Source organism: Glycine soja, chromosome 19, assembly GCF_004193775.1.
Source record: "Glycine soja cultivar W05 chromosome 19, ASM419377v2, whole genome shotgun sequence".
Classification (NCBI taxonomy): Eukaryota; Viridiplantae; Streptophyta; class Magnoliopsida; order Fabales; family Fabaceae; genus Glycine; species Glycine soja.
In genome coordinates, this window is record NC_041020.1 from 48,281,063 (window position 1) to 48,402,958 (window position 121,896).

A 121,896-nucleotide genomic window follows, 5' to 3' on the forward strand; every position below is an offset into this window, starting at 1 on the left:
CTTTTGAGCTACTACCTTTAAATTCTTAATACTTTTGTCAAGAGTCAGGATATCCATTTGTTTTTCCCACTTTTTCCTCTCTTATTTCCCAAAAATCTTATTCTATAATATAACCTGAATTAAAGAATTCAGATGGCATTAATACTTGAACCACATTTGACTTTAACCTAATTTGGTCCCAAGTTAAACACACCATACTTAGCTTTTTATAATATGTAGGACCTAAAAACAAATTAAGTGGTATTAGTAACAATGAGAGTATCAATTGTATCTTAGAAACAGCCTTCACAAAAACCCATATGCATGTTTTTTCAGGGGGAAGACACTTTAAAGAACAAAGGAATATCATAAGTAGGAATTTGGACATAGATTAGTCAGCATGTATATTCAAGTATATTGCTATAAGCTTACTCGAAAGATGAAGGAAGTCGGGTCAAGTTACCAAAAGGGCACCAGTGAACTCCAAAGGACTGCAGAAAGCATTTGGAAATTAAAGTTTAGTTAACATGGTAAGTGGAATATATCTATCTGCATACAAATGGAAAAGAATGAGATAATTTCCAACTACTTGTGTATCAATAAAAGGGATATCGGCTAGAATGCTGCGCTCTAAATAACAATGGAGGAAAATAACACACTAATAGGGATTAGTTGTAAATTTGGAAGATTGACAAAGGTATAGGAATGCAGAAGGAAAATAAAAGCAGGAGAGGGGGTTAAACTTCAAAATGGGTTGACGATATTGAAATGTTTTAATTTAAGTGGCTAGCACACAACATCCAGTTTTTCTTCAATCTAGAAAGTAGTTTTTCCATCCCTTCTCATGCATACTTCTCATACAATATGATATGAATAATACTGCTGGAGAAGGCATATATTGTCATAAAACAACCATTTCTGGGTAAAACCTTTTTGACAAAATCCAGCAAAATGCATGTTTACAGTTTCATAATTGTACATATGTATAAAAATAAGCTACTAATTTTAAAAGATTAGTTTGCAACTTAAAGTTACTCAGCATCAGCAGAAGATCAAATGTAGTTTGTACAGGTCAGGGTGAAAAGAGATTAATGTCACTCTAGGGTCATATCTTTCATTTGGACAGCAGTACTCAGTAGCACTGATTAATACAAATAACATTTAAGGCTGATACTTGTCATGTTATGTGCAGGTCAAGTCCAGAAATAGCAACCCACATATTTTGCAATGTTAAATTTAAGGCTGATTGTAAAATAAACCAATGCAAACACATACTTATGATGTAATAGAGAAACAAAATGGCAGAAACAATTATAAGGTCATGTGAATATTACCATTTCAGAGTAGCTAAGATCATATAGATCCTCATCATGTGTCCATTCATCCATGCTAAATTCTGGATATGATCGACAACCATTAGCATAAAGCCACTGACCTTTTTCAACCTTACGACAATTGGGGCACTGCATTGCCCCCTTTATATTGAAGGCTGAGCCAATGCAATCTGAACAATATAAAGACTATAATAAGAAGCATAGCAATATGACATGATGCCATGCAGATGCAGCTATCAGCTTATTATAAAATTGATTCAAGTAAAACATGAAACCAAGCAATATTGCATTAAAATAAGTGCATGTAGTCATATAAACAAGTGTTGTGAATTAAAGTACTATAGTATAAACCATGAATTTTCTGCATAGAACAGGTAATTGCGGGGGAGGGGGGAAGGTGGGGTGAGGTAGGCCACAGGTTCAAGTCACAGGGAAGACACTTTGATGAACCTATAAGATTTTCCCAGCTCATCAAAACCAATCTATCATTTTTTTTGGGCTGAGAATTAGCAATGCTGTATATGATAACTTCCAAAAACACTAATGGATGACGCATAATTTAGACAAGTCTTCAACCAAGTTGAGGACTTTAAATGCCTTCCAAAAGAGTTATCTTCTGTCAGTTTAACAAGAATGATGAAATTCAAGGAATTCTTATCAGTGGAAATTCATAAAATCACTATTCGGCATCCACTTCCATATCTCAACCAGATGAACAGTGTATTATTGAATGTGAAAAATAAGGAGGAATTATCTACCTAAGTGTTCCCTTTGCTCTTTACAAAATAATAATAAAACACATACCACTCTCTCCCTCTCCCTCTTATATATCAGCGCCACCCCTCTCCATCAACAGAGGAACCTATTTTCAGATTTTGAATTCAATTCAATACATACAGCTGAATCAAACAAGCACCATCAAGCTTATTCAAAACAACATCGTTGAAAATAAAATACCACCACTCCAGCAAAAAACATAAAATCTAGCAAATCATATACATAAAAGCAGATTAATCCAGTAACATCGTTGCCACAATTGCAAGCATATAATCACCATCATCACAAAACAAGCGTTCCTGAATCCTATCGTTCGCTAAAAAAAAACTCAGATCCCGATTGCTCAAAGTCCAATCCAACAATTACAACGACGTCAAATTGAAACATTCTAGCCAAAATACATACCGAGATGAAATTGATGTCCGCATTGAAGCTTGGCCCAGGATCGATCACCGTTATCGGTAACAGCCTCGAGGCAAATCGAACAACACACTGAACCGAAGGACTTGAGCGTGTCTCCGTCATCGTCATCGTTTCCCAGACCCATCGCAATTCAAAAACCCTAAGATGGCATCAGATCACTATAACAAAATCTTTGCGAGTTCCGATTAGGACACAGAAGAGAATGTTACGAGGTAGTTAAATAGGTGAGATCTAAAAATTCTGAACTCTCTTTTTGTTTTTGTTCAGTATATAGAGAGAGGAAGAAGGTTTGGAGTTAGAGGAATGAATGGGATTGGGATTGTAGCAAAGCAAAATCTCTTTCTCTTGTTTTCCCTACTTTTTTGCTTGTCTTAATTTTGGACCGTTAGATGATGCAGTTGGACTCGCGAAAACTCTTGTCCAAACGTCTACGGATTTGATTCATTTTTTACTTTCTTTCTATTCCAACTCCATTTAATTTAATTATGGTTGAACCCGTCTTTCCTCTTTCCTTTTCTTTCTACGTGACTCACTCACGCGTTTGTACCATGTTTCTATTTATTATATACTGGACTAGAATTGTAAATCGTGCATTTATGGAAAAATAAAAAAAATATTACGATTACTTTTCTTTTATTTGATATTCATATGTTTCAGTGCATCATATGATTGTTTTAAAGACCAATAAAGTGTGACACGACCCGTTGGTATTGCCATTCTTTAAACATATTCACTAGAATTTGATCATGGAAAAAAGTTTATTAGCCTATTATAGTTGTTATATTTATTAAAAATTATACTTCATAACTATCATGTTTAATAACTATTATAATTAGTATATTATAAGTAAAATTGAGTATCCAACAATATTAAATACTATGTTTACTAATATGATATATAACCAAATTAAGCAACATGATTAAATATTTGACTGTTTTATTAGTTGATTATAATATATTTATTACTTTTTGTTAAATGTAATTTATATTTAAAAATAATTAAATTTATTATTTATAAAATTTTAAATGATATCTATACTTGTAGCCAAATTAATAAATACTACTATGTTTCTTTACCAAGCAACTTTATTTTGGTCAAATAAGATTTTAAATCAGTTATATAAAGAAACTAAATTTATCTTACCAAAAATACTGAATAGTACACAGGACTAATGTATTATCGGATAAAAAAGTCTACACCTCAAAATAATCTTTCAAAGTTATTCTTTAAGTGAAAAATCTGTGAGGTGTAAATTAAGAATAGCTTTATAGGTGACAGACATATCCTATACACAAATTTATTTTTTCGTGTACTGGTGCACGGGACATGGCTGATGGGAGGCTAATTATGAGGGACCGGGGGAGGGGGAGGGGGAGGGGACCCCGTTGGGGCTGAGGATAGGCCTCACGGGAAGAAGGGACTTAAGCTATACTTCATCAATTGTTGCTTGATTTCAAATAATCACATGTTATATTCAAATTTTGTTTCCAACTTTGTCATTGAGTAACTTCCCAATGGTAACCTATTTTATTATAGCAATTTAGATCATCTCCAGTAACTCTTTTGTCCTCTATCCATAAAATATCCTAACCATACATTCCATTATCCATTGATCTCAATAAAATCAAGCTTGTAAACAATAAACGGTCAATCTATTTGTTGCATTGGGTAAAATATAATATTGAGATTGGTCATTCACAAATGTGAGATTAATCAATTTTTCAATTAGTTTATGACATTGGGATTAGCCAATCTGCTTGAATTAGTCAACACTCGCAGCCTGACCAACACGACGAATTTCAAAACAGGAAGCAAATAAAACATATAAAGCTACATCTATGAAATTTGCTAGCTATATGTTACATATGATTCGAGTAAGATCAATACTAGCAAACAAATCAAACATCAATGCTCGTTTTTCCTTTCGTTGAGTACCTATGCATAATAATCCAAGCTTGCTTTCTTCTTTGCTTGGACTTGGATGATGCCTTCATCAAAGTCCTCATGGTTCACCTGCAATTGGACAAAAAATCATACTTAATGATTTTTCACGTAAGCAGACACATTCATATTACAAATTCTAACATGGTCCAAAGCTTTGGCATTGAATTGCACCAGAAAATTACAAAAGCAATTTACAACGTTTTTGGGATAAAAGCAAGTATGTTAACAGAAAACAGAAAGAAAGATCCAAACATGAATGACAATCCAGTAATTTCAAGCTAGACTAGTCATGATTTTTTTTTAATTATTTAGTTATTGCATATCAAGATGAAAGCAAACCTCAGTTGCATCGCGGCAAAGGGCCAACATGCCAGCCTCAACACAGACAGCTTTAAGTTGTGCTGCATTGACATCGGGATGAACATTCATTTTCCGAGAATGGATCTATAACATTAACGTGAAAAGCATTAGTAAAAGTTCTGTCAGAGAAAAAATGTCAGAAAATAAAATTTGAAGATACCAGTTAATGTTGGGTGTGGAAACTCAATTTTTCAATCCAATCGACCAGAACACATAAGGGCAGGATCAAGAATATCAGCACGGTTTGTTGCTGCAATCACCTGTAATTTACAAGTGAAAATGGCATTTCAATCAGCTAAATACTAACTGAATAAAAATCCAATAGATTTTTTGTGTCAACATCATGTGTTTGTTTTGAGCAATAACTACGGTGGAAATCTGTGTTCAACAAAAGAAATTTTTTTACTATGAAGAGAATTGCCTCAGGATGACAATTGTTCTGATTGCAGTGGCAAAACTTTAACACAAACAAACTGTTCTAAGCCATAAATCAAATTATGTAAATAATCACTATTTGAGTTGTTATACATCAACGTACAAATAAGTTACGTGACTAACCCCAAGGATGGGTTTCAAGAAGACATATTCTAATATGCATAACCCCCAAAGACAGTAAACATCTTTTTAAGCCCACTGTTTGTCACATCAATCAGAAAAAAAGAGACACATATAAGAATAGAAGACAAACCTTAACACGATCATCACTACTAAAACCATCAAGCTGATTGAGCAATTCTAACATTGTTCGCTGTAACTCCCTGTCTCCACTTACTTCACTGCAACCAGCAACCAAATAACATCACAAGGTTGCAAAACTGATATTATTGAAACAAGAACCAGCCCTTTCCCAATAAAAAAAGAAAAGAAAAGATAATGAATACGTAGATCTAAATTCCTCCTTGCTCATACCTATCGAAACGCTTTGTTCCAATTGCATCAATTTCATCCATAAATATAATGCATGGAGACTTCTCTTTTGCCAGCTGAAAGGCATCGCGGACAAGTTTTGCTAGAACCAAAGCATATTTATATCCTTAATATGAAGACATAATATAAGAATAACTAATCCCCATACAGTCAATGAGTTTCATCAACAAAAATCACAAGAAAATTATTAGCTGAAAAAGATTGATGAGTAAAGTATCTGCCCATTAAAAAACAGAAAATTAAAATTACCAACAATTCAAAATAAGATACAATGAATTTAGTCATAATAAGAAAGTAAAAATGGAAGAGTCATGCCTTGACCAGCTGTGGACCTGCCAACTTCAGAAAAGTGGCATTTGTTTGTGCTGCACAAGCACGGGCAATTAGTGTTTTTCCAGTTCCTGGAGGTCCATATAAGAGCACTCCCTTCGGTGGACCAACTCCAAATTTCTGGAACCGCTCCTTGTGGGTAATTGGCAAAACAATAGTTTCAACCCATTCTTGGATCTGTTGGCAGAGACCAAGTTATTGATCACACTATCAGAGACCCTGTTACCTAATTGTAAATAAGAAGAAAAAAAGAAAGAAAGAGTGCATTGATAAATTGCCCGTAATTATAGAGTACCTGCTTCTCTAAACCACCAATGTCATTGTAGTCCTCCGTTGGCTTTTCATCAACCTCCATGGCCTTAAATCATGAATCATACTCAGAAGGCAAAGTATCCAAGATTAAGTAACTATCTTGGTTAACACCAGCCAGATAACCAGGTTTTAACTTGTCAGGGTCAACAAGCCCAACAACAAGAAGAAAGATTGTCTGCAGTCAAACGAAAGCATAATTTACTATTGCAGTCAGTTATATTAAGGGCTTTTCTTTGCCTACTAACTCCAACAAATCCATTATGTTTTTCAAAGGATCCAAAAGAAATGCAAAGACACTATTAAAGATAAGAAACAATCTTAATGAAACAGTAACACTGGAGATCGAAATAGGGAGGACATGAAATTTCTGTCCAAAAGATATGAAATTGTCACCTGTCGAGTGGATGTCTTTAGCACAACACATTTTCCTTTCCTTTGAGAGTCAAGATCAATGTTGGCCCCATCTTCTTCAGCTTCATCTTCTGGATTCATATCCAATATCTGAAAACAAAAAAATATCATGTCAGAATTTGGAACATTAGGGAATGAAAAAACGACTATGGAACAGAGAAAGGGCGGCAGAAGAAATGGTAAATAACCTCAACAATGTTAGCAACGAGGTAGGGCAACTGCTTATGAAGTTTAACCTTCTCCTCGTTATTTTTTATCTTCTCCTTGTATGATTCCCATTCCCGATTCGATCTCTGCACCTCTTCCTTCAAACACAAAAAACAACTCAACGTTGCAAAACCATATATTTACACTCATCAAGAGCTATACGAATGCTGAATGAAATTGAAGAAGATAGAAGAGACCTTGAGAATGCGAATGCCGTTTTCGAGCATACGAGAGGCTCTGAGTCTCTGACGACGTCGTCGGTGGTCATAGACGCCAACTAACATGGCGCTCGCCATCACTTCAATTGCCAATGGAAAATGGGGTTCAACTTTTCATGCACACACAAACACAAACTTGTTGGGAGTAGTAATCTCACAACTTATTTTTCCCTCTTAATATTCCGAAAAACAGAGCTTGTGGGCCGGTTAAAGGCCCAATAAAAAATGGGCGATACATATTTTCTGCTCTATTTTGCTAACTTAAAAAAGAATAAAGCAGTCTACATGAAAATTATTAAATTAACTATTAATATTTTAATGATTACATAATATTGACTAGAAAAATAAGTTCTTCAGTGTTCACTTGAGAGGATGGTGACGCTGCATGACTATGTGACGGGTTAAGGACTAATGAAAATTATATGAAAGGATCTTGAGGAACTGCACTTAACCTTTGTCAGGATAGTATATGTCTTTATCCTTCACATTTTTTAGTTGAATGATACTTATAATAACAACAAACTATTTTGATAAGCGAAATGGCTATTCAGTCATTCCCCAAATTGAATATAGAGCAACAGCACGGATACACAGTAAAAAATAATGCAAATAATTTTAAAAAAAAATTCAAAGCTTCCAATATATGCCCAATCGGTGCAAAATGCCTGCAACGACGGCCCAGAATAGGATCTCCGCAAAGATCACATATAGCAGGATGCCTACTCTCGTTGAATGCCAAACCTTAATGAAGACATGTTTCTGGATCCAATAGACCTGTTCACGAAAACAAATTGAACACCGATAAGTATGTAATCAGTTACATGTTCATTAAATTCAAACATATAACAAAGAAAAAAATCCAAATAATTGATCAAGGAGCTGAAAAGTAGATACAAAAAAAAAATATGTACTTGAAAAGACTTCATTGTTCAATTCCGTGGAATAATACAAGATATAAAGCTCAAATTATAAGATACATATTATGTTAAGAATATTGAACCAAAGTTCTGGGACCAAAGTGTACAGAAAATTAGATGAGATGGATGTACCAGCGAGTTAGGAGGGTCACCATAATACCACCCATTAATGAATCCTGCGAAGATTCCCTCAGCTGCCATGACATAAACAAGCATGGCATTCATGCCAATCCATTTCAAAGGCAAGAACAAGAATGTTAAACCCCAAATATCAACCTGCAGTGGCAATTCTAAATCAATCCAGATGAAAAAGGTGAACATTAACCGTAGGGGTAAACCTGAGCTGAAAAAGCAATCCAGAAGACCATGATAGAAAGAAAGGTACAATTTCTAGTATTATCCAAAAACATACCATAATATAGAAGGCTGAAAAAAGTAATGCTGCTGCTCCAGATGTTACACAAACATAGCTCAGCGTGTACAATTGTTTATTCAAAGGAATGGCTGCAGTGAACGGAAGGGGAGAGGGCATCATCAAAATAAACAAGAATAGATGAATGATTACATGGTAAGTTTCACCCAACAGTAAGTTTAGAGTTGACACCATGAGTGAAGTGAAGAATAAGTCCTGAAGTAAGGAGAGCTAAGCCTAGGAGAAGCCAGTGCTTCAACCTGGAAGGATGATCCTAAAGTCACAAAAGTGAAGAAGTAAGCATAGGTTAAAGGGTTGTCATTTGTCAACCACTGATTGCTTTTAATAAGGCTTCACCTGTAAGTGTATCAGTACATGTCCAAAATGCAATCCAATGATTGTGGAGAGAATAGCAGATATTGAACTGCAGTTGCACATGACATTGCTATTAGGAACAGAGGAACAAGTTATACATCTGCTGTCCCCAATAAAGGGGTATATTCATAATCATAGCAAAGTCCTCAAAAGGGTCTGAGCATTTCAAAATTTTGAGAAAAAATGTGGTGCGCTCTAACCAAGCTGTGGAACAAAAGAAGAATGAATATGGGAGTCCTCAACTCTTTTCCTTAGTAACATTGTGAGTGAACGTTAAAATTATTTGATCACATAATGATAGCATCTACTTCAAATCAAACAAAGCCAATGTAGTTAAGTACCGATTGAAATCTGATAGTCGCATGTTTGGGATTTCAGCTAAATCAAACACACACTAAGATGATTTAGAGACCATATACAGACCTTAAAATGCCTTCTGGCTCAAAAGGAGCGTAACACCATGAAGGAGCATTTTTTTTAAAAGGACCTTCATATGGGGAATTCTCGGTGCAAGCCTGCAGCACTTAAAGGAAATTAGTGTTTCAAATTTTCTATAGCCATAGAGTAAGTGTTTCTTTTAGTAGGAAATAATGTTCGGGAGAAAATAGCAACACACTTCGGATCTTCTCCATGCTGGACGCTTATACATGTGATTAATTCCAATCACCTCTCGGTCAATATATCCCACAGCATTACAAGGGGGATCCAGTTTCCCTCTGACACCACAGGTCACCTAAAATTGACAAAAAAACAAAATTAGAAGAGTAGAAAAAAGAGAAAAAAAAATGAGAAATGTGTACACAAGTTGATTTCTTGATAATATCTAGCATAGAATTTGCTAAAGTTTAACAGGAAGAAAATTCATATAAAGCAAAAACCACAATACATTCAACAAAGATATGGAAAATATGAAGTCAAGTGTTATCAGCAGGATTGAAAACCAAAGACTACTTTATACAAGTGGAGAAAAAGTGCCAGGTAACACTCTCCCCTACAAATCAGACACTATTGATATTCCCACTTAATGTGTTTGTGTGTAGAGATTTATTCCCACTTCATGTGTTCGTGTGTAGAGAGAGAGTATCACAGGCAGCCAACGGGAAGCTTACAGTTAAAGTTGTGCCATTATATATGCTGTCTGGGTTATGGACAGTGAATTGCCAGTCAGGAACATGAATTCCATAAAGTAAAGCTAAGTAAACAGCAAGTATGCATGCCCCAACTAGCCTGAAATTTTAATAAATAAAATGTTTAAAAGCATATCGTAAAGGCAATAAACCAGAAGCATATTTTCACAGACTAACCAATGCCAATAGTACAACTTGAATATTGAGAGGTGGGTGGGTTCTGGATCTCTAGCCTGTGCACTTCTTGAAAATATCTCCACCAGTGCTACAACCAAATATGCTAGAGCAATTCTCTAGAAAGGGTACAAACACAAGTATTATTCTTTTTTAGCTAAAACCTGCTCTATCAAAATGAGCAGGAAGAAAGGGTACAAACACATTATTCTTTTTTAGCTAAAACCTGCTCTATCAAAATGAGCAGGAAGAAATGATCAAAATCACCTGAAGAATGCCACACCACCTTATATGTTTCATGTCAACTCCATATGTTAGATTGTCCGGAGCATGAGAGAAACCACCTTCATTATTGAGGTCATCCATTATATCAAAACAAAGCATGATGTTTTGTCTTTCACCCCACAAATATGTCTTAGAATCTTAGCAGGAGAAGATTTGCTAATATGAAATTTAGATTCAATTATTATAGTACAGTTCATCAGAATAATATTCACAAGATCCAATATTCATGATCAGCAGGGAGTAAAGCTTAGCAAAGGTTACGTAATATTGAATGTTTGTGTTTCCTCAGCCATTCTTAAATAGGGAACTCTTGGGAACTGTCATGTCAAGTTCTCTTTTAAGGATAACAGAAAATGTTCGTCCATTACATTTTTTAAAAAAGGAGGGTAAGATGAAATGCATGAGAAAAGAGTACTGTTTATTACATCTCTTCACAGGAGAAAAACTAACCTTGCAATAGCAAACCCCAGAAGAGGAGTTTGAGTGTTCTAACTATCACCTTTTTTACAGCTAGAAGTCTATTTGGTATTCTCTGGACATCAAGTAGAAGCATCAAGAAATAAATGACTTGTTTGAACCAAAAAAGAAGAAGAAATAAAGGAACAGAGAAACTAATACTAGAAGCATTCTTAGCCACCCTATTTTCTCTTTCACAGCTAACCTTGAGAGCAAGTGGAATGGCCATCCCCACAATGAACAGAAAGAAAGGCATGACAAAATCAGCAAGGTTGCAGCCATTCCATGGCGCATGACCAATCATTGGCCATTGCCCTCCAGCATCATCAACCAAGATCATTAACTACATCACATAACATCAAAACATGTCAAAGCCTAAGTCTAAATTGATGATTACTGTTTACAAGTCTAAAAGAATTAAAATTGATGTTTTCTTCATTGGTTGTTTCAAAATGAGATTTTTATAACAGCAAACTACGGGAAAACAGCAGTATACATACCTAATCAGATATAGTGACCTGCTGATATTAACGAAATCAGACACGTAAATTCAGGCCAATAGCAGTTTTTCCATCAGTTACGACTCTTTGGCTGAATACTTTACAATCATAAACCCAATCAAATTGTGCAATCCATAGTCCATAGATTCCTATTTTTTGTTCAAGGGTGAAAATTATGAAACTTCTCTAAGTTTTCTTCTTCTTGATAAACTGTTATTTTGTGAGGTGAAGATTTGGTTTGATCTTAAGCTTTTAATTTCTTATGCCAACTTCCACTGATGCTTTATAGAACATAAATTCTTTCTGAGGTTTGCTGGGAATTTTTTGAAACAGCAAAGAACATATAAAAATGGTGTGCTTTAGTACCAGCTAGGAGAGAGTTAACCTCAGAATTTGAGATACATTTGCAGTTACACATATAGAGGATGAAGTTTTCTATTTATCTATTTTCCAAATAAAAGATAAGGGAACAAAGAGATTATCATTTTGTTTATACTAAAGTGTAACCTGGTAATTTCTAGCCAAACTATATAATCTACCTTAACAACATGAAGGGAAAACACACAGAAACACACAATATAATAATAACCAAATAAGAAATTGAATGGTTCAAATTAAACAGTCATAGATAATCATGATCATACCACTACCATATCTCAGTAGGGATTCCATATACCATTGGCAAAATACTCATTAAAATCTATATTGTTATTATTAACAGAAAATCTTTAAATTTTGTATATAGTCTCTTATGTTTTAAAACTACATAGGAGTTAGTCCATAAATTCTATTCGCCATCAAAATATTTATTTTTTTCCCATAAAGAATAAATCCTTGAGATTCTTGTACTGTCAACTTTTATAGCATTGTTCATATGTATCCAGGCTTTGAGCTCATTCATTTTAAGATCATAATCTCCAACATCTATGCATGGTACGATATTACTAAAAAACAACAACTGGACTCTGAAATTAAAGGAGAGAGAGAGAGAGGTACCGCAACAGTGAGACCACGAAAGATGTCAAGGGATGCAACACGCTTTGTTTTGGGAAGGTTTTTGTCTGAAAGTGGAAGCTCTTCGGAAACATTGAGGCTGTGCTCCCCTTTGATTTCGGCCATACTAAAACTATTTCTTTTGTTACTGACTGAGCTCCAACTGAACTGGATTACGATACTTTACTCTCAACTCGAGATTCCTTCCTCGGGCAGAATAATTACTATAATAATATTAATATGATATGATTGTTACAACCAAACCAAACCAAGCCAGTTTGACAGTTGTACTTTGAACATGTCATCCTATTCTTCAAATTATTGTTATTAATTAAACGCATGAGATGACAATATCATGCAAATGATAATCTTATAGAATAGACAGATATACATTATTTGGATTTTGGACTATGGTCGTCTATGACTTGATGGCCATTCTTTAATTTTATTCGTTGTTTGTTGCTCTTGCATGGGACCCTCCCTGCGCTGGAGCTCATAATTTGTCCAAATGTGTCAAATAGATGTGCCACGGAAATCTTATCCAAATGCTTACAAATAACAATAAATGTTCCATTTCAAGATTATAATTTTTTTTTAGATTTTTTTCATGCTTATTGTTTTTTGTTGGGACTTATTGTTATTTTAGAATTTTAAAACTTGGTCAAAATTAGATCCTCATTTAACAATTCCACAGATAATTAATTTAAAATTATCTTAACTAATTGCATTAAATAAAAATATTAGTCAAGATATAATTAAACTTAATATTAATTAATTAATTAAAAAAACCTGTAAAATTAATTTAAATTCATCTTAACTAATTTATAACATGTAACGTCCAAGTTAAGAAGTTTAGTTCTTTTCAAGAAAGAACCAGAATAAAATCCTGTAAATAAAAAAAGAAAAGTGTTAAAAGAGTTTTCTCTTTTGGTGGATTTGTCATTCATTAACTTGATTCAATTTTTTGAAGACTGAAAATAACATTCAGATATTATCTCAGACTTAAAAATAAATACTAACAACCTTAATTTTTTAATTTATTTTCCGTATTTACTTATATTTAAAAGTACATAAGTAATGTAAATATATTTGTATTTAGAAAATAAAGTTATATATAGGCTGTTTGTGTGTTAAATTCCCTGGGCGCCTCCACTTTGCAGCTGAAAACTGTAGCTTCTACCAATTGTGCATCCAGTATTCTGGATACCAATTAATGAATTCTACCCCGATTACAGTTAATCTCACTACAAAATCATTTTATTGTGATTAGTTTTTATGAAAATAGTCGATAAGTAAATTAAAAGGTAAAAAGTCATTTGATCCCCCCATTCTGCTTATTATTGCATGTTATCTGCACATGAGCGACCCAATTTAACTTCAGTTCATTGTTGTCTTATATGGCAAGTTTCCTAAGATAACAGTATAAATGAAAGCTATGACCATCATCACAAGCAAAATGTGAAGGAGACAACAAATCCTAAAGTTCTCTAGGATTTAGACACATCAAACATGATGGATGACAGAACATGAATTAATGCGTGTTTGGAAACTCATTGAAGACTGAAAGAATCACATATGGAATGTAGAAGCTATTGGTTCCTGAAAATCACATCCGAAACGCAAAACCAAACATGCTATTAGAAAACTTGGAAAATTAGCAGCCACATGGTAGCTTCCAAAATTCTATTGACAAAGCCAACGTCATATGCAAGCATGCCTCACCGCATTTGAGACAAACAATTATACAATCACTTTATCTTCTTGGAGGTTCATAAAACTAACAATTAACAACTAACATTTGCCTTAAAAAAATATGTCTTCTTGGAGGCTTATCAAGAAATTTTAGAAACATAATCATCTGTCCTCAAGACTTGGTTCTTTGGTAGCAAATGCAATGGAAGAAAAGAAGGCACGATGAAAGCAATTCCTAGACAGAGTAAAGCCAGTGCCACTACCCACCAAGCTTTGTGGGGTATGCCTAATAATAGTTCATCACATACTGTCGTATCAACAGAAGAAGAGATATTAGCAAATAAAGGAAATTATTGCAATACTGGAGTCTGTTCCAAATCTAAAAATTATCTTATAAACTAAAAATGCATATGACATCACAATTAATAATGTCAAAATTATCAATATACTAGGCAAAAAACATTACCTATATTGAAGATAATAAATTGCCTCTCTGCTACATGCAGTTTTGCAGGAAACCCCTCTGGCTCCACAGTTACTAATACTAACAGGAATTCATCCTGAATTCAGTCAACAATGTAACAACTAAGAACAAAACATAACAAGAGCACATATAGACTTTTCAGAAATTTTGAGTACAAGGCTTCATACTGATATTGGACCTGATTGCTATTGGTCTTAAAAATTAGCTTTTCAGTGTTGAGCAATCTCCTGTTATTGTTCAGCACCACATCTGACTTGTTTCTCTTCAGTTGTATGGAAAAGCTAGCAGGTATCTGGTATTTTTTAGTTAGTGTATGTCAGTTTCCAGAGGAAAGATACCCTACAAAGAACTGAAGGAAGACATAATTATACATACAGAAGCTGGATATGATATCTTCACTTCATACCACGTGTGGGGTTTTAGACCCTGTAATTGATAAAAGCAAGAGCCACCTTGTAATGGCAAAGTTTCTCTCCAAAGCTCTTCTCCAACTTTCAAAATTTTGTCCTCAACCCTACCACAGCAAGCAGGTGCATGTGAGCCCTATAACCAAGTTACTAACAAGGAGACTTCTGATTTGGGGAGTCTAAAGAATTAAGATGAATGCATAATCGAGGGGTTTTAAACACTCACTTATTCCCAAGGCAGAGAGTTGGGCCATTCAAGATGATGTGGAGAATGCAAAGCAGAATAAGCATATTGCACGTGCAAATGTGACAGATTGATAATGAAGACGACAGCCAAATTTTCAAATAGAACCTGCACAAGGTTAGTATTTTAGTACACAATGAACCATTTCAAATTGGGTAGAATTTAATATTGCAACTTTATGAACTGCACCACCAGTCACCAGATAAAGAGGTGCAGAAATTGGATAGAACTGGACCAGAAATAGGATGAACAGATAGGTTTTATTGCAGAAACTTCTCCGATCAATATCAATGTGACAGAACCAGAGGCCAAGAATGATACACAATGGAACTCTCCTTCTCACTCTCTAATTTCTAGCTATTTGAGAGATCCAGTTCTCTCCCCAAATTCCTATTCCAAGTCTAAAACATCCCTTCAATTATTTCCCTCATTTTCTTTATATACTCTGTCCAATGTTCTAATTAGCTGTTGAGGTAATTGTTAACTCATAGAGTTTGCTTTAACTAAATGCTGACATATGGACTAAGTATCTAACACAATTATAGATCAATAATAGCAAGATAGGTAATGTGAGAGAGAACATAGGAATGTGTTGCAAGTTTGTCCTTAATTTTTGTATCAATTATTTCCTAATTTATGCCTTGATTTGATTTGGTAATAAATCAGTTCAGAATCAGATTTGAATAAACTCTGAATTATAATCAGAAAAATCATGTTTGTCCCTGAATCTTACTTGATTTCAACATGGGATAAAAAAACCGTGTCAGATTTCATTTTTTGAATTGTTTTTAACTTTTGTAATCTTTTAAACCTGTTCAAATAAACCCCCTATTAATTGTTGTTATGTTTTCCTATTGAATTAGTTTTTTTTTTTATCTTTTTTTATTCTTTGTTATCTTTTACATTTCAATTAAGCCCCCTATTAATTGATGTCGGTTAAATTTTCTATTTGTAAGGGTTTTACAAAACTGCTCCTAATAATGTGTCTTTTTCCCACTTTAATACCCCACTTTTTAAGAAGAACATAAAGGTTTTAACCCCCTAATAAGTCCCTCTTTTTTACAAGTAAAGAACATGAAGACTTCGTGTTCCCCTTTCTTCTTCAATTTTTTCACTATTATTCTTATTTCTTAGTCTCTCGGACCTCTGCCTCTTATTTCTATTTTCTTTTCACCATGGCATCATCTCAGCCAAACACTACCTAAGAGCCAATGCTGTGTACACTACGTGATACATGTCTAACATGGGCACAACTCCAACTCCTTTTTCAAAAATGTCACATAAATGAGTTGCATATTCAAAATGTAAAAATGGGAAGCCGTTATAAGAGGCAGTCCAATCCAATCTAATTAACAAACAGATCAGAAATACTCTTCCCAAAATGAAGTATCCTCTTCAAAACTCAGGGGGTTATCAAAGGAATCACAAGCATAAACTTGGATTCCTTTTTTTCCATTTATTACATTTACATGTGTAATAAAGATGCTACCCAACACAAGACTAAGAGAAACCTAGTAATCCAAATCAGCCACTACCTTTCCCTACTCTGGAGAAACAAAATTATTGTGGTTCTGGTCAGGAAACAACCAATCTCCTTGTTTATCATCAGGGAAATGCGCTTCAACATGAGGGTCATCAACATCAATCAAAGCTTGCCACATGCTTTAGTTTTACTATGAGAGCAAGCTTTAAAAATATGTTTGTTGCCACATGGAGCACATGAATATCCGATTTGGCTAAGTCACATCATTCCAGAGCCAGAGAGGAAAGGAAGCCAATATATTTAATTACTAATTGGTTACAGATAGATAGAGATATGAAATACATCATCAATCGCCATTTGTTTTTATTTTCAACCTTTGCAAAACCAACTACGCCTTTAGCAGGCAAGTTGGATCAAAAGAAAAAGAGAAGAGAGCAAAATGCGCCCAACCAGGTTGATTTGACTTATAGGTGTTCCGTTCATTTTATTCTCTCCAATGTGTTTTCCGTCAACACTTGTTGGGAACTATCATATCTATGAAAACAGGAAAGCTAAAGAACAAGTTTTTCTGATCAAAATTGATGCAAAGAGAAGGACAAGACATGAGAGGAGACTGCAGGACCACTATATCCACTATCCTTCCACAAGTATAGTCTTTAACTGTCTGCTCATTCTGATTGCAGACTCCTATTGTATATATTCATTCCAATCATTCCAAAGTTAATTGATCTGAAAAACTAGTTCTTTAGCTTTCCTGTTCTCAAACAGTGAATAAGTCATGCATTCATATATGATAGTGTCAAACAAGTGTTGAGGAAAGCACATAGGAGAGTGCTGATAAAAAAAAAACATAGGAGAGAATAAAATGCTTGAAACACTATACAAGTCAAAATATACTTAGTCCAAGAAGCTTAGACTCTCACCATTGCAAATCTATCTAATAAAATACAAAAGAGAGGGGTGGGGAAGCTTCATGAAGAAACAAAGAAACAGGTTTCACAGATTTAAATCATCCCATATGCAATATATGTATCATTTGTTTATAACAGACTGATAGAAAGCCATAATTTGATATCATAGTCGAGGTGACTGTTGTCTGCCATCACCATCATGGAAGCTATGTCACTGATGCGGCTTGTCACAATCACCACCGGATGGTTGACCTGTACGGCTTAGTTTCCATGAAGGTTTCAACATGGCATGGCAAACTATAGAAGAACTAAAGTATACACATTGGGGTCACCAGAGGATGACTCCAAGCCTTTAGTTCCAATCACATAACCATACTTGCCATTAGTTGCTGAAATTTGGCAATGGTACACAGTGCCAGAGCCATCCATTCTAAAGCTCTCATTCGTCTACCTCACACTGAACAAGAGATTCATTACTAATATATGGCAGTAGGCTGAATCAGATTGATTTGTGAGTAAGGTGTATGTACAGCTCAGGCTCAGGAAGTTCTAAGGTGTTCAGGAAGTTCTAAGGAGTTTATAATGGCTTCAGACCATGAAGCATCCTATTGTAGCACGAACTATGAAGGGAGGTATAACCTAAAACAACCATTGAAGGAAAAGAATCAAGGACTATTGTTGAAGAAGTTATTCTTGTTGATATTACAACTCAATTTAGAAGTAGAATCGAGCATGTTTTGTAAAAACGCATTGCTACAAAAAATTTATACACTATAATGCCACCAAAGATGCACAAGTTTAAAGAATAAGAATGTTAGAGCTATCAGAGTTTAAGGATAAAACTTCGTACCCCATTGCCCAGAGGCTCTTCGTTATGCGAAGGTATGGGGGAGGGATATTGTACGCAGCCTTGCCCTTGCATATGCAAAGAGGCTGTTTCCGGATTCGAACCCATGACCAACAAGTCACCAAGGCACAACTTTACCGCTGCACCAGGGCTCGCCCTCTATCAGAGTTTAAGGATATAATAATAAAATGGTGCAATTATGAAAAGCAAAAATATAGGAGGGGATCTTGAAAAGAAGAATTGAAAGAGTATGCAAGATGCGAAACAGAACAACAATGGAATGACAGACCTCAACGTCAACTTTGATGGAGAATTTCTCCAAAAGAGCAGCTCAGCGGCATCCAATGTGCAAGCCATAAGCCCTACTACCACTGCATCTAACCAAGTTCACACTAAGGACCACAATGCAATTTCCTCTAACCTTAATTAAATACTACACTAACTTCTAAGTTTAAAATATAACCTAAATATGAAGTGTTGGACACATCAAATAACATGCTGACACCTCATTAAATTTGAGTAAAAAACAAGCCGATGATAGTGTTCAGTTTGAAAGGGAATAAAAGTTTCTATTCAAGCTTAAATGGGTTTTTCTTTTACCATTGCAATTCTTCTGGGTTTCACCCAGATGTGAGTTTTGTTTGTTTCTGGTGTCTGTCTATTGAAATGGCAAAAGAGATGATAGAAAATTGATGTTGGATGTCGCAGTAACAGTGTCATGATGTTCGATGACCGCCATGGTTTCAGCTGCTAAAGTAGAGCTGTCAAAACGGGCTGGTTGGCTCAACCCACTCTATAAACGGGCCAACCCAACCCACTTACAATTTAGTCTTGAAAAAATTGGCCTGGCCCATTAAAAAAAATTCAACAAAAAATCAATTTTTTTAGAAAAATAAATTTGAATGAATTAGAAAAATATCAGTTAAATTAAATCTTCCACTATCCACACATCACACCACTGTCATCAATGGACAATCAGATGCAATATTCTGATCATACATAAATTTAAAAATACACAATAGAACTCGTTGAGCAGAAATTGAAAGGAACAATCTGTTATTGTGAGTTCAAACATTAAAGCGGAACATTCAGGCAAATTCTTCCTGATAGCATTATTGATAACTTTTTGAACTTCATGCAATTGCTCTACCCTTGAAACCTAATTTCAGTGTTGCTTTCTCTTTTGAATATTGGTTTTTATGGGGTAAAAGAAACTTTTGTATAAGAAATGTTTTATTGAGGCATAAAGAAGGTCACATGACCAACAATCATATTTAGACCATAATATATAGACACTCAACTATGTTTACTCTTACTATATGCTGACATTGAAGCTGCATATAAGTATGTTGAAGAGGACTACGATGCTAAGCAGGAAAACAGCATCCTTTATGGTCAATTTTTTGGAAGTGGTCTACTATGGATCCTGCTTCCCATTTACCACAACACGAGTAAGGACTATTCTTCTCCACGGTCCTATGCAATGTAGGTGGTATTGTCTTAAAAATAAAAAGTAGGGAGACATGTAGTAAAATAATCCCAACCTTTGGATGTTGTTGTCCTAGGCCTCTTACTTCCTCTATCATTATTCTCAGTCTCAATCTCTTCAGGAATAGGAGGCATGTGTTCATTTAACTCATCATTAATGCAATGTTCATTAACAGTTACAGATTCCATTTTGTTATCATATAATTCAGAATTTATATTAGAATTCAACACCACAATTCAGGTTACAATACTTTTACACTTACACAAAAATTCAGGTTACATTACACTTTAGAAAATCCAAAACAGGTTATATTACAATTATAATTTACACATCCAGTCACAACACAGTCAGACAAACCAATCACTACACAAAAACTACAAATCTAAAATAATCAGTAAAAACAATGTGATGATGAAGTTACCAGTTAAATGTTTACTTCTCAGCTACCAAATTCTTTCAATGACAACACCAAAAGAGAGCAGCAATCGTTCACTTTCAGTCACAATAACACCTAGGCAAAGAAAAAATCAAAACAGAAACAGAGTTGGCTTCAAAACAGAAAATCAAAACATAATGTAATTGAGTTGAGCTGCAATTAAAAACTTGTAATTTAAAATGAAGAACATATGATACATTACAAGCAAGTTTAACAAATACTTCGCAATATACCACTATCAGTCTATTATAGGCATTTCAAAAGAAGAATTAGGGTCATTATAAGATAATTGTTTCATGTCTTTCTCTCCAACTCACAATTCTAAGGTCTAAGAACAACCACCAGATACAAAAATCATAGGAATCAATAATAGAACAGTAAGAATACATATCTCACAATATTACAGAAAAAAAAAAACACTAATTAAAAAGGAGTGAAAGGTTACTAATGAATTAACCAATTAGTTACAGTAGAATATTCAATGGATCCAAGTCCTAGCAGAAGCTAGTATAGTCAGTCGATAAAAATTAAGGAAACAGCTAACTAATTAAAGATACAAAAACCAAGTTCTTTACACTAGTTAAATTAAACACTAATACTGTAAAACACAAAAAAAGCTTGCACCACTGGGAGATAGAGATGCTAAAAATTAAGGAAACAACTAACTAATTAAAGATACAAAAACCATATTCTTTACACTGGTTAAGTTAAATACTAATACTGTGATACACGAAAAAGCTTGCATCACTGGGAGATAGGAATGCTTACGGTGAGGAAAGATGGAGGGTGAGCGTTCGCGGCGGCGCAGGGTCGCGGAAAAGCAGTGGCACGGGGTCGCGGCGGCGAGCTGTGTTTGTGAGTGGGTTGCGGGCTCGCGGCGGAGAGTGGATCTTTGTGGCGCTGTGCCTGAGTGACTGACTGAGTGGGTCGCGGCGTCGAGCTCGAGAGTGAGTGAGTGAATGACGCTGACGCCGTGACGGAGAGGGAGAGACGAGAGAGCCACTCTTAAAAAAATAAAATTAGGTTACTTAAGGCTTTGTTATGTAATTGTTTAGGTGGGTTAACTCGGATCAGCATGGGCCAAATTTATTTTTTGAGTCAACTGCAAAATTTGTTTGTATTTTTAGCTCAAGTTGGATCCATTGTAGTTCGAGTTGACACATCGGTTTAGATTGGTTTTGACAGTTCTATAATGAAGCAAGTAGTGGTCGCTGTGATGGTGGCTACAGAGAACCATGGAGAGGATCTAGAATAAATCCTACACTTCAAATTAATTTAATCTAACGGCCATTATTTTTGGTACAAAGTAGACCCACTTATAAAAGTGGTCCACTTTAGCAATGACCTAGAAGTATATAGTATGTTGTACGGATTTCACACTAACATACTACATACTTCTATAATTGTGTTAGACACTTAGTTTCTGAATGTCAGCATTTAGTTAAAGCAAACTCTACGAGTTAACAACTACACCAACAACTAGTTAGAACATTGGACAAAGTATACAAGGAAACTAAGTATTTACAATCTAATTGAACAACACATGGTTGTATAAGTTACCAACAAAATTAAAGTAAGAAAAATTGTCACAAAGTTAGGTGAATTAAGAAGAGGATCTAGCTCACAGACATTTGGAATCACTATACCAACGTATGGCTCTTCCCTATTGATTTAGCTGATTTCTCTCCAAGAAACTTCAGAATTTACACCATCGGCACTGATGGTATTGTCCAATACCAATACGAGTAAATTTAATAACTTCATCTTCTTTCAATGCTTATGTCTTTCAAGTTCTCAAGAGTGAGATGGTTTAAGGCCCTTTGATATAGAGCATGGAAGTAATAGTCAACTAGCTAGTAAAAGATATACGATACTAACATATAGAAGAACACATACAAAATGAAGAAAGTATAGTGTGTCATATAGTTTTATTAGATAGTTTTAGAAGTAAATATAGGTTCTTTATATGTATGACTTGAGAGTTATAGAGGCCTTAGGATGTTGTAGGAAGATATGAATTTAAACATCACAAATAGTTATATGTATATTCTGCTGATCAAAATCACTCTGGCGGATAACATTCATCTTCTTCTTTGTCCACTACTCTATCTCTCCATTTTCTTCTCTGTCCACACACAAGGTACCCCTTTTCTACTTGTTCCGACATTGCTCCATGAATTTTAATGATTAATGATTTACCTTTGTGGTGATTTAACGTCGGTGTCCAATAGGAAAAGCCAAAGATTGGAGGCAACACTTTAAGATTTAGCTAAGGCCCCAACTTCTTTTCTAGTTCAAGGGTATGTACTATATAGTAATAACTAAAACTTCTAGTGATTGATGTCACATCAAAACCAAACTTAAACAAAATGAAGAGGCAGAGAGGGAAAAAGAGCAACGAGCAGCACAATAAAGGGAGGCCGGAGTTCGAACAATAGAGGGCATTGTACGAGAGGGAGAAGGAGTGACGCAATGGAGTAAAGGCAAATCGATACACCAGAGGGAGAGGAAGATCAACAGTGTAACGACATGACAGAGGGAGAGGGCAGATCGAGATCATGAAAAAGAAGAAGAAAGGAATCGTTAGGGAAACACCATAACTGGAGATTTGGTCATGAAAGAGAGGATCTATAAAGTAAACCATAAACTATAAATCTATCTTTTTTGTTTATCCAAATTGGTCAAAACAGTTTAAAAAATGATATAAAAAAAAAACTCAAATCAATTTTTGCTAAATGTGTTTTCGTTTGGAAAATGCACTTTAAAATGAAAAACTAACAACCATCCCAAAAGAGGAGTAAGAAAATTAGTTAATTACGTTTAATTTAATTATACCAAATTCAATGAAAAGCTCTCAACCTATCTTTCCAAACTTGTCATAAGAAATAAAACATAGTCATCAGACCTAAAATCTCAATTAAATGAGACTTAATGTCACTCATCTATTGTATTTTATAGTTGTTTTATGTTGTTGCATTAAATTTTAAAAATTTAATTATAATACAAGTTTCTAAAATATTTCATTTTAATCTCTTTTTTTTTCGATTTCCACCGGCAAACATGAGTGTCTCCTTCACATTTAAATTTTAAAATAATTAATTAACATAGTTACAGTTTTCAGCCACATTATCTTTATTTTAATTAAAAAATCGTCATCCCTAATCCTTTTCTGTCTTCATCTTCTTCAACCTTCCACCATCTCCACCACACCGCGAATTTCACTCATTTCCCCTAATCACAAATGAAATACCTGTTCATTAGCAAGATATGTACTTGTAGTAGTAACTTTTTCTCCAAAGCACAAACAAAAATAGGTTCTCTTTTTCCCAGATCCGTACTTGAACATCGATGCCCTCGTCATTGTCAAGCCCAACGGCTGTGGCAAGTTCTGGATCTAGTCTCGAAGGAAAGATCTAGTCTGCGAGTTCCAGATCCAGTCTTGACGCCCTCGTAATCGTCAAGCTCAACGGCGGAGGCGAGTTCCAGATTGAGACATCAGTGGGGACTAGAGTCTTCCCATGCACCGGCACGGTAGTTGCGGCGGCGCTGGACAGGTTGTACCCAACAGAGATATACTTCCAAGCCATATGTTGATGGATCCGTAATGTCTTGCGACTTTGCGAACAGTCGTGATCTTTGTCGCGTGCTATGGTCTTCGCCGCGCGTTATGTTCTTCATGCATTTGGGGTCACTTGTGGTGATCGCGTGTTCCTGTGCCCACGGATTGTTGCACCGGAGAAGTGGAACGAGAACCAGCATAGCACCGGACTCCGTCGGAACGCGGTTGTTGGCACAAAATTTTTAGCGAGCAATCGGACTTTAGCCACGGCGGAGCACTTCACCGCCATCGATACAAATCTTCGTACAGTTATCTTTGGTGTTCATAGAACAGAGTTTGGTTTTGTAGGAACCCTCCCTTTCAACCAGGATAACTTTCAAATCCATAAAAAATCAAAATATTTTTTTTAAAATTTAATGTATCAAAATAAAATAAAAGTGAACATAATAAATCAAAATGAATATTAAGTCATTAAATAAAACATTTTTTAAAGATAATATAAAATAAAGTAAAAATTATTTGATACCATAATTTGTTGCATTAGCCAGGAGGAGGAAGTGCCTTGCAGTTGTAGTGCAATGGAAAAACTAAAATAAACTCTGATCCCCAATCAAAAGCTATTATTTTACACTACCATTCGAGTTTTTTAGTTTTTTGACAGCAACACTTAGTTTTTAGTCTTTTCTTATTCTGAATGGACTTAGTGTTTAGTCTAATACTAGTTTCGATGATGCTTTTATCAAAAAATTAATATAAAATTGTCGAAATAATAAATGAAAGTAGTAAAAATATAATAAAATTATAAATAATTTTGATATAATTTTCTTCTATTTATGTTATATAACTTTAAAGGATTGATAAAAGAAAATAACAAAGTAGGTATTTTTTAATTGTCAAAACATACTAAAGGAATTTAATTGACTAACGTGCCTGAGTTATTACAAATTTGTTGATACTTTGAGTTCGTTTATTTTGAATAAAAAAATTGTCAAACATAGATAGTAAGTTATGCCATTTACCATAGAAACCTTTATTTGAAAATTATTAATGGGTGAAAATTATATAATATATTGTACCATGATTTTCGTTATATTCTTAAGGTTCTTTTTTTAAAATGTAATATTTAACTAATGACATCAAAACATGCTAGTTCGTAAGAATTTCGAATTAAAATATTTCATATTATTAAGCAATTCCTTCTTTTTCTTTTTCACTCGCATACCATATTCACTCGTTGACCAAAATGACCTTTTACCATACGTTTTCATAAAAAAAATTATTTAAATATATTTTTAATTTCTCAAATTCGGTCACTTTTGTTTTTGTCTCCCAAATTTAAATTTGCATTTTTTTTGTCCTTATTTCAAAAAATGTTATTTTTAATCCTCACATGGTAAAAAAATCGCTGTAAATTATACGTCCATACCACAAAAATCAATCAACAATAACTAAAAATAACATTTTTCGAAGTTATGATGATATGGCTATTGGCTAGAAACAATAGGAACTCTTCTGCTATACAAATAATGTAAAAAAAAAAAAAAAGAATTACAGTACATCAGTGGAAGATACTCACTTACTCAGACAAAGGAGGGTACTTCATGAAGCAAATGGGTGAATATAACGAACGTCAACCCAAAGAATGATTGACTTGATCAAATGACATGTAGTGAATATATGAGGAACTTGTCGCCATCGAGTAAACACAAACTTTTATTTGTTCTGTGTGTATTTACTTTCCAATGCCAAGTTCTTTTGTGATGTCTCTTGTCAAGCTGAATTGCAAAGTATTATGCCATGGAAATAAGGTGCGGGTGACGGGAAGCTTTCTCCGAAGATCCTGCAGATAATTGCAATTAAAAAGGCTTCAAATTCAACAGATAATGCTATAGATTTAAACTACAAAGCATGAGATACAGCTAGGCCCTTTTTATCACCGCTTTTACTCATACACCCAAGCATGATTCGGATTAATCTTATAAATTACACAAAACAGACATAACTTCAATAATCACACTGTTGCAAGCGTTATCAATTTCACGCAACCATTCATGTCACTTAACATGATGGAACAATAAAATGAATTAATCAAGTCAGTAGAAGGATAAAAGAAAAACATCTAGATGAGTTTGGTCTCATCTGAATCATGACATGGATGCTTAATGAGAAAGGGTTAGCTCCATGGGATTGCTTTAATAGGAACCAAGAAAAGCCATGGATTTTGCAGAAAAGCCACATTTGAAGCTTAGACAAAAAAAATGCAGGAAGATCAATAACAATGGTTACCTTGAAAGTAGAATCAGGAAGGTTTAGATATGATGCCTGTCAAGTTATGATCATTAGTAAATCATGTGCACGTCATTACAATAGAAAGAATGAAAGACCCTAGCTACACGAAGACAAAGTCAGAACCTCAAGAGAAGCAAGGTACTCTGTTTCATGGTGACGAATAATGCTTGTTATGGCAAGTGCACAATCTTCAGGAGCCTGAAATAAAATCAAATGATAAAATATTAATAGATAAGCTTCGACAGAAACATAAATAGATAAATATCGTCTTTCAATAAATATTCCATTTATATCTAAACTTATCATTTTTATTTAATAGACATTTACTGAAATATTCTCAGGCTTGCAGGATACAAGTACATTGAATTGCAAAAAAATATATGGAAGGACATGCACATATAACTTAACCATTGCATTCAGACATAATAAAAATAACGTCTAAGTAGTGCTGATCTATGGTAACCTGAGAAAGAGTTGCATCTTTGCATTCATGTTTTGCATCTAACTGCACATTTCCTTCCTCAAAATAATGGGCACCAACCTGAAAATGGGTTAAAAAAAATAATGTTTAAGAGCCTTGCATCGTGTCATTCACATCAATGCATAAAAAATCTACATAACATTACCTGCATTTTACCCTTTACTTCCACTGTTTGTTTTTCATCTTTGAACTCAATATTCCATACTGAACACCAACTTCCGTTGCTATAAACAAAAGGCCAAGAAAAATTAAAATATATTGACATCATTAATGCATCAATGTTCTTATTGTGTGACTAGTAAAGTAGAAAGTAGCCATAAAAAATAGTAGTTGGAATTTCAGTCAACTAATTTTACACACCAGAAATTCTGTGGGCTATGCCTAGCAGCAGAAATTACCACAGCAAGCTCAAAATCAGCACCCGGGCCCTCTACATCCTTCCCACTTACACAGTAGACAGAGCAGAAACCTTTTGGATAAGTTTCTTCAACATATTTAAGTATTTCAGCATCCAGATTGCATCTGCAGGAAAAAAAATCCTGGTTTATGCAAACTATATATTACAAGAAAGATTTAGGAGTGGGGTATTTAAGTTACTTTATTTAAAGGGTGAATCTCTACTTCATGTCCTCAACTCAAATGTTGACCAATATAGATTTTATTAAAAGAGTAAATAGCCAGATATTAAGTAGCACCAGTACGAGTCTGCTTCCTAACAAAAATACAGTATGTATTCTTAATAAAACAGCTACATCGAAACCACAAATCTAGTACAGAACAACAATTAAAAGGATTTGAATTAACATTGCAGAAGAAATTTCCGCATTCAATCTAATGTAAACGACTTCAGACAATTAAGAGTTGAGGAATAATAAATTACTTAAGCAACTGAGATAAATTTATTTGAAAAGAGAAATAAATTCATTGAAAGTTAACATGAAGCAGTATGTTCTGCCCGTGAATAGATTGTGAAACTCACTTTGGTAAAGGAACATCAGATTATCAGTCATAAAATATTTCAATCACAGAACATTCAGAAAATTACCGAAATTCTTCGATATATGGAGATGGAAGTTCTTCGTCTGTGGCAGGTCTCACCTCTGTACAAACCTGAGACATTGAGCACACTATCATAAGACAATAAGCAATACAACTTGGACTACTGCAGTATTGCACTTAAACCTATTCTTCATAAAAGTCATAATTGGTTACAATAGCAAAATTTTCATGATTTGCTTAGTTCCATAATTTCCAATGAAGTTTTCTTGAGATTTTGATGTATTCGCTGAAAACCCATGCTACAGCAGGCATGTTTAATAAGCAGAGTTGAACCTTATAATGCTCCACAGTTCACATCAATACTAACGTTGAGATCAATGCATGATGATCCAGATTACAATCAATACAACCTTTAATTTTTTTTCCACCTTCATTACAATTAAATGAATCGAAGAAATTAAAATTAGTGAGTACAATAAACGTCTAGTTTGCTTATGAAACAGTGTATATTCAAAATCAAAAGCTAGCTTCTGAAACAGTTTTTAAGAAATTGAGTTGGCATGCATATTCAAAACCAAGAACTAGTTTCTGAAACAGTGTTTAAGTAATTGAGTTCGTATTTGGCTGATCCCGCAAAGAGAGAAATAGAGAGAGAGAGAGAGAGGACTTACTTGTTTAACATGATCAACAATTGCTACTTGCGCAGTCCTAGGTTCAAGAAATGCATTACCCTCAAGCTCACCAAAAGAAGTAACCAGTACCTGCAAGCACGTGCTAAGTCCCGTAAGAAATTGGAGAGAAAAAAATTAACGAGGAAACCCTAGGAAAATAAGTCGTTGAGTGAGAGAGAGAGAGAGAGAGAGTTACGTCTCCGCTTCGGTTGGACATTGGAAGGGAAATCAAGTGCGATTTGTTGTAAAAGAGAAAAGCCTCGGAAGCGGCTTCCTTGTACAAATCGTCGTTGTTGAGAATGGATTTCACATCTGCACAAACGTTTCGGGAATTAATTGAAATGTAGAACAATAGATAGCGAAAAAGGAAATGCGGAAAAGGAAGAAGAACCTTTGGCAACGTATTGGATTTCTCCGGGAGGAGAATTGAGGAGGAACCATTTCGCGATTTCCACTTTCTGCTTATCGCTGAGCTCTGATTCTTCTTCTTCTTCTTCTTCGGCCATGTCTCAGTACAGAGGAGAAGACACGATTTTATTTGAAATAGAAATAAAATAAATGAAGATCTCGCTCGTCTTTTCTGAATGATAGAGAAGAGAACGCTTCTTCCCCAATCAGGCCCGTGGGTTCCACAATGGGCCCAGTCTCGTCTAATAATCATACTTACTACATCGTTTTGTAGTGTGGCGTTAGTGTATGATCTGTAAAGTAGTCTATAGACCATGGCGCCCGGTTTCAGCTCAAATCATTTTGGTCCACAATCACGCTCAACACTATAGATTACATTGCCGGTACAATAAATTTGCTAAATAAGGTCAAATGAAATCCAATGCCTAACAAGTAACAATGTTCCTCTCCCCAATTTGCTGTTCTATCATTGACTAGTAGATAAACGAATTTATTGATCCGTGAGGGAATAATGTTGGTAGTTATTTTTAAAGCTTTCTTTGTTTGATGCGTCAATTTAACACTAGATATACTAATTTTACACATAATAAGTAGCAACTCATTCAAAATATAAGTTTTTAATTGGTAAATGATAAAAAAAAACATAAAACTAAGCAAACTAAATATCAATACTGAATTGCGTATATAATAATTTCGTTTATAAATGGTAAACTTTCTCTTTCATAAAATTGAGCTAAGAAAAATAATACTATTTATTAAGTGAGATACAAGAATATAAGATTAAATCTTAGTCATGTAATAGATTATTAAGGTCAAATTAAAACGATCTTAAGATTTATATATGATTATTTGACGTAAATTAATTTGTTCCTTGTTAAGGTGAGAAGTGAAAACATTAAATGATAGTCAATGTGTTCGTCGGGTGAGAGAAAGAGATTTTTTAACATATACTACTTACTTTTTTAACTTAAATATATATATTTTCTAGAAGAACTTAAATATATTTTTAGAAAATGAAAAATACAACTTACTAAATATATTCTCTAAAAAATAAGAGTATACATTGGTAAATAACTATGTATATATTACATGAATTTTATTTCTGTCCTCCTCCTAGGTGCCTTCCATAGTTTTTTCAAATAGAAAAGACAACGAATGGACTTTTACAGTTCTATCTTCAGGACCGCGTGCCACAATATAATTCCACCCTGCAACTTAATCAAACTAATCGAAAAAGTTAGCTATTAGAGTTACAAATTCTCGGGAATTCTACTGCGTTTAACTGTTTTTCTAACAAAAAACTGAATTATTTTAATCGAAAACCGAAGATTTGAATTTACAACCTCTATAGGAACTATATTTTTCAGTAATGGACGTAATTCCACTGCCTTAATAGATTAGCTTCCAAAAACTGCTTCCATGCCTTTAAGGGGCCCATCTCTCTGCTACGGCCAGCAGAGTTCTTCGTTTCATTATTCATAAATATACCTCTCGCAGCAAAAGACACAAGCTCCATCTGATCAATATAATCACGCATCCTGTATGAGAACCCAGCTCTCCAACTCTGATCACTATGAGATTTTTGATGATGCTGAGAAACACTAACATTTCGGAGGAGAACTGTTTCTTGTCTCTGCTTGGAATCATCTTCTACAGACATGAAGCTATCCATTCCAAATAATTCCCAATCAACCTGCTGCAATATTTCAGATGTTCGGTCAGTGCTGTGTGAGGAGTTATCTTGTAGCTGCATTTCTTGTTCAATGGCGATAGTGTCAACCTGGACCTTCATCTCATGCAACCTATCACCAATTCTAGATGCTACTGCATCAAATAGTCGTCTTCTGGGCACATTCGAGCCCTTCTCCATGTCAAATTCAAGTATATCGTCAAAATTTATCGGATCACCAATGAGCACTGTAACCTAGAGAATCCAAGCATGTCATGCCAATGAGAGTAAGATTTAAACGGAAAAATACAAATAATTAAAATTAATCATATCAATAAAAACATATGCCATGCCATGCCATGCAGAATCTAAGCTCTCTAATTGAACATCTTGATCTGAGGGAGATAAAAAACATCCAAAAGTTAAGGGGCAATGAGTACAGCATTTCTACTAAAGCTAGCATTCTAATACCATGCAGCAATTAAAACCTTGGAAGGTTCATAGATTGATTAAAGCAAGCAAATGGATCAAGAATCCATACCATCTTGCCTATTCTGGGAAAGTTAGCACCTACAGGCATAATCTCCTGCATCCCTGTATGTACAAATGGGACAACAAGGGGCATGCTATCTCCATCCAGGACTAACCTGATAAGGAAAATTTAAATCACGAAGCAGTTATACACTAATAAATTACAAAATAGTAGAAATAAAGAGAAGTAAAATATACCAGATGAAAATATAGTATTGACTCCATAACTCATGAACAAGGTTACTAGAAGTAAAAGAGATGATAGAGCGCAAATCTGAAACATCCCAGATGTAACAAGATATTTTAAAAACAAATTCTAAGTTATTATGTATCATGGCATAAATAAATAATATCTTTTACCCAATCTGAACATTGACTAAAACATGCTATAAAAGCAGAAAGACAAATATAGACATTAACATCATACAAACATAACCTTAAAAATTCATAATGTATATGCATAATATCAACACATCCAAATTTATATGATCATGCTTTTGTAAATAAAATAAATAAATCATAAGTCTGAATAAAAACATTAAAATCTTAAAGAGAAAACAAATTTACATATCTTTTTCAATTCCACAAATAAAATTTGAAATGTGTTTAGTTCACTAAGTTTTGGTTTCCACTCAACTTCATTGAGTCTAATGTCATTTGAGCAAATAACAATATTTTTTAGGCAAGTAATGGTAAATTGGTAATAATATACTACTTCATTTTCAGAATTCATCAGCATAATAACAACAGAAGTTATGTTTCTAAGTTCCCATTTGAATATATGGTAAAATAAATTAGACACACAATATATAACAACAAATAGATTTTGTGAATAATTTAAAAAATTCTATCATCTGAATTTTAATCTAATTCAAAAAAAGGGATGACAGTGGGAGGAGAAAAAGAATTCCTAAGGATCAATTGACTAATTTCAATGTTTTAAGGAAAAAACTAACCATCAGGTCAAAACTAAGGAACAAAATTTGTAATTTTTCCATTCTGAAGTGACCAATGGAACATCTTCAACATTTTCTGAAGAACAAACTATTTCTTCAGTCAACAATTAAATTATAATACTCTAAACAATCAGAAAATAGTCTTCCTATGAAACAACTCAAACAAGTAAAAGTTTGCGTGAGAACTGGCTTGCATAACATGCAAATTTTTCAGTTAACACTATACTCCAAAATACTATGACAGATTGTTACCTCCCAACACCTCTCTTGGAAGAGCCCATTGTTTTTCCACCATCCCGGGAGCGACTACCTTCTGGGAATATGTGGACCCAACCACCATGGTTCAATTTTGAAAGGGCCAAGTCCATTCCCTAAAGCAGAGAAAGTAGTTGGAATTACAATCATCACAAACCAGAGAAGTTCCAGTTTGGAGAGGCAAAGGGGAAGGAAGCAAGAGACATGGGGACAGAGAAAAATATCAATACAAACAAATAGAGGCAGGTATACTCAATTGACTACACTATAAAAAATAAAAAAAATAAAAAAGCACCCCTAGAATAGGAAGGACACGAAGGACTTACAAAATTGTTAACAGGAAAGCACAAGATAAATTGAATCATTCAAGTCATAGGAGAGTAATAATAAACCTTAAAAATTAAGAACAGTGAGATCTTTACCAAAAGCCACAAATCTCTCCAGAGTTTAACTATTGTCATAGAGTCCAAAGCCTCAAATTACATGACAAAAGTTCATGTTTCACAAGGTTATTAGCTACTGTCTGTTGGATTCATACCTCCTGATAAATCCCGTCACCCCGAGAAACTGGCAAGACCTTGACTGATCGAAAGAATGCAGAAGTCACGGGGTTTTTAAAACACCTATCAGTGGCACAAAGAGTCCATCTGAGATTCCTAGCATCCAAGAGAACACTCGGAGGAAGCAGCGAAGCGATAACAAGCGGATCATCCATGGAAGCAACATGATTGCTGACCTGAAAATGAATAATCAAAACCAATCCCAAGTCAAATAATTAAATCCACACACGCGCGCGAAGATTCATATTCATATTCCACAACTTGGAAGAGCACGTACCGTAAGAAGAGGTTTGCCCTTAGGTCTATGCAGCAACGCGGAGTGCAGTTTTTCTAAACCATACACCTGTTCTTCCACACACACACACACACCAGTCACATCAAATATCAGAATGCAAGATATGATAAACCAAATGAGATACTTGGAAATTGGCATATCATACCTGCACCTGGTTTAATCCGTTCATAAACACGTGACAGACATTTCCAAGAACAGGAACCGCAACAGCTTGCATCGTACGAACAAGAGCTGAATCTTCCTCAGAACTGAAATCCTTAATCACTGTAGATATATAGGCAAAAAATGGTCAAGTGAAAAGAAAAACCTAGCCAATAATGTCTATCGTGTATTTCATTTGATCACAATATTATTATATCTGAATTTACGGTAAGGTAATTAATTGAGTACCTCGTTTACGATAGAAAGAGGTGGAAGAAGGCAATGAATCCCTTCGGAAATCACGAAATCGGCTGAGGCAGCGTTGAATGGTGGAGGAGAAGTAGCCATCGGCAGAGGGGATAAAGGTGTGGTGGTGTCGGCGGCGCCAATGGTGGTCGACGGCGACCCGGAAACGGTCCCGGAACTGTAGCTGCAAGGATCGCGCCTTGCTCTTCCAAACATCACCGCGATCGAGAAGGGGCATCGGTAAACGGAACGGAAAATAGAGAGACAAAGAGAAGAATGGAGTTTCCGATGAATGGGGCGCGAAGATAGTGGCTCAGCTCAAGTAGCAAAGCGAGAAAACGATGGATGTAGCAAAATTTCCAACCAAAATTGCAAATTTGATTCTATTATTTATCTTAAAATTCAATTTTGATATCTTTATAATTTAATTCTTCAATTTTTTTTTCATCCTGTTGGTTCAGTTCCAAATCCTGAAATTGAACTCCTTAGTTGAGTCTTTAATTTTGAAATTAAACGCTAATAGTTAATGTTTTCTTGACCTGTCACGCTTCACGAAATTAATATTTAATAAAAATATAACACGTGAGGATACATATTCAGTAAAAAATGTGATAGGCCATTAATATCTAATTTTAGAATTAAAAACTAAAATAATAACATGATAAAAAAAATGAGAAACTAACTTCATGAATTAAATTATATAATAAACAAATTTATAATTCTAACACAAATAAAAATATCAAATTTATAATTTTACCAAATTACTAACACCGCTTATTGACTATGGCACTCGCACTAGCCTCTCTTAGAAAAGCAAACTTTCTACGTTGTTTATTTATTTATTGATTAATTTGGTAATCGGATGGATAGGGATGACCCACACCAACTACATGACACGTCGTATGTTTCTCATTTGGATGGGACCGGCAGTGAGAGATATTTATTGCAACTTATTCTTATCAAGACTCAACAATGCAAGCAAGTTCTTATATAATTCAGAATCTTCTGTTTGAGCTTGGACTAATTTTGGGCTTCCAGTGTGCATATTTTAAATTGGAAAAAAATGAAGAGTGTTTCTTAATTTAGCCTTGTGTAGTTTTGTTGGTTTGAAGGCTTCTTATGTTTGGAGTATATATGTTATCCCTTTTATATATATAAAATTCTATTTCACTTTAGTCTGACCCATGTTTTTTCACTTTATTAAGAGAACTTCTTAAAAATAAGTAATTATTTCTTTAAATTTACGCGTTACCAAGCATAAGCTTAATCTGACTAACTAAATCATTCGTGATTGCTGAGACTACGCAAAATCAATCAAGTGCATGAACCCACGTCAACATCCGCGGCACCTGTCATGTTAGCCAATAATTGCACAAGCATATACAGTACCTGACATAGCTATCAAGTAACCTATCATATTGGAAGAAATATGCTATGCAATCTTCACTACAAATGAAGTTGGCATATACATTATTCGTTTAAGCTTCGGCAATCTTCATTTATATAAGCTGGTGTATCACTGGGAAGTGAACATACGCCATATCTCGAACCCAACATCAGCATATGAATATTTGATAATTTCTGGTTTCAGATCCAACATTCAAGTAGTTCACATCAACAGCAACATCCCCAAGATCATCTACAGGGGAAGGTGAAAACACAAAAAAGTCAACCTTTCTGAAAGAAACTGTCAAGTTTCAGGCTTCACAAAGCAGCAGCCTAGAAAAGAAAGAGAAACCCTAACCTTCATATATAGTCCTTGCAAAATTTACATAATCGGGTATTAGATCTCTGTATATGATTCCATCGGGACAAGCATCCAGCACTACAAGAACACCTGTGCAATTAATATTATTAAGACATTGATTAATTATCAAAGCCTAGAAAAGTTGGTCACTGGTAAAAATGGATTAGAATGAGTGAAGAGAATGTATTTTTAATGAAGAACCCAAATCCTGATCTTGCCCCAATGTGGTGCAACACCAAGAATAGGAAGAAAATACAGAAAAGATCCAGGCTTCCCCCAAATCACAATTACAATTTTGATCTCCAAGATGCAGCAATCCAGGGACCCTCCTTTTTTTGTACAGCTCCTCTTTTGACAGTTACAACCTTCCCTCCTGTTCCCCCGCTTATTTCACTTACCATAGACTCTAGTTATAGAAGGTCTATCAGTCACTAAGCATCCAGTTTGAGTTCAAATCAACAGAAACAAAGAGATAAAAATTGGTGAATAGATGTTTTAGTAAGGTAGGACAGAAGATCTCTAAGATATCAATGTCAATGCAGACTATGAACACAGAAGTAGACATGTTAAACATTCAAATTATGCAGAAGTGTAGACATCCACCTTCACTTGATGTAGGAAGAACACAGACAAGTAAAAACCTTCTGAGAACAGGCAAAAGGTAGTGTGATACCCAAAAACATGATGTTCTTTTATTTATTCATGCATCTATGTACCAGACTCAGGTAGTCACTACCTCATTGTAAAAGGTTGAATGAATTCTATCTGCTACAGGTTTAAAGGTCAATTAGTCAAAATCATGTGCCATTTTCCCTCAAACTATATTTTAGAGCATGTTATTCATGTAATAAAGTTTTTTTTAGGGAGACTGTTGATGTAACAAAGTTATTTATGAGCATTCACCTAACAATTTTTGGGATAGTTAATTCTTGACCTAGCGTCGAGCCTCCTTGACTAAGTGGTTGTGACTTGATACTTATCAGCCCCATTCTCCTAAAAAATAGTTGAAATGCAGCATAAGGTTGGTGAATTTGTGCATTGTCCTATACCAAAGGGCATAAGGGGTGTGTTAGAGATGTAATAAGGACATTAATGAGCTTTCACCAAATACTTTAAGCTTTTGGGATAGCTTGTGATTTGTGATAGAGCCATAAAAGAACAGTTAATTGATTTCTAATGTGTCCTATACCAAAGACTTGGGTTGTTATTTGGGTATAACAGTTATCCATGAAAAGTTAAGGGGTCTCAGAATCTTATCTGTGCAATGCAGTTAGGGTTAAGAGGACTCTCTGCAAGTAACCACAAGAGGGTATCAATGCAATGTGGTAATAGAACATGCTTCAAAGAATCCAGTTTTCTTTTACACTAAAAAACCAGGCTACATAAGACAACTACTCAATGAATTTAACACGGGAAAGTATATGTCCCTAATTATCAAGTGCCACAACATCTAATAATTTCAAAAGCCAAAAAGAACAAATCAACTTCAAAACATTGTTTGCCGCCATACTTCAGGCTCATATACCTAATGTATCACTCTAAGGAATAAGAAAGGTCCCAAATCACAACAACCCATATGAAAAAACATTTGAACTTTATACAGATATGGTAATTTCCGTTAAAATACCTGGTGCCACCCAAAATTCACCAGAATCGCCAAGCATTGGAGCCAGCCAGAGAATATTTCTCAGATTCATTGAATCATCATATGTCACATTGGACCCTGAAAGAAAAGAAGAGCAAAGGATAGGAAAAAAAAATGTCTCTTTTCAAAAGTTGAGTATCATAGGAAAAGACAAGCAAATATTTATATACATGCCATTCACAAGGAGGGTCATAAATTAGCAAAATAAGTCATCAATGTTCTCCCCTCTCTCTCCATCTCATGTCTTCTTCCTCACACACAAGCACACACAAATAAAAATTATGAAGAACTCTCACAAGATTCAGACAACACAATAGTACAGAATTTCCAAACACAACCTACAATAAACTGGAAGATTAGCAGAGAAGAAAGTAACTTGAACTATACACAACATTTATGTAGTGATAGCAATTACCTCTCTGACAAAAACCCATATTGTACGGGAACACTTGCTTATCATATGCTGGGTATTCCTTCGCATGGAATCTGCCAAATGTGAAATTGTTGCATTCTTAAGTCTTAACTGTAACAAACCTAAACATTCTTAAAACGTGAATTATATTTAATCTATAATACATATAACTTATAACACGGGAAAAAAAAGGTATAAGAATAACTACTTTTAACAATTGAACATACAAGATACCAAGTCTTCCAGAGTCTAGCGCTAGAAAAAGGTGACCATGGAACAGATCAAACCGGTTCAAGGCAACATCCAACCCAACAGATGGACCTCGATCAACAATGAGTTCAAACAAAAACTGCAGATACAGGTTCAGTTCCTGCAACATTTGAGAGAGAAATACAACTTAAGTACTCTATCAATTTCTTTCTCTCTATGAGCTATTTCTATTGTTGAAGGAACCTCACAAACGAAGCGTCTGCCATAGCGAGTTCTGGTGAGCTCACAGCGCTCTTCCTTTGATCCTTCACAATCAGGTACCTATGCTATCACAATTCACAACACCACGCGTTCAATTAACACTGAACGCATTGGTAATGATAACTAACTAAAGAAAAAAAGAGAAAAAAAAACTGACCGGGATAATGGTTGGGTCAAGAAGGCGATGAATAGCGGCGGGGTCGCCGCCAGAATCGACGGCGAGACGCGCCAGCTCCAAAACGGGCTCTGGCGGCCACCAAATAAGCTCGTTCTCCTCTCTCTGACTTGGGACAGTGAGTTTGGGCAGGCCCAAACCCAATTTCCGGTGACGAGGCTGCACTGGAGAGAAAGGAACGAGGAATTTGAAGCATGATTTGAGGCCGCGTGCTACCACGGGATTCACGGCTGAGGACTGAGTTTTGGAACCCAACAGTGACAATAAGTGAGAGGGAGTGGCTTTGGGGATAGGTGAAGATGATGATGGAGAGTAACGCTTCGAAAAGACCGGTAATGGTGGCAAGGATAATGCTGTAAGAGAAAATGAGAGTAATGGTGCGAATTGGAATGAGAGTGAAGGATAACTCATTGTAATTAGAGTTGACCCAACCCAGTAACAGTGCACAAATAATTCGATTTTGGGGTTATAATTGACATCGAAAAGGTTGTTGTTGCATCCTAGGTAATGTTCGAATTTGATATTTCGTCTCTAGTTGACAGTGTTACATGAGTTTTGTACCCCATTGGTCACGGATGCTACGATCTTGGTATCACTTTCCGTCAATAATTTTGGTGAAGAGCATGGCAGGTTATTAAGATTAACCCAAAATGTCTGGAACGCTAAAACTTTAAAATAAAATTAAAATGAATATATTTGAAGCGGAATAATGATTACGACACAATTCATGAAATGTTAGTGTAATAAATTACAGACCAAATTGAAATATAAATAAATTAAATTCTTAAAGTTATCTAAATTTAAACGAGTCTTAACATGCAAGGTATTCATAATTATTTTTCACTCTGGTGATTTCAAACACAGTAAAGAAATGCTACGCTACAATTAAATTAAATTGAAAGAGAAGAGTGGTACGTGATTTGCAAAGATGTTTCTTTTGGTTCATCTCTGATCGAATGATATAGAAACAAAAAGATTACAAATTATGTACTCTATTTAATTGTGTAATGATAAACGCCAATCACAGTCCCTGTGTAAAATTCGGGTAGGCAGCCAATGACTAACTAATAGTCAGAACCAATCACTGTATATGATTACATGGATGAACAATCACTATTTCTTTTTCTTTTCTTTTCTTTTTTCGGGACATTCTTAGTAAAACGTCCATCAACTCCTCTGTCTCCTGGGCACTTGGGTAACTACGGGTCAGTGTTCTATGAAGAATAGCTGTGGAACATTTCCGGACCCGTAGACCATGAAAACAAATCCTACCGAAACATGTGACCTGAAAGGCAGCATCATCACAAAAATAAGTAAAACTTTGCTTAGTATTTAAAAAAAAAAACTAACATGCCACAGCAAACTAAATTAGAAAATTAGAGAAACATTTATCATGCAGTTGAGAATATCAGGTTGTGCCTTTGATGTTCAAGGAAAAAGTTTAGATAGTAGATACACATCACATTGGGGTTGCATCATTTGCTAATGTCAACATAGGTTATCTTCAACTTGTTAAGCCATTTATTACAAAAGGGTTCCAGAGAAATTCAACAGAGTTGGCTACAAAATAAGTAGTTTCTATTTGGATCAAAAGCAGCTTATTTTCTCTCCCATCCTTCTTTTTCACTTTATCTACACAATTTTTAAAATGATAACCAAACGCAATTTATTAAACTGCTTCAAATACAAACTTTAGGCAAAATAAATATAATGTTTAGAAACTAGTTCAAATTAATATTTGCATCTTAATTTAAAGAACTCAGCTGGTTTTCTATTTTTCCTAACACCGCCTGTATGCTTCAATCTACCAGAGGAGCTTAGGAGCTCCAACAAGGGAGATGTCAACTACGGGAGATGTCATCTACTTGGTTCTTACGGCCAAATTTCAAGCAGCAGTCACCTTTGCATCCGCCCCCTCCCAACAAAACAGGAAAAAAACAGGAAAAATATGATGCACTTACATTGACAAGAAACGTATCCACAAAAGAGGAACTAGAATCCATCTACAATTTTGATACCAGCACCCTTGTCCCAGTCATCTGGAGAAGCAACATCTGCCATAACCTTTTCCTGACCACGCCAAAGAATCTGGGAACAGTTCCAGCATTGGTTTGGTCAGCCATGCATGTTGAAGAACATACACTGAGGAAGAGAACCCATTGACACTATGTAAATAAGTACTTACTCTATCAATGACCCCAAATTCCTTAGCCCTTGTTGCATCCATATAATATGGTCTCTTCATCACATTAGCAACTGTTTCCTCTGACTAGTAATTTAGAAAGAAGCAAATAACAGAAATTAGATTTTACCTCATCTTCCCTGAATTATATATGACATCTAGTACCTGTGCATGATACTCACATTTCCCGTGTGTTTGGCCAGTAGTTTAACCAGATTGTCCCGGTTAATTATCACCTGAGGAAAAAAAAGAATTGTAAAGAAACATTTTAAATACATAATTGGACATTGTTTAGGGTTTAAATAAAAACAAAAGGAGGAGATAGGAGGGACGGGGAAAGAAAATGTTCAGATTCACATTTAGCATTTAATCTAATGATATAATTGAAAGTAAACGTGGAAAGAAAGAAAAGATGAATAATTGCTCCCAAAGGTACAAATGAATCTGTGTCTAGGAATTCCATCAAGAGTTTGCAATTAAACTTTGTGAGTGAAGATAAAGTCTTAGATCAAGAAAGAAAAATAGAATGAACAATTGCTCCCAAAGGTATGAATGAATCTGTGACTAGAATTCCATCAAGTGTTTGCATTTAAAATTTGTGAGTGAAGATAAAGTCTTAGATCAAGAAAGAAAAATAGAATGAATAATTGCTCCCAAAGGTATGGATGAATCTGTGACTAGGAATTCCATCAAGTGTTTGCATTTAAGATTTGTGAGTGAAGATAAAGTACTAGATCTTAAACTAGAAAGACACTCAAAAACTCATTTACAAACAAATTATGGAGACTAGGTTTAGAAAGAAAGAAAATTTGCTAAGATGTTTGGGGGCAAATCTGCAACCAAGGAATTCCATGGAGAGATTATATTTAAAATATGAAAGTCAAAAGGATATATAAAACTCTTGAACTCTAATTGGAAGTACTATAAAAGCTTCCTGCATGAATAGTGTTCTAATGTAACTTTATCGACAAGAAAAATAGTCAGGCAATATTACATGGTGATTGCCAAACAACCATAACCATTTGGGGAGAGGGGGGACCAAAGTAGACTAACCTCCTTTGCACGAATAAGAACATCACTTGCAGGCATCAACCCAGAGGAAGGAATACGAGGCTGCTGAATCATGGCTGAAACAGAAATCAATAGAAAACTATTACATCTGTAAGGAATTAAAGGAACAAAGCCACAAAGTTAAATCCAAACTGTACCTTTAGCATGTGGCATCATAAAGCGTTTACCCGGAGACCCTGCTGAAAGTAGCAAACAGGCTTGACCTATAGCAGATCCAACCGCCACTGTGTGTATCTGCTCAGGACGCCAAATCCAAATCCAAATACATGACAAAAGATATGTTCAAATGTTAGTGAAGAGAAAAACACACAGCTCCACAAGGAAGAACAATCCTGCTGCCCATCAGAATTGTTTAGAAATAAGTAGCTTAAATTAAGTCATAAACATAAATGCCATATGACATGCTAATAAACTGTAGCACATCAAATAAACACGTGCAATTAATTTTAAACAGAAACCCAAGGTAACCCACAATCTTGTCTCATCTTGTTACTACCAAGAACCATCATCAATAGTAGTCAACAAGGCATGCAACTAAATAATCATTCGAAGTGATTCTTAATTTAAAGAAACAAACCTCATTTTTCAACTGCATCATTGCATCATAAATGGCAAAACCTTCTGTCTCCATGCCTACCTGAATGCAAGAACTCAAAAGGCATGAGGATAACAAAGGAGAAAGGAAGACAGACCGCTTAATTTATAGATTATCTTAAACTACAGATATAAAAAATACAAAGTAAAGTGACCACAGCAAATCGAACATTTCACATAAACAGCAAGCCAGAAGCCAATTACCGTTTCACCATCATCTCGCGTAGTCCCAGTGGAATTTATGTAAATATAGATTGGCTCTTTAGGATCCATATACTGCAAGTACATCAATTCTGCAACGACAAGCTCCGTGACAGCTGGCACCAACTGAGATTCAAAAACAGTCATAGCAGGTTGTACAAATTGCAACAACAAAGTATTAACTGCAATAAACAGCAGAATCGGAACCAGATGCAATAACACATAAAACAATACACAATTGACAATTGAACACTTACAGGCATGCCAATGTAAACAATTCTACCATGGAGAAGCAGCGAAGGCAGGTCAGGTGGCGGCCTTCTGGGCCGGTGTTCGTTGTATGAAACAGACCTTTCAACCTAATTCAACCACACAATTAATTGAGTTACCCCAACATATAAGCATGACTACAGGAAATACAAATTACAAATAGTATACACTATATAGGTCACTCAGCCAGAAAAAACAGGCCATCCAATCTCTTTCAGCACATGTTTAATTCAAAAATACTAAGCACAGAAGCTGGGACACTAAATTCTAATTTATAATTTGTACCAGGAAGTAAGTACTAAGTAGCATGTTATGTTACCAGAAATCCTAGCACAAATCAAATACTGAGCCATAAGTGAGAAAATATATAATTACTTGAGCGGGAGTTGCCATGAGTTTGGGGGAGTCGAAGATGTCGAGATAAGGAAGGGTGTCGGAGTTTTTGGGAGTGTTGAGGAGCGTTTCAGGGGAAGAAGCAGCGACGGAAGCGAGCTTGGAGAGAAAGGGGTCTTTAGGGTTGAGAGGGGGCATTGGAATTTTGGGTCTGTTAACGGAGCAAGAAGTTTTCAGATTTCTGCATCTCCTCCTCGTAGTGGTGGGGGACTGTGGGGAAGTGGGCATGGATACACGCAAATACGCAGCCATCATGGTTCCGCCTACCATGGCCATGCTGCACAAACACTTCAACCAGAAACAGATGAGCCACCAAATATCAACTGCCAAGTTTCTCTAATCTCTAGTTTAATATTTAATATACAGCTGTTTCGATATATTTTATTGCTTTATATATCATTTTTTACCCGTCAATATTGCATTTGATTTTTCATTTTAGTCTTTTTTTTCAATTTCTTCCTTATAAAATTGCTGACGAAATTAATAGAACTCTACTTTAATACGTCACACAATTATAAATAATATGTTTGGATTAGATTGGTGTGTTTGGGACAACCGTAAAAATTATATTATTTCAATAATTGATTATAATCATATCAATATTTGTTTGGGTAAGTTTGCTGAATAATTAATTTCGTTTGAATGAAAAAAATACATATTAAAATTGTATAAAAACAATTGAAAGAAAACAAATTTTTTATATGTAAAAAAAAAAGTTTTTCCTAAATTTAAACTAGGATCTCAAACATCTGGCTTATTTTGGAAATAACCTATTTTCTAAAAACAACAACTGAAATTTTAAATTAGATTATAAGTTCTCTCAAACACCCTTAACATAAATAATTTCATTTTCACGTTAAAAGTCAAAATATAAAATAGTTATTTCCATATTTTTAATTTTTCACCATGATTTTAAAGGCCAAAATCAATTTAGGTAACCATTTAAACACATTATAAGTCATATGTTGCGTTACGTGATTTTTGTTTTACTTCATCTAAATATATTTGGTTTTTTCTTTTGGTCCTTCCAAATAGACTTAAATAATTGTAAAATAATATTTGTACAATGTTCCTATAAAGCAGTGCCAATGAAAATTTTGATTGTTGTGAAAGATTGAATGTAATTTTAAGTAGGATGAATAAGTACAAATCTTTGTGTTTTTTTTTTTCCTTTTATATTGATTATACTTACTAACATTAAGAGAGTGAAATGTGATAAAAAAAAATTGATTTCAACAATAAATTTTGATAAAATTAAATTCATGGAACGATACCTTAGATTTGTCTTAAAATGTTATATGATTTGCAAACTTGTTTCGTCTTTATGGTTAAATGAGTTTTTTATAAAGTTGTCAAACAAATCTTAAAAAACATAATCCAATTTCCTCTTTCTTTGTTATCTTATTTTTACAACAAGATATCAAAGTTCAATCTCTAAAGGTGAGCGCTTCATCATGTTAGAGAAGAAAAATTTGCAATTCAACATGTCAAATGTAGAATAATAGCTTATAGCTAAAGTTCCTCATGTTTATCTTAAAACATTGTATGGTTTGTAAACTTGTTTCGTCTTTTTGGTTAGATGAGTTTGCTAAAAAAAAATTGTCAAACAATTCTTAAAAAACATAATTCAATCTCCCTCTATCTTTGTTATCCTATTTTTAGGATTAGGTATCAAAGCTCAACCTCTAAAGGTGAGCATTTCTTGGTGTTAGATAAGAAAAATTTACAATTCAATATGACAAATGTATAATAATAGCTCACAACTTAAGGAACTTTAGTCATAAGGCTCCAAACCTTTTTTCTTTTTAGATAATTATCCCTACAGGCAAGACCAAATGTTGTAGATGCCCATTAAATCCATATATTATAATATTATAATCCTTGTTGAGTTATAATAAATGGAGAATTTTAAGCATTCAAAAATTGAGAATGAAACTTTTGTTCCATAATAGACTTAGGAAAATGTAAACAAGAAGCAACTCATTGTCAAGGTAGATTACTTTATTAGTTGTCTTGACTGTGACTCAATAAAACAAAGTATTTTGCTACAAAACTATTATGTAGATGTGAGACATTATTGCTCTCACTTATGAAGGAACAACCAGTGTCAAAAAGAAAAAAAATATATATAAACCTTTTGAAAAATAATATAAGATGTTTAAAATGAATGACCATTAGATTATCAATGAAATGTTTGGAGGTTTTTGAATTATCTTAATTGACATTCATGCCCTCGAAAAATAATCTGTTATAAAGGAAATTAATATGAAATTGATATCATCTTTCTAAGAAAATTAACATTGAATATGTTATTCATCTATAAAGATCTTGATTTCACGATATAAAGATTGATGAGTTACTTGATTCGTTAGGATTCATGAACTTATGTTGAATCAAAGGAATGTTGTAAAAAGAATATTTATTCTTATCAAACTCTAATATGTCTAAATTATTTTCCATTATTTTTAGTGTCTAATCTCCGTCTTTGTTTAGGGATTTAGGGTGGATTACATATTAAAGTAGGCAATCTTAAAGAAAACTTCAAAAGTTAAGGAGAAAATTATCATTTTTCCCATCTAAAATTTTCAGCCGAAGTTTGCTTCCATGTTTTTATGGAGCGATAATTTGTCTTCATTTCCAATTTTCCACTCTAAAATGAAAAATAGATTTTCTCATGTAATAATACCAACGTTGGGGACCAGCCCACTACAACATGGCTGCTTGATCCAATTACATAAATTGGGCTCTAAGATTCCCCCGAACAGACTTTTTTTTTAACCTAACAGAGCCTAAGTTGCTGGGCCTCTACCGTCTTGTATCCTAGACTCTGTTACAACTTCTAGATTAATTTGTATATATTTTTTGCACAGCAAAAAGAATATTATATTAATATAAAAGAATAGTTATTACAAGAAGTTACAACCACCAAAGTAATACAAACATGTCCATCATCAAGCAAATATTATAACAGATTAATTTGTATTGTTTTAAACTCGAAATATACCTCTACATGCAACATAGCATACACAAGTAAAAAATTCATAATCTAATTCATCTTTTTAAATTGGGCATGCTGTTCTAAAAGTGTAAATGATATAATTGGAAAAAAATTCCAAAAATACAAAATAAAATAAAAGTAGATTAAGCCTAACTAGACGTATGATAACCTATATTTAACACTTGGATTTTTGCTGGTCTAATTTAATTTCAAGTTGCTCCCGCTTAGAGCGCCATATATGTATGAGAATTGAGGAATTACATAAATGCGGAATACGTTCACCCATATATGTAATAGAATGGAGACAAGAAAGAATTTAATATTGTCAACTTTTAAAGAAAATGAATTCATACAATTTTCTTAATATTCAGAATCAGAAGTACTACATTTATTTTTTATTTTTTTACATAAATCATAAGGACTACCAACAAGTAACAAGACAATTTATAAGAACATAACTAAACTTTTTTTTTTGTTATCCATAAGAACATGACTAAATTATATCCAACTTTAAGTTGTTTATGTGTTCTCCCCATTTTAGTTGGAAAAAAACTTAAAGTTATTTTTTTCAAAGTAAAATACTATTTTTTTATTGTTATGCACTTATATATATATATATATATATATATATATATATATATATATATATATATATATATATATATATATATATTCTTTTCTTCTACTCTCTTCACAGTCAAGTAAGAGAAAGGAAAATTTATACTTTTATTTCCTTTAATTTTCTCTCCTACTAAATAACCTAACATTTATCTCACTTTTTATTCTTTCACTCTCCTTCCTCCCACTTTATTTCAAAAATCAAACAAAATTATTAAAGTGAACAACTTATTTTAGAAGATAAAGTAATTGATTATAATCACAAATGAAAAATTAATAGATAATATATATATATTTTTTAAATATTGATCGTTGATTTTCTTAGAATGATATTCTTTATTTTATCTTTAATAACTTTATATATACAAGGGCACAGTGACATAAAAAATTTACATTAACAACCTTGGTCCCCCTAAAAAGGCTATAACGTGACGGGTGGAAATTGCTCCATTTTCTGAAAGCATAAAAAAAAAAAAGTTATGGCCTAGTAGTTCCTACAAGTCTACAATTGAGCTTCACCTTTCCAACGCGTAAGATTACCAGAAAATGACTACCAATATGTCTTGGTTATGTGAATGTGACGACCAAAGGCAAAAATGATTTGAGTGTCTTTTTTTATTTTTTAAATCCAATTAAAATTATTTTTGATAGAATTAGTTTAGTGATGAAATTTAAATATTACGGATTCTATATTGAAAACGTGTGAGGTGACCGTACCAGAAATTTTCAGTATAAAACAAACGAGACATTGACCCCCCCGGCCGGTCATCTTAGATTGATACTCCTGTTTAACCATCCTTCTTTATTCAATTTGTTTTCCAGACTTGGAAAATTACTATACTTCCGATCAGCCTGGTACAACATGAATGAGACTAAAGAAAATTTAAAAGAAAATATTATAAATATGTTAATCTTTTTGTTAATATATGTGACTTTTTTTTATTAATATATAACATATTTGTTAACTTATAAATACTAATAGTAAATATATTTTTAATGAGAAACTTAAAGTGTAAATTTGTTTGATCTTATTTAAAGTAGTATTAATATCCGAGTCAAAGAGAGACTTCTAATCCAACACATTTCGAACTTTAGACTAAGTGAAAAGGGAGCCGATTGATAGAATAATTAATGACCTTTAACCACTAATAATTAAAGGCGCGTGATTATGACAAATTCTTTTTGAAGTTAATTAAGTAGGAGGAAATGTCACCAAACGGATCTTTTCTATTAATTGAAATTAATTATAAAAAAAAGTATTGTTAGCCTTCGTCATTATTGATGTAGGAGTGGAGGGTATCTTCACTTTCCCCCACTGTTTATTGACCATACCCGTACCAGTCATGTCATGTAGTATTCACCATATGTTAGGTTGGTTTGGTGTCTGAGAATTGAGAAATTTATGCGAACAATAAATAATGAAAATTACTATACCAAATTATTGACCTTTCACATTAACAGTGCCAGGACTGTCACTAATTACTTTGGTCCCCTCAATCTCCATGAGGAATGGAGTACTTATTATAAAAGCTTCTACTACATGGAAAGGCTATCATAATCTAACTGCATACTTGGTATTTTTGAAAAAAGATACCGATATAATTTGTGGGGCCTGGGTGTATAAACCTATGGTTTTGGCAAAGGGACCACTATTATCTTTAATTTGGACAGTGTTAGAACATAGAATGTGATGGAACCCATCGTTAACAACCCAACCATAAAAAAATATGTAAATGGTGGGGAATTTAAGTTTTTTATACATTATACAAAAAAACTCTCTGTGCCGGCAACTTGGCCTTTTGCCATTAATCTATTCATTCACTCCACCCAACTTTGTATCTTCCGTGTTTGTATTCTCATCAGTCTTGAGAAAGATCTAACGTGTTTAATAAAAAAACTAGCGTAACGAATAGTAATAATTCCATGAATCTCAGATAATGAGGACTAAAACTTTATCTCACCGATACCTTATATTTAGCTATTTTGTTTCACCTTAAGGCACCCAAAATTAATCAAATTTGCATCTTCCCAAATTTAAAGCTTGCACTTCGATTATGAAAAAAAATAAATTTCCACGCCCAACAAAATCTCATACAACGCTGGTCCTCGTAAAATTCAATTAAAAAGTCAATTTACAACAACTCCATATAGGCAAGCGTGGAAAGTAATTAAAGCATTATGCCTTGGCTAGCTCTTACAGCAAAGAATTAAGCATTAAATGAAACTAGAACACTGAACCCATGCAAATCACGGGCAATGAAATTTCAATTTGGAAAAATAAATGCAAAATATAAAAGAAGGGACAGAAAATGCATGACAAAAAAAGTTAGTGTACAATATTGATACATGGGTTTTTGCTGGACAGTTTTTATATTTCTACAGGATAATAAAACTTCAAAGAGTTGTTTAATTGTTTCTGGTAAGGTTCTTCGATCAAAATTGAAATTTTAACTTAAAACCCATAGTGCTGAACATTTTGTTAGTTTTAATAATAACAAAAATACTATAAATACAAAGAACTGTGGTGTATAAGTTATAATCTACCTAAAAATAAAAGATTTGGTTCCTTTAGAACAAAAGATTTTGTTACATGCATATTCAGTTGTTCAGAAAATCAACAATATAAGTGCACTTTATTCTAAGTACACCTCCTTATTTTAAAAAGCCAAAATAAGAAATAAAATGATGAATCACTGTCATTGATTCGACAATTATTTATCGGCAACAGGACAATAATACATAAACATTGAATCTTGGTCATGTATACAATGAAACCCGAATATGAAAATTTTAAAAAAAAAAATAGAAAATAATAAATTTAGCTCCTGCACCTGGTGATGGCACTGCAGCCACGGCTGTAAGGGTTGGCCTGGGCGCCAGGCTGGCAATTGTAGTAGGAGGCTCCGCGGCGAGAGCAGGGGACAGTGTTCCTCTGCAGCGCACCGTAGCTGATGTACTTGGTCGTGGCTAAGATGCGCCGGCTGATCTCGCTGTCCAGCTGGAACTCCTCTTCCATGGGCATGGAGGGTATCCATGTCATTTCCATGCCCAGCGCTCCCGCGTCCGCTGTCGGCGACGAAGACAGAAGAAGCAAGAGGGTGGCACAAATCGCGAGGAAGAGCCACGAATACGTGTTTGCCATTGATGTTTGTTTGTTGAGGTTGTTTTCTTCTTTCTTCTCTGTCTTTGAAGGTTGTTGGAATATCATGAAGCTTCGGAGCTTACGATTACAATGTTCCTTCTTGCTTTGGTTTTGCAGAGTAACGGCAGCATTATTTGCAACCAGTTTTAAAAGACCCCTGCGTTACATAATGACACTCGATTACCCTTTATTTACATTCCTGCCATTCCCATAAGAGAAATTAAATGTGTAAAATTTCAAATTAATTGATGCTTAAAGAAAGTTCATTCCATATTCCTTCAAAAATATCCATAATCATTTTCATGAATATTTATAAAAAAAATAAAGTTAATTTCTTATTTTTATTGAAATTTATTAAATAATACGGATATAATAATTTTTTAATATTTGATATCAATTAACTCACTAGGATTGTTATTAACAAAACTCGTTAAAATCGATCTAATGACAAGCAATTTAAATAATTTGAATAATTTTTTTAATTCAAACCTTATTATTTTCATTGTACATTAAAAAAATACTTAATACTTTTATATAGAGACATCAAATTATATTATAGTAAAATTTAACTAACAAAAAAATAATCATGAAGTGCTTGGTTTCATATTTAAATTCTATGAAAAAAACTATAAAAAAACAATAATTATTTTTTTCTTAACATCAATTATACTCAATACAAAATTAATTTTAAAATTGTACCATCTAAAGTAAGCTGCGAAGTTTCTATTCAAATACAAATCCTCATGTCCCTCTGTAATTTTACTTCTAACCAAACAAAGCACTATTTTTATTCTAATAACATAAAAGATAACTTATCCTAATAAATACTTAATAAAAATCCACAGTAACAAAGTCGACGGCAAACTTTTATTGAAGTCATTTATCGGGGTTTAAGTATAATTTATCCTAAAAAACGTTGGTGTATTTAAATAATATTAGCAAAATATTTGTTGTTTCATAATTGCTAATCATTACAATGTGTAGTCCATCAGGAACATATTGTTTTTTAATTTGATTAAAGGCATTAAATTATCAACTTAGCAACAAAAATTATTAAAAATAAATGATACATGTTTCACCATTAAAACTGTTTATAGAAGAATAGACGACAAGAATTCTGCATGAATTTGGAAAATTCAATCTTAATGGAAGATACCTTTCATAAAATGTTTGATTAAAGACATGGACAGAGTGGAGGAAGGCAAAGAATATGCGAGTGGTGCATTAATAAATATTTATTGTATTTCTTTTCTGGGCTGATAGTATATTTTTTTACATTACTGTTTAATTATAAACTGACAAATATAATTAAAGCTATCTTAAAAGTCATATAAAAAATTATTTACTCCTACAATTAATAATGTGAAAAGTTTCCTACTAACAATATATATGTTAATACGATTCACAAGTTCATTAATTCGTTCAAATAGTAATTAAAACAGTAAGTATTGTGTCTACAAAAAATTTGTTATACTTTGATGACGCATATTCAATTTGTAAACAATTTTAATTGTAGTGAAATAACTCATTCTATTTCAAATTCCTGAATTAATTTTTCTAAACTTAAAAATACATGATAAAACAAAAGTAGAATTGTATAATAGAACAAATATCAAGATGAATATGTTGGGGAGTATTCTATTGAATTTTCTCTTGATGTAACTAAATAAGTTTTTCTCTATTTAATATTTGCTCCAATGTTCTTTGCAGCGTTAATTCCTAACATGAAAGAGCCTAGTCCTTCTAGTTTCATTCTTTATTCCTCAACAAACTTATTCTAAGCGAGCTCATTACACAAAAAATGCAATATTTACTAGATTACTACACATCATTCATAGAAATGCAGGCCTCTAGCTGCTCTACCAAGTTCTAAGGACTAAAAGCATTTTCCAATACTCAAAGCCTAACAAAATATATAAATGGGTGATCAAGTCACAAATATGAAAACTAAACACATATAGAAGTAGAGAACACTAGCAATAATATTAAATAAATAGTTAGAGTTTTTACCTCAAGAGTGCTTAGTGAAAAAATTCCCTTACAATGAAATGTCTAGCCCTCCATTAACAAGGATGACTCAATACAAGGATGAAAATGATGTAGGAATGAAATGGTGAAGTACAAAATGTGAAAAAAAAATGTCTTCTTTCAGCCTTGGTGTCTTGTTCCTTCCTTTACACATTGTTTAATGCTTCATTTCCCATCCTCTCTTAGTTTTTAAAGACTTTTGGGATTTTCAGCTTACGAAGGCGTGCTCTATGAGCATGTCTCCCTGAGCGAGAGTTAGTGGCTGGGCACTAAGCGGGATTGAACGCGCTAAACTCGAAAAGAGACAAAATCCTTGCTAGACAGACTGGCTACGCGCTAAGCGTGCTGTTCTCTGACTCAACATTCTTCTAGGGTTTCGTACTTGCTTAGCGAGCTGACTTCCTCACTAAAAAAATAAGTCTTGCCTAGTCAATCTGGCTCGCTGAGCGAGCCCTTCAGCAACATTTCAAAATCTTCTCTTCTTTAGTCTAAAAATCTAAATAAGTTAAACATTAATCATCTAAATGAAATTTTCACTGCATAATTCACACAAAAATAAATTATTTACAAATCTCACAAAAAAAAACATAAATTAAAAATACATTACTACTTTTTATCCTATTTGCGATGCATGTAGTACTCACGAATAGCAATTACCAATATAGTTATTAAACTCTAAGTTTTATACTTTTACCTAATGATTACCTTTATCTAAAAGTAAGTCTTACGATTATATTTATAAAAACATCTGATAAAAAAGTTCCACTTACATATAAAGCACCACGTGCGACATATAAAGCAGGTATTTCTAACCGCAGCCATATTGTATGATGTATGTATTAGTTTTATATTCACCTGCTACTCCTATTTTTTAAATGTTGTGAAGTGTCCTCCTTTACATATGATTTTTTAAGAATGTCTATTTTTAATGAATAACAGGCAAGGTTTTTCCGGGATGATGAAGTATTGAAAACTTGTTCACTATAATTCAATGATGGATAACAGCTAAGTTTCTCACACAAGGATTTAGATATATAAAAGTCAGAAAGCATAGAGGATAACTAATTAATAATTGAATAATACAAGTGTAGAGTTGAGGAGAAGGTGGGAACAGAGTCAAGTCAAAAAATTACTACGACTTGAGATTACCAGAGCATCTCATATTTTATCGTTTGCAGTTTTTTGTGTATGATATTTGAATAATCTATATTTGATATGTGCAATAAAGAAAGTTAACAATATTTTTTAGTTTGTGGATGTTCATTCATCATAAAATAGGTTTCTTTTCCAAGTTAGCGTCTAATATACTGGCTTTTTTTTTTAAAGAACTTCTGTTTCTCAATAGATATACAGATTTGAAAATTGATCTTAACTACAAACTTGAGGAATAAAGTTATCATATCATACTATTTTGATCATAAAATAATTGATTTAATCTTTTATTTTCTAAATTTTTTAGTTTATCAATAAATTACAAAGTTATATCTATTAGAAGCTTATTACATTTTCCATTTAAAAAATTCTCAAAACATTCTGAAAAAAATATATAAAACAATTCAACCATATTTCTTAAAAATTGTTGTTGTTGTTTGTTGACAAAATGTAAGTCATGTTTAACAAATTATTCTCGGAGACAAGGAGGAGAAAGGAAAGGAAGTATTCAACTTTTCTCTCAAGTTTTTTTTGGTAGATAATTCCACTCTTAGGTTTGGTCCAATATTCCAATAACCAGAGTACGTTATCTTTTCACACGTTCACACATTTTGAATGAATTATTAGATGAGATTAGATGGTTCACATTTCCAAAACATATTTTAAGTTGAAATTGTTGAGATAAAATATGAGTTATTTGATCTTTCATCTAACGAATCCAATTAGCTGAATGCATGAACATAGAAACGCTCTTACTGCAGGGATTTCGATCCCTAACAAGTAACACCCTCCAGGGTATGGCATGCCTGGCCTCATCTCTTGCAAATTCATAATGTTTATGCTATTTTTCTTTTCTGCTCTGCCTCCCACCTTATGCCTCATTTCAGTATGTATATAGGGTCATCAAAGATGTATAATGCATCATGTATAACAAATAGTATTAAAAAGAGAATTTCATATTCAAATAGAACTCTAATTAGCTGTAGCTATTCTTAGGTTGTCTATTGCTTTTGAAAAAGATACAAATATTATATAGTTTGCATGCAATGGAAAACTATATAATGCAATTCAATCCTTTTTCCCTTTTCGGTGCCAACTTGCTAATTACTTAATTAAGATTTGGACCGTATCAAACTTTTACTTTTGTATTGATATTGATTAGAGTTTAACTTTATTTCAATATCGTTTTTATATTTGTCCTCGTCTTTTGCGTGCTATGAGAAATTTTCAGGAAGAGGAGAAATTTTCGGGAAGGGGAACATGGTTCCTAATGGGGGGAAATAGCCTTGGAAGTTATATCTATTGAATATAATACTTAGCCTTATCGTTTAATTGCAACCATGCATAACATAGATATTTTGGTATTATAAGAGAGGGTTGTTATTAGTTCAACTTCAACTTTGGTTGAAAGTGTCTATGTAGTAGAAGAGATAAAGACAGAAAGTGAGCATCAAGGCACAAAGTTGTCTAGGTATAATGTGGATTGATTGCAAGTGGCACCAAAATCAGCCCCTTGTTGTCCAATGGTGGCTCCTCAGTTTATGAATCAGAAAGTTTACCAGAAAAAACGACCACATACCAGTCTTTTATATTGGAACTCTGACCTACATACACATCATTGAACTTTTCCCTCTCTGATAGTACGGTGATATCTGAAATTCAGTCACTTGTATAATAACATTCCTGAGAAATATAAAGCACACCGGATTTGTGCCGAGTAGGAAATTGGCAAGCTTGTTTAAGTTTCTCAGTGACAAAAAAGCACTTGCATTTTAGTAGAAGAAATTGGCAACATTACTACCAAGTACCAACCACTCTATAGATCCACTTATCAAACAGCTTTATCATGCTAAATATCATTGATTTGTATTTCTCTAATACTTCAGTGACATACTAGAATGTCTGATTTAGACATTTGTGAATCTGAGTCCAAGGAATTTGAATTCTTTATTTTAGGCTAGATCTCTGCCACAAGTGTGCAGGAAACCAGTCCTTCTGTTTTTTTCATTATTACGATCTAGTCTTCCATTTTTAAATTGTTATATTCAAGTTATTTCATTAGTTGCCGTTCCAGAAAAAAAAGTCATTTCATTAGTTTTCTTTTACCCAAACTTTTTAAACTATTTTTTCTTCAAATAATTCAAAATTAATTTTTTTAAACTATTTTAAATTTAACTTTACTTAAACTTCACAAATGAAAATATTATTTTTTTATAGAAGGCCAGCATACAGAGGCATCACAATAGTGTTAAGAATCCCAAAGGATATCATATTTCATATAAAAAAAATTCAATTTTTTATTCTTCATTACCATAGCCTTACACTCTATAAAATCTTCTTAAGTTTTATCAAAATTTTATGTTCATCATTTTACAAATCACTTTTATTTAAAATATATATTCTAAATCTCCAATTCCTTGAATAGAAAAAAGACAACATGGGGGTTTTATGTGAAAAATAGGATAAAAGGACTTCATAATAACAATTCAAAAAAATCAAGGTGTTAAAATATAGTTGAGAGGTTAAAGTTACATGTTAGACATATAACAACAACAAAACCTTATCGCACTTACCCACTAAGATTAAATACATCATAAGAGTTGGTTTCGTCAAAGGCTATATTTTCAAAAATATTATTATCATTAGATCTCTGTTAACCGTCTTTTTAATTGTCTTTGTTGGTCTCTTTTCACAAAACTAAAACTCATGCAGTTTAATGGTGCTTCTTGTGAGCCTTTTCGTAGTTGTTCACCTTAACTAATTTTTCTATGATCTTTTTCTTGATTAATGCTACATCAATATCTCTTTGTATACAATAATTTCATATAATTTTTTTTATGACCAACACATTCATCTTAATACTTTTATTTATGCCACAAGAGAAAACAAATACAAGTAAAAAAAAAAACACTGCTTAAAAAGGTTCGCTTTTTTCTGTGCTGTGTGTCTTAATGTTCTATTTACCATGTGAAAAAAATACTATTGGGTTGTAAGACTGAGCTACGCATTATGAAGAAAATCTCTCTAGAGTTCTTGGTGTGATAACATCAACTCCGTCACCATTTTTGAAAGCGACAGGTACTTTTTTTTTTTGAGTTCTTGGTCTAGTAACAACAATTCTGTTGATCATCATTTTTGAAAGGGGCGTGAACATTTTTGTTGATAATGAGCCTACATCAGGCTTTTTCTAATTAAAAGAGAACAAAAAGAAGTAAAGACCTATAGGGTAAAGGTATCGTTACAGGAAAGAATAATATTTAAGAGTAACATTTCTTATTTTATTATTTTTTATATTTAATTGTACCTTTCTTTGTATTTCTTTATTGATAAATATTAATCGTTAGTTTTTTTTTTTATTTGGACGCACCAAATAATGTCCTAATTATTTATACCTTATGTAAATCATTATATTTCTCTTTTTCTAATTTTCTACTTCCATGCTATTTGTTGAATTACTTTTACTTCTTCCTCTTCCCTCGTTACACTTGCATATGGATTGATCAGGTTTTAAAAGAAAAATACCTGAATTAATTGATTAATTGAGTTTAAGTTAAATTTTTTAATTAGATTCTTCACTTTTTTTTAATTAACTCAAATACAGGCAGAATAAGTTTGTATTGATACATTTCATTTATTTAAAAAATTATAAAATTAAAAAAATCATATTACACATTAACTTGTACGCATTGATTTTTTTTATTCTTAGAGATTGATTTTACTGCTCAGCCAACTTATTCATAGACCCCCTTGGTCTTATTGCTTTGAGTTAACTCAATACACAATTGAATCCAAATTTTATTTATTTAAATTCCATCGGGTATGTCCGATTCAAAACTTTATTAAAACTCGTAGTTCTTCCTACTTGTCACCCAAGTGTTTATGCATTTTGAAATCAAAGACAGTTTAGTTGAATAATGACTTTGGTTTAGTCAACTACTTAAGGAGATAAAGATAAAACTTGTCTCGCTTTTTTCAGAAAAAACATTATAAAAAAAATAAAGATCTCCACCTTCTACAAAAGCATTACCTTAAGGTTTTGTGTTACACGTTTATTTTCTTTATTTATTTGAGTTTTAAAATAAAAAAATAGATCATACATTATAAGTATAAAACAGTTTTATAACATCACTCAATCATAAATGATTATATATAATAAATTCATTAATTTTTATAATAACTATTTAAAAATCATACAAACTATAATTTTTTATTAATTAATGATGTAAATTTTTTTACACCAATAATATATAACCATATAACCCATCAGCATATATATATATATATATATATATATATATATATATATATATATATATATATATTTGAAATATTTTTACAAATTTTATAATATCATCTTTCATTAAAGTTGATATTATTAACTGACGTGAAGCTCTATAACTTAATTAAATTGTTCCAAAAGAAACCATTGATATCTTCTGATTGTAGGAATTGAGAGAAAAAAAAAAGTAACTTAAGTTTTAAAAAAAGAAATAAAAGGTTTTTAAAACATATTTCTTAAAATCATTATTTCTGTTTTAAATTTATTATTTAAGTAAATAAAAAAATATTATTATTCAGTGTGTTTTCTCCATAATTAAATAAATACATTGCATGTATATGCTGAAATACTTTTAATTTTTTCAAGAATAAAAAAAAAACTCGGAATACTTTAAAAGAATAAAAAGTTTAACCTCACCAGCCAATCTACGAAGTGCCAACTGCAAAGAGACAAAGAGGAGAGTCGTTGGGACCCGCATTACATCTCTGGCCAGACGGTGTTTACGCGTTCCAAAGCTACTCCAAGCTCCAGCTGCCATCTGATGAAATGAAATCAGATAATGAAATACTCCTTTTTTTTGTACAAGGATGATTAAATACTTAAGTAATGGTGTTTTTAGGTCAATAATCAGTGATTATTTTATTTGAGGGAAACGTCCCCTCTATCCAACAAACTACAATTGGACGCAAACCTCTAATCACAGTATTCTTTATAATTTTTTAATCACTACGCTTTGATTCATTCACTGAACGGGGACACGGGACTGGGACGGCAATCATCGCTTTACTTAGAGACCCCCTCACAAGTCCCAAGTCACAATCAATGTTATATTCATTTATATTCAAAGACTATATAATTACACAAAACAATTGTTTACAATGATCATTTAATTGAAATACTTTTATTAAGTGATTATGTAGAACAAATTATCTCCTTATTCCCTGCAATTGTAACTATTATCAAATTGATTTTTAAAATTATTAAAAATTTAAAATAATCCCTAAAACTAAGGAACATCATTAAAATTAGTCCACCATATGTTAATATAATAAGTTAAGTGTTCTGCTAATTCCCACGTTTTTTTTTTAAAAAAAATTCTCAAGGAATGTTGCCTACCAAGCAAAAATTTAGGGTACATCTATTGAGAATATAGGAGTTTGTTTCGGTACCTTAATTACTTGTATCAATTTACGTTAGGTCTTAGTTTTTTGCATTAATAAATTTGATCAAATATAAGATTAAATTAAACAAAAAGGTGTGTTTTTTCTTGGTTAACGAACAGTATATTACTAGAGGACATAAAGAGTCAAAGGAAGATTTGAATAGAAAGAAAACAAACTCAAATTTACGATTTTCTGAAACTTGGTAATTGATATGAACCGTTGAAGTGATTAAGTCGACCTCCTCACAACAAATTTTGCAAAAAATGTTTGATATTCAAATATAATATAACTGTTGGGAAAACAAATTTCTTATAATTAGATTTGTGAGAAATAAAATAAATGTGAAATAATCATACACAAAATTGATAACCAAGTTCAGTCAATTATACCTACGTCTTCATATTGCAGCAAATCTTTTATTGAAAGAAAAGAATATATAATAGGTGTTTACAAAACACTTAACTCACAACCCAATTACTTTCTGAAAATATAAATATTATTTTCTCTCACTAATGTTCTCTTTCTATTTTTTCCTTATTGGAATTGATTATAATAGTTATAGCATGGTAATATTTATACATGCATGGATAATTTACATTTCACTCTTTTTTTTAATTTTATTCTACCCAATAATATAATGGTTCTCCATTTTTTCTCCATAAAAGAATGATACCCTCCATTTTCCACTTGAAGGCTAATTTCAATTTGTCTTCATATCTCGATCAATGCAACAACCTTCTCCAGTTTGTTATTCTAACAAACCAATTGAAGTTGAACACAACTTCAGTTTGTCAATAGTTACCACCTTAGTTAATATATCTGTACTTCCCTGGATCTTTCTCAATGTTAGCATCTCATCCTCAAGCAAAGATCTGATAAAGTGATAATGGAGACCAATGTGCTTTGTTCTAAAATGTTGAATTCTTTGCCAAATGTATTGCACTTTGACTATCACTATGCAAAACACTTTTGTATTAGACGAATCCCAACTCCGTTAACAATCCCTGACGCCATATCAACTCTTCAGTGGCTTCTGTTACTGCAACATACTCAATCTCTGTAGTGGATAAAACAACAATCTTCTGTATTTGCGACATCCAACTAACAGTTGTAGTACCAACAATAAAATTGAGATACTTGATACAAGAGAAGTCACTTGACTTGTTGAGAAGGAGAAAGTAGATCCTAAATTTCAAGGGTATGGAATATGAATAGATATAAACAAGTAATCAGTCTGTCGATAATGAAAGGAACTTATAGCATTGGTTTGCTCCATTTAATTTTACGTTAAAATTGGACATCATATTCATCTAATCCCCCGACATAGTGTGCCCATTGTCGGATCACATGTATCTTTTATGGATCATATCATGTTTCTTTAACTTATTCTCTATATCATCAGGTGTTATACTTTTACAACGGTCAAGACTTGGATCATTGAGTCCTTTACCATGCAATTATTATCCATTTGTCCATTGATTAGTGTAAGAGTTCTGGGGTACATAGGGGATTCAAGAACAGACTAATAGGAGAATACAGATGCTTGTAAGAACATATTCTGTATCCATATGTTCTAAGGGAAGCTAACCAGGTAGACTAATTATGGGTTAGAAATAAGGTCTTTCAGTACAAATTAAGCGATTGTACTTTGTCAACAATGGTGCATAAATATGGGAAGATGTATATGATACAGGGTTACCAAATTAATGTGTGTTTATATGCACAAGGAAATGGCTGCAGAAGACAAGATGTTTCTAATGGGCATTTAATATAATATGTACAAGAAACTCAGCAACTTATGGCTATTCAATCTGTTTGTTTTCCAGCTCTCTCTTTTTCAAGCAATATTCCCTGATTTCACCAAGATCCTTGAGTTGTCTTCATAATATTGGTTTGAAACTTCCAAATGTTGGTTTTAAGAAAGTTGGAACTTGCTTTTCTTAGGCTGATGGATATTCCAGCTCTCTCTTTCTAGCAATATTCCCTAACTTCACTAACATCCTTGAGTTGTCTTTCAAACTATTAGTGGAACTCAAGTTTTATGTTTTTGATTGGGAATAAAATTTTCTTGTAACAAGGTGAGAGCTTAGTAAGCTTCAACTTGAGGGGGAGTATTGAGAATCTGAAAGATATTCTAAATGATATTGTAATAAATGTAGTTTGTAGGCATATAATCCCCTGATTTACAGGAAACCAAATATCCTGTATTTATGTGCAATCAATGCTATAGGCCTATATAAACAGGCATCCACTATATGCACTAACACAGTTTTCACTCTATTATTCCTCTATTTTTCTCTTATTTTACACAATCATATTAATTGATGGATTACTGGATCAATTAGAAGAAACTTCAAGAGACAAAGCAACCTAAGAGAATCGCCACAAGCAATTACTGAGGTAAAGGGGAACCATTACAGTAGAGTTCTCTGAATTAATGTTCTTCATAGTATGGAGGTGTTGGCTGAATATACTGGTCATCTTCATCCTGTTCATCTTCATCATCCTCTTCAGCATCTACCCAATTACTGCGGTGATGTTGTGAAATTGCTTGACCATTATCTTGCATCGCATCTGGATAAATGTACTAATTATATAGGTTGCTAATGGAACCACAACAGCATTTGTTAAGCTCATCATTAACAAGTCAAATTAACTAACCTTGAGGTTCTTGTCCATGATCCTTTTCAGTTGGTCTGGAATATCAGTCAAGGTAGAGACTAACAGAGGATGCAAATAGCAATTTACTTTAAATTAAAGGGTTTTAAACATGCAAATAAGTCTAAAATCCAAATAAAAGGTTTCACTCCTAGACCTAGTGTCTGGTTTGAGCATCCCATACTTTGTAAATGCTCTCTGAGAATTCAACCAGGTAACAGATGTAAAGAAAGCAATTATAACATTTGCAGCCACAGCATCATGGAGGACAGTAAATCGTGATAGAAATGCTAACATATTGGGGCAAAAAATAGCATCAAGGATACACATTGGAATCAATGGGATTATTTCCTGGAACTGAAGTTAATCCTGAAATTTGCATTGTGCTAATCCTTTGCATTTCTCTTTGCCGATCATCATTCAAAATTGTTTCTCCTTGTGCCCGCCGTTCTTCCAAAGGACTAATGCTTTTAAATGCACTTGCTGCAAAATGAAAAGGTTAATGAAAATTTCAATCAATAAAAAATCATCCAATTCAATATTGAAATTACCTGAGAGGTCAGACCAAATACGGGTGTGATCAGATGGAAGCTCTGATGACACATTTGCTCTGCAGTTCTCTTGCTGCATGTAAGATGCATTTCTTTCTTCAGTATGAGGGTGTGTTCTGGTGGCCCCCGCAAGAGGTTCTGAGGCAGCCCCCTCATGAAGCTGAGAAATCAACATGGTAGCCAGTACAAGGGTGGCATCAAAATTTGAGTGAGATCCATCTTCCAAACCAAATTTAGGTGCCATAAGAATAGGTCTGCTTGCCAAACACAGAATCATAAAAGAGAATTAAGGTAAATAGCAAGTAATAAAAACAATAAAATACTAACATGAAAGTAAAACCAGAATGTAGGAAAATATGTCTTTTAATTTCAGTGTGTGTGTAGCATATTTCTCCACAGTAAAATCCAAGACAAGTATGTCTTTGCAACTTTTCACATTTCCTTATCTCTATTTGGGATTTAATAAACTATTATAAGTACACTGATCAATAAGCAATCTGCATATTGCATAATGCCATAATCTAAAATAGAAGGTATGCATTCATATTCATAGGACAATTCATGCCATTGAGGATAAATTGTGTTTAGATACTAAATACATCTTACTCGCCAGCTTTCTCAAAATGCAAATGGAGGTCAACTTCACAGCCCTCACAAAATGAAAGAAATGCCTGCAGTTTGATGAGAAAAATACCAAGTGAGTTTCAATAAGTTAATTAGCCTTAGAATGTAAGAAAGAAAAAATAACAAAATTTCTGAAAGATAACATGATAAAAATTAAAAAATCTGATATCAGGTGACTGCAATCTCTAACAGTTGCTAAACTTACCTCTGTCAGCCAAAAATTTAAAAGCAAAAGGCTTGGCTTACTATACCTTCAGTTCTTTTACACTAAAAGTCACATCTATTGGATCTCCAGTATGAACATACTGCAAAAATTCTTCTTTAGGATCTATCCACAGTTGGGTGTGCAGCAACGTATCATTGTCTGCCATGAAATCTCCATGCATAAATATATACATTTTTCAATAAAGCTACCAACAAAAGCATCCTCTTTACCTTTGGTTGGGTCCATATAACTTCGAAGTTCAACTGCCTTTCCACCAATTTCATTTGAAGCATCAAGAGGTAGAGAAGAAGGTTCTGTTGCAATGATAGTGATCTCTTGAAGAGATGACTGAAAATTAGCAAGTAACCTGCTCAGATCTCGAGGGCTCACAACAAAGTTGCTGGGAAATTTTTGCCTATCAAGGGACAAGTGTTGTATGTCAGGTTCTACATTGCAAGTAATCCAATAGGTTTTTCTCATACCTGCAGTTAATGAATAACATATCCTTTTCAATCCACAATAGGGTCAAATATGTGTAAGTGCACACACACAATAGCAGCATATATGATGAGATGCCTAACACCATGTATATAGTAGATAGGACATCCAATTATTGATAAATACTCAAGTCCAAAGAAGGATCGAGTCCATTAGAGAAAAATTGCTACTATAGAATTTTAGAACCTTCATATGCAACAGACTTCAAACTCTATAGAAGGAGTTATGTTTAGTCATGGGCTATAACAATCCCCTAAGCTGCTCAGCAAAATAAAGGAGGCAGTTGACATGCCATAACAATTACCAGGTAGAAAATATCACTAGTTTTAATTCAGAAACCAACTACATTATCAAGATTGTTTCAAAGACAAGTAAATGATTAGTCTCCAATGGTAACCCAAATCCAATAGCAATTGCTACTACTATAACTTTCCCCTTGTTGACCAACCACCAAAGATTGAGTATATATTAAATAAGCATATTACCATTATAGCAATCCAAAATCCACTGCAGTTTGGAAGCATCTGGATCAGGCAGTCTCACGGTCAAATGGTCAATATTCGTAATAGGTGTCCTGAGAACAGCACAAACAGCCTAATCAAAGTACGTGGGCAAGAAATGTTCACTTCAAAACCTCATTTAAATTAAAGCGAGAAAAGGCCTTTTCACACCTTCAGAAGCACACTGCATTGCACGGAATTGCCGGAAACGTTATACGCATCAAAGAAGCCAGGCTTGAGAGCGATGCATTGATAAGCAGAACGTGATGAATTAATAGTATGGAAAAGAAGCTGCAACAACGAATCAATGAACAGAAATAAGTAGTGCATAAGTGAAGTACTACTAAACAGCCAATAATCGACAATCCTTATTTCGATTAAAAGTACTAATTACAACGCAAAACCCTAACTAAAATGTAAGGAGGTGCAGAAAGCTTCTCCGGAGAGAAAATGACGAGAAATAAAAATATCTTTCCGATTAGTAAAGTGGCGCCATAATCAAAGCGTAATTTCAGTTTCTCTGAAGCTGGTTCGGCATAATCGTCAAATGAAATTGCGTTCGGATTGAGAAATCGTGAAACGGAAATGAAGAAAGCGAGAGTTGCAGAGGAATGTTATTGTTACCTGGGAGGAATAGACTTGAATAGCGAGCTCGTTTCCGATGCGTGCGAGACAAGTGATGCATCGCGCAAAGGTTTTTAGAGCGTTGTCGCTTAACGAAATCTCCATGGTTTGACACAACACACTGAACAGTGAACACGCGGTGAGGAACGCGCCTATTTAGGGTTCGCGCCTTGGCGGGTGTTTCACTAATGCCCGTTAAAGTATTTAAATTAGTAACTATTCTAACTTCAACGTTGATGGAGGAAATGCCTGGTTTAAAGGAATGAATAAGGGTGAAAGGGAAAAGACATTAAATAAAATTAAAGATTTGAATTAAAATATATTCATATTAACTTTTAAGGATGTGATTTGATAGATGAGAGTGAAAATGAATAAAAATATAAAAAAATGAAAATGATTCAAAAGACATGAAAAATAATATAAAATAAAATAGTTTGATAGAGATGAAAGAAGATGTTAAAGGAAAAAAAGTTCAATTAAGGTAATTTAATAGATAAAAATATAGATAAGAAGAGATAACAATTATGAGATAAATTGATATTAAAAGTGTGTAAGAGATTCTTCTAACTTTTTCTTTTTTCATTTGTTTGTTTCTCTCTTTTGTGTTAAGTATGATCTCATATTCTTTATTTACTTTCACCTTTTTTTTTCTCAATTTAAAATGAAAGTTGAAGCTCATGGATCCCACATAATTTTCAAAACATTCAATCCTCTTCCATAAGTAACAAACACCCCACCTTCCAACTTTCATTCCATTTCATCCTTACCCACTTTCACCCCTCTAATTTTTACTAGAACCAAACATCCCAAAAAATTTCATCACAAATACATCCAAAATGAAAGCAACCAAACAGAGCCTAATGACTCACTTGATGGCAGAGAGTTTTTAGTTTTTAATTTTTAAATAAAATATATTTGACAAAAAATAGAGTTAAAAGATATTTTAACTTAATTTCAAAACACTTTTAATTTATTTAAAAAAAAATATGTGAATTTAATTTTTAATTTAAAAAATATATTTTCCTTGCACTTAACAATGGTACTACCTCCCCCGTCACCACTTGCACCTTAAATTAATTTTAATACTCGTTTTTCTATGTAAGTAATTTTAAAACACTATGATAGAAACATTCAAATTAAGTTTAATTTAAAATTTAAAATTAGATAAAATTAAGAAATGACAGTTGTTTTAATTTTTTTTAAAACTTATAACTAAAAAACACTCTAAATAGGCCCTAAGTCAAGTGATCCATAATTTGCATGCGAGGAAGTTGAATAGATAAAACTTATAAACATTTACTTAATTCTTTTAGTTTTTGTAAATATAAAATTATTTATTTTTAGTCTTTAAAATTATTTTATTTAATTTTAGAAATGTGTTCAGGTGTTTCTTCCAATGACAAAATGTCTTGCATCGCAGGTCAATGATAAAATTTTATAAACATCATCGTCTCTTAATCTATTAATGTAGCATGACGGAATCATTGGAATACCATAATAGACAATACGAATGCAACAATTCTAATAATCCCGGTAAACATGAGGTTTGAACAATGTGATCTTTGTTTTTCATGTAAAATCATTTTATTTTAGTCTTTCTTAATTCATTATAAAAATGAGGATTATACATAACACATATTTCTACAACAAAAAACTAAAATAAAGAGTTAAAAGTAAACATTACCTTATTATCTATCCAAACTAAAAATATATTTAATCATAAATCTATTAAACCAAACTACTTTTATTATCAATGGAGTGCCTATGTTTTAAAGTGATAAATAAAGAGAAATTTTGAAAATTAAATTAAACAAAGAGTAAAAAGGGAAAAAAAATGAAAATTTGTTATTAAAAATCAATTATGATTTCATCTCAGTTCAGTGTCATTCGAAATTTAATACGGATTTGGTTTGTGTACACGGGATACTTATCAATATAGCATTTGATGCCTCTTCACCTTTTCTCTTTTGTCTATTTCACAATCAGCCCTAGATACCCTTTGAAGGTGGATTTTTGTTTCTTTTATAATTCTTTCATATAAATAAATTAATAATTAAAGCATAGTTTTTACATTTTTAATTCCTATAGTTTGAAAGTGATCTATTTAATCCTTATAATTTACATTTTAATTCTCTATCTCTTTTAGTCTCGTAGTTTAAAAGTGATATATTTAATCGTTGTAGTCTATAAGAACTAAAAAAAATAAGAACCATAAAATTATAGGAATTAAAAAGACCACTTTCAAAATTATAGGGACTAAAAAAAAATTAAAATATAAATTATAAGGACTAAAAAAATCATTTTTCAAACTACTGAAACTAAAGAAAATAAGAATCATGAAATTATAAGAACCAAATGACTAATGTAATCTAAATTAATATATTGATATAAAGCTGGGCCAATGCATGCATGTAAGCACTTGTTTCAGAAACCAACCCTATGGTTTGACAGGTTTTACTTGAAAGAATTAAGTCGTGCATGAGATTGTAAAATTTTAAATACATTCTATTTTGGGAGAATTGTTTTTAGAAGCCTATTTTGCGATAAATTATTGTATGATTTGGGTCTTCGAAATTATCAACTTTTCATGATCAGGTTAATTTTTATGTCATATGTAACAGAATCCTTCAATATATATATGAAATAATTAATAAAAGTATGTGATAGTATGGGTTTTAAGAGATCCAAATAGATGACATTTATAAATTAAATAATTTAGATATTATTCTTGTGATATTATTTAGTTTTATTTTAATTTCTTAAAATACTTAGATGATGACAAGTGTATAGTTGTTATTCATTAGTATTATTATATATGGTAAAGTTTGCATTCTATTGAGACATTAATAAATGAAATCTGAATTTTATGTTTATGTCTTTAGCCTTTTATTTATAGTTTTAATGGTGTTTTCTTAGAAATACTGTTAGAGTAGAATTAACACTCTGTCATTATGTTACATATTACGTGAAAATTAATCCTAAAGAAAGAAAGGTACGAAATTCAAACAATAAGAAAAGAAGAATTTATTGCCTACTTAATAATGGTACGCAAATCATAACTTTACCAATTTAGTTGAACCTGGGGGGAGTGTTAGATAATTGTAAAATCTCACGTCTAACAAGTAAAAACAAATAAAAGTGAATATAAACATTGATGAATTAAGTTCAATTAGTTCAAAATTCTTAAAATTCCATCATATGACATCGTCTGAGGGAAAATTTAATTTATATTTGTACAAAGCGAATAAACAAAAAAGAATGCCAGATTCCCCTTCCACCTTTATATGCTGCAATTAACAAATCATTAGTTACTTAAGGAATGGGGGATTTTCTTTTGAACATTTATGCCAAAGGTTCACTGCCTTCCACGTTAAATTATCAGAGATTTAGTTAACAAATTTACAATAGCGTGAATTCTACATATCATACTGAGCTGTGAAATTTATACTACAAAATTTGATGATTGCACATAATTTTGAGATGTAGATTATTGGTTGAAAACTTTAAATTATCAACTGACTCAGTTCACAACTAGACTATATAGCAAATGATATTGATCGTTCATATGTTATCATGTTATTTAGAATTTTTGTAATTTTTTATTTAATCACTTAATTTTTCAGCATTTGCCCAAGATGAAGCAACATTTTCTTTGTATTAGTCATCGACGGCAAAAAATTTAGCTAATTGCCAAAGTATAATCCAACTTATTGTTAAGAATGTTAGATAAGAAAATAAATATAATTAATTTGTGGACACTCAAAAACTTATTTGATACTTAGTGAAAGAAAAAGCAGAAATAAGAGAGTCTGTATGAGATAAGTCATGACATAAACAAAAAGAAAGGGATGGAAAAAATGATGGGTGAAGTGTTTGGAGGGGAGAGGTGTTCATCAATTATTAATCTTCTGCTGTTGTGATCGTATGACTATAAAATCAGCATCGGTACAGTAGCATTATGTATGGATGTAAGGATTAAAATGAGAATTACAGACAAATATGCATACTTATTTAATGAACTTTCAAGTACTCTGCATGTATTGGGTTTTCTCAATTTCTTAAATATTCTGGATGATAATCAAACTTTCCTGTTCGTAGTTATGTGCTCATTTTTCTTTTTGGTGAAATACAGATTCAGTATGTTGTTAACTTGAATAATATTCAAACAGTTTGCTATGTGTTGGGATAATCATTATATGATTTCTTCGATGGTATGCTTTTTTTTATTTTTTATTTCTTTTTATAACAGATGGTATGCTTATTGTTAACGACGTAATCATTTCATTTTATATCAAAATGAATACAATTTTTTTATACATGTATACAACTCCAATTGAATGCAGCTAGCTGCTTTATCTACCTAGCTCTAGCACCAAAGAAAAAAAAAACAGCAAACTAAATTTCCCTCAACTACATACGTATGCTACAGTTGGAAAAAATAAAAATAACGAACTATGATAAAAGAATTTAAAAATTCTCTTTATGAAAATCAAACTTGGTGTTGGTTTTTCTGGAAAAGTCAAGAGAAAGCCTCTTAAGTTCTCCAACCAATGTGTGCGCCCCACAATAGAAAACACCTGAAAATAATTGAAAGTATTGAAAATGAGCTAAGATCATATAAATATGATGGTATATTGAATTTTGAAAAATTAAACTAGAGCAACATCAGTACTTACCAACTCTTTTCCCAGGGTGTTTGAGTGCAGTATGTTTGAAAACACTGCGCCAATTTGGTCTAGCAAAATGTGTCTTGACCCTTGTCCCTGAAACTATATCCACACCACTTTTGGCATGGTGGAGCGATTGAAGCATAGTGATCAAAGCAGAACGAGCATCTCCTTCCTCATACACACTTGTGCAATAGTTATGAAGTTCAATTATTCCATCCTTGTCATACTCGGCAACATCATCCATCACACCCTTGAACCATTCGAAGGAACCTTGTTCACGAGTAACCCAGTAGAAATAGGCACGGTTGGTGGCAAAAGGTTTCCTCTTGTTGTTCTTAACTCCACTTTCTACCATCCCTTCTTCTATGTCTTTCTGTTGTTTCATGTTGTTTAGCACATCTTTGAGTATACTAATCAAAGGGGTGGCACCAATTCCTAGTCCCACAAGAAGGATTACTTCGTAGTTTTTGTAGTCTTGGGCTGGAGCTCCATAAGGACCATCAATCACCAGCTTTGGCATCCTACAATTAATTTCGGTTTCACTGGAGTCAGTAAAGAACCAATTTGATGTTTTAATTAAATTATAAAACCATTGTCTCTAGTTCATAAGTTACCTTGGTATGTTGTTGCCTTGTAACATATCAGCTCGTAGAAGACCACTCTGGTCACTACTTGCTGGTTGACATGCCTGCATCAATGACGTGAATTGAATAATAATGTAAGTTATATTGTGCAAACATATTTGAGGAAAAGTACTAGCATATTTTTCCCAATGAAGAAAAAGTGGTTGTCAAGTGCAGAATTCACCTTAGCAAAAACAGCCTTCAGTTGTGATGTCCAATCACCCAAAGTCCTAATGTGAACGCTTACATAGTCATCTCCTGGGGCTGATGTAATAGAGAAAGGATGCCTACAGATGCCACACGACAAAATTGTTAATTTTTTCGTTAACGTCTCTCCCCTGATTTTAATGGTAATATGCTATAAAAATATTAAAGAAAACGAATGTTCACTTACCATTGAAAAGGAGAGACATCTGGGCAGTTCACAAAAATATACTGTCCACTAGAGTACTTAAATCCTTGTGGTTTAGACATGTGCAAGGCCAAGACATTTCCCGGGTACACTGCAACCTGAATTTTAAGAAGAAGAAAACGTTAAAATTTTAGTATAAGGCCATTTAATAGCAAAAATGAAATTAATTCAAAGAGAGAAGAGAAGGTAAAATCTTCAGAATTAATGTACCTTCAAAATCTTGACACTTTTGTAGCCAGACCTAAAAGCACGAAGTAATCGCTCGCATGCGTATAGTATCATAGGAATTGCAAGATACATCCAAGTCTGTGGCAATAAATTGTGTGACCAAATTAAGAAGAAAAAAATTCATATAAAGCAAAATTAAAGGGAAACGGAGATATATAGTGCATGCATATGCATACCGTTTTCTTGTACCATTCCTTGGAGAGGTACAAGTAGTAACCGTGAACGATGAAAAGCCCATAGACGATGACAAAAAGATGGTGGGAGTACCAAAAGGCATTGAACCCGGTGAGCCTTTTGAGAGGTTTAGGGAGGTTAAGCCTGTTTCGTCGGAACCAAGGTTGAGCCAAAGTGTAGGCTATTGCCATAAGCACCACAATGGCTATTCCGGTCCAACCCTCGGTTCCCTTCACGAACCACCAATAATTGTTGGGCCTGTCTTCTCCAAAAAATGGCTTCATGGGCTCATATTCCTCGTCCGTTGCGTGCAACAACCTTGGGAAGTCACACGTTAAATGTGCAATTGCATGTATCCCAACCCCAATTGCAATGCCAAAAGCTATCACCTATAGAAACCAAAGTCATGCATATTTAGCTAATTAATTAAAAATAAAAAAAAGTTTTAAGAGTAAATTATTGCATAAAATAATTATTAAACAATTAGCACTATACATAATCTTAATCAATATCCATAATTATTAAACACATGTGTCATGTGAAGATTGATCGAGAAGATAGTAATCGTCTATTCAAAAATCATTTAATAATTAATAATATCTCCATTGATGCATGTATATATATATATATACACACACATACGTACCTTGTGAAAGTTGATGTTGTCATCAAAGGGAACAGCCATGCCTAACTTGGTCTTACTTCTGAGCCAAGTGATGGTGTTTCTGCAAACTGGTAAAAGGATCAAAGCCATGTTGAACTTGAGGGTTTCAGCAGCACCTTTGGCTGAAGTCACACAATAGCCCATGACGTCGAACACGGCACGGTGCTTGTATTGGATGAACTTCCAAGTGAAAAGGGCAGCACAGATTGAAAGCCAGAGGAGAATAACCCAAATCCGTTTCCAATTGTCCTCCACAAAGTAAGCCAGTGACCGGAAGCCACGCTTGATGGGGTTGTAATCTTTGGTTGGGACTAGCTTCTGGCTCAGCATTTGACTCATGATACGGCTATCCGTAGTTATGTTGGTTGATTGTGCTGGGGCTTGCAAAAGAAGCATTTCCAAGTTGTATATCTGCATGCAAAAATAACATGACATGCTTCAATTAAGTTGGGTAAAAAGTTTAGTGAAAGTGACGTGTTTAAGTTTAAATATTCTCTATGTGTTTAGGCAAAAAAATAAGTTGGGATCGATTCATACTTTACTACTATAAGCTAAAGTAATTGGCTGGCAATTAATGTGCCATGGCCCATGGGTCAACCGGTTAAGCATGTGTTTTTTTGTTTTGTTTACTATAGGTCTTTTTCTGTTGGAAACTTGATTTATCCTATGAGAAATTAGTCCCTCTTGTTAGACTCAACCCCGTTGCTAAGCATATGTAATCTGTGTGTTGAAAATTTTGGAAGGAAAATAAAATAAAATTTAAGGATTTAAGTATGTTCCTATCAATGTCAGTTTTAAAGGAGGCCTTGGGCTCATTTCATTGGGCTTTCTGAGTACTGTATTTACGATAGTTGTACAACAAAAAGAGTAAATTCTTAGTTTTCAAATTTGACATTTTAGTTCATTTTTTTTAGTATCTAACTTTAATAAAATGATATTAACATTAGACCCCCTTTTATTTTTTACAAAAATGGGAGTGAAAATAAAATTGAGAAAATAGTTAGATAGAATATAAACCTCAATGTATCCAAGGTTGTCGGGATCCAACTCCTCGATGATAAGGGCTGCATATTCCTCTGCCCGATCTTGTATTTTTGACAGCTTATTAGCGGAAGCGCTTAAGGCGATAATCTGTAAAATGAATCACACTAATGTTTACATTTCCATAATATTCATCTAAAAAAATGAGAGAATAAATTCTTAATTTTTTTTTTATCATAGTAACCCTCACCTCTTGAACTTCTTCTTGGGTGATTCTTCCGTCGGCATCTTTGTCCACCCTGACATGAATTAAAATTATTTAGGGACAAGTCACAGGAAATGGGTGAAGATCCAATCAAAATTCATTAATGTTGACATTTAACTCGTAATTTTTTTTCTTGACTCAGATATGTATACGTACATACTACATATAATGTTTCTCAAATAGCTGCTAGCTGATTTCACACAGATTTTTCAATAGTCAACCCAACCATCCGTTGACTCGTTCTTTTTCTTTAATTAAGGGGGAAATCTTTGGTTCCTTCCTTCTTTTTTCTCCTATCCCTTAAGACACCGTTGATCCATTCTTTTATTTATTTTCCTTGTGTATTCAATTTGTTATTTAATATGCTGATTTCTTCTTAGTTTCTACTCTACCCTCGACTATTCAACACCTAATCCTATAGAATATGCTAAGGTTTGAACAACGAATAAAACAAGTCACATCCTTAAAGAATAAGCTTCTTTTTTTGTCCTGTAAGTGTTTTAGACCAATTCATTATTTTAGCCTGGAGGTGTAGCTCATTTAGCGATTTGACATTCATGTGGAATTTACTATTTAGTTAAAATATAGGGTTCCAAAATTCACCATAAATATTGTGGTTAGGATTAAGTTGACCTCCTAGTGAAAACTTTAATTCCACACTAAAAAATTGTAGAATCACCTAGTTCTAAAAGAGTTTTATTTTAGATCATTTTTCAATATTTTAAACAGATACTCAAAGAAAGACATAGCTCAAATAAATTATTTATTATATAAAAAATGTATCTATGTTTATTTTTTTATATACATACAAATTTTTTTTGTAACAAAAAAGTGGATAATTAACCGTAAAATGATTGATAGTGATATGTCATAAACCAAGAACTACACTCAAAACTTCATTCATTAAATAAAGATATTTTTATTTCAACTCCTCATTTGCATTAATTACAAAAAACGTTACTTTAATTACAGTACCTTAAAAAAGTCTCATACCTATTGCTACCTGAAACTTTAGTTGTAAATTAGTATCATGATATTATGGAGTCAATAATTATGACGCATGTTTCACATGCAAATGCATGAAATGCGGCGTTGTTAATATTTTTTTTCTCTGTTTGATAGCGAGAAATAATTGCTAAGCAATGTCCCACAAAGTACTACTTTATAAGGATTTAGAAAATTGATCATGAGCAGCGGAGGAGATTTCTCAATTATGACATTGATAATGAAAAAAAACACGAAGGAAATGATGATGAAGTTGAAGTCTTACATATCAAAGAAGGTCTGGAGCCTTGAATCAAAGCTCTGGTCTGTAATTTGTTCCCAAAATTCGCGCAACTGATCCTTGGTTATGGAAGCTGATGTTATGCCCCGGCGACGAGATAATGCATCAAATAATTCGCCAGCAAACTCCTTCGACTCGTTCATGCCTAGATATCATTTCCGTCCAACATTAATTAGTTTTAGGAAAGGTAATTATTGGAGTAAAACTAGCATAGGCCATGCCAATGATTATTCTGCCCTGATTGCTTTTTTTTACTTAATTCCTATTTTTCTTATTAATTAATTCACAATGATTAAAAATTATTAAAGTTAGTTAATAATCTTGAGTTTATAAAAAAGTAAAAGTAATTTAACATGATATAATTAGAGATTAAAGATAAATTTTAAAATATTTAATAATTTATAAAGTGACTTATGTAATAAAGTAATAAGCTTCTAGATATGACTTATTATAAAAAGGAAGGGAGAAATATACGATGTTGACCAGTCCCACCGAATCGCATTTTTTATTTACCATATTTTTTAACCCATTCTTAATTATTTAATTTCACTAAACGATAATAACTCTCACACTTTTTTTATAATATACACACTCATCTGCTTACACCAATTTGAATAGGTTAATAATGGTAGATAATGATGCAACATTTGATGAAATAATAGAAAGAACAATTCAAGTGTAAAATAAGTATAAGAAAAAATTTTAAAAAAAATATTACTCCACCCTATATTTCATTTGATAATACTCATCATATATACATACATATATATATAATGCAGTAAAAGAATTTAGAAATGTTAACAAAGGTTTAATAAAATCATAAAAATGTCTGCAAGTTTGGAAACTTTTTTCAAAGCCTCATTTCAGCAAATTTTGACAATTGAACGTGGAAAGAGTTTATGGATTTGCGTTGGTTAATTTTGTTCCAAACAAGCACACAATCTAGCGTCCAAAACGCAATTTTTTCAGTATCGGGCATAATTGATCGAATATTTTGTATTTAAAAAAAAAACAATTATTTCATAAAAAAAAGAAATTGTTTGTTCCAAATGCACAGTGAGTGGGGTGTAGTATAAAGTAAAAACAAAAACAATAAAGAATACTGGTGCGTACCAATGCACTGACTGAAGCGCGTTTTGGGCAATTTCCCTTCAACGGCCAACTCATGAAAGCGCTTCTCGACCTGGGACCAGCCTTCGGTTCCAACGTTTTTGGTCATGAACTTGAGTCCCTTGAGGGCGCGAGCAGCACCAGACTTGGTCCTGTCGACCCTATCGAACTTCTTGGACGAGGTCATGCGTTTGAGCTCCTGCGACACCTGCCGGAGCCGCACCGACAGGGAGGAGGGACGCTTCTCGAGGCGGCTGGCGAGCAGCGCCGTCTCGGGGTCCCCGCCCCTGATGTTCTGGACGGACACGGTGTCGTCGCGCACGTCCAGCGTTATCTCCACGAAGTCCTCCTCCTCTTGGTCCTTGAACCTCGCGCTTTTCTTGCTGCTCTTCTTGTTGTTGGGCGTCACCAGCGGGCCGCTCATGGGCCCGCTGAAGCCCACTCGCGTGCTCCTGCTCCCCGTGCTCGACGTCTCCGACCATGACTCCTGCTGCTGCTCTAACTGAATCTCCATCCACTCTTCTTCAATTGCACAAGGCCAGATGAAACTATTGACCGAGCGTGTGATGATTTATGTACTAACTATCAAGCATGGGTTGGTGTGTGAACGTTTTTGGAGAGAATGGAATTAGTTGTTGTTGGTGTTGAGAATATATATATAGGGAGAGAGAGAGATGGTGGTGGTGATGAAGTAAATAACGCGTGAGAGAAGTCAAAAATGTGGGGGACTAATACTAAAATCAAAAAGGCCCATGTGAACAATTTTGGAGTTGACGGGGGATGCAGACTTGTTGGTATTCATAGCCTCCCAGCTAGCTAGCTTCTTCAGACTCCCCCACTCAACACATCTTATTTTATTCACACATAACACACACACAAAAAAAAGTAAAATATGTTTGCCATCATTTACAATTTAAGAAATAAACTTCATCTGGTAACTTTTTTTTATTAATTTGATTACAGTAAAAATAAAATATATTTTTATTAATAATTTCGTTACACGATAATCTAATATAACTAATAAATTTATGCCTATAATTTGATTATAAATGAATTCAATAATTTGTAATGGTTAAATACTTTCAAAAATTATAACTTTTTATTAATTTTTGACAATTTTTTAGTATTTATTTTCTAATAATATTTTGAAAAGGATGAAACAACACTAAATTATGATATATTTTCTGAGTATATTTAAAAAGATAAAGAAATAAAATAATTAAATTTATTAGTTATGTCAGAGAAAAGTTTAACAAAATTATTATTGAATATCGATAAAAAAATATGTTTCATTTGTATGGGAACTAAATTAATATGAAATTTTTTTATGAAAATGTTATTAATACTTTCAAATTTTATAGAAAACCAAACATATTTTACCAAAAAAAAACTTTTTAAATTAGTATTTTAAGTCACTATACATGCGAAATATTGTTATATTTTTCTCAAATTATGTACATGTACTACTTTAACTGCATGTGATCGTATGAATTTGTTATTTGTCACTTTAATAAATACGTATTATTTATTTCCTTTAACCATACATGTCTTTGTATATGACTGCGATCAGATATTCATGATCATAATATTCAACAATTAAAATTATTTTATAAAAAAATATTGAATTATGTTGTATCTAAAAATAATTTTTCAGACTTATTTTTAAAGCAGATAAATAAATCTCTTCTATGTGTCTCTATCTATCTATATAACTTCTGTTTCTTTAAATATTATATTTATTTTAATCTTTGTTCCTTAATTTACAAACGGGTGTAATTTTCCTTTTGCAGATTTGATGTCAGTGTTAATGTACTTAGATGATGTTTTCCCATAATACTCCTATTAATTTAGATGATGCAACGTAGCCCATGGTAACAAAATAAGTTTTTTTTTTTTACCAAACAAAGTAAGTTTCTCGTAGTATTAGATAATATTTACATATTGTTTTCAAATTTTAAAATCTAAAAAAATTATATTTTAAATATGGATTATAGATTGTAGTTATATATAATTATGCATGGGGACTAATAAACCACTTTAGTAATTAGTTTGACGGTACAGTCTGTCAAATTTGACCATAACTAACATTTATAGTTATATAACAATTGGGTGTTATTTACTAACGTGTGTGTGTGGGGGTATGGTACAAGGCATTTAGTTATTGTTTTAACGTTAGAGCATGCAACAAATTAAATCTAATTTATCTCAACTGATTTGATTATTAGACTCAATTTAATAACATTGATGCGTGATGATTAAAAGTAATAGTAATAGAGGATGTGTATGTGCGTCACGTCTCTGGTTTAGGAAGTGTTTGATTTAAATCTCTTAGGATAAATTTGACACGAAAGTTTTAGAAATTGATATGAGTTTCATATCTATCTTTTGTTTTTAATTCAAATATTTCATTTTTTTTATCTCTTTTAACTTTTGTATCTCTTTCATTTCTTTAAATTAAATACGTGTTTAAGCATGAATTGGAGAAAATAAATGAATAATAAAAGAGGTCATTTTCATTTGTTGACCACGTGTTTTTCTTGGGAAATTTACTAATTTGTTAATTTAGGATTTAGGATGCGTCTGAGAGTAAATCGAAAAAGAAAAAACTTATTTTTCTTATTTCAAATTGAAAATTATATAATGTTTATAGAAGTAAAGAATTATTAAATATTACATATATATTATTCGTTGAAATTAGACTAAGTACCAAAGGATTTATAATTAGTTGCATATTCTACAATGAACTAGATTAGACTTGTTTGTAATTTATTATTTTATTTGAAAATAATAAATATAAAAAATACTATACATATTTTTTTCTTTTAAATTCAACGTATTCTTAAGTATTAAAATAAGGATCCATTGTGTTGGTATGACCCGAATAACATTTATTTATCTTTTGACGACCGCATGACATAGGCATAGACATAGACCAAGCCCTATTTGCAAGACACATGCAACTATTGCTCAGCATGCAGCTAAACGAATAGCAGAGCGTTATCGTAGTGATGGTCTACTATAAAAAACTTAATCTTATATTAAAAAATGTCAATTTGGGGTATAACCATATTCTTGACAAATGGACATTTTATAATATATATATATATATATATATATATATATATATATATATATATATATTATTAATTACAAATAGACTATATATATTAATTCAGGACTGATGAATTTATATCTATTTGAAATTGTCAATTTAGGCTGGTCATTTACTGATTTTATTTTATTTTTCTGAACAACATTTAAAATGTGAATTCTAGAAACATGGGAAACATTTAAATAAATAAAAGAAAAATATTCGGAACACATCCTCTAATATAATTTTTTTGAACACACTATTTTTTATTGATTCTTTTTTTTAAATGACAAATTTTTGTAGATCTTTAATTATATTTAATGGTCTTTTTTCTTTGTTTTATAATTCTCACGAGAATTTAATCAAATAGAAAAAGTGTGTTTGAAGAAATACACTATGGCCTAACATCTCGAAGTAGATCTTAATTTCTATATATAAAAAACACCATTTAAAAGGGTCTAAGGTGACAAACTCTAAACAAAAACACATTTTTTGGCAGTACTTGTAGTAGTAACATAGGAGTACTGTACAAATGGCGATTAATGAGAGTTAATGGAGCTACTTTTGTAATAAATGTCAAGTAAGAAATATAAATTACCGAAATAACATCACAGGCTGAAGAGGGTTCATTAATTGTTGTCAGTAATTCGGTAGTAATTAGTACAGTTTATCGCCCCCGAGCAACAATCTAGAAGATGAAGACAATTTCTCATAATTCAGTCAAACGAATAGCTTAGTAGTATCGACTGTCCCATAATATTTTTTTTTTCAGGTTTAAAATAAACTTTAAAAAGAAAACTGTAAAGAAGAATAACAATAACATTTTAATAAAAACAATAAATTAGGAGCCTTACAAAAAAAATAATGACTAATTATTATTATTATTATTGAAATTGATGATTAATTATTTTTTAAGTGAAGTGGAATGGCAAAAAATTAAAATGAAATAGGAGCTTACAATAAAAAAAAATTCCTCTAGCGAGTGAAATTTGAACCTTATTCGTTAAAATAAAAAACACTTTATTTACTACTGTACTAGACCAACTAATAAAAAAGTTATATAAATGCTTAAAGTATATGTCAAACGAGGTAATAAGTAACTTGATTTAGATGATCAACAATTCTCTAAATGTCAAGTCTAGAAGATAAATTTGGTCAATCATATCTAAGTAATGATTTAATCGGTTCCGAATTTAAAGCATTGGGTTTGACAATATATACAAGTGATATATCAGTCATATCTTAATCAGGATAATGGCACAATTAGTTCGATTCACAATCTCAAACTCCAAATTTAAAAGATAAAGGTCAACTATCATATGCTCTTTCCATTTCAAATCGATTGATGTACGTTTTAGCATTTTAAAAAAATTATATTGATTTATATTTTCACTTTTCAATAAAATGTTAAAATATCTATTGTAATTTTTTCTCTAATAAATATTATTATCTTGATATACTCAATGTTGCGTTTATTGAAATTAAGAAAAAGAGTAAAAATATTTTAGCAAATTAGCTATTAATAAATACTATATTGTCTTGAAGTATTTATTTATTTTAATCCGTGAGAAAAGTTGTTAACCATCAATTAAAAAACAATGGAGGGAGTATATATATATATATATATAAAGTGGAAAACTTTGTTTGATAAAAATCGCGCACTAACGTATCCAACTTGATGGCATAGTTTGTAAAAGTTTTACCAAAAATCTGCAGAAGAAACTTTCTACGTACATTTTGGAATGTGAATTTTCGCTGAAATAATCTTCCCTTTTGATTATTTTTTTCATGCACATATCTAAATTCAAAACTTTACTAAAAGAAAATTTTGAATTCAGTTTAAACCGCACCAATGTAATATCGGTAGCTGTCTCAGATTTAGTTTCAATAAATAATAAAATTGGTACGTAGTTTTTTTTTTTTTGTTGGGTGTGGAACAAATTTTATAACATTAAATTCATTTATTTTCCGGGGAAGAAACTCAACTTACGTGTATGTGTATTAAAAAAAAGTGAAGAGTAGTTTGTCATATAAGTTTCACTTTTTTAATTTTTTCACGAGTATCCTCTCCTAAGATATATGAGTTGAACAAGGAAGATGTCAAAGTGAATGAAAGATGTGACCATTTCTAATTATCGAAAAAATGTCAAAAGGGAGTTATATCTACTTGACGGGCATTGTCCAAATGCAATGGTAGACGAGGGAATAGAGAAGGAACAGGTATTTTGAGTAGGAAGAGAAACACAAATTGCAAATGTGTTCTCCGACATCCATTTATAAACATAATAATAATAATAATAATATGTCTCCTTAGGAAATAAACAAAAATTAGGTTTCCACAAATCACTGACTCGTACGGAAAGTTTTAGATAAACTTAACTGTGCTATTGGAAAATTTTGACTGGAAAATGACGCACACAGATTCAAGCCTTGGCTAGCGTTGTGTAGCACGCAACGATAGAATCGCTTTAACGCAGAGCCACACGTTGAAACTATACATCAAGACCAAAACGATATTGTGCATCAAAGCTAACATCTCTCACTATACGGGTTGGTATGCTCGCATTCGTATCTATCCATGCAACAAAATTTCATGTTAAACTTTTTTCGTCTGCATCTATGGATCATGACTCATGAGGGGCATTTTGTCAAACGAAATCTGTTTTTGACCAGAGTAATTATATGTAAAATGTTATTGGATCAAATTAACCTAATTAACTTTCAACTAATAATGATTAAATCCACATCCAAACAGAAAATAATTCTACGGTCAAAAATAAGTACATACTACAGAGAGACTTCCTAATAATAATCATAAAATTCTCTTGTCTATATTCCGGAATTCTTCTACTGTTTTATTTGGCTCAAAATTAGAATTATCGAAGCATTGCTTTTTTCTTCTTCTTTGTATAGAAAAAAATAGACTAATTCCAGAATTCTACTGTTTAATTTAAAAGAATAAATTATCGAAGTGTAGATATTTTCTTGGTATATAAAAAACAAAAACCTTTTTTTAAAAGTAATAAATAAATAAATAAAAACCTAACACCTTATTGAATTGAATAATAATAAACATCCTAAATATAGAATAATAATACACGCTTTTCTCTTTAAAAAAAAATTAATACACGTTTTTGTGACGAAAGGTAATACATCTGTATCCTGGCAACCCTGCATACAACTACGTGTATTCGTATTCAATTTCTATGAATCAAAATAATTGATAAATATAAGCATAGTTTAAATTTAAATTAGTAGTAATATATATGTAAGACAGATTGTAATTTAAATTTGAATGATCGATTATCCACCAATTTTTTTTTTAAATGATCGTGGCATCTAGTCAATTGCTTCAAACATTACATTGATATTCGAGGAATGCAACAATTAAAAATGTTAGTCATATCTAATAATTTTAAACGTTTTAAAAATCTGTTTAGTCAAGAAAAACAAAAAAAAAAGTAGTAAAAAATGTTTTTAATAAAGTGAGAGTGGAAATTATTAATCGTGTAGATTTAAAAATAGTTTTAGTTATCATGAAGAAGTAACATATATGGATAGAAAGTTAAATAGAACTGGATCGGCGTATATATTGGGCTGGACCGGTCTGGGACAATGATTGGGCTCCAATTTCTTGGTTCTCGTTCTTCTTGGGCAACTTGATTAAGTGATCTAACTTGTGGATAAAAAAAGAGAAAATAAATAAAAATAAAATTAACAATTAAATGTAAAATTAAAAAGTGTAAAAGATATAATATGCGTTTTTATTTCTCTTCCATAGAATTTTGGTGTATATAATGGCGACAATAAGGTTCAAACCTAAGTCCTTTCTCTTCCATACATTATTACTTATTAATAATTAATTTAATTTCTTAGTATAATAAATATATTAATAAAAATAAATGAATAAATAAATTATAAGAAAAAATCAACCAAATTATTTAAATTTAAAATGCAATAATTATAATTATATTAATAATACCAAACTTTCTAAATAACTAAACATTTAAAACAATATTACCCGGTCAATATCTAATGTTGTGGGGATAAAAATATGTTAAAATATTTATGAAGTGTTTACGATCTAACTCATATAAGACTTAGATTTTGTCTAGTCTACTTAGTCAAAAGGTTAAACCTAGACATTTTAAAGAATCTTTTTAGTTAGTTAAGTAATCCTAAGTAAACTTCACCTTCATCATGTACATTAATTGGAAGCGAAGAGTTTTGAATCATTAAAACTTAAAAGTTTGTGTAGATAGATCAAATATAAATAAGAAGAATCACCAAGTTACATAATGCGCGTTAAGGCGTAAGTAATTTACTATAGTTTTCTTCGTAAATGCATTTCTGACAGTTTTTCATTGGATTTTTCTTTTTCTTCTCTCTGTTTTGTCACCTTGTTTGATTGTTTCTTGGTCATGATATCCTGACTTCGTACATTTATGATATTCTTTATTGCCTGCCTTCAATCATATGTTACCGGAAGGTTCGTGACATTATGGTCCATAAACACGTATTAATCCTTAAGTTCTTTCTCTGCCACTATAAATTATAAAAGCGTGAGTGTGCCACGCTTGTGAAATTCGTGTGAAAAGCAATAGGATCCATTCAATTTCTAAAAGCTCAAAAAAGCCCCGTAGTTATTAATTACAATATCAATTATTTTGGATAAATTATAATACAACTTTGGACAAAGTTGAATTTGAACAGAAAGGAATTAAGAAAAACCGATCTACCAGAAACCTTGTCCCATAAACCCTTATTTAGTAGTTGTTTTTCTTTGACCCCCTCTCAATTGACACACTTTTTTTTCTCTTATTTATCTGTTGTTTTTCTTTGATGAATCAGGAAAGGAAAGAAGATTTGAATTCAATAATAAGTTTTGATTAGTTGATTTTTTTTAAGAGGATGTTACCAAACATTATTCAGAATGTGGGAATAAACCAAGTACATCAGCATCTATAAGAGGCTCAAACTGATAAGGAACCTCTTCAATCTACTACCTATCCTTAAAATGAAAGTTAGATCAGCAAGTTTCTCCGCAACCATGTTGCACCTTCTATTCACATATGTGAGCAAAGGTCTGTAACTATTTTGGAGGAATCAATTCACAGTCTTGTAAAATTGTTCCCATATATAAGATGATGGGTTTTTTTTTCCACGCTTGAACCAAAGCTTAACAGTCTTATTCAAGACATAAAGGCTGAAACAAAAGTTATGCTGCCAACAGTAAAGTCCATCTAAAAGCCAAACATTCTGCTACTTTTGGATCATATTCATGACGCAGAAATTTTGCTGCAGCAACCAAGACTTGACCCATATGATTCCTGTACACAACTCCTAAACCAGTACCTATATTCCTGCCTACTGAGGCATCAAAATTAGCTTTAACCTGTTGGGGAACATGTCCTTTTCAACTGTGTTCTATTGTTGCTGCAACAGATTGAAGTTGCTCATTGTGCCAACATTGAGCCTTTGCTTAAGATATGTTGTATAGACAGCTTTTGATTCTTCAAGACTAGTTGGTGTTACAATATACAGCAAGCATTAAATTTAATATATACTAAGATGATATGATAACATTATAATCATTATAGTTTTTATTTATGGTGAAAAAATTTAGTTGTTTTAAATAAATAACATCAAATTAATGTAAACTAAGTTTATTTGTGTGTAAATCCTTAATGTTTTGCATCAGTCCTTAACGTAGGACCTATTTTAAGTTTTTAAAAATTGCACCCCTACGTAGAAAGAAAACTTGTTGAAATTCTTAAATCTCATGTGATATCATAAGACCAAAAAATGAGAAAATTTAGATGTTCTTAACAGTTCTTAAAAATTGTGAGACAATTATAGGACTTATTTTAAGTTCTTAAAGAATTGCACCATCAGAAAGAAAACTCGGAGAAATTCTTAAATCTCATCTGACGTTACAGCACTAACATTATGTCAAGAGTTAGCTCATGGGTTTAAAAAATAATTAAAAAGAAAGAAAAGGTTAAGCTTTTGTGTTGTGTCTAAATGATATCAATTCAGCCTGACACAATTGAATTGCTCTCTTGAATGCAATTGCAACACAGATTGGGAATGCGACATACATAAGGTTTTAGGTAGCAGGCAAGCAGCTGTCAAAACCAGATCATTATCCATAGCCATAGGTGTGCATCCTATTGTTAATGTGACACTTTCAACCCCCTTTCCTTTTCTTCCTCGATCTAATCCCATTCCTCTAATGGTCAAAAAAATCGACATCCCTCTTAACAGATCATAGATAGCATACTTAGAACCAAGAAAACAACAAGAAATAAACGGTTTGATAGTGAAATCATTAATAAAATATTGTGATTATGAACAAGTCTCTATTCAAGACCTTGTTATTCGCCTTCAATATATGCAATAGTTTCCCTCCTAAATTAACATGATGGTCACATTCACATGAGGAAGTTTAGGACTGCTGGTCCCCCACGTGGCTCATCTCTCATCTTTAATGGGTTGGATGGAGAAATGTAGTAGAATCACCCGTAGAGAGTTAGCCAAGCCCCAACCAAACGGGACCCACTGTCCACTTCTACGTTGTTTAGATTACATGACTTTTCAGCTACTAAAAATCTTTATCCAACTGCAATGATCATGACTCAAATTATCAGGTATTGTACTTTTTTGATCCTGAATTTAACACTAAGAAAAAGAGAGTAGGCCACGGTGTTTGATCACGACGAGCAAGAGAATTAGTGAGTAGCTCCCATTTACTTTATGACAAAATAGCTTTAAAAAAAAAAACAAGACAAAAGCATTAAGTCAAGGTAGTGGTCCAGTGGGAAGGTTTTCACACTGTTATGCATTAACAGTACTGTTATGTTGTGGATATATAGGGTTGAATTGATTATGGTGAGAACTGAGAAGGGATTGAGTTCCCTAATTAGGAAGTAAAGAAGGAGCAATACAACAACAACTACCAGATTCAGGGATTCCTTGGAGTAGCATTAAAGATACAGTTCTGGATCTTCTTCACCCAAATAACAAGTCTTGTTTTCCCTCCTAGAAAAAGTAAATGGAACAAAAAGAAAAAAAAAAAACAGATTTTAAAGAGGGAAAAGGTGCATTGATGTCTTGAGAGAGAGAACTTTTGGTTGACAGAAAATGGGTCTTGATTCTCAGGCTCACAGCATGATATTCATCATTACCATATTGATATTCCTAACATTGCAAAATGCAGCAGGAAATGAAAATCAGATTGAGAAAATCTCAGGAATGGATGAGAATGACAACAAGCAAACTCCCATTGTGGAAAACTTCAGACTTTTGCTTGGACTCAACATGTTCAACACAAGAAGACCATGCTATAAGGTTGCTAACTCTGACTTTGAGTCCCTCTCACCTTCTCTGTCACCCAACACCGAAGCTGAGGCTCCGGTTCCGGCTCCGGAGCTGCATGTGCAACCTCATTCCTATCACCCACATAGGAACATGCCACTTCACAAGATTCTACAAAAAGATAGAGGCAGGGCAAAAAGAACAACACTAGTAGCTGTTGTAGTACCTGGTGGAGTTGCTACCTTAATTTGTGCACTTGGGTGTGTATGTGTTTGCAAGAAATTCAGAAATCAGAAAAGGAAACCCAATAGGACAATGCCACTCTTCAGTAAGAACGAAAGAACAGGAGGTACGTCTACGTACCAAAATCCATCAAGCAATGTGAGTTTAAACTCTGCCCCTGATCTGATTTATCTCACTTGTTTGAAACAAACTTGTGGAACACAAAATAGCAGCACTTCAAGCCATTGTTCACAACAACGCACAATTTATGAGAAGAAAGTGTTGCATCGAGAAGAATATGACAAGGTTAGCACTAGTAGTTCTTCCACAAAGGAAATTCTCTCTGTCCATGAGGATTTGGAATATGATGGTGGTGGCAAAGCTTCCTCTGGAGAGAAAACTGTTCTTCAAGGATGCCATAGCCTTTCATCAGACAGCGAAAGTTTTCATTCGTGTTTTGATACACATTCATCAATAAGTGAAACAGAAACACTGTCTCTCTCTCCTAGAAATTCAATCTCTTCAACAAATCAATTTCCTTGCTCCCCTCAGAATTCAACTACAAAGGTAAAACCAAACCAGTCACAATCACCATGCATTCCAAAACAGGAAGAGCAAAAGAAGCTTGAAACTTGTCAACCTAGCATTCCTCCCCCACCGTGTCCACCTCCATTTTTGAAAGGAAACATTAACAGTGCAATCAAAACTCCACCTTCTCCACTTCCTCAAGGTAAGGGTGGAAGTTCTCCACTGCCAAAACTCAAACCACTTCACTGGGACAAAGTAAGAGCCACGCCAGATCGAACAATGGTGTGGGATAAGCTACGAACAAGCTCATTTGAGTAAGTTTTTTCTCAAAATTTTAACAATTTAATATCTGCTCTCTATCTGCTTTAATTTCACAGTTTAAGCACATGATGAATTTCAACCAGGTTGGACGAGGTAATGATCGAGTCACTCTTTGGCTACAATTTACAAAACTCAATGAAGAACGACGAAACCAAGAGCAAAACCCCGTCTCCAAGCAAGCATGTACTTGAGCCAAAACGGTTTCAAAACATAGCAATTCTCTCGAAAGCTCTAAATACCACAGCTGAACAAATATGCGAAGCCCTGATACTAGGTAAAGGTCCTATATTATAAACATTTGCCGACATTAAAAAAAAAAAAAAAAAAACTGGAAGGAACATTCTTATTCGATGTCTGCGTTAGAAATGATAATAGTCCTCAAACTCGAAAAGATTTAGCATCACACACTCAAAATTAAATATGCAATTATAATTTATGTTCTGACCACTAATGTTTTCGCCAACACAACATGCATGCTCATTTAAACTATATATATGCTAAGCATAAAGTTAATGATAGAATTAATTAATGTTGCTAAGTCGAATATTAAATAATTGGAAAAAAAGTGCAGGGAAAGGCTTGTCTTTGGAACAACTAGAGGCACTGGTGAAAATGGTACCCACGAAGGAAGAAGAGGCTAAGCTCTTAAGCTACAAAGCAGATATCAATGAACTAGGGTCTGCTGAAAAGTTTGTGAGAGCAATGCTTAGCGTACCATTTGCCTTTCAACGAGTGGAAGCCATGCTTTACAGAGAGACTTTCGAAGATGAAGTAGTTCACCTCAGAAACTCTTTTTCAACGCTAGAGGTAGCCACTGAACAATTTAACACCCTTTGAAAGAACAATTTAACACCCTTTGAAAGCAGCTCGTTGCATAGTTTTTGTTATTGACAGAAATTTATTAAAAATCACCAAACGATGTAGTCATGTAGGTCTTACTTCCTGTTTAACAAATCCTCACTCGTGAAATTTTAACCACATATAATGTGTTATAACTTAAAAGAAGTGTGTTCGAGAAGAAATTATTGTATAATCAGTGACTGGTCTGAGTCAATTTTTATGTGAGTTTTATTAACTCTTTTCGTAAATCGAAAAACTCGTTATGTACTACATGAATTTTGATCCAGACTAAACAATAATTTCTTGTGTCAGAGAGTGTATTGCTAGAACTCTTTTTTTCATTTACCACATTGTGGTTTTTGTGACACCAGGAAGCGTGCAAGGAACTAAGGTCAAGCAGGTTCTTCTTGAAATTGCTCGAAGCAGTGCTCAAAACAGGAAATCGCATGAACGTTGGAACAATCAGGGGAGGTGCCAGAGCCTTCAAACTCGACGCCCTTCTGAAGCTAGCTGATGTTAAAGGAACAGATGGTAAAACCACCTTGCTCCATTTCTTTGTTCAGGAGATTGTTCGCTCAGAAGGAATCAAAGCTTCAGAGAGGATCATGGGGAAAACAAGTGAAAACAGAACAGAAGAAGAGAAGGAAGAAGATTATAAGAGAATAGGACTAGAACTTGTTTCTGGTCTGAGTGCCGAGTTATGCAATGTTAAGAAGACAGCTACAATTGACTTGGATGTTCTTGCAAGTTCCATCTCAAACCTATCAAGTGGAGTGGCTAACATGGAGAACCTAGTAAAGGGTCTGTTGTGTGAGGATGAAAAGAGTGAGAGCTTTGTCATTTCTATGAAGTGGTTTTTGAATTATGCAGAGAGAAAGGTACGGGACTTGCAAGGAGATGAAGGGAGAGTCATGGCTCGTGTCAAAGAAATAACTGAGTATTTTCATGGGGATGTGAGTAAAGAAGAGTCGAATCCACTTCGAATCTTTGTGATCGTGAGGGACTTTCTGGAGATGGTAGATAACGTTTGCAATGAGCTTAAAAGGTCTACGAAATCACCTCGCACCATTCGGATAGAGTAGAGAATCTCGTTGTGTGTTTAAATGTTTTCGAATCATGGTTACAATTTGATCATTTGAATGTAAACATCATGTTTAGGAATGTGCGTGTATATATGAAAATTATCAATGCACAACCCAAACAATAGCTGGCGTGGCATTAGAGAAAAAATATATATATAAGGATGATAAATGATATGATGTAATAAGAAGAGAAAAAATTGTTATGAATACATAATAAATAATAAAACTAACCATTAATATTTGTCTATGAAAAATAAGATATAATGTTAATGGAGTGTTTACTTATATATTATTTGAAAAATCATCAATGTTCATCCCAACAATAAATGATACTTAATAAGAAAAAAATAGATACAAATAAGGTGATATGATGTGATAAAAAAAGGTTTAGGAAATGTTTCTATATTATTAGTCATAACTTTTTAGTTTTTACTCATTTTTCAAAAAAATTAGTATATGTATACATATAGGTTAAATTAGTTTATTGATCCTCTAATCTATTTTTTAGGTTCGATTTAGTTTTCTAATTTTTAAAATCGATTCAATTGGATCCTATCTTGAATCAAACTGTATTAATAAAACATATTTTATGATTATTTAAAATCATTTAATAATAGATTTTAAACTATCACAAAACACATATTTAGATGAAAAAGATCATATTTAAATGACAAGACCACTTAAATTAATTTAGACATTGAAACTAAATTGAACTGATTTTAAAAATTAGGAAACCAAATTGATAAAAAAAATAAAGGACTAAATTGAATTAATTTTAAAAATTAAATGATGAAATAGAATCAAAAAAATGAAACAACTATTTAAACGTAAAAAATAAATTAGAGGAGAACAAAACTAATTTAGTCGTATAAATATATATATCAAAATGATTTAATTATATTTTTGTAATCCCTTAAATTAGGGGGAAAAATATAATCTTTCAAATAAACAATTTCAATGTTACATCAACCATAACAGTGAAAGGTAAAACAAAATCATAAACTCTCAGATTCTCAACAAGAAACATTACATGGTTTTCTGCAGGACTTCTTTTATCAATATCGTACATGATATTTTATAGTACTCAATGTTAATTATAATTAATTAATTAAGATTTATTTAGTTTGAATAATCTTTGTTTTTCTAATAATTATTAAAGCATTACCATAAAAATGTCATGAAATAGATAAAAAGAAAATAGGTGATTGTCATTTTTGAAATAATATTTTTTTAGAAACATTAAATTAATAGTATGGACCTTCTAGTTTTTATTATCAAAATAAAGAAATAAAAGTATTAAAATAAATAATATAAATATTATAAATTATTATATATAACTATAAATTTTACTACTATAACGTGAGATAATTGTGGTTATGTTCGATGTGATTTGGTTCCAGTGACACCAACCACAAATTAAATCAAATGGCATGGTTTAACCATAAACCAATTAAATTAAATTAAAAAGTATTGGTTTAGTTTGATTTTTAATTTTTAATTTGGATTATTTCGGATCTGTGTTAGATGATTTTTATTTTTAATGGAAACGCGGAAGGAGGTGTTTGATACTTGATAGGAGAAAGAAAAGTTTTTTTATGTCGGAAAATTATGAATTATAAAAATCATGTTTCATATAAACAAGAATTTGTTTGACTATAGGAAATATTTTGATAATTTTTTTAGAAATTGAAGAGTTTCATTGATATTTTTATTTGTTTTTTTAATTATTTATCATATTAATATAAAATGATATTTTTAATGTAGTAATTTTTTTAAAACTGATACTAAACATATAAGAAACTTAGATTCTTAAATGAAGATTCCCATAAAACTCAGTTTTTCCCTTACCATACGCCTAAAGGTGTGGATAACAACAATACAAAAGCAGTTGGCATTATGCAAATGGAGCGATTTTAAAAATAATTGTTAACCATCCGATTTCCTTCATCTATGCAAATGTGATTCCGTATTTAGCCAATAGGAAAAAACACCGTCGGATCCCACAAACGCAAACACACGGATTGCCAGCGTGGCAAAACATGCAGCCGTCCGATTAATCATCCAATGATGCAATCAAAGCAGCTTCAACAACATCCTCTAGGCTGTAGAATCTGAAAGCCACGGATCGCCAGCGTGGCACGATCCCAGCCGTCCGATCCGCCCCTAGAGACAACCGGGATATCTAGCATTTGTCATATCCTCGTAGTATTTATCCCACGTTCCCTCTCATTCGGCTTACACTGCTACAAAAACATTGAAAGAAATAGAAAAAGCAAAACTGGTTTCTCGCATTTCCTCCGAAACAAACCGTTTCGCTCGTTTCTCGGATCAGCAATGGAAGCCCCACCCAAAGGCGCTGCTGGAAGAAGAGGTGACAGGAAGAAGTCCGTTTCCAAATCCATCAAAGCTGGCCTCCAATTCCCCGTCAGCCGCGTCGCCAGGTACTTGAAGAAAGGCCGTTACTCTCGCCGCCTTGGCACCGGCGCTCCCATTTATCTCGCCGCCGTTCTCGAATATCTCGCCGCAGAAGTAATGATAATTTCACGATTCGATTCATCCTCTTCTCGTTAACAGTTAAATTATATCAAATTAATCAATGCTTACGGTGGAATTTTCGAAATGCAGGTGTTGGAGCTGGCCGGGAACGCTGCACGTGACAACAAGAAGAATAGGATTAACCCTAGGCACGTGTTGCTGGCGGTGAGGAATGATGATGAGCTGGGGAAACTGCTTCAAGGTGTGACTATTGCTAGCGGTGGAGTGTTGCCGAACATTAACCCGGTTTTGTTGCCTAAGAAGAGTACCACTGCGCCTTCTGAGAAGTCCTCTACTCCTAAGTCCCCCAAATCTCCTAAGAAGAAATAGAAGTTTCATTTTGTAAAGGCTTATCGTTTTTTTTTTTTTTTGGGGGGGGGGGGGGGGTAGGGGTTGGTAACATTACCATATATATATATATATAGTTCTTAGGTTAGGTGAAGTATGATGGTGTAATTTAGCGCCAGGTGTTCGCTTTTTTGCTTTTTTGGTCACCCCATCGATGGCTGAATATGATGTTAAATGTAGTGGGTTGCCAATTCGTGTATGGAAGAAGCCTTTTTCATTTACTTGCCGGTTTTATTTATTTATTATCTAACTTGCTGCGTTTGTATCCTGCTAAATTTATTGTTTAAGCCTTTAAGTGGTGGCTTACTTGCAATGTAAGGGATATGACCAATTGTCAATTGTATGGATTTCATCATTAAAAATGATTCTGGGCATTATTGTCAAATCTGATATGTCTAATATAAAGGAGTAGTTTAATGAAAATACATTTTTATCCTCACTTCTTTGTTCGACTTGTGTACTCCTATAGTTGGCAAAGTAGGGATTTTAAAAAATTTGAATTAATTTTTGTTTATTGACAAGTGTTTTTCTCATGAAATTATTTTTTGTCTTTGAGTTTCTCTCTCCATGTATCATGTGGAGCCTTTCTGCTTCTGTTATAGGATTTTGGTTGCTTCTTTCTTCCTTCTTCTATTTTTTTTCTCTTTTTTTTTTTTTATATTTGGATTATGTGGGTAGAACACAATTGACTGCAAGAAAGTTGTTATCTTTGAGGTCTCTAGTGCCTTTTTACTACTTGCAGTCTTTATTTTCTTTTTTAACTTTGTAACTTTAAATTTTCATGGGAACTTGAGATTTAGAATTTTTACTCCAAAGTTTCAATTTTTTTTAAAGAAGCGTAGAAAATGAACTGAAACAGATTCATAGGTACTTGAGATTTAACACTTTTATCCTTAAATTTCAATTTTTTTAAACAAGCACAAAAAATAAATTGTTGTTTTATTAAGTAGGGCAAACAAATGAAGTTTTAAACAAGCACAAGTCTTCTTTCTACTCTCTCTTAGTTTGTGTTATTTTTTTAGTTTTGTTTAATTATTATTTTTGTTATTATTATGTAGGCTCTAGCTGGAGATCCTTTTTTATGTTGTGATGACAAGAGTGAATGTTGATATCTCTTATGTTTGTCTAGGAGAGCTTTGGCTACAAGAAAGTCATCATCTTTGAGGTTCCTGATATCTTCTCTACTACTTGCAAGTCTTTATTTTCTATTTTGACTTTGTAACTTTCAATCTTCATATGTACTTGAGATTCAACATTTTTACCCCAAAAGTTTTAATTTTTTTAAATAACCGCTGAAACAGATTCATGGATACTTAAGATTCAATATTTTTATCCCTAAATTTCAAATTTTTTTTAAACAAACACAAAATAAATTGCTACTTTGTTGAGTGGAGCAAAAAAATGAAGTTTTAAACAAACACATGTCATCTTTCTACTCTCTCTTAGTTTGTGTTATTTTTTTGGTTTTGTTTAATTATTGTTATTATGTAGTCTCTAGCTGAAGGCCCTTTTTTATGTTGTGATGACGAATGCTAAGATTTCCTATATCTTAGAAGATGTCTAAGTGAGCCTTATGCTTCAAATATAAGTTTTGAAAAGTTTTTATCCTTTTTTGAGGTTATTCTGTACGATGATGTGTTTGGGGATGAATGAATACTTAATGTTAGGTTTTGAAGGCTTTACTCAAATGCTAAGATATTGGCTACTTGGTTCATATATTCACTTAATGTCAAGAAGTGAAGGCCACCAATATAAACGAAACTCAACGCTCAGTTTAAGCCCCGTATTTCCAGAAACATCTTCAATCAATCTACCCTTCTATAACGATCTCTAAATCAAGGTTTGCGATTAATTACCCTTTTCAATTCTCGACTCTCGATTTTTGTTCTGAAACCATATTTTGTGTTCTTTTATAGTTTTTTCATTTGTTAATCAAAAAATAAATAAAAAGGATTAGGGAAGAAAACTTGGAAATTGTTGATAACTCCCTAAAGTAGTTGTCAATGGTCTTGCCAACAGGTATGTGGTTTAGTAAGCTTTTAAAATTTTATTTTGATCTATGCGTTTGATTTTTGAGGTTGTAAGCTTCTTTCTCTAGCTTAATTTAAAGGGGTTTGAAAGGTTTGCTGCATAAGTGCGTTCATACCTATGAATATGATAATTGTGCATTTTGTTGTATTAGATTTTCCTTTGCTGGTTTTTATAAATTTTAGTTAGATTTTAATGTGGAATTTGCATGAATCATATGTTTTTGTGTTGAGGCAAAACTTAGTGATCCCCACAACTTACCTTCTAATGGGTGATATTTCTTTTCATTATGCTTATTTACTTTTTTCAAGAAGTTATTATTATCTGTCAAATATGTTTTTTCAATTACATTTACATATTAATGATCATCTTTGACAGACTTTTCAACTTTTATAAATATTAATTAATGCATATCCATTGTTATTTTTATTACATTACACCCGTGCATTGTACCTATCTTTCCAACTTTCCATACTTTGAAAATTTTGCTTATTTACTTATTTACCTATCTATTTTTTCAGTTGCATTTACATATTAATGATCATCTTTGGTAAACTTTCTAGCTTCTATAAATATTAATTAATGCATATTCATTGTTATTTTTATTACATTACATGCGTGCATTCTACCTACTTTCTCAACTTCTCATACTTTGAATAGTGAGTCCGCTTTGACATAATTTGAAAATTTATTTTTCACTTCCCAATGACTTCAACACAGTTACATCAAGCCGCTTAAAATAACCATCAAATTTACATGCATTGATATTTATTTTCATTATGCTTATTTACTTTTTTCAAGAAGTTATTATTATATGTCAAATATGTCTTTTCAGTTACATTTACATATTAATGATCATTTTTGACAAACTTTTTAGCTTTTATAAATATTAATTAATGCATATTCATGGTTATTTTTTTCATACTTTGAATAGTGAGTCCGCCTTCACATAATTTAAATAATTACTTCCCACTTTTCAATGAGTTGCAGGTGAGTTAGATCAAGCAATCTAAAATAACCGTCAAATTTACGTCCATTGATATTTCTTTTCATTATGTTTATTTACTTTTTTTTCAAGAAGTTATTATTATTTGTCAAATATGTCTTTTTAGTTACATTAATAAAAATGAGTAGTCTAGGGAGATTACGTTTTTTTACCTCACTTTATTTGATGACACCGGTTAGCTTTTTTGTTTTATGGCTTTTTGGTTTAAAATAGAAAATTATCAAAGCACAAAGGTCACGGAGGCTTTCTTGCTTACTATGCACTGGAGTGGTTTTGTCACTGTTAAATTGGAGGAGGTGTAGACCACGTGTGGTGGCGCTTGCTTAGTGTGCACTGCAGTGGTTTTGTCATAGTTAAAATGGCATTCTCTTTTTGTCCCATCTAAGATCGAAGAAACGAAAAAAAAAAAAAAGATAGCCTGTGCAAGTTATCCCCCATTGGTGGTTTTAGATATCAATCATATATGAATATTTTAAAGTTCCATCATTTGATTATTATCAATCTACACGTAACTGTCATGCAGCAAAAAAATTAAAATTATTTAACCATGTTATTTTTCTAATATATGGGAAACTAAAATCTACCTTTCATCTATCTATTTCTAACATGGTCATAGATGAACATATAGAATATCTAAGTTCCGATTCAATAGAGAAATCAAAAATCATAAACAATTGTCATTTTAACTCACTAGCGACTGAATTTTTCAATTCATTGACAACATCGGGTACATCAAATCATTCTATGAAACTTAATGTTGGATCAACCATTATGCTGTTAATAAACTTACGTTAAAGTGAAGGCCTTTGTAATGAGACTAGATTAATTGTTACCAGACTAGCCAACCATGTGATTATTCCCATAATGTCTATGTTGCACTATCAAGAGTAATGAATTAAAAGTTTTAATACATGATAAAGACAAAAAAAGCTTGACCTCTACCGCCAACATAGTTTTCAAAAACCCTGTCACTACTTTTAGAATAATTTATGGATAAAATAATGTAGTAGTATAAGAAATTTTATATGAAATTTTATTGAAAAGTTTGATTTCTTATCAACTACTTTTTTTTTTTTAAGAAATCAACTACTTCTTAATTGATGGATAAAATATTTGTTGGTGAGACTCACAATTGACATGCATTGAAAAAAGTGCATAACCCTCTTAAATGTTGTGATAAAATAACTCATAACAATTATGTGATATTTTATTATTATTCTTTTCATATCTCTTACTTTTTATTTTATTTGTTAAATTTTTTGTATCATTAATCAGTCATAATTTTTTCTCAGGATAACTTATTAAAAAATTATTATAAAAAATAATAAATTTATTATAACAACTTTGTGATTAAATAACAACATAATTTGTGTACATTTTATTCATTAATTAATTATAATTGAATAATGTAAAATTATCAAAGTTTATAATAAGCTATTTTCATTTATTTCTTAATAAATTAATGGTCAGTCCAATTATATGGCTTCAACTGCATTGGGATGATACTGAGTAGCTTTAGGAGACATTATTTTGTGTTTAATATTTTGTTGTATCTGAACAACTTTCCAGTTGTTTATGCTTAATTTCAGTCTCAACAAACATTTAACATGCTTTTATATAAAATATTCATTCTTATATAAAGTAGTATATTATGAAATGCAAACAAAAAAACAGAGACGACTTGAATGAATGTTTCATATATCTACACTCATAATGATATTTACGAATGTTAATAACTGCCCCTTAGTAACTAGGATTGGGATCTTAATCAACCCTTAGATTAAATTTTGAAGTATATATAATTATTATTCAAACAACATATTTTAGTTTGAAACACAATAGAAGAAGCGTTTAAACTTTAAAGTTTAAACTTCAATGATTTTAATGACAAACATTACGCTTCGTATCTCTCACTCTTTATTTTGTTAAAGTTTTGTTATCATAAATCATTCATAACTTATAAAAAATTGGTTATAAAAAATAATAAATTTATTATCATAATTTTGTGATTAAATAAGATAAAATTATCAAAATTTATAAGTTATTTTTATTTATGTTTTAAATAAATTAATTATGAGTCATGATATGACTTCAACTATCCTATATTGTTGATACATTACCTAAATAACAACAGAAAATTTGAGAAGAGAAAGAAAATAACAGGAAAGGAACACGTATTTGTAAAAACATTTGCGGACGAAGCGGACCAACGGACGTGTAAATCTAGTAACAAAATTAAAGCGAGTTAAAGTTTTCTCCACTGTTGAGTATCTGATGTCATTGTTATTGGGTCATGGGCTCTTTTGGGCTTGGCGTATTGGGGCCGGTGGTTTACTTGTTACCCTAACTTTGGGTTTGGACCATGTTTTGTATTGTTTTCAGTTCTTGTTTTGGCGAAAGGATGTGAAAGATTAAACCATTCGCCTGTCATGAGTTGTTGTTTCCTGGTATGATTACTACTCTCTCTATGCATTGGCTATTTGTCCGATTGAATCGTTTGTAATGTCTCAATGGGAGATGGAATGTGTGGCAGAGACGATTTGGGCGTTTTGGAGCTGTGGGGACCGCGGCTTTTGGTTCTACTCTGTTGTGCTCTAATGACAGTGCTCGTTTTAGTGAGCTCCTAACCAAAACCCTTTAATATTTATGTAATATTTCAAATATGCAGTATATGTGGTCTCTTGCAGCATTCTCGTATCAACTTTGTTCTTTGTAGATCAACTATTTTAATTCTCTTGTTTTGCACTTTCCATTAATGCTACTTTATTGGGTTGCTGATTAGTAAACTGAAAATGCCTTTTTGCATTTTACTGGATGTAACATTGATGTTCTGCTAACGTGGCTTCAAACATAGGAGCTTCGGTTGCATTGCGGGTCCCTGAGCCATTGCAGAATTCCCTATGGTTGACATGTCCTGTGTTGCGTGATTTGTCTCCTCAACCTTTACCTTTTCCCGACCAATTTGGTCTGTCCTTACTTTGTTTTGAACTTGGTATATATATATATATATATATATATATATATATATGTCTATGTGTGCATGTCTGTAATGCATATAGAGATGAAATCATGTAGGAATGCGTCTGCTCTATTCTTATAGAGTTAGTCCGGTTCCATCGTCTGGTGTATCTAAGGAAGCTTCTGCGGCTGCTGGTGATGAGTCTAAGCCACATGATTGTTTTGGCAAAGATACTATTGCAAATGCAGCTGCTAAAGTTGGTCCTGCTGTTGTTAATATTGCAATTCCACAAGGTATCTGCATTGGTATCTTTTAACTTTTAATGTTTTAATTTTCATGTTCCTTTGAGTTGACTCTGAGGATTAATTATCCACCTTGTAGATTTTTTTGGTATTACTAGCGGAAAGAGTATAGGTTCTGGAACAATCATCAACAAGGATGGAACAATCCTGACAGCTGCTCATGTTGTGGTTGATTTTCTAGGCACTAGAGGTTCGTCCAAAGGGAAGGTTTGTCTACATGCCAGGGCAATATGTTATTATGTTTGTAGATTTGTTATTCCTTTCTATGATGCAAATGTGACATCCTGTTGAAGTTGGATATTCCTAAAGTGTATTTACACAAAACCAGCTTGAAGCTAGAATGATAGTGTTTTTGTTTTGTTTAATGTAGTGTTAAGTTGAAGGTGTTACTGCCCTTGGTTTGTGGCTTTGGATGGTACAATTTTCTAGGTCATGGTTCGAAACTTCGTTGATCTATTTTTGACAAAATAGGGCATTCCTAAGTTGTAGCTCTCTTAGTTTTGATTACCTACACAACTGAATAGAAATGATTCCTTCATTTATTTGCAATACCTTGGTATTGCAAAAAACACTTCAGGTCATTAACATGCATATATGATGATTTATTACTCAAGTATAATGCATTAAGTTGTAGGCTTCTTGCTGTAGGCTGTAGTTGCTTGGCTGAATGATTGGTTCTTGATATTCTTAACTTGAATATTATTTTAGACTATTCGTATGCAAGCTTTTGTATATATGGCATATTATTTTTCCATTCTTGTTAGTTTTTTGCTCCATGAAGACATCAGACATGTATCAATGTAATCATGACTGACTCTGGAGTATGGACACTTGTTTCCAGGTCTTATAAGTTACAACTAATGGTTGATCTTAATATATATACTGTACTACAGATTGAAGTTACTTTGCAAGATGGAAGAACATTTGAGGGGAAAGTCATAAATGCTGACCTGCATTCAGATGTTGCTATTTTGAAGATTAATTCTGAAACCCCACTGCCAGAAGCTAAATTTGGTTCGTCAAGTAGGCTACGTCCAGGGGATTGGGTAATAGCCATGGGCTGTCCACTTTCTCTTCAGAATACTGTCACTGCTGGAATTGTAAGGTGTGGGAAAAAAATCAGGCGATAATAGTTGTCCCTATTTTAGGCTGTTGTTATTTTGTTGTAAGTTATGCCATTTCACATGATACGTTTTGGAAGCTAAAGCTGTGTGATTGTTTAGGGAAGTAAGAGACTCCTGATTGTCTTTTGGACTAATAAAATTCATTTCTTGTATGATTTTTTGCACAGTTGTGTTGACCGCAAAAGTAGTGATCTGGGTTTTAGTGGCATGCCAAGAGAGTATTTACAAACCGATTGTGCAATTAATATGGTATGCCATCCTCTTTTTCTGTCCTTGATTTACCCACCTACCCTGCTACCCAACTAGATTTGCTTGTGATGTAATGACTAATATTAACATGAATATCTGTTCAGTCTGCCTGTACTTTTTTATCTGCTTCTGTGCTATAGGGAAATTCTGGAGGGCCTCTTGTCAACATGGATGGAGAAATTATTGGGGTTAACATCATGAAAGTGGCCGCTGCTGATGGGTTGAGTTTTTCTGTGCCAATTGATTCCGTGTGTAAAATTTTAGAGCATTTCAAGAAAAGTGGGTATGTTATTTGTTGTAAAATATGTTAGCTTTCCTTTTGTGTTACATGTGACCTTTAGAGGATGTTTTACCTTGTGAGAAGAAATTTAAATTACTTGGAAGTCTTTTACAATTTTTTTTTTGCATTTTTATAATTAAAATTCCATAAACAAATATTGATTTATATATATTTTTGTCAAATTCATACTTGTGGTGATGGGCTCTGTGATATTGTGGATTAAATCAATAAGCATTATTTAATGTTTGTTCAGGAGAGTAATACGGCCTTGGCTTGGGCTAAAGATGCTTGATCTTAATGAGATGATTATTGCGCAGCTTAAAAAGCAAGATCCTTCGTTCCCTAATGTCAACAAAGGCATTCTTGTACCAATGGTATGTTGCTAATTGATCCTTTCTATATATACCCTACTTCTGTGGTCGTTTGGGTTCTTATGTGTGTAATTTTTCAAAGGGATGGCTGCTGTAAAGGTTAGATGGAATCTTAATGCTTTGTTTGAGACATTGATTTTAGAACTGTTGGCAAAGCTGGTTAGTGATAACAATGAAGGGATTTTAGTTTGAAATTTCCTCTGCCCTCTTTGAGGGTAATGCTTTGGCTTATGACTAGCACTTACTTTTGTTGGGATGTCAGCTTTACTAAGAAGAGAGTATCATAGTGTTTTGTCATAGTTCACACTGCCACAAGCTTGTTACACGTATGATGTATTAAGTTGCATTTTTGAGCGATGGCTCTTGCATGAATTTTTTGGGCCTCCAATTAGGGATGGATACTGAGAGAAAGGTTTGGTGGAATTTGGGTATTAGTTATTGATAATGAAATAGTAACCTATCAAACTAGAAATTGTAAACTAGAAAACTGAGGCACTAAAACACTAGGACCATCAGGGTCTTACAATGTTTAATGTTATTACTGATTAGAGACGGGGAAAATTTACACAGGTTTTGGGGATGGGATTTTGTTAATGGAAAAGTAAAGGAATGGAGAGACTACTTGTACTTTTTGATACGGCAATAATATGTCAAATATGTAAAAATCTCCATGTGAATTGATTTTCTCTTAATTCAGATTATATGTTGTAATTTTTTGTAGTTTATAATCGTTTCTTTTCTGGGACAATATGCTTTGCACTCATCAATGCAAGACAAGCATTTGAATACTTGAAATTAGCTATTTGTCACAAGGGAACTTAAACAATGGTTTTGGTTAGGTAACTCCCAGGTCCCCTGGAGAGCGTGCAGGTTTCTTCCCTGGTGACGTTGTTATTGAATTCGATGGGAGACCTGTTGAAAGATTAAAGGAGGTAATGATGTATTTTATATATTGTTATTTTAGTTTTTATTCTGATTTTGTCATTGAGGTAAGACTTGGTTGCCAAAACAGACACTATGGTTTGTTGTCTCTTGGAAGTCTTGTATTTAGAGTGGTTGGTTAAGTTTTGTTTACCAACACTTTGTTCCCTAAAATTTAGTCATGATTCAAATGAGTTCGTTGATAGCGACTTAAAAGTAAATAAATTTAATGTAATAACGTGTAATACTGTAATGTATATTTTGGACGAATAACTTGTGTTTATAATGAAAAGCCTATATATACCTTTGTTGCACCTGGACGCTTGAATTTATTCTTCATTATGATTTATGATGTGCTTATTAATCTGTTTTCACGATATAAAATTATGGCAGGTTATTGAAGTATTAGGGGACAAAGTTGGGGTGCCCATTAAGGTACTAGTAAAAAGAGCGGGTGATAAATTGGTGACTTTGACTGTGATCCCGGAGGAAGCCAATCTCGATGTGTAAAGGACTGGTGATGCTTTTTTAATCTGTGAACTGTGATGCGTTTATTTCTGGGTTGCTGATGAGCTCAATTTTGATTACAACAAATGCAAGTGACAATGTTGAAATGGAGACCATTTTTGTGATTTGATTATCTCAGGGTTTGTTTGTTTCAAAGTTGGATTCTTGCCATTATTTTCCCTATTTTACCAAAATTCAAACCATTCAATATTCAATTAGCACCCATACGTTTAAGTGGGGAATCAATGGAAAAGGAAAATTAAATCCTTGATGATCTTACGTTCTGTTGAAAACAATTACTTTTATTATGTCAGGGGTGCATAAAGGATTAATGTCAGTTGTTGAGGTAAGGATTATTAGGGAAGAAAACTTTCAGAAGAAGCATTATTTCAAGTTTTTAACCTCTTAATTAACTTTATATTTTATCTCTCAGTCCGGTCACATGGAAGCTCACATGAAAACCAATAGGATGGTTAATTGCAAAATAAAAATGCCAATTACCGTTTTCTAAGAGGCTAAAGTTTGGACCCGTCGGCTCATGGAATGCTGAATAAGAGGCTATATAGCAAGATTTTTTTTCAGTTTGAATGAATATATATAGGGATTTAAAAGCATGGTCCCATGATGAACCAAAAGTAAAAATTTCCCTTTTATGGATTTCTTTTTGAAAGATTATGGATGATCTAAATGAAATTGATATTTATTATTAATTTTGGAAACAAAAGAACAAACAAAACACGAAGAATCTCAAACAACCTGAATGCCTAAATCATATGCAAGCGGTGAAGACTGAAATTGTTGAAGGCAGTTGGATGCTGTTCAGCACCGAATGATATTTGTTAAGAATAGAAAGAGTCAAAGTGATTTATGATGCACTAACGTTTTATGTATTCTAGTTCTAATTCTAATCCTAATGTCAAATCAAAACTCGTTTGGAAATTGGAATCTGTGACCTGTGGCAGAGAATGGTTTGGCATTTTAACAGAAGCCGTGTGGTTGGAGCTATGGCAATGGAGACTTTTGGTTCCATCTCTGTTCCAATAACAACAATTGTTACAGTGAGTGAGCTTATGAGTTATAACATAACCTAACCTTTTTCAATCCTTCATAACACTGCCTTTACTATATCGAAAAATCTTGTTTCCTTTTTTAACTAAGTGATTTTCTTTTGTTTAAACGAGCCTTCATATCTAGGAGCATTGCCAGTCCCTGAACCATTACAATTTCCAGAGCATAGCATGGCCACAGCTGCACGATTTCTTTCCTCAGTATTTACATTCTTCCCACCAATCTGGTCCGTCCTTATATATGTGTAGATGTTTGTAAGTTTAATTATAATCCTGGTTCCTATAGTTTAAAACATTCCTTTGAATTCCTATAGTTGTCATTTTTTTTACCATTTTGATTATTTCCATCCGATAGATTTCATCTTAAAATCAATTAGCATTAAGTGAAGTTGTCCAATAAATATATAAGTTGCACTTCAATGAGTGAGACAGCCGATGTGAGACTTGGGTATTTTTCAACACCATCAATATCAACTGACTAAGTCATTTAATCCATGTTTACTTCAAACAGTTTTAGACCACTTTCGACTGTGAGGACCAAAAGGTAAAAAACATTGCACCATAAGATCTGAATGAAATGTTTTAAACTATAGGAATTGAAAAATAAAAATTATTACAAGTATAAGAATCAAATGGATAATTAAATTATGTTTGTATTATTTAATAATGTTTAGATTTGAGTTGAACGGGACATTTGTAGGAATCCTTGTGCCGTATTCTATTTGAGTTACTTAAGTAACTCAAATAATTCTCATTATAAGCCTAACAATCATCACATTTGGCATGCTTTATTTAAAGTCATTCTATAAATTTACACGAGCCTTTTTGAAAATAATCTAACAACTTCATCATCCCCTTAATCTCTTTTATCCCTCTGCAATACATGTCTGTTGTTGTGAGCTTTATAAGTTTCGTTAAGAAGTGGGAATGAAGTGTAAGCCAAAAGATTGTCAAACATTCTTTACTATCTTCTATTTTAGTGATTTTTCCAATTGTTCCCTAGTTTTCTGAATGGATAATTTGGTGATGCTTTAGTTTCTCGTTGACTCAATTTGGAGTATCTTCAATATAGACAATGATTTTGAAATGGAGATCTATCTTATAATTTGTTTATCGTAGTCTTTTGGATGGACCAAGTCTTGTTGGCAACTCTTACGTATGTGATACCATGCCCATATTTGAAATAACATAGCATGTTGTCTTGGTGTGATTCCACAATTCACGCACACCAAAAAAAAAAATCAAAAACTTCTGGGGGCGATTTCAAACCTCTTTTAGTTTAAATAGTAGTGTTAATTTTAATGAAATTCATTTTGTATCACTGAATGTGATTGAGATGTATATTTAAATCAGTGTGAATCGCATATTTTCATTGAAATATGTTTTTATTTATTTATTAAAGAGTGCAAGAATTGACTTTCTAACTTAAAAACAAATAACGTTCTAAGGCTTGGCTATATTTTGAGAGATTATTCTTACTTAACAGGAGCTGATTGGGAGGATAAGGAAATTTAAGAATTTAGAGAGGAATGCTAGAAATATATTATATAACACTATTATCTGATTGAAATTTACTTACATCTGTGAAATACGAAACTCATTAAATAGGAAACAAAATTTGCATGATTATGTAAGTTTAATGAATTTTAGCTACTAATGTTTCGTTGTAAAGAGTATACTGAAGAATGTTATTAACTTTTTCTTTCCACACGTGTATATTGCTATAAATCATATCTCTATGCACCACCAATCAATGGACAATGGTTCATGACTACATCGAAGGTCAACAATGGCCTAAAACTCCTATAATTTAAATGGAATTAGCATGCAACGCTATTATTGTTGACACTATGTTATGTATGCATGCCCTAGTGAATTTCACATCATATTATTAAAAAGAATAAGAAAACATCTATTCAATCAAAGATAAAAAATCAAATGAAAAAATAGGTTATGCAATAACAATATAAAATAATTTTATATTGTTATTTAATCACAAATTATTTTATATGATAAATTTTGTTTATTTTGATAATAATTATCTTAAAAATATTACATGATTGAATGATTATACATTTTTTACACTAATAATACATAATAATTAAATTCATAAAGCAAATAAATTTACTGTGCATGCATTCTTTTTCCAAACAATTATAACAACAAAAAAGTCACAAGATTAATGCATACGACTGATTTGACTTATAAATTATTAGATGTTTCATCACTGGCTTGCTTTAATTTCATGCACAAAAATCTCTACATTGTTTACGTACGCAAAGAATAAAAATAAGTCCAGTATCTGAAGCCCACATGCACAACAATTTTTCGAATTTCAAACAAATTATAACTTTTTAAAATAAAAGTCACGTAATTTGATTTACCAAGGACCCATTCGGGTGATTATCAGTTTTAAGTTTTTCAATTTAAAATGCATTTTTTTTGCAAAAATTGGTATGAGTTGGCTTTTTAAATCATTTTGAAACAGTTTTGATTCCTTTTGAAAAATCAAGGTTTCATTTTGGGTGGTCGTCAGTTTTCAATTTTTTGTTTTAAAATACATTTTCTAAACAAAAAGACACTCGACGAAAATTGGTCTGAGTTGATTTTTTACACCATCTTGGAACAATTTTGACCTCTTTTTGAGATTTATAGATAATCTTTTTCACGACCACCACAAATTGCGCTGTTCCCCTAATAGTTCCTCCCTTCCTCTCTTTCACGATCTCGATCTGCTCTTCCTCCCCCTCTGGTGCGCTGCTTGTCTTTCTCCCTCTTATTCTCGTATGAATAAAACTACTTTGCAGTGGGCTAGTAATAATTGTCTTTGCCATGGCCTATAAAATGAAGAATCCCTAACGTGATCCAAAAGAGAGAATTATGAATGTGAAGAGTTTTAACGGGTCCCTATGCACTTTTTCAAGTAATTTTTTACTTGATAAAAACTAAATACAAATTGTAGAAACATGTTATATATCACTGCAAACGAGACATAAAGAAATGTGTTTATAATTATAGTTCAGGAAAGCAAAGTATTCAATTTTATTTGGGTTTGAACGCCAGTTGACTTGGGAATAATAAAATCTACTTACTCTGTCATTCTTAATTCTTACGCAATGGAGCCCATACCAAAACCACACGTAGGGGGAAGGAGTCTAGTATTCTTTTCATTCCTCACCATTCCACTTGGCAGTTGCAAGGTGAATGTAATCCGGGCAATGATAACGCAAAGCCTCAGGTACACAAAAGTCAGGGACTACACAAGCACAACTAAACACCGTTTGCCGTTAACTTAACGTTGATATATATATTAAAATGAGTATCCCCACCCCACCCCTCCCTCCGAAAGTGATCTAAAATATTATATATAAATAAATAGGAAAAAGGAAAAGGAAATGGCAGCTAATAAGATGCTACTGACAAAATATGAGTGCATTTCATTTTTGGAGCCCAAAAAATGTCACATAAACCCACTCTGGGATATTTTTTGGCCCAAACATGACCCCGGGCCTTCTCATCCAACTCGATGAGTATTGTCGAGTTATTTTTGTCAAAGTGGATGGTAAGGCACATAGCCTAATAAACCCGTCAGGTTAGTCACAATATCGCTGCACCTGGTCAAAAGGTTTATCATTGGCTGTGATATATCAACTGTGGTTGCAGTAGCTGCTGATGCAATGGTGTTAATAAAATTGGGGCTGTTTCGGGGTGCCATTGCCAATTCAGAATTACGCAAATTATGTTGTGGGGATTTTATAAACTGGGTAGGAAGGGGAAGAATTGGCGGCAACGGGGGTTGTAAAGTGACCTTCTGAACGTTCTTACTATTAAAATCCGTTGCAACAGGAGGTGCGCCAGCATCAGCAAAACTAGCATTGTTGAAGTTGTTTCTACTACCCGACGTTAATTGGTCTCCCCTACTACTTTCTTCCCCACCCAACATGAATTTTACACGAGAGTTTCCTTTACTACTACTTCCATTACCCGTAACCTGACCCGAGTCATCACCTGTAGATTTCTTCAGGCAGGACTTGAGCTGGATCGGTTGAAGAAGAGGTTGCTGTGATGATACCAGTGTCTGGCGGTGAATCCCTGCAGGATCCTTGACCCGGGGTGTTTCGTTGGCACCATCATCCGCCCTAGCCTTGGCAGCTTCAGAGACTTCAGGTGCAGAATCCCCAAATTCTCGAAGAAAAAACCTCACACCCACACTGCCAAATAAGGATTGACTTCCTACAGAATATTTATAGGCAGCCTGTGCATCAACCTTGTGCAAGAAAACAACCCGGCAAGTTGATGAATTCCAAAATACACGGAAACCTGATTGATCCATTGGACCAAAGCGAGCAAACCTTGCCTTCAGCTCTGCAATAGATGGAAGTGATGTTTCAGGAGGAAATTTAATCATTAATATGGTGGGCTCAACTGCCTTAGCTGGACAGTCCACTTTCTTGTTCGACTCTAGTTTCACTAACTTGGATGGAGCCTGGGACATGGATTCTTTTCCATCTTCCTGCCAGGCTTCAGAAGTTTTCTGATTGGTCACTGCTTTTTCTGAAGCTAGTGCCTTTATATCCTTGATTTTCTTCAACCTCTTAGCAGCGATTTCCTCTTGCCTATCAGAGGGGGCCCTTTTCCGCCCAGCTTTTGTAGGATCATCAGGCCAAACAATATGTTTCAAAGGTTTTACAACCGGTGAAGCTTTGACATACTCATCAGGACTGTCAGATATCCCGACACTGGAAGGAGGTTTAGTGACACGAACATCAGGAGCTTCATTCTCAGTTGGTGGAGATACAAACAAGCTTTTTTGATAAACAAGAGACCTGAATCGCAGAAAGAACTTCTGAACAGCTGAAGGGATCTTTCTTTCAATACCATGAAAAGGATTTAAAGCAAGGGCCTGTAAATCTCCCAAAAGTTGCACCAATTCAAAATTAGCATTTCCTGTGGTATCCATGGGCAGCAAATTACGGGCATTAACATCCACCTCCCCTTGTTCTGCAGGAAAATCCTCTCTTGGAGCCAAACCACTTGAGACAGCATTTTCTGTTGATTTTCCAGAAAGGTGTATCATTTTCCCAAAGGTAGAATGTTTATCCTGAGAGCCTAAAGTAGGTTGTAAATTTAAATTCTTTTTCTTTTTCTTCTTTTCCTCCCCAACAGCAGAAGTCTCAGAGTTCAACTCATCTGCGGGTCTCTTAAGACCTTTTTTCTTCTTCACTGCACTAATTTTGTGATGTTTTGCTTCAACTGGCGAACCATATACATTATTTTCGCTCTTAACTTGATGCATGTCATTTACTCCATTAGCAATAGTCAGAAGTCCCTGCTCTATTTGCTTAAAATCTTCACATGGTCCCGATAATTTTGCATTCCCGTCATGTTTAACATCAACAGAATCTTGATTCTCCAGATGTGATGGTTGAGACATCTCATCATCTATGCTTAGAATGCTTTTACTTGAAGCATTATCCCATTCAAAGCTATGGATCACTTCTTCAGAAGGCTCCTTCCCCTTGTCAAGATGGGGCTTCACATCTGAGGAAATGGCATGAGATGTAAGATCACAGTCATCTGCTTGAACCTGACCTATTAAATCTTCTTTAGCATCTGAAATTGAAGCAGCACCGTCATGACTAAAAAATTCTGTGTCTGCTTGCTTTTCTAAATTATGAGGTGCCACAGGCACAGCTGGAGCCCTCTTCTGAAATACATAACGGTCCGCTGCATCAGATTTGTCCTCCTTGTATGCTAATTGGACAGAGTTATTAGGATCATCTCTCCGCTTAAGAAGGTATCTATCCTTCTTCAAAGCCTCCTTAACTTTAACAGATTTGGTAGTGCTCTTCCCACCACCCAAAGCTTCAGCAATCACCAGTGGACCACTCAAAGGAGCTGGAAAAAAAAATTGTCAAAAACAGAGGGAAAAAAAGTAGCATTAACATTTGAAGTGGCTTTGAATATCTTAAGAAATAGCAATAAACTTGATCTCCATTCCACATAAACTAACCTTATATAAGTGAGGGCATAAATTACAAGAGCTCACAAAATGTAAACCTAAATTAGAGGGAAAAATAGAAGGCTAATAAAATGCAAACAACTCAGTTACCATAATATATTTAATATGTTATACTAGAGGAAGCTTCACTTTTCATGAAACTTTTTGCAAAGATACACAGAAAACTTAGTCATATTAACAAGGCTATGTGAACTCAAAACATTTCTATTAATTAAGATAATAACAACCATGGCTAGTCCCACTAAGTGAGTCAAGAATTCTTTAACTATGTTATGTTCCCAACAAAACATTCAAATGGGAGGGGGTGGGAATTCATCTTTAGGCATGTTCAAGAGTTCATGAAACATTGTCTAAATTCTAGGAATCTTTTAAGCACACCAAATTGCATTTACAAATTACAACATTTCCAAAATTCATGATTCCTAGGAAACATAATTCTCAGGAAAGAAAAAAAGATTTTACCATTTTTCCATACCAAACGCTTCATTAGAGTAAGGTCTAGGTTTCTCAACAAATTTTCTATGGTCTTCCTATCACTTTTAATCTGATTATCTTCCATTTAATCCTTTTCTCCCATCTTATTAGAGCCTCTAGTAGTCTACTCAGTCACCATATCCACCTTATCCTTAGGCAAGTTCCTGTCATCATCTTGTCAGTAGGAGCTACTCTACCTTTCTCCCAAATATATTCTTATTGAACTTGTGATCACAAACAAAAAAGAAGATCAGAACACTCATATCTTCACTTCAGAGTCTAGGGCTAAAACATCTAAGAGCCTGTATTAACCCTGAGATATTATTTACCACTCGACAGCTTTATTCCCTAACCACAGAAATCTAGAAAGATCTAGCCATAAATTTCACTGTCAACAGTGGCAAAAACAATGCATAGATGAAGATACCAAAATACAACATGCCACTAGTTCTCACATGGAACATGAAAGAAAACACTATATATACCTCTAGGAGGGTGCCTCACAATCCCAGGCTGATCGAGTGGATTACTCTGAGGACGAGTAGCGTGCATCGGCTGGACCCCAAAAGCCTGGGCATAAGTCTCATCAAACTGCTCAAACACGGCCTTCCGATAAGCGGAAAGGGTAGCCTTATTGTTACTGAATCCAATGCTTCCTTGGTCATCATCATGCGGAGCAATCGCCAATTGCTTCACGAAAGCAAGAGTCTCACTCGGTTTGAAACTATCCCTCGCCTTTCGAATCTGGCCATCAGAATACAACCCTCCTGGCTCATAATCCTCCACATCAACACAAAAATACCCTTCAACATCGGTGGCACTAAAATTTTCAGGGTTTCTACACCTACAAGCCAATCCAAGCCAACGCCTCCTGCAGGCCTCATCAACCGCCTCCTCCACTGCCCTAAGAAACGTCCTAGAATTCGTCTGCTGCGATTTCTCCGCGAAATTCGCGTCGAACGGAATAAGCTCCTCCGGTTCGAACCAGCCGTAGCTGCTATCGCCGAAGAATGCCACCAACACGTGGCCCTCATGCTTCGAGCGACGCACCGAAGGGGACGCGAACGCTTCGTTGTATAGGTGCCCGGGCCACCACGGGTGAGACTTCACCTTCCCCCACACCATGTCACCGACCTCGAACTCAAACCCTAGATCCTGCGACACGTGTCTCTCAGCAGCCACGTACTCGTCAAATTCCGGTAACAGCGATTTGCTATCGAAACCGTGAAACTTATCGGTATCGACGGTGGATGATGATGTGTTAGCGTCGGAGCAAACACTAACCCTAAATTCTTCCGTCGAAGAAACCTCCGGCTTGGAATCAGTAGCAACCGCGGCATTGTCATGAGAGTGCAATTCGGTCATTATTGAAGGAAATGAGAAATTCCCGAAACGAAACCCTAAAAATTAGAGATTCCACTTGCAGAACAGAGAGAGCGTGCCATTTCTAAGCCTGGACTGGTGAGAGAGATGGGAATTTTGGGTGGTAAAATAAAAAAGAGATTTAAAACAAAACCCTAATAATAAACAGAGAGTGCGCGCCAGACACGACAGATGCGTTTGGACTGCAACAAACGCCGGGATCGTGATCTCATCTGATTACATTTGATTTGTGTCTATTTTTTTCGTCTTAGATTTCTTTTCCAATTTTTTTTTTGGCATTAATTTAAAAGAATTTATTAGAACATAGTACGTGTTAAAGATTTATGAAGTGTCCAAGTTCAAGTAAGGAAAAATTTTCTCTGAACTGCTTTGAAAAATTGTAATTTCTACAACTGTAATTAAAGCAACCTTAGTGAAAACTGAAAAGAGGAAAAAGGAGATTTTATTAGTACTATTTTCTCTTTCTTAATATTAATTTCTTCCTCTTCTTCTTCTTTTTTTGCTTAAGTATAGAGATATTTCTACTTCTCAAACCTCGCATCGTCGTCTGTCATCCACAACTGTTTCTCTTTGATAGCAAACTGAAGTATTTAGGGGGTTTAAATTCTTTTTGGAAACTTTGAAATCATAATTTAGAAAAGAAAAATTATAAGAAAATACAAATTTTCATCTAACTTATATTAAAACCTTTCATAAATAAAGATAATCAGCTAACTTATTTAATAGAAACTAATCATCAATTTTATCGATATTCTACACCTATAACATAATAAAAAAGATATTATTAATAATTTAAAAAGATAGTAGATAATAGTGATAATACTCATCAAATAGGTGAATCAATTATCATAAAATTATTTTAATTTTTGTCTATCTACTTCTAAGCTCAAATATATATATATACATATAAAATCATGTGTAATGAGCTAAAATATAAATAAACTTTAAGTAGTTCTTCCATTTCCAAAATATTTTTTATTTAATTAGAATTTTATTTTTAACAACCTTTTTTTTCATATACAATTAAATGTAAAAGATATTTTAGGAAATAATTTTTTTATTAAAACTATGATAAATGATGTTAATTATTTTTTTAATGAACATGAATTTTTTTACTTATATTTCAGTAAAAAAATATGGTTTAAACTTTAAACCAAAAAAACTAAATACATACTAATAGTAATACACAAATATTAAATAGTATCAAGAAAATACTTCAATATGACCGTCAATCAAATTAGCAATACATAATTAAAAAATCATGTCATGCAATTAAGTATTATTGGACAAATAAGTAGTATTCTCCTAAATTTATATATAAGCAAAGATAACCAATTTTACACTAATTAAAAAAGTTAATTGACATCATTTAATTTTTCTAATTTTAAGTAAAAGGTAAAATTATTTCCAAAATATTCTTCATATGAACTTACTATCATTGAAAATAGAATTAGAATTAAATAAAGAATATTTTAAGAATAATAATATTAAATAAGACAAAATTAGTTAGATCTGCTTATATGTAAGTGTAACATATAAGATCACTTTTTTGCTTATACACGAGTTAAAAAAAAAAACAATAATTTATTCAATAATGTATCTCACTTTGAATACAATCATCGGCAAAAATGGTGGGAACAGTAACACGAACTATACCATACCATGATCCTCATTCTCAGGTGTGGAAAATCCTTTGGCCAAATAGAAGCTAAATCTTATTTACATCAATAAAAAAGAACTGAATTAATACACAGTACGTATTGGAAATAAAATTGGTTGAATGAAACCAAAAGTAATGCAGCGCTGGTATTCAGTAAAGAGGTTCATGCATCATCTGCATTCTGGATAGGGGGAGGTGTACCAGCAAGCCAACCCCACACGCCACCTGAACTCTGCCTCTGTTTTGCATTTAAGGCAGCTTGCTCTGATGCAGCCTTCTGCCGCTGAAGAAGCTCTAGCTCCTTCTGTAATGTCCCAATCGTTTGGAGCTTCTGACCTAATTCAGCAACCTCCACCTGCGTTCTCAAATACTATTATTCAGTTCCAAAAAAAAAATAATAAATCCAACTTCGTTCATCCATAAAAGGAGACAAATACCAAAATTTTAAAGCAGACTAAACTGGCAAATTAGATCACTATAAAGAGGAATTTTCCCATAAGCAGTTTCGTCATAAGTTATTGAAAACTTGAAATTGACACCCAGTTTTGTAAATAATGAAATTTTTTGAAAATTACATTATCGCCACATGAATAGTTACTTTATAAATAGGTTATTGATTAGATGAATGGTGCACCATGTTTGTCCAATAACTTTTATTCAATCATTTGCCTAAACACCAAATCCAATTCAAAAACACTCAAGCATTAATGGATACCTCGAGTTTGAAACACCTCGATTGCTCAGATGCAAGCTGACCCCGAACTGATTGGAGCTCCTACATTATCAGCACAACAAATGTAAGGACAGTTGAAAGAAGACAAGTCACAAAACAAGAGATATTACGAATTTGTGATATATACAGCAGACAGTATTATTATATAGCGTGGGTTATAATTACAGAGAAAATACATAATTCTGTAATCCTAAATTGTCTAATTACCAAAATTAAGATATCTAACAATATCCAATAATTGCCTAATTACCATCATTAAAGATATGTAACAAAATCTAACACTTCCCTTGAAGTTGGAGCATATAAATAATATGTACTGAGCTTGTTACAAATAGAATCAATTTGAGAACTCTCCAGATTTCGTGAAGACATGCCAAATTGCCAATTGTTGTTAACAAAATTAGTGGTGATGTCACCTGATAAGATCTTCTCCTTGAAGAGGCAGTCTATCTCAATGTGCTTAGTTCTCCATGGAATACAGGATTTGAAAAATTGTGCAAGGCAGACTGATTATCACAAATGGGCATCATTTGTGTAACATCTCCAAGCTTCAGTTCTTTGAGCAATTGTTTGAGCCAAAAAGTTCACAAGTGACTGAAGCTGTGGCTCAATACTCTGCTTCTGCACTTTATTGTGCAACGTTATGTTTCTTAATTCTCCAGGAAATCTTACCACAAATAAGAATGCAATACCCAAAGGTGGATCTCCTATCAGTGGGAGAACCTGCCCAATTTGCATCCAAATATCTCACAACTCAAGTATGACCTTTGTCTTCTTACCTATGTCTTCACCTCTATCCCTAAGAAGTAACAGATCTTTGGTTTGAAAAATGGTGACATAGGTGCTGCTTTAACTGGGAGATGCCATGGTGATCACTACCTGTAATAACAATGTCGTCAACATAAACAACTAAGTAGTTGTTACATAGTCTCAACAGATGTTACCTTTTTTTAGCTTATTACACGTTTGAGTCTAAGTTTGTTTCAGCCATACTTCCTATACCTCCTTTTCCGGTTTCAATCATCTTAACCCCACCAGATATATCTACAGGTCCACCTAACCCATGGGAGGATCCAACTCCTCCACCTATACATTTCAAGTGTATCACCATTGGCTCTATCCACCTCCTTTGGCACCACCACTTGATGTCGGGATTACTTCTGACTCACTACTGGCCCCAACTCATTCTTCTCATCAGACACTAATCTTCCCATTGCTCTTTGGAAAAATATTTTTTCTACTTGTAATCCCATTATGTCACATTAAGCTATCATTGTCTGTATCCACCCTACTATATTTGTCTTTCCACTGTCTTTTGTGTCTAGTCCCAAAACTGCAGGTGAAGCTCTAATAACACATTGAGAAGATGAAAAGACAAGAGATGACTGAATCCATGTGTTAATGTACACAGCAGAGCGTATTATTATATAGAGTGGATAATAATTAGAGAGAAAATGATTTCCTAATCACCATAATTACATAAATTCTAGAATTGTGTAATTACCATAATTTGTTTGGATAAGCTAACAATATTCACAATTGTCTAATTACCATAAAGATATCTAACAAGGACCTTTTAAGAACAATGATATAGTTTACACCTCATCAATAAATAGTTAAATATTACAACCAAGCATTTCCCCATTGAGTGTGGTTCAAAAACCTTGATCAAACAACAACATAATATTCTGTCATAAATAATGGTGTTAGATTCTGTTAGAGTTGCTTAGAATAAAAGGGTTTGAGTATCTATATGGGCGTGGCCCAAGTGCTTGTATACACTTAAAACCTAGTAATATAAATGAGGTGAGCTACACACTGTAGAGCACCCAATTACAGTTTACTCATATGCCGTTCTCTATTTATCTCTCTTTACTTGGTATGAGAGCCAGGTAGGGTTTAGCACCACCGTCAGCAGTCTTCTTCTGCAGCCGCAAATAAACCCCACCAGCAGCCACAGAGGAGGCCAACCAAGACTGCTGGAGGGTGGAAAAAAAATTTGGTGGCCAAAACATGGAGCAGATCATGGATTAGAAAAATCCCATTTTTTGGGGATTCTTACGTGTATGACCTTGGACGTATACTTAACAGATAACAGAGGGAGTGTTGCCCTGTCACTCAAACTCAAAAAAAATAATAGAATAGTTTCTCTCTAGAGTTCTAATTTTTAATTGTTATTAATCATTAAAAGTTCTAATCTTTTCCCATTTTACTGCTTGATTCCAGAACTCAATCCATTCCTGACTAATTCCAATTTCCAAAATAGAAAAGAAACTTCAACTATTAAAAGTAGTTACCTTGTAAAGGTCAGAGTTACAAGACTCAGCTTCTGCCAGATCTTGCTTTAGTTGAAGAGCATGATGCTTCTCCTTGACCAGTGATGATTCCAACTCTTCTTTCTCAGCCTTCAAGACTGATACAATATCACCTTTGGATTTCTGTAACAGCCAAAATATGAAAGCAATGACTGGCAGGGAAAAGAAAGCAAAATTGCACAAGTGTAGAATACGATCAGTTCTTTTGGGGTTACAAATTGAAGGCCATAGGCATGAACTACACAGGAATAACGTGCTGGAGGCTAACAGTGTTTAATCATGAGATAAAAGGGTACCACAACCACAGATTGGAGAACAGTCTAAAAAATGTTGACTTATAATCTGAGATGAGCATAATTTTCGAGCCAATCAGCTACTTGAGGAGGGAAATAAAATATTTATAATTGCATGTATTAATGTATTTGTGTGGTTTGAACTTCGAAGTTTTTTATGAACTCCCAACTGATTTTTCATTATTATTTTTCCTTATTCATTATGTTGGCAATAAGAGAAAAATCACTCACTGACACAATGACATGGGTGGGCATAATGTGTTGTTACTCTATGATAGTTAAAGTGACAGAAACTAATAGATTAATAATTTAGCAGCCCAGGGTCAGGGTTTTATGACAAAATTCAAGGCTAAGAAACTACATGAGTTGAGTTTGGTTGAAGGTTTATTTGTGGGTATGTAAGGAAAGTGATTCATTGCAAGCTCTAGGATGATAATAAAAATCTTTAATATAGTATAGATTCTGTGCAAGGTTATAAATAGAAGAGAACAAAAACTGAAACAGAAGAATTTGCTAAGTTTTTAGATCTTGGACTGTGAGCCAAAGACATGGAACCATGAAGATAGATATCTTGTTAAATCAGATTTATGAATAATTTTTATAAAATAAAGCACCACAGTAAAAAAAAATTAACAAAATTAAATGCAGAAACAAGAGGCTTCTTAAAACCAGAAAGAAATAACGTAAATCCTTTGCAATAATACATACTGGTGGATTAGAATCATGGCCTGCTTCAAATTCAGACTCCACATTTGTGACATTTGGGATAGCTGAAACACTGTCTGGTATGGAATTTTCAATTATTTTGGATTGCAAGGTTGATTTGTGGCTTGGTTTAAGAACATAGACCTAAATGCAGCAAACCAAATCAGACGAGGGAGAAAGATAAAACAAAGGCAAAAGAGAGCAGAAACGAGGCAAAATTACGAAATAATATTTACCTCATTGTTGTAACGTCCATTGTACCCTCCAAAAGATACAAGTACATCTTCACCATCATAGGAGCTTACAACCAAACTCAATCCCTGCAAAGGGAAACATTTTAATTATCTTAATCAGATGGCACTAGAAACATAACCTTATTACAACATAGCACGCAGTAAACAAGAATCAGTAATCTAGTTAGATTTCTTATCGCATGCAACCTTGTTAAAATACAAAGATAAAGTACCTCACTGGCAACAGGAACTCGTCCTTGAACAGAAGTTACCACTGACCAAGCCAGTGTAGACATATTCAGTACAATCGTCTCAGAGACCCCTGCAGAATAACATGGAATATATAAATAGTAAAAGAGATAAGTTTAAAAAAAAAAAAAGACAGCACCAGAAATGTCATGAAATTGAAATCCAAAATAATCAGTAAATTTACAACCTAGGAAACCAACCAAGTCATATAGATATATAATAACCACCCCAGAAGTTATTAATCTTCACAGTGATCCCAATAAAATGGCAATGGTTCCTATATAACTTTCTTTCACAACGAAGCAGTATGCATAAAAATTTCACATAAATATGCACTTGTGTCATTGCACCAATGCATGATTATCAAAGCTTTTACACCCTTTACTGTCCTTTCAGTGCCATAAATTTATCTATTACCCTATCTTCAAAATATGTTATAAGGATCGAGGAGTGAAAAAAATGTCAACTAATGTCCATCTATGCAGGAAATATCCAAAACCAGAGGGAAACCAAAGAATTGGTGGAATGGAGCTGTAAGCAAATGATCTCGTAGAGTAATTGTTTGCTTGAGTTAGTTTAGTTTGACCCACACCATACACTTGTATGCTCACAAAGTTCAAATAATATTTGTTCAATATATCAAGCAATATTTTTTACAGTGAAATATCATTCCTCAATGTAGAAAGTATGACTTTAAGTGGCAAAAAGGCATACCACTCTTATTGTCACCACCACCAACAATGAACCAGTTCTCCCCTACTGTCACACCAGCATGTCCAGCACGTGGTGTTGGTATTTCACCTAGCTGCATGGGGCGAGACCATTCCATCTGTAGAGTTCATGCAAAGGATTAGATGGAGATGATTTTCCAGTCAACCACCTAACAGAAAAAATAACCTTACAGTTTGCAAATCAAGAACATGTAAATCATTGTAGCATGTTGCATGCGAACCCCCACCAAAGATAAGTAAGTATCGCTCCACATGTACAGCAGCAGTATGATCAGACCTTGGAGAAGGCGGCACCCCACTGCAAGTTAAGACTTAGTTAGCACCAAACCTAGGTGTTCTCTTTTCATTTTGTTTTTCTCTTTAGATTGGCATGGGGAAAGGAAAACCACACATATTCACTGCTGATGAGAATGAGTAATATAATTTATAATGAATCATAACCAGGTCATGGCATAAACAAAGATGACCAGAGAACAAAGTTATTATGACAAATTTTCTCTTTTTTACAACATAAAACTGTTGACATTCCCCCAACCATATAACCTCCTTATGTGAGTACAACTCACATACTCCTCCCCATAGAAAAGGTAAAATAAGATACCAGGGGGATAGAAAGGAATCAAAGCATTGTTCCATAAAACTACTTACACAGCATCAATTTCGTCCCATGTCATGGTTTCCAAGTCAAGAATATGAAGATCATTCAAGAGAGTCCTTTTTGCATCTTGCCCACCAAAAATTACTAAGGTTTTCCCAACAAGGTTCACTGATTGGCCTCCACGTGATACCTAGAAAGTATACATGATTGAAGGGAACTTAACAGACCTTAAATGCATTTTTATTTGGAGAAGTAAAAAAAGAACAGAATAAAGAAAGAAAGAAAGAAAGAAAAAGAGAGGGGGAACTACTGTTGCGTGTTTAAAAACCATAAAACCTATGCATCTCTTATTAAAAAAATGCATGTGACATGTCACATAACCCTAATGTAATATTATAAAATTTCTAAGAGATTTTGGGGTTATTGAAATAACAACAGATACATACCGGAGCTTTCCCAAAAATCTTTGGAGTTGACCATGTAGCCATTTGAAGATCAAACACTTTCACTGTCATAATATTTATTAGTAATACAGATAGTCAGTTTCAATCACAATAGAAAATACAACAAACAGGAGTAGGACAGGAGTCACGAAAGGGGCAGGGAGGGGGAGGGCATAATTATTGGACATAGATCCAATCAATGAACTGGGTAAAATGTTAGAAGCTATTATGTTCAACTAAAGAAATATTTTTAAGGCCCAAAAAATGATAATTACTAAGCAAAACATTAAGCCTAAATGTTTAACTTAAATATGCACAAAAAAGTTATCACCACCATTAATTTTGATAGGTTTTTCCTTTAAAGTGAATGAAGTGACAGTATCATGCTTTTTAGTTTACTGAAATGAATAGAGAACACAATTTGAGTAAGATTATCTTAATTATGCCTATCACTCCCACCAAATTTTGAATAAATGAAACTTCTTGATCTATCCCAAAAAAAATCTAAATGAAACTGCATGCATCCAATCTCCTCATGTATTTATGCACAGATATGATGCCAGGCCCTAAAAGACGGATGCTCCCTCCAGTCCTTATTATAAGGTCCAATTAACTAATTCACACAGATTAAGGAATTTGGTTAATTTAGTTGAGAGCATTAAATTTGTCTTAAATTAGTATTTTTTTTCCCAAAACTATTGTAAACAAAACAAACATTAATGGGTTATGTTTATCTACTATCATGTCATTCTAGAACTGATGTTAACGAAGGGCATTTTTGTGAAAAAATAATTAATGCATGGGAAATTGTAGATTAGACCTTATAAAAAAGACCAAACTACACTTTTAATTTGGACCTTATAATAAGGACCAGAGGGAGTAACTTGTTGAGATCCTATATCAAATATAGATATGGCCAAAGTACAGCTTATAAAGACTTGGACAATCCTCACCTTATGAGCTAGCTTTGAGGGTTTGAGTTAGACCCAGTCACCCAGTCCAAATTCAAGAAAACACATAATGACATTATTATTATACCTTGGATACTTTCAGAAGGATCTTTTGTATGCCCTGCAATTGACAAAAGTTTATTTCCCCATGGAATCTGTAGTGGAAAAAAATTCCAGAATTAGTAGCAGCCAACTACAAGCAGATTGAACACAGCAGTAGATTATGCAGAGTTTTATGTTCAATACGAACCAATGAATGGCCAGCACAAGGGATTGAAGTTGTTGGGGACTCAACTCCAGTCTTAGCTTCAATCTTTGACCAAGTCCAACTTCTCAAATCCAAAACCTGTATTTGTTTCCATTTTGTTCAAAAAGAAACAACACATAACTTAGTCAACCTGAGAGGAAGATAACAAAAAACTGATCTATAAAAACACAAGATATATAGCTACTCAGCCAAAATTGGCGGTTTCAATCAACTCTCAAGATAAATTGTAACATAGCCAAAATGTATAGCTTCATGGAATGGATATATTGAACATATGCTTACATGAAGATCATTAAGGTATCGACCATTGTAATTTCCACCATATATGTACAGTTTATCTTGCACGACTGCAGCTCCATGCTGAACATTTAAACAAACTAAACTTAGGAAGGGAAAAACTATTAGAGTTTAGAGAGAGAAAAAAAACTCATAAAGCATAAAATATAAAACTAGTGAAGAATGGAATTTTATAATTTTTATATTTCACAAGAGCCAATACCTCATATCGGGCTTTTGGACTTCCTCCAGATACTGGAGGTGCAATCCATTGATCATATACTTCAACTGAACCAAAGCCTTCCACAACAGTATCTTTATCCTGTGTTCCAACTTCACTTCCATTTTGAGTGGAAATAGAAATAGTCTTTGTCTCTGGATAAGAGTTTCCATTCTCAATTACTGGCTCAACTTTGGAATTATGCTGTCAAACCAGCAAGATGGAATTGGAAAGCAGGAAAAAAGGAAAAAAAAAATTACAAGTTTGACAGTGGCAACAAAAGTGGACAAGAATATAGAGGAAGATGTTCTCATTTCAATTCAGTAGGAACAACTTCAAGTTGACATGCCTCTTACATTAATCTAAATTCTAAACCTAACGATCAAATACTAAATGCCAAATCATGGAATCCCGTATGAGTTGCAATAAAATCATTGAATTAAGTGAGTTGTATAAGAACTGTGTGCACACATATTGGGTGTGTTAGGGACCTGAATACTAGCCCCATTGACCAATTGTCTAATGGACCTAAAATATGGAAAGTTTATAGCAGGAAGCCCAAAGCAATGCAATGAGTCCTACACTTTTACATGTTGAGCAAGAAGAATGATAAGATGGCAGGAGAAGATTTTGGAGTGCGGAGTTGGTAATGTGTGTGGGGTCCATGGTGTGTGAGGGGTATGAGTTAGTTATACTGTTATAGTGAGAGGGTTTTGGCTTTCGGACTGGAGCCACTGTAGAGAGACTTCTCCTCTGTAAAGAGCCGGGCTCTTTGGAACGTCTCAGCTAAGATTGTTCTTCTTTTATTTTCCTTATCAGCAACAAAATCTCTCATTATTTCTATTTTTATTGTCTCTGTTATTTTGGATTCTACCAGGGTCAAAGGTAGTAAGAACACAATGTTGCAATTATAAAATATTCCAAATTTTATTTGCCAAAGAACAGATTTTTTTTAAAATTATTTGACAACAAATACAGACCATGTTCTGATCACTCAGTGCTTACACTATAAAATTAATTTGAATATAATACATGGAATATAAAGCATACAACAATTAAAGGTCACTGCAAGCCAACAGCATAAGTACTAGTAGAGACAAAACTTATTAATACCATTTGAGAAAAACACCATAGCAAGAACAGAAGTCAGTATTATATATAGCTTATAGCCTTAATAACACTCACATTCATTTGCACGTCTATGACAGGTTCTACAACAGAGTTAGATAATCTTGAATACCAACCAGGATCTTCTTCCTACACAACAAAAGAAATTTAAAAAAAAAAAAATCAGCTAATATTCTTTGTTACACCGACGAAGAGTGATTATATAAAAATTATTTGCATGACCTCCAATATTTTTACAAAAAGACGCATGGCTTCAGTTGAGGACATGTTTCCAAGCTGGTTCCAACTGCATCAACAATTACTAGTTTCAATAATATTCTCAACAAAATGAGAGTAGGAGTGAAATAGTGCATATTACAAGTACTATTATAAAAAATAACATTGATAAAAGACAGTGCAGTATTAATAACAAAACATCTGCACGCAAGGTCAAGCATGGTAAAACCTTAATGGTACACAAAATGCATACGTATATTTTATAATAACAGCATACAAAAAGTTAAAAACAGCAAGTGTGTTTTAAGCAAACAAACCTGGCCCATTTGCCATGCTCCACAATTTTCCATGTACTGGGTTCTGTGATGTTACAAGGTCCTACACTAGCCTGAAATAGCAATTTTTCCAATACTGATCATACGCATTTCATCCAAACATAGGTTTGTCCAGCGGAAAGCCCAGCGGCAACAACAACAACTTAACAAGTACCAAGCCTTATCCAACTACATAATTCCATCGAGTTATAAAATACACACATAGATCAACAGCAAATGCTTCAATGCTAGGCAAATAGCAACAACAAGGGATCATCTAACATCTGACATTACTCATAAGTAACTTGAATCAATCAGCAAGAACAATTTCCATTTGAATGAAAGGAACAAAAAGCAGATCTAGCACGAGGAGGCAGAAAGCAAGGGAACCTGTTGGTACAAGCTGTAGAGAAGAAGAGCGGTGGACTGGGGGAATTTGGAGGTGAGGGATTTGGTTGGAGAGGATCCATCAAACCCCACATAAGACGCCGCAGCGTAGAACCGCTCTGGGTATTGCAGACCAGAACTTGCTCTCGCCATCTGCCTCTGCTGATTCAGATCCACCACTTGATTGAAGACAATTACATTGAGATTCAATACTCCATAGGAAGCTGCTGGTGTCTTATATATCAAGTTTTTTCTTTCTGCTCAGATCCACTCTGATTCTGCTAGTTTACCATATAGCCATATGCTCTTATTTCCGGGGGTTTTTTTTAAAGCCAAAGAAAAATGTGTTAGATAGAACCATAAAATTTAGTTCGTGTCGGTCGATCAGGTATATTAAAATTATTAAATAGTAATAGTTTCAATTTTAAAAATACTAAAATATATTTTTTGTTAAGTTAATATTTTAGTATGTTTTTTATTCTCCTCCTAAAATTACGAAAAATTTATTTAAACCTTTTAAAAAATAAAGTAACTGTGTTTAATAATGTTAAGAATTAAAAACACATTCATTTAATAGTTTTAGATATTAAAGTAAATGCAATAATCAATATTCACAATTAAGCTTCAGATTGCCTTCAAAAAAGATAATTAAACCACAGATTTGTCATCTTTTGTCCTAGCTTTGGGTTTTCACCGAGGATGAAAAATAAGAGTCATAATTCTCGTTTTTAGGGATTGAGTTTATATCTGTTGTATTCAGATTCGATGTAAAATTATCAAATTTTAGTAAGGATGTATTTTCATTTTTACATCGATCAAATTGAGTTTTTAATTATAATTAAGAAATTAATTGTATGATTAAGGTTAGTTTTAAATCTACAAAAAGTTATGAGCCATGATTATGTCATCCGGAATTACGAAGGTTAGTTTTTTGGATTCGGGATTACAAAATTATGGTTTCATAAAATGTATTTCAAATTACTCAATCTAGAATTATAAAACCATAATTTTGAATCCCAATTCTGAAGATGGAGGATGTTATGACGACGACGCAATGGAAAGGATTGATTCTG

General features: G+C 33.2%; 15 protein-coding genes, 1 non-coding gene and 1 pseudogene across 28 annotated transcripts in view; 3 read left to right on the forward strand and 14 right to left on the reverse strand.

Annotated features, from left to right (window-relative positions):
• The window catches only part of LOC114400003 (E3 ubiquitin-protein ligase RFI2-like), a 5,564-nt gene extending 2,659 nt beyond the window's left edge, over positions 1-2,905 (reverse strand). Inside the window, exons 1-3 of the mRNA XM_028362242.1 lie at positions 2,496-2,905; positions 1,314-1,483; positions 412-470 (exon numbers count right to left, since the gene is read on the reverse strand). Of these exons, the coding sequence (XP_028218043.1) occupies positions 412-470; positions 1,314-1,483; positions 2,496-2,637 (371 nt within the window). The 5' untranslated portion in view covers positions 2,638-2,905. The remainder of the gene's footprint in view (positions 1-411; positions 471-1,313; positions 1,484-2,495) is intronic.
• Positions 2,906-4,168: 1,263 nt separating this feature from the next.
• Positions 4,169-12,797, reverse strand: LOC114400071 (heparan-alpha-glucosaminide N-acetyltransferase). Its single transcript, XM_028362338.1, has 21 exons — positions 12,465-12,797; positions 11,174-11,311; positions 10,963-11,044; positions 10,495-10,571; positions 10,231-10,346; positions 10,036-10,153; positions 9,543-9,659; positions 9,350-9,441; positions 8,909-8,975; positions 8,744-8,825; positions 8,552-8,643; positions 8,272-8,415; positions 7,202-7,996; positions 6,986-7,102; positions 6,780-6,887; positions 6,370-6,561; positions 5,727-6,251; positions 5,506-5,593; positions 4,978-5,077; positions 4,797-4,901; positions 4,169-4,526 (listed from the first exon to the last, which is right to left on the reverse strand). Exons 1-13 carry the CDS (start codon positions 12,585-12,587, stop codon positions 7,850-7,852), a joined length of 1,395 nt encoding a protein of 464 aa, XP_028218139.1. The 5' UTR covers positions 12,588-12,797; the 3' UTR covers positions 4,169-4,526; positions 4,797-4,901; positions 4,978-5,077; positions 5,506-5,593; positions 5,727-6,251; positions 6,370-6,561; positions 6,780-6,887; positions 6,986-7,102; positions 7,202-7,849.
• Positions 4,449-7,460, reverse strand: LOC114398901 (annotated as a pseudogene).
• A 1,217-nt stretch (positions 12,798-14,014) lies between the features above and the next one.
• Positions 14,015-21,703, reverse strand: LOC114400863. 7 transcript variants are annotated; one of them, XM_028363517.1, is made up of 9 exons: positions 21,223-21,701; positions 20,440-20,529; positions 19,130-19,374; positions 18,819-18,900; positions 15,271-15,396; positions 15,013-15,151; positions 14,816-14,929; positions 14,620-14,713; positions 14,015-14,460 (listed from the first exon to the last, which is right to left on the reverse strand). In XM_028363517.1, exons 4-9 carry the CDS (start codon positions 18,884-18,886, stop codon positions 14,294-14,296), a joined length of 708 nt encoding a protein of 235 aa, XP_028219318.1. In that variant the 5' UTR covers positions 18,887-18,900; positions 19,130-19,374; positions 20,440-20,529; positions 21,223-21,701; the 3' UTR covers positions 14,015-14,293. The 7 variants fall into 7 exon arrangements, with proteins under 7 accessions (XP_028219318.1, XP_028219316.1, XP_028219315.1 ...); XM_028363515.1 differs by having other exon boundaries at positions 18,819-18,906; XM_028363514.1 differs by lacking the exons at positions 18,819-18,900; positions 19,130-19,374 and adding an exon at positions 16,824-18,321 and having other exon boundaries at positions 21,223-21,703.
• LOC114401084 lies at positions 16,859-17,043 on the reverse strand. Its single transcript, XR_003664197.1, has one exon. It is a non-coding gene; the product is annotated as a small nucleolar RNA snoR127 (small nucleolar RNA).
• Positions 21,704-25,417: 3,714 nt separating the features above from the next.
• On the reverse strand, positions 25,418-29,096 carry LOC114398171 (F-actin-capping protein subunit alpha-like). The gene is made up of 10 exons (XM_028360332.1): positions 28,845-29,096; positions 28,650-28,765; positions 28,454-28,543; positions 27,829-27,893; positions 27,144-27,305; positions 26,929-27,007; positions 26,766-26,843; positions 26,426-26,500; positions 26,300-26,335; positions 25,418-25,853 (listed from the first exon to the last, which is right to left on the reverse strand). The coding sequence occupies exons 1-10, from the start codon at positions 28,957-28,959 to the stop codon at positions 25,746-25,748; spliced, it is 924 nt and encodes a 307-aa protein (XP_028216133.1). The 5' UTR covers positions 28,960-29,096; the 3' UTR covers positions 25,418-25,745.
• Positions 29,097-29,875: 779 nt separating this feature from the next.
• On the reverse strand, positions 29,876-34,686 carry LOC114400222. The gene is made up of 7 exons (XM_028362561.1): positions 33,518-34,686; positions 33,273-33,391; positions 33,110-33,175; positions 32,811-33,008; positions 32,270-32,388; positions 31,072-31,177; positions 29,876-30,785 (listed from the first exon to the last, which is right to left on the reverse strand). The coding sequence occupies exons 1-7, from the start codon at positions 33,750-33,752 to the stop codon at positions 30,225-30,227; spliced, it is 1,404 nt and encodes a 467-aa protein (XP_028218362.1). The 5' UTR covers positions 33,753-34,686; the 3' UTR covers positions 29,876-30,224.
• Positions 34,687-34,815: 129 nt separating this feature from the next.
• Positions 34,816-38,541, reverse strand: LOC114400224. Of its 7 annotated transcripts, none has more exons than XM_028362563.1 (8): positions 37,947-38,541; positions 37,777-37,854; positions 37,546-37,688; positions 37,322-37,392; positions 36,889-36,984; positions 35,553-35,667; positions 35,259-35,351; positions 34,816-35,153 (listed from the first exon to the last, which is right to left on the reverse strand). In XM_028362563.1, exons 1-7 carry the CDS (start codon positions 38,373-38,375, stop codon positions 35,261-35,263), a joined length of 1,023 nt encoding a protein of 340 aa, XP_028218364.1. In that variant the 5' UTR covers positions 38,376-38,541; the 3' UTR covers positions 34,816-35,153; positions 35,259-35,260. The 7 variants fall into 7 exon arrangements, 3 of the variants coding, with proteins under 3 accessions (XP_028218364.1, XP_028218363.1, XP_028218365.1); XM_028362562.1 differs by having other exon boundaries at positions 37,772-37,849; positions 37,947-38,537; XM_028362564.1 differs by lacking the exon at positions 35,553-35,667 and having other exon boundaries at positions 37,772-37,849; positions 37,947-38,520.
• A 287-nt stretch (positions 38,542-38,828) lies between these two features.
• LOC114400225 (ATP-dependent Clp protease proteolytic subunit-related protein 3, chloroplastic-like) lies at positions 38,829-43,034 on the reverse strand. Its single transcript, XM_028362566.1, has 10 exons — positions 42,658-43,034; positions 42,270-42,371; positions 42,016-42,138; positions 41,795-41,854; positions 41,355-41,451; positions 41,200-41,273; positions 40,329-40,382; positions 40,150-40,233; positions 39,926-40,052; positions 38,829-39,249 (listed from the first exon to the last, which is right to left on the reverse strand). The coding sequence occupies exons 1-9, from the start codon at positions 42,949-42,951 to the stop codon at positions 39,957-39,959; spliced, it is 984 nt and encodes a 327-aa protein (XP_028218367.1). The 5' UTR covers positions 42,952-43,034; the 3' UTR covers positions 38,829-39,249; positions 39,926-39,956.
• A 5,798-nt stretch (positions 43,035-48,832) lies between these two features.
• On the reverse strand, positions 48,833-49,565 carry LOC114399221 (protein RALF-like 1). Its single transcript, XM_028361357.1, has one exon. The coding sequence runs from the start codon at positions 49,497-49,499 to the stop codon at positions 49,110-49,112; it is 390 nt and encodes a 129-aa protein (XP_028217158.1). The 5' UTR covers positions 49,500-49,565; the 3' UTR covers positions 48,833-49,109.
• Positions 49,566-60,199: 10,634 nt separating this feature from the next.
• Positions 60,200-63,934, reverse strand: LOC114399232 (cell cycle checkpoint control protein RAD9A-like). Its single transcript, XM_028361374.1, has 10 exons — positions 63,716-63,934; positions 63,263-63,382; positions 63,077-63,185; positions 62,324-62,575; positions 62,140-62,252; positions 61,871-61,935; positions 61,265-61,518; positions 61,040-61,196; positions 60,717-60,751; positions 60,200-60,629 (listed from the first exon to the last, which is right to left on the reverse strand). The coding sequence occupies exons 1-10, from the start codon at positions 63,818-63,820 to the stop codon at positions 60,490-60,492; spliced, it is 1,350 nt and encodes a 449-aa protein (XP_028217175.1). The 5' UTR covers positions 63,821-63,934; the 3' UTR covers positions 60,200-60,489.
• A 4,039-nt stretch (positions 63,935-67,973) lies between these two features.
• Positions 67,974-74,777, reverse strand: LOC114400548 (respiratory burst oxidase homolog protein B-like). The gene is made up of 12 exons (XM_028363039.1): positions 74,131-74,777; positions 73,003-73,162; positions 71,718-71,766; positions 71,504-71,617; positions 70,469-70,897; positions 69,825-70,211; positions 69,631-69,726; positions 69,403-69,518; positions 69,193-69,295; positions 69,000-69,073; positions 68,392-68,906; positions 67,974-68,292 (listed from the first exon to the last, which is right to left on the reverse strand). The coding sequence occupies exons 1-12, from the start codon at positions 74,639-74,641 to the stop codon at positions 68,183-68,185; spliced, it is 2,664 nt and encodes an 887-aa protein (XP_028218840.1). The 5' UTR covers positions 74,642-74,777; the 3' UTR covers positions 67,974-68,182.
• A 9,290-nt stretch (positions 74,778-84,067) lies between these two features.
• LOC114399344 (formin-like protein 11) lies at positions 84,068-87,667 on the forward strand. Its single transcript, XM_028361526.1, has 4 exons — positions 84,068-85,599; positions 85,690-85,880; positions 86,178-86,413; positions 86,818-87,667. The coding sequence occupies exons 1-4, from the start codon at positions 84,362-84,364 to the stop codon at positions 87,526-87,528; spliced, it is 2,376 nt and encodes a 791-aa protein (XP_028217327.1). The 5' UTR covers positions 84,068-84,361; the 3' UTR covers positions 87,529-87,667.
• A 1,969-nt stretch (positions 87,668-89,636) lies between these two features.
• On the forward strand, positions 89,637-90,651 carry LOC114400506 (probable histone H2A.5). Its single transcript, XM_028362979.1, has 2 exons — positions 89,637-90,057; positions 90,154-90,651. Exons 1-2 carry the CDS (start codon positions 89,863-89,865, stop codon positions 90,391-90,393), a joined length of 435 nt encoding a protein of 144 aa, XP_028218780.1. The 5' UTR covers positions 89,637-89,862; the 3' UTR covers positions 90,394-90,651.
• Positions 90,652-95,748: 5,097 nt separating this feature from the next.
• LOC114398353 (putative protease Do-like 14) lies at positions 95,749-100,437 on the forward strand. The gene is made up of 11 exons (XM_028360540.1): positions 95,749-95,892; positions 95,979-96,060; positions 96,300-96,410; positions 96,521-96,697; positions 96,786-96,913; positions 97,600-97,811; positions 97,998-98,079; positions 98,220-98,362; positions 98,613-98,733; positions 99,570-99,662; positions 100,045-100,437. Exons 1-11 carry the CDS (start codon positions 95,875-95,877, stop codon positions 100,159-100,161), a joined length of 1,284 nt encoding a protein of 427 aa, XP_028216341.1. The 5' UTR covers positions 95,749-95,874; the 3' UTR covers positions 100,162-100,437.
• A 4,199-nt stretch (positions 100,438-104,636) lies between these two features.
• LOC114399339 lies at positions 104,637-109,450 on the reverse strand. Its single transcript, XM_028361522.1, has 2 exons — positions 108,207-109,450; positions 104,637-107,123 (listed from the first exon to the last, which is right to left on the reverse strand). The coding sequence occupies exons 1-2, from the start codon at positions 109,084-109,086 to the stop codon at positions 104,776-104,778; spliced, it is 3,228 nt and encodes a 1,075-aa protein (XP_028217323.1). The 5' UTR covers positions 109,087-109,450; the 3' UTR covers positions 104,637-104,775.
• Positions 109,451-110,668: 1,218 nt separating this feature from the next.
• Positions 110,669-121,158, reverse strand: LOC114400153 (acyl-CoA-binding domain-containing protein 4-like). Its single transcript, XM_028362463.1, has 18 exons — positions 120,827-121,158; positions 120,440-120,510; positions 120,129-120,192; positions 119,964-120,035; positions 118,782-118,982; positions 118,565-118,642; positions 118,265-118,360; positions 118,103-118,169; positions 117,068-117,129; positions 116,672-116,811; positions 116,195-116,321; positions 116,007-116,121; positions 115,277-115,365; positions 115,047-115,130; positions 114,814-114,954; positions 113,795-113,935; positions 111,480-111,539; positions 110,669-111,119 (listed from the first exon to the last, which is right to left on the reverse strand). The coding sequence occupies exons 1-18, from the start codon at positions 120,974-120,976 to the stop codon at positions 110,928-110,930; spliced, it is 1,950 nt and encodes a 649-aa protein (XP_028218264.1). The 5' UTR covers positions 120,977-121,158; the 3' UTR covers positions 110,669-110,927.
• Between the last annotated feature and the right edge of the window lie 738 nt (positions 121,159-121,896).

Bases quoted from the DNA above. Each gene is read 5' to 3' on its own strand.
- LOC114400548 (XM_028363039.1), bottom strand. From the start codon at position 74,641: ATGGAGATTCAGTTAGAGCAGCAGCAGGAGTCATGGTCGGAGACGTCG. The intron at 69,519-69,630 runs GTACATTAATTC...CTTAAAATTCAG, and splicing joins AAAGTGTCAAGATTTTGAAG to GTTGCAGTGTACCCGGGAAA. The intron at 68,907-68,999 runs GTAACTTATGAA...AATTAATTGTAG, and splicing joins CAAGGCAACAACATACCAAG to GATGCCAAAGCTGGTGATTG.
- LOC114398353 (XM_028360540.1), top strand. The intron at 97,812-97,997 runs GTGTGGGAAAAA...TTTTTTGCACAG, and splicing joins GTCACTGCTGGAATTGTAAG to TTGTGTTGACCGCAAAAGTA. The intron at 99,663-100,044 runs GTAATGATGTAT...AAATTATGGCAG, and splicing joins CTGTTGAAAGATTAAAGGAG to GTTATTGAAGTATTAGGGGA.
- LOC114400224 (XM_028362563.1), bottom strand. From the start codon at position 38,375: ATGAGTTATCCTTCACTCTCATTCCAATTCGCACCATTACTCTCATTT. The intron at 37,393-37,545 runs GTATGTTCAATT...CACATTTGGCAG, and splicing joins TCTGGAAGACTTGGTATCTT to ATTCCATGCGAAGGAATACC. The intron at 36,985-37,321 runs GTAATTGCTATC...CTTTTCTTTCAG, and splicing joins TATGGGTTTTTGTCAGAGAG to GGTCCAATGTGACATATGAT.
- LOC114399339 (XM_028361522.1), bottom strand. From the start codon at position 109,086: ATGACCGAATTGCACTCTCATGACAATGCCGCGGTTGCTACTGATTCC. The intron at 107,124-108,206 runs GTATATATAGTG...TTTTTTTTCCAG, and splicing joins TGTGAGGCACCCTCCTAGAG to CTCCTTTGAGTGGTCCACTG.
- LOC114400863 (XM_028363514.1), bottom strand. From the start codon at position 16,930: ATGTTGATGACCCTCATGTTGAAGCGCATTTCCCTGATGATAAACAAG. The intron at 15,397-16,823 runs GTAGTGGCTGAT...AACCTTGTGCAG, and splicing joins TTTCTCCAGAGTAGGGAAAG to GTTCTATTTGAAAATTTGGC. The intron at 15,152-15,270 runs GTGAGTGTTTAA...TTGCTGTGGTAG, and splicing joins ACTCTCTGCCTTGGGAATAA to GGTTGAGGACAAAATTTTGA.
- LOC114399232 (XM_028361374.1), bottom strand. From the start codon at position 63,820: ATGGAGATTTCGTTAAGCGACAACGCTCTAAAAACCTTTGCGCGATGC. The intron at 61,936-62,139 runs GTATAGTAAGCC...ATCAAACTGCAG, and splicing joins TTAGTGTAAAAGAACTGAAG to GCATTTCTTTCATTTTGTGA. The intron at 61,519-61,870 runs GTAAGATGTATT...TTTGGCAAGCAG, and splicing joins CATTTTGAGAAAGCTGGCGA to ACCTATTCTTATGGCACCTA.
- LOC114400071 (XM_028362338.1), bottom strand. From the start codon at position 12,587: ATGGCCGAAATCAAAGGGGAGCACAGCCTCAATGTTTCCGAAGAGCTT. The intron at 9,442-9,542 runs GTGTGTTGCTAT...TAAGTGCTGCAG, and splicing joins CAGCATGGAGAAGATCCGAA to GCTTGCACCGAGAATTCCCC. The intron at 8,416-8,551 runs GTATGTTTTTGG...TTGCCACTGCAG, and splicing joins TTTCAGCCTTCTATATTATG to GTTGATATTTGGGGTTTAAC.
- LOC114400225 (XM_028362566.1), bottom strand. From the start codon at position 42,951: ATGGCCATGGTAGGCGGAACCATGATGGCTGCGTATTTGCGTGTATCC. The intron at 41,452-41,794 runs GTTTGTTTCTTT...CGTCCTGAGCAG, and splicing joins TGATGCAGTTGAAAAATGAG to ATACACACAGTGGCGGTTGG. The intron at 40,383-41,199 runs GTTAGTCTACTT...TTTTTTCCTCAG, and splicing joins TTCTTATTCGTGCAAAGGAG to GTGATAATTAACCGGGACAA.
- LOC114400506 (XM_028362979.1), top strand. From the start codon at position 89,863: ATGGAAGCCCCACCCAAAGGCGCTGCTGGAAGAAGAGGTGACAGGAAG. The intron at 90,058-90,153 runs GTAATGATAATT...TTCGAAATGCAG, and splicing joins TCGAATATCTCGCCGCAGAA to GTGTTGGAGCTGGCCGGGAA.
- LOC114399344 (XM_028361526.1), top strand. From the start codon at position 84,362: ATGGGTCTTGATTCTCAGGCTCACAGCATGATATTCATCATTACCATA. The intron at 85,600-85,689 runs GTAAGTTTTTTC...AATTTCAACCAG, and splicing joins CTACGAACAAGCTCATTTGA to GTTGGACGAGGTAATGATCG. The intron at 86,414-86,817 runs GTAGCCACTGAA...TTGTGACACCAG, and splicing joins ACTCTTTTTCAACGCTAGAG to GAAGCGTGCAAGGAACTAAG.
- LOC114400222 (XM_028362561.1), bottom strand. From the start codon at position 33,752: ATGCCCCTTCTCGATCGCGGTGATGTTTGGAAGAGCAAGGCGCGATCC. The intron at 33,009-33,109 runs GTACGTGCTCTT...ATTCATTTTCAG, and splicing joins AGGGCAAACCTCTTCTTACG to GTCAGCAATCATGTTGCTTC. The intron at 32,389-32,810 runs GTATGAATCCAA...TCTCTGCTTTAG, and splicing joins GTGACGGGATTTATCAGGAG to GGAATGGACTTGGCCCTTTC.
- LOC114398171 (XM_028360332.1), bottom strand. From the start codon at position 28,959: ATGGCCGAAGAAGAAGAAGAAGAAGAATCAGAGCTCAGCGATAAGCAG. The intron at 28,766-28,844 runs GTTCTTCTTCCT...ACGTTTGTGCAG, and splicing joins AATCCAATACGTTGCCAAAG to ATGTGAAATCCATTCTCAAC. The intron at 27,894-28,453 runs GTAAGTCCTCTC...TCAATGTCTCAG, and splicing joins TTGTTGATCATGTTAAACAA to GTTTGTACAGAGGTGAGACC.
- LOC114400153 (XM_028362463.1), bottom strand. From the start codon at position 120,976: ATGGCGAGAGCAAGTTCTGGTCTGCAATACCCAGAGCGGTTCTACGCT. The intron at 118,643-118,781 runs GTATTGGCTCTT...TTAAATGTTCAG, and splicing joins GTCCAAAAGCCCGATATGAG to CATGGAGCTGCAGTCGTGCA. The intron at 118,361-118,564 runs GTAAGCATATGT...AAACAAATACAG, and splicing joins GATACCTTAATGATCTTCAT to GTTTTGGATTTGAGAAGTTG.
- LOC114399221 (XM_028361357.1), bottom strand. From the start codon at position 49,499: ATGATATTCCAACAACCTTCAAAGACAGAGAAGAAAGAAGAAAACAAC.